Below are 142,953 nucleotides of genomic sequence, written 5' to 3' on the forward strand. Positions count from 1 at the left end.
TATTTCCTATTTCCTCTCATCCAGCAGAAGCCTACATACAGAACACTCTCTTCCCCCCCACTTACCTGCTGGAGGTGAATATGAAGCTGCAACATTGTGTGTGTAGGTGTGGGGTCCAGCTACATTGTTCTATTTCCTTCTGTAGGTTCTGCCCTCTCTGTGTCTAGGGGGCTGGAGGTCGCGACCTCAGGCTGGGTATATTCAGGGATGCTGACACAGAGGTGTGTTTCGGCTCTGTTCACCGCTGTGATTCCTTGATTTTATCAGCACAGCTCTCCTTGGCCATTAGGTGGCCCTGAGGTGGCAGAGCCACGGCTGAGAGGTGATTTTAGGACTGTACAAACAGCCCGGGGTGAAGCCAGAGTTCTGTGGGATCACAGAGGGCTGCTTTTATTACAAAACGGGCATTGAAAAAGATGGGGAATGAGTTGTGGTGCCTCCAAAAATATCACAGGGAAGATGACAGTCCCCTCCTCTCTCTCTCTCTCTCTCTCTCTCTCTCTCTCTCTCTCTCTCTCTCCTCTCGCTCTCTCTCTCTCTCTCTCTCTCTCTCGCTCTCTCTCTATCTCTCCTTCCCCCTCTCTCCTGCTCTCTCTATCTCCCTCCCTCCCTCCCCTTCTCTCCTTCCAACTCTCCCTCCATCAGTCTGTAGACCCAGGCCAGCAGTTCACATGGGAACACTCTAACCTGGAGGTGAACAAGCCAAAGAACCGCTATGCAAACGTCATTGCCTACGACCACTCCAGGGTCATCCTCGCCTCCGTCGACGGTATGTTTGGTTGATTTGTTGTGGTTGTTGTTGTGATGTGTTTTGGAGGTTTGTTTGGCTTTTTAAGGCTGGATGTGGGGAGGTAATGTGTTATTAAGTGAGCATATCTCAATAAAGAGTTTTATTGTAGTGGGGTGTTTAGAGGTTATGTTTTGCTTTTTAAGGAGGGGTGGGGGGAGGTCACAAAGAGGTGGGAGGGATTGTGATGTTATTACTAAGTGAGGCTGTCTTAATAAAGAGAATCCAAAGTCAAGTCTGTAGACAGTAATCTCCCACCCACTGCAAAGTCACAACAACAACAGTACACCCAATCCCCAGGTGTGACAATGCCTCTCCATCACTCACTGTCTGTCTGTCTCTGTTTGGAGTCAGTTAGTGATGTAAATGATAATGCATCCTGATGGTTGTGAATGGCTCTGTCTCTCTTCTCTCTGTGTTGTCCTGTGTGGGCCTGTCTCATGCTGTGAAGGGGGTGTTGATACCCTGCCAGCCTGCTAGGCTGCATCCGAAATGGCAGCGTATCCCCTATATAGTGCATTACCATATGGGCCCTGGTCAAAAGTAATGTACTATATAGGGTATACGGTGCCATATAGGAAGAAGGAATGGAGTGGCAGTGCCCTATGGGCCCTGGTCAAAATAAGTGCACTATACAGTGAATAGGGTGCCATTTGGGATGTTGCCCTAATGTTTCCTAACACTGTGTTCCTTCACCGTGTTACAGGAGTGCCAGGTAGTGACTACATCAACGCTAACTACATAGACAGCTACAGGAAGCAGAACGCCTGCATCGCTACACAGGGCCCGCTTCCTGAAACCCTGAGTGACTTCTGGAGGATGGTGTGGGAGCAGAGGACCAACACTATCGTCATGATGACCAGACTGGAGGAGAAGTCACGGGTGAATATACACACACACTACAATGTCAGCACACTCACAACCATGTGCATGTACACATTCTGGGCTGAACAGACACCATACACACAACACTGTCTCAGGACACACACACACAACACGACCGTTGATTCACCCTGCACTCACAGACTGTAACAGTCCCAGTAGTCTCACCTTGGTCTCTAATGGACAGGAGGTTTGAGGGTCGACTGTAAGGTGTAAAACCCTAAACGAGGAGTTTGAATAGACTCAGAAAATAAATCACATGGTGACTGCATGATGACAGCTTAGAGAGAGGGAAGTGTGTAGGTGTAAAGGGTGACACACGAGCACACACACACACACACCACACACACACACACACACACACACACCACCACACACCTTCTCTAGCCTGATTAATAACAGTGGAACTAAAGGGCATCCCATAGTGGTACACCTTTATAAGCACAGACAAAGTTCATCATGTTCCTGCCAAACTTAATATCACACGTCTCTTTAGACCCATGAGGGGTCAACTCATCATTAAATGACCTTTCACCTTTGAACCTTTGCCCCTGTTATTTATCACCAGCACAGCATGGTGTCACTTCTGGCAACATCCCAGCACCACCTCTTTGTCGTCTAACCTCTATCCACCTCAGCTATCTTTCTGACTAGAGAGGACCTGAAAAATCTACGGACAGTCACAGGAAGTCATGTGACTGTCCGTAGCAGCTGACATGGGGGACGCAGTGACACCCCCGCCTCCCCTCCAGAGTGATCACCTGTCCACTCCGCTCCATTCTGTTCTGTTTCATTAAGCGACCAGAGCACAGGAGCCTGGAGTAATGTCAGGGACAGCAGTCATTTCCAACTGCCTCTTAGCTAGTCTGGGTTAAAGTGGTAGAATGCACCTGTAGGCTAAACAGATAAAACATCACCAAACAGGAATTGTATTATCTGTCTACATGGTCTGTGTTAGTAGGAAATGCACCAGACGCCTACTTTTCACAGCAGATTTTGGTTTGTGGCTGCCATGTGCTCAGTCAGATAGGTCACTTAGCTCTTGGCTCTTGGTTGTGTTTGGGAAGTCCAGTGAAATTATGTGTCCAGGTGGTAATCCTGCTGTCCACCAGAATGTCCAATCACAATGCCCTCTCACAATGCCCCGATCAATGGCCCTGAAGCACCGGGCTGCTGTCCAATCAGAATGCCCTGACTAATGGCCCTGAAGCACCAGCCTGCTGTCCAATCAGAATGCCCTGACTAATGTCCCTGGAGCACCAGCCTGCTGTCCAATCAGAATGTGCTAACTAATGTCCCTTTGGGGTGGAGGTTTGGAGGAGTAAAATAAAGGTTAAATAAAGGTTAAATAAATAAATAAAGGAAGAGAGGCACAAGTCACGCTCTGAGCTCCAGGGTTCTCCAGGGCTTAGGCCAGTTCCAATGTTACCACAGCCCCCCCTGGACAGGACTGTGTAGCGGAAGCCCCCCATCTGCCTGGCCCATGCCAGCTAGGGTCTCTGGGCCTGTAGTCCCATAGAGCTAGGCCCCTAAACTCCAGCTGGCTATCTCTCCTCTCTCCCCCCAGGACATGAAGGATAGCACAGTGGAGCGGAAGCAAGCTGTCACACTTCACTCAGCCTAAGTCCTTGTCCCATGTCTTCTCTCTCACAGCCCTTAGTTCCTGACTGTCCCATTACCCTAACACAAGCCTCTTCAGCCTCAGTCCCTGTCTCATTCTGCTTCCCTCATTCCAGTGCTCCTACACTAAGTCCAATATCTTCATTGTCCTGTGTCTGTGTGTTTGTGTCTGTAACAGGTGAAGTGTGACCAGTACTGGCCCAGTCGGGGTACAGAGACCTATGGAATGATCCAGGTGACCATGTTGGACACTGTGGAGCTGGCTACCTACAGCGTACGCACCTTCGCCCTCTATAAGGTAAGGAATAGCATGTACTGTATCCCAAAAATGACCAGCTCTTGACCAGCTGGAGGGCAATGATTCCGGAATGTGTTCTCGAGCCATTATCAAATCTCATGCTAGCTAACATGTTGTAAATATGAATGTCTGTCAGAGAGACTACCCAGAATGTGGCCACCAGTGTGTGTCTGTGGTGTTCTGATATGTTGCTCTACCAGAATGGCTCCAGCGAGAAGAGAGAGGTTCGTCAGTTCCAGTTCATGGCCTGGCCGGACCATGGAGTGCCTGAGTACCCCACCCCCACCCTGGCCTTCCTCCGCAGGGTCAAGGCCTGCAACCCCACAGATGCAGGACCCATGGTGGTCCACTGCAGGTAAACCCCATCTCAGACCTGCTTCAGAGATATGTTTGACCTGATGATGACCTAAGTATTGTAACAAACCATATGGGAGAATACATTTCAGTGTTTGTGGTGTTTTTGAGTTTATTTTTGCCTAACATATTATTTAATCTCCAGTACCGGCTCAGAAACATAGGTTGACATTTATATTTACCGTTATTTCAACAGGGAAGTCATATTGAGACTAAAGTTTATTTTACAAATGAGCCCTGCACAATAGAAAACAAGCACATACAACAACTGTACATATTTTGATGTACTGGAGGTAGCACTGCTGGGAGCTGGCACAGCCACAAAGTCATCAAATCTGATTTTAAACCTAACCCTAACCTAATTCTTACAATATAGCCACTGGCCCATCTAGTGGAAATCACTCAGCCCTGCCTCCAGGACAAGATTCATCCCAATAAACATCAACCTGCCTCAGAAACATTGAATGTGTGCATGTAATCTCTTCCAATGCCAGATTTGTGAGTTTTTCAGTGTAGTTACAGTCGTTTCTGTCTGTGTCTGTGCAAGGCTCTACAGTTACAGTTACCTGTCTCTCCCCACAGTGCTGGTGTAGGTCGGACCGGTTGCTTCATCGTGATTGAGGCCATGCTGGAGCGTATGAAGCATGAGAAGTCAGTGGATATCTACGGTCATGTGACGTGTATGAGAGCTCAGAGGAACTACATGGTGCAGACGGAGGACCAGTACATCTTCATCCACGAGGCCCTGCTAGAGGCAGCCACCTGCGGTAACACAGAGGTCCCTGCACGCAACCTGTACGCACACATCCAGAAACTCACCCAGGTCACGCCCGGAGACACGGTCACTGCCATGGAGCTAGAGTTTAAGGTAGGTAGTAGCTGTCCTCCTGAACATAACAATACAGTTCAGTTCTATGTTATAAACCTAGCTAGAAAAGTGGTGGACGGTTCGCAACCTTTAGTACTAACAACGGACTTGTGATTCCATTTGGACTTGCTCAGGCTTGGACTTGCTAGGGAGCTGGGATTCAACTTAGACTTGAGGTTAAGTGACTTAACTGGTACAGTTACTAATTGGAGCATTTAGTTAAAAGCAGTAGAACAGTTGTTGTTGTTGTTGGTGGTGTCTCAGTCTGTACGATGCAGTGGGAGCAGGAAGTTAATGTCTCAGTGTGTTTGGGAGCATTTTCATCCTCACACTGTAACTCTGAAATGAATAGAATCTCCTAGGAGGGGCGTTCTGTTTCAGTGTTTCAGAGGCTTATCTTCTGGACTGGGGATGAGAGACTGAACTAGAGGGAGGGGGCTGTGGGAGGGAGAGTGAGACAGAGAGAAAGAGAGTGATCTAGTGAGGGAGGAGTGTGGAGACAGGCTGACTGTCTGACAGCCTGTAGATAAAGGCTCAATGGGTTGGAGAGCTGATGCATCCTGGGATTGGGCCTACACCACTGGGCTCCAACGACTCTATTGGACCCCATCACATACTCACTATCTGCGTCCCAAATGGCAGCATGTTCCCTATATAGACCCATAGTAGTGCACTGTGTAGGGATTACAATGCAATTTGGGACGCCGCCACTCACAGCCTCCCGCCATAGGAAAACAAAACAGCTCTAACCAGCCTCCTCCTCTGAGACACGCCGCCTCAACCCAAATGATGTGGGTCAAACTTGTTCAGCAAGCAGGAGGATTGTAAGTCCTCACTCCACTGGCAGTTCTGAAACGGACACTTTGCTTTCTTGCTACTGACAGAGTATAATATCATCAGAACATCATCAGCAGTGCCAGCAACAAAAAAACTCCCCCTTTCAGTTTTCAATGTCTTGTTTGGTTTAGTTTTATTTCGTCGCAGTGGCATGGATACAGTCAGCTTGTGTATCTATCTTCACAGGCGTCCCGAATGTTGTGTGGGAGTGTTTTTTGACTCTCTGACGTCTCCGTTCGTGGCTGTGGCTGTGCTGTCGACACTAGTTTTTACGGAGAGAGAGAGGTGTTGTCAGCGTCAGCAGGTTGTTATTTGAAGCTGTAGAACAAAGGGGCTCAGCTCAAAGCTCATCATTTTCATGCATCAATAAGAGTGTTAGCCCCCAACCCCGTGCCCTTCGACATTCCTGCTCACACACAGCAATGCTAGGCTGGCTGGGATCCCCAGCTTTAGCACTTTGAAGAGACAGGGGCTAGATAGAAGGGAAGGAAGGTGGGCGTCAGGAAAAGCTGTGGCAACAGTCATCTTCAGGTTAGAGGCATAGAAATATAATTACTAGAATGGGAAAAAGACTCGCACCTTCATGGGTGCAGTCAATTTTAGTATTTATATTTCTATGGTTATGGGTTGGTGTTTCTCTACAATAGCACACAGTTCTTTAATCTGATCCAAAATTGTATCTTTAATCTGTCCATTCCTCTTCCCTTCCTTCTCCAGAAACTGGCCAACTCCAAAGCACATACCTCAAGATTCATCAGTGCCAACCTGCCCTGTAACAAGTTCAAGAACCGGCTGGTGAACATCATGCCTTTTGAGTCCACCCGCGTGAGTCTGCAGCCTATCAGAGGAGTGGAGGGCTCCGACTACATCAATGCCAGCTTCATCGACGGATACAGGTAAGATAGAGGGGGATGAGGAGAGAAGGAGCGATGAGAGGAGAGGGGAGAGGGGAGTGGAGGGGAGAAGAGGATAGGGAGAGGAGAGAGGAGAGGAGAGCAGGGAGGAAAAGAGGAGGGGAGAGCAGAAGAGACGGGGAGGGGGCGAGGTTCAGGGCCAGAGAGGAGATGGGAGGAGGTAGAGGGGAGGAGGTAGGGGAGGAGAGGGGAGGATAGAAGAGGGGATTCAGACTCAGACTGTGAGAAAACAAGACATTACATATTCTGAAGACTAGAATAAGTGAGATGGGGTGATGGTGAGAATGGAGAAGAGGAAATAGAAATAGAGAAGAGAGAATCCATCCTGCACAGCTCCTCAAATGAGTGAGGAGGTGGACCTTTCCTGCAGCGACTGACAGCAGTGAATTATGGTGTGAAATGGAGGCCAGTATTTTCCTGCCTCTCTTGCCTTAGTCTTGTCAGTTGTCAGGACAAATTGGTTGTATTGGCAGTACTGTCCATTCCTTCTCACACTTCTCCTGTGGTAAATAAATAGTCTGATTGTGACAGGTGACAAACCCCTCCTCGGAGAGGAATACAGTGATTACCTATTGTGATAGCTCTGTTTATGTCTGCTGATACCCACAATCCTTTACTCTACAACTGTCCATCTATGGGAATCTGCCCAGCAACACTCAATGGAAGATGTATGGTTCTAAAAAATGACGTTTTCTATGAATTTAAAGACATTTGTTCATATTTGGAGAAAGAATATTGAAAAGGAGCACCTATTGTTTTCAGAGTTACAGTTCATTTGGAAAGTATTCAGACCCCTTGACTTTCTCCACATTTTGTAACCTTACAGCCTTATTCTAAAATTGATTAAATTGTTTTTTTTCCCTCATCAATTTATGTACAATAACCCATAATGACACAGCAAAAACTGAAATATTACATTTACATAAGTATTCAAACCCTTTACTCAGTACTTTGTTGAAGCACCTTTGGCAGCGATTACAGCCTTAAGTCTTCTTGGGTATGACGCTACAAGCTTGGCACACCTGTATTTGGGGAGTTTCTCCCATTCTTCTCTGCAGATGCACAACTATTTTCAGGTTTCTCCAGAGATGTTTGATTGGGTTCAAGTCCGGGCTCTGGCTGGGCCACTCAAGGACATTCAGAGACTTGTTCCGAAGCCACTCCTGTGTTGTCTTGGCTGTGTGCTTAGGGACATTGTCCTGTTGGAAGATGAGCCTTCGCCGCAGTCTGAGGTCCTGAGCACTCTGGAGCAGGTTTTCACCAACGATCTCTCTGTACTTTGCTTCGTTCATCTATCCCTCGATCCTGACTAATCTCCCAGTCCCTGCCGCTGAAAAACATCCCCACAGCATGATGCTGCCACCACCATGCTTCACCGTAGGGATGGTGACAGGTTTCCTCCAGACGTGTTGCTTGGCATTCAGGCCATCAGACCAGAGAATCTTGTTTCTCATGGTCTGAGAGTCCTGTAGGTGCCTTTTGGCAAACTCCAAACAGGCTGTCATATGCCTTTTACTGAGTAGTGGCTTCCGTTTGGCCACTCTACCATAAAGGCCTGATTGGTGGAGTGCTGCAGAGTCCTTCTGGAGGGTTCTCCCTTCTCCACAGAGGAACTCTGGAGCTCTGTCAGAGCGACCATCGGGTTCTTGGCCACCTCCCTGACCAAGGACCTTCTTCCCCAATTGCTCAGTTTGGCCAGGCGGCCAGCACTAGGAAGAGTTTTGTTGGTTCCAAACTTCTTCCATTTAAGAATGATGGAGGCCACTGTGTTCTTGGGGATCTTCAATGCTGCAGACATTTTTTTGGTACCCTTCCCCAGATCTGTGCCTCGACAAAATCCTGTCTCAGAGCTCTATGGACAATTCCTTCAACCTCATGGCTTGTTTTTTGTTCTGAAATGCATTGTCAACTGTGGGACCTTATATAGAGAGGAGTGTGCCTTTTCAAATCATGTCCAATCAATTGAATTTACATTTGAGTCATTTAGCAGACGCTCTTATCCAGAGCGACTTACAGTAGTGAATGCATACATTTCATACATTTTTTCTCCGTACTGGTCTCCCGTGGGAATCGAACCCACAACCCTAGCGTTGCAAACACCATGCTCTACCAACTGAGCCACACGTGGACTCCAATCAAGTTGTAGAAACATCTCAAAGATGATCAATGGAAACAGAATGCACCTGAGGTCACATTTCGAAACTCATAGCAAATACATTTTCATTATGGGGTAACGTTATTGTGTATAGATTGATGAGGATTTTTTCAATTTAATCATTGTAGAATAAGGCTGTAACGTAACAAAATGTGGAAAAGGGGAAGGTGTTTGAATACTTGCCGAATTCACTGTATATAAGACACAACAGCCAGCAGGATGTGTGAGTGTGTGTGTTCTTGCATTCGGGAGGTGCTTGGGAACTCCCGTTCAGTTACTGTCCCATTTCCAATTAGTACCTAATCAGGGAGGTCCCATAGAGCCGTCTCCTTTCTGGAAGTATAAACACTGTAATTGGCTGTAACGCACAATGCTACAACACACTAATGACTGACAGAATGAATAAGAGCTTTTTTAAGTATTTTTGTTGGTGGGGGGGATTCGTTGATGTGGTTTTCTGATCCGATTTCCTCCTCATATTCCCCCCCCCCCCCCCCCCCCCCCCCCCCCCCCCCCCCCCCCCCCCCCCCCCCCCCCCCACACACACACACACACACACACACACACACACACACACACACACACACACACACACACACACACACACACACACACACCCTTCTCCTCCTGTGTGCCTAATGAAGTCCCTGGGGCTGCCCCACCTGAGGGAGGGAAGGAAGGGGGGTGTAATTCCCCTTTAATTCCTGTAGCGGTAATTAAAAGTGAATTAAGACATAGAGAGGTGTTAGTTTGCATCCCAAATGGCACCCTAGGGCATATACAGTGCACTAGTTTTGACCAAGCCCCATAGGGTCCTGGTCAAAAGTAGTGCACTTTATAGGGAATAGGGGGCCATTTGGGGTGCTGACTTTCTCTCTCCTGGCTCGTAGTGAGATGTTAGTGTTCTCTCTCCCGGCAGGCAGGCATCTTTAAAGTGCCAGAGGGGATTAGGATGGTTTAGATGAAGAAGGGGAGGATAATGATGATGATGCAATGATGATGATGTCATACTGGTTAGGTGTTTCCCAGTATTCTGATATCCTGAGGTGGTCATTCCACTGCCATCATGATGCAAGCCTCTTGCTCAACAGCCATTTTACACTAACAATTGTATTTATTTAACTCTAAACATGCATATGTCTGGATAAATGTCTCGGTAGAGCAATGATCTCTATGGCTGACCTTGAGCTTTGCCTGTTCATTTGCAGGCATGCTTATTGCCATTGTCAAAGCAGAACACTCAAACTATAATAATTCAGCTGTAAGAAACTGAATCTTCATGCAGCATGAGTCAAACCCATCAACTGTGAGAGACTCTTTGAACAAGGTGCTAAGGCATGGCTCACTTACTAGTTATCACATAGAAAAGATAGATGGAACTCAGAGTTCCAGCAGCAGCCCCTTCTTACACTGCACGTGTGTGTGTGTGTGTGTGTGTGTGTGTGTGTGTGTGTGTGTGTGTGTGTGTGTGTGTGTGTGTGTGTGTGTGTGTGTGTGTGTGTGTGTGTGTGTGTGTGTGTGTGTGTGTGTGTGTGTGTGTGTGTGTGTGTGTGTGTGTGCCTGCGTGCATCTGGCTGTACTTGGCCGTGCGTGTGCTAGTGCGTCTGGACCTACGAATATGTGTGTCTTGGGCTGGACTGGGCTGGCTCTCACATGTTTGTAGGGATGACAGAAACAGAATCACATTGACACACATCTCTCTCACGGCTTCACACTGCCCTCTAATGTTGATCTAGTAGAAAGGGACCCCAGCCGCAACGCTGCGGTTTTCTCACTGGCTTCAATAGAGTAGACACTTAATCTGTCAGCAGCATAACGTAATGAAAATACACCAAGCCCAGCCTCCATTATCAGCACAAGGGCCTCTCAGATGACAGTAGGACCACTCAGGGCTCAACATGGATACTGTAGGTTAATGGGGATGTATTGAAATGTAACTTATATCCCTTGTTGTTATAACGTTATCCTCACCGTGTCATATACTGTATCCCTGTTACATGACGTTTACTGTGTCGCTATGAACTCTAGTTTATGGGGATGTATTGAAGTGTTATGGTGTTATCCTCACCCTGACATATTCCATGTCCTTGTGTCCCCAGGCAGCAGAAGGCCTACATGGCCACCCAGGGGCCGCTAGCAGAGACCACAGAGGACTTCTGGAGGATGCTGTGGGAACACAACTCTACCATCGTAGTCATGCTTACTAAACTCAGAGAGATGGGAAGAGTGAGTGGCATTGATACAGTATACACATACACACACAAGTACACAAACAAGTACACACACACACGCAAGTACAAACACACGCAAGTACACACATGCAAGTATACACACATGCGGTCACACACACACAGTCACACACACACACCAGTCATGCCATGGATAGTGTTGTGGTGTGATAGATTTTGACTATATCATTGTGTCTGTCTGTCTCTTAGGAAAAGTGTCATCAGTACTGGCCAGCTGAGCGTTCTGCCAGGTACCAGTACTTTGTAGTGGACCCCATGGCTGAGTACAACATGCCCCAGTACATCCTCAGAGAGTTCAAGGTCACAGACGCCAGGGTATGTCCATCTCTCCATCCATCCTCCCTCTTCTCCCTAGTAACTTTTATTTCTCTGCTCTACATAGAGGGTTAACTGGAATGCTAAGTTTATTTTCCTAATGAATTGAATAGTGTTCCTGTGCAAAGGTGAGGAAAATAACAGGGGTGGTGTTTTTCAACCCACACATGGAGCTGTGGCTGTGCTCTGCTGTGTTGCATATAGAAATACAATCTGCTCTTTACAGCACATACATAAATCAAATCAAATGTATTTATAAAGCCCTTCTTACATCAGCTGATGTCACAAAGTGCTGTACAGAAACCCAGCCTAAAACCCCAAATAGCAAGCAATGCAGGTGTAGAAGCACTGTGGCTAGGAAAAACTCCCTAGAAAGGCAGGAACCTAGGAAGAAACCTAGAGAGGAACCAGGCTATGAGGGCTGGCCAGTCCTCTTCTGGCTGTGCTGGGTGGAGATTATAACAGAACATGGCCAAGATGTTCAAATGTTCATAGATGACCAGCAGGGTCAAATAATAATAATCACAGTAATTGTCGAGGGTGCAACAGGTCAGCACCTCAGGAGTAAATGTCAGTTGGCTTTTCATAGCCGATCATTTACAGTATCTCAACCGCTCCTGCTGTCTCTAGAGAGCTGAAAACAGCAGGTCTGGGACAGGTAGCACGTCCAGTGAACAGGTCAGGGTTCCATAGCCGCAGGCAGAACAGATGAAACTGGAGCAGCAGCACGACCAGGTGGACTGGGAACAGCAAGGAGTCGTCAGGCTAGGTAGTCCTGAGGCATGGTCCTTGGGCTCAGGTCCTCTGAGAGAAAGAGAGAGAAAAAGAGAGAGAGAGAATTAGAGCGAGCATACTTAAATTCGCACAGGCCCGCGGATAAGACAGGAGAAATACTCCAGATATAACAGACTGACCCTAGCCCCCCGACACATAAACTATTACAGCATAAATACTGGAGTGTGTAGAACACACTGTAGAAAAAATACTCGTAGCATTACTCCAATTCTGCATGTGTAATGCTTTATAAAGTGTCATAAGCATGTATTAGACTTTATAATGTTTTATAATAAGGCTTAGAGAAATTACTCACTTTATGTCCCTCATCCACTACTCACCACCACTCAGGATGGCCAGTCTAGGACCATTCGGCAGTTCCAGTTCACTGATTGGCCAGAACAAGGGGTGCCAAAAACTGGAGAGGGCTTCATTGACTTCATTGGTCAAGTGCATAAAACCAAGGAGCAGTTTGGCCAGGATGGACCAATCTCTGCGCACTGCAGGTAAGAAATAATGACACATAGTTGATGACAGAGAGTGTGTGTGTCTGTGTCTGTGTGTCTGTGTGTCTGTGTCTGTGTGTGTGTGTCTGTGTGTGTGTCTGTGGGTGTGTGTGTCTGTGTGTCTGTGTCTGTGTGTGTGTGTCTTTGTGTGTCTGTGTCTGTGTGTGTGTGTGTGTGTGTGTGTGTGTGTGTGTGTGTGTGTGTGTGTGTGTGTGTGTGTGTGTGTGTGTGTGTGTGTGTGTGTGTGTGTGTGTGTGTGTGTGTGTGTGTGTGTGTGTGTGTGGTGTGTGTGTGTGCTTGTACTGTGTGTGTGTGCTTGTACTGTGTGTGTGTATAGTACTAACTCTCCCTGCCCTGTTCCCCCACAGTGCTGGTGTTGGGCGGACTGGTGTGTTCATCACCCTGAGTATCGTGCTGGAGAGGATGAGGTACGAGGGGGTGGTGGACCTCTTCCAGACTGTCAAGACACTGAGGACCCAGAGACCTGCCATGGTGCAGACAGAGGTACAGTACAGTCACACAGCTGTGGTGGGAGTCTGGGGGAGACTGGTTAGCAAGGGGGTGAGAGTACAGGTCCTCTCCTAGATAGAGGTATCTAAGCAATGCAGGGATTCAGTTAAAATAGCTGGTTTATCCAATTAAAAGAGTAAGATTTCTAATGTATTCATTACACATAACAAATAAACGTAAAACAATGTATTTGCATTGATACAAACACTCCCAGGAGATTATGGTACCGTTATTATATTCTAGTAGATTTCACCCTGTTGACTGACTCTGATGTTGTTCCCCTCTGTTCCCCTCCCAGGACCAATACCAGTTGTGCTACAGGGCAGCTCTAGAGTACCTTGGAAGCTTTGACCACTATGCAACATAATAACCACTCCCAGAATGCACTGGGACTCCTGGGGTTCAGGAGCGCCAGCCGTGTGTCCCTTCTGAGCTATATCCATACTGTCCAGAAACTGCCGGAGGGGTGAGGGGAGAGGGGGAGGAAGAGAAGAAGAGGAGTGAGGAGGAATGGGAGAGAGCACAAGTCTGATTGGATGACCGTCAATCAGGTGGAGCAGTACTCCTGGACTGACTGCACAATAAACCTGCTTTAAAACCCTTCACTACTAAAAAATAACCTAAAAAGCTTCAGTATGCTTCATTCTGATGTCTCTATAGCTAATGCACATGCCATGAAAACACTATTTCTGCCTCCTCCACCTGCTTATATGGCAAACTTTATTTTTCTGCTTTTATTATGCATTAATATCATTACTATTACCCATTATAAATATGTTATTATTATTGTTATTTAGAATTTGTTTTCTGATCATTTATACACTGGTTATTGTATGTCTTATTGGGTCTTATTTTAAATTCATTATTTGTATCTTTTGATTATTTTTTACACAAGGGACATGTATTTTAAACATGCTCCGAGTTATTAATACTGGAGACGTACGCATACTCAGAGCTGCTAATAATATTTTAATTTTTTACCATAATTATAATATTCTAAAGTTCTCTATTCTCTGGTTGGTCGTATTCAGTGGGATATGGGGGACACAACTTTTATAAGTATTTTCACTTCCTGGTACTTTACAAAAACAATCTCCACAAAAAGAGATCAAACACATGTACACCAGAGTTAGTGAACTACTATAAAATAAACCCATCTATGTTTATAAAAACTGAATAGATTATTCTTGATGATGTTTTATGAATATCTACCATGTACAGATTCTGTTTACTGTGATTTTCTCAATGCCTGTTGCTCAAAGAGCTCCGGTCCAAACTCCAGACGCAATGAAAGAAATAAAGAAAACTACCGGTACATGAAAAGGTGTTTGTCCTGTTACAGTACCCTTAGTTGTCCATGGGACTGAACCAAACCATCACTCCCAAAAGACACAGAGGAACTGGACCCTAGCTCTGTCTGCTCTGATCTGACAAGCTAGACCTGGTTTGCAGCAACAGATATACAGAACTTCACATCAGACTAATGTACAGCGCCCAACAACACCCCTCCTATGAGAAGTGTTCGAGTGACCAGACAGACAGTTATCCATCCCTGTATTTCTGATTACCCTGCTGATTCTGAACTATGATCTATGAATTGGACATGTCCATCTGCATACGACTGACCTAGTTCCCCATGACTGGCCATCCCTGTAGAAACCTGACAACAACCCAGATGAACTTCTCTTCTGACTGTCACTGACTCTACATCCATGGTATAACTGCTGTAATATACTGTATTATCTCCTCACTGTGCTACAGAAGGATATTCTCCTGTAACACAAAGAAGCAGCATCAATGTACGGTGGAGGATCTCTACATTATAGTCAAGCGTTTCTCTCTTAAGTGAGGCTATAGGATTGCAAAGTGAGGTGAATTTGGATTGATTGGGCCCGGATGGACGGACTGCAAAAACAAGGATTTATTTCACTTTGTCTTCAAATAGTGCCGTAGGGGTTCAGTCTGTTGTATACACGATCTGTTTTCTATTTGTTAATAAAAAGGAGAGGGAAAAAATGTCGCAAAAACCTTGATGTTAATAAAGTTGAATAATTGTTTTTTTATATATATCATGTGGTGTTGTGTGTCTTTTTAAAAGTATATTTGCATGTCACACACACACATACACACACATACACAGCCCCCACACATTGTACCCTCTCGTCCCCCCATCCCTCCATGATACTGCCAGTGGAACAGATGATGGAAGATACCCGGCTAGCTAGGACCTCCTGTGTCCTTTGACTGCCTGAACATAGTGCTTCAGCCACCGTCCTGACAGAACCCCTGTCCTGACATAATCCCTGGAATATCAGTCACAGAATGGCATACACTGCATTGTGTTTTATAGTAGGTAATATAATTATGATCAGTAGGATGTTGCACATTGTTCAGACCTAATGGAATAACAGTTTGACAAGTCAAGTGGCCAGAAAATACAATTTACATGTACTGTATAATAAAATAATTGCCCTAAGGGATGAAGCAAAATCATGCTTGCATTCAATACCATTGCTGGCCATTTTAACATCATATTGCAAAAGATGATACACTATGACTCACCGTTTTGAAGTATGACATTTGTGCTGAAGAAAATGTGGTATTTGTAAAGAGAAATGGGATAGTGAGATGGGGAAGGCTAGTGATAATTTTCATAAATTTTTTAATGAGCACTAATGTATTAATAAGGCTACAGTTTGCATATTAGGGCCTGAGTAGTATAACAAGGCGGAGTCATGGCAAAATACTGCATTTTGATTAGTCTCGGTAGCGCGTGGGACACGCCCTCCTTCATCCTTGTAAACAAACACATTGAGCATGCGTACGACACTGGCTTAATATGGAGGTCTATCTTCCCTGACCACGGTGATTTGTTAACAAATCGTCTTCTGCTTTTAAAGATTTGGAGCGAGCATTCAGTCATATCTTGGTCGGCTTTTGTAAGTTAATATTTTAAACATCAAAACTTGTGTGCTTTTAAGTAACTTTCGGTAACTTATGTTGCTGGAATAATTGCGCTTTCAATTAACGTTAGCGAGCTATGCTACACTGACATTAGCAAGCTAGCCTACTTGCTTCTCAAAGTTGTCTCTGTTCCGTTATCTTTAACATATTTGCATAACATGGCAAGATCATACGTTATTACTTTACCATTGCTATACATGAATAACTAAAGTAGATAGAGGTATGATACAGTCAGGTTTGTCAGGCATCTTGCTAGCTAACATGCTAACGCTATACGTTTTCCGGGAGTTAACTGACACTGGGCCCGGTCCTTAAATGACTTGGAATTCAACCAATCACAAATGTAGGAATAACTTTAATGAGAGTGTCGTCCAATCACAATCAGCAGGTGGGCGGGAACATGTCAAAAACCTGGCGCTAGCTCGCTAGAGTAGCATTAGCAAGTTATTAACTTTATGTTGTAATCTATTACGAAAAGTTCGACAACTAAGTTAAATAGCTTCTAGTGGTGCTAGCTAGCTATCTCTCTCACGGAGGATATCGATATTTAGAATTAGATTGGGTTACTGGACATCAATGAGCGAAGCAACGTTGGCTAACTGGCCGATTGAATTTGACTTTTGTTGTTGATATGTTATCCAGCTGCTAGTTAACTGTTGATATTAGCTAGCTATAGTCTGAAGTAATTACGACGACATTCCCTAGCCCCTCAGTCCCACAAAAACATGTATATATTGTGTTCTGTTTTTTTACCGTGTTGTGTTTACAGTAGTAGGTGACCATTGTAGGATGAACTTTGTGCTTTAATAACTATAGGGGGCGACAAGTGTTCGTCTGTACCAAAACAATTTAGGCAAGTTTAGCACCTTTCTACAACATCTGTTTGTGTTAGTTGTCAACTGCACCACACATGGGCCTATTATAAGTAGTTGCAACATGTTCTATGTGATGCAACGTTTTAGAGAAATTATTAAACAGACATTGATCAAAACAAATGTGTTCTCTTGTCCAGTGTTTGCAGATCAGAGCAACTCTTCTTCGAGGATGGCGACAGACACTGCATCCCAGCAGACTCCTGGCTCCAGGATCATGACCTTTCACCCTACCAAGGAAGAGTTTAAGGACTTCAGCCGTTACATCGCCTACATGGAGTCACAGGGAGCACACCGAGCTGGAATGGCTAAGGTGTGTGTGTTTGCATCTACTTTTCTGAAGATCATAAGCATTTATTTCCCTGATCTACATCCTGTTTTGAGAAAAGTAGAAGGTGCCCAACCAACATCAGATGAGGTGTAACCAAAGATCTATAGGCCTGTCTATATCCTGTTCTAAGAAAAATGCACTCTGTATAAAGACTAACTCAATCCTATGTTTGATATGTATTTTCCAGGTTATTCCACCCAAAGACTGGAAGCCTAGACGTACTTATGATGACATAGATGACCTGGTGATCCCTGCTCCTATACAGCAGGTGGTGACTGGCCAGTCAGGTCTCTTCACACAGTACAACATCCAGAAGAAACCCATGACTGTCCGAGAGTTCCGCAAGACTGCCAACACAGACAAGTGAGCCCTTGTACTGTTATGGGCAATACCATGGTAACAGCGTAATGCTGAGACTTAGATTTGTCACTTTACAATGTATGCCAAACCATACAGCTATATGCACAAGGACTACTTTTAACAACTTTCACTGACATTTTTACAAAAACACATTTACTTGAAGAACAGTGCAGATGCAAATTTGGTAACAGAATGACTGTTTGTGCTGTCAACTTTCCATATGCACTGTTCTTCAAATAAATGGAAATGATTGTAACATAGGTATACACAGTTACATGGTTGTAACTGGCTATAGTTCTAAAATCACTGCAAGATGTAATTTGTTTTGATTGTCACATCTAATCATCCGTTGTCATTGTAGGTTCTGTAATCCCCGCTATGTGGATTTTGAGGAGCTGGAGAGAAAGTTCTGGAAGAACCTGACTTTTAACCCGCCTCTTTATGGAGCGGATATCAACGGAACCCTGTACGACCCAGTGAGTTATTCCTATCATCACACACTGTCGGTTCACCTAACAACCTACTGTTGAAATGTCAATGTCTCTGCTTACCCTCACCAACATTTTCTCTGCGCCATCTCTATCTTTCCTAGGATGTGACAGAGTGGAACATTGGTCATCTGAACACTATCCTGGACACTGTGGAGAGGGAGAGTGGGATCAAGATAAAGGGAGTGAACACTCCTTACCTGTATTTTGGCATGTGGAAAAGCACCTTTGCCTGGCACACTGAAGATATGGATCTCTACAGCATCAACTACCTGCACTTTGGAGAGCCCAAGTCCTGGTAAACTGTTGATGTATTTTGTACAGATAAAAAAAAACACACGGTGCAGTGAAGTTATACCAATGGATATTAACGTATGTCTATTTTACAAATTACAAATGGAGTGTGTGTCATTGGGTTGTTATTGTACGTAGTACCCAACACCAGCGTTTTGTCCAGGAGGTGTACTTGTACATCAAGCTACTTCATGCTACAGAAACAGGAGATTGGCTCCTACCCTATGGGCCGCTCTGCCTAGGACAAGCCTTACTTGATTTATTTACTTACCTAACACAGCATCTTGACTACCATTTACATCATTACTCTTGTCTCTCTGCAGGTATGTTGTTCCCCCTGAACATGGGAAGAGATTGGAACGTCTTGCTAAAGGTAAGTGGAGCAGAGGAGGCACGCTGGAATATAATAAATGGAATGGAGTCAAACATGGTTTCCATGTGTTTGATACCATGCCATTAATTCCATTCCAGCCATTACAATGATCCTGTCCTTCATTAGCTCCTCCCACCAGCCTCCTATGGTGGAAAGGAATTTCCTAATTGATCCTCATTCCTCATCAGAGTTTCCTCTACTTGCATTTAGCACCTGCGCATTTAATAAAAAAAAAAATGACATGTAGATTTATGCCCCTGGAAGACCCCACCCCCGCTTACTCTTCCAATGCTGCTGAAAAAAATCCTACGGGAAACTGCTCATTGATTATCAATATTCTTCATGTCAACACATTATCAGACAGTGATCAGCAGAATTCCTAACGTCTTTGATTCCTGTTCATGCAGGGTTCTTTCCTGGGAGTGCTCAGAGCTGTGAAGCTTTCCTGCGGCATAAGATGACTCTTATCTCACCCTCCATCCTGAAGAAATATGGCATACCGTTTGAGAAGGTGACCGCTCTTCAATGGCAACATGTTATCAAATTTCCCAACCTTTGACAAAGTTGGGATACATCAACAAAATACAAACCTGTGGGTCTGACTATGTGTCTGTTGTGTGCTTAGATAACCCAGGAGGCAGGCCAGTTCATAGTGACCTTCCCATTCGGTTACCACGCTGGTTTCAACCACGGCTTCAACTGTGCTGAATCCACTAACTTTGCCACACAGCGATGGATCGATTATGGCAAAATAGCCACACTGGTATGTACAACTAAATGAATTAACACATAGTATGCATGAATCCAAGTCATTTATTTAGTGTGATCTGTGATTGGTCTTGTGTTACTCAGTTTGTATGGTCATGGGTACAATTCCCGCAGGGATCACATACTAAAATGTATGCACTCATACCTTAAGTTGCTTTGGATGAAATTGGTAAGTGGCATTTATTATAAAATATACTCATGACCAATCCCTATCCTCCCTCCCCCAGTGCTCGTGTCGTAAGGACATGGTGAAGATCTCCATGGATGTGTTTGTGAGGAAGTTCCAACCAGACCGCTACAAGGCCTGGAAGGCAGGGAAGGACAACACTCCTATTGACCACTCCAGGCCCACGCCAGAGGCTGCTGACTTCCTGAAGACAGGGGAGCCTGGGAAGGAGGGTCCAAGCCGCAGCGAGGCCCCTGACCAGGAGAATACCCCATGCACCACCACTCAGGAGGAGAAGAGGTCCATGCTTTACTGTAGTGTAGTATTGTCTCTAGCTGGTGTAACTTCATATACACTGAGTGTACAAAACATTAAAAACACCTTCCTATTATTGATTTCCACCCCTTTTTGCCCTCAGAACAGTCTCAATTCGTCAGGGCATGTACTCTACAAGGTGTCAAAAGCGTTCCACAGGGATGCTGGCCCATTTTGACTTCAATGTTTCCCACAGTTGTCAAGTTGGCTGGATGTTCTTTGGGTGTTGGACCATTCTTGATACATACAGGAAACTGTTGAGTGTGGAAAAACCACCAACTTTGCAGTTCTTGACACACTCAAACCGGTGTGCCTGGCACCTACCATACCCTGTTCAAAGGCACCTAAATCACACGTACCCAATCCATGTCTCAAGGCTTATGCATGAAACCAAGTCTCCTCCCCTTCATCTACACAGAAGTGGATTTAACGTAAAATCAATAAGGAATCATAACTTTTACCTGGCCAGTCTGTCATTGAAAGAGCAGGTGTTCCTTATGTTTTGTACTCTCTGTATATTTATATCTATATTAAATTGGTGATTGCAACATACATTTTTTTAAATGAATTATATATACCCGGTAATTCTTGAAGAATATAACTTCTAAACGCCTCAAGCTTAGTTCAGCTGTCGTACCTTACTAATATAGGGTATAGGGTCAACATGGTTTAAGCTATCATTTTCATCTCATGCATGGTCAGTTCTTGCATCCATAGCTCTGTCTGAATTTGAGTGGTTACATTTCTCTAACCCCATCCCTCAGCTGTTTACCAAATCAAGTGGCGGGGTGACCGTTTTGTTTTTCAAATGCACATTTCCCCTTTAATGATCAAAGGAAAGCATTCATTCATACTGGGTTTTGGTCTCCACTTTGAGCAAGTTTCTCAAAAGAGGATTATTGTATTTAAATAATAATAATATTCTCAGTTCCTCTCTCTGTCCTGTGCCAATGCAGCCCGAAGGTTGGGAAAAAGCGCCAGCGAGGAGGAGATGTGGAGGCAGCAGAGGACGGAGACACTGAGCAGGTTGATGAAGAGGAGGAGGAGGAGGAGGGAGAGGTGGACCAGAAGAAAGCCAAGCTGGGCCAGGAGGAGAAGGGACACAGTCTGGCACACAAAGGTACCTCAGTTCATCTTTGACTATAACACCAAAAAATACTGCATATTGATTTGTTAGACTGTAGCTAGGTTTCCATCCAATTGGTGACAGATTTTAAATCAGATATTCAAAATCTGCATAAAGAAAAGATGTGCCCTTTTCCCACCAGTGGTGTTTCCACCAAATGGACTTGTTGCTGATAAATGTCTGTGCATGATGATGTAGTGCACACTAAATTTACTTTTGTATGTACAGGAAAAAAAATCAAAAGTGTGATGTGTTTCCATCCTATTTTCAACTCTACCGATAGTTTTGTCACACAAACTGTTGTCTACTCTGGTCTTGGAACCTGTGCTCTAGCCAACAGCTCACATATATAGTGGGGGTATGCTAGTCTACATGAGGAGATTATTATGGCTATTATTTGTCAAACTGCAGTCATATCAATCGTGTCACCAGAATAAGCACTTTCACCACCCTGTGAAGTTCATCATAACTTATTTCATCTGTAGCCTAATAAACTGCATGCTTTCCTGAGTCGTAGTGGGAGGACCACACACCATATCATCGTGTGACTACAAGTTTACTTCAGTATGATGGTTATTATATCAATATTTGTGCATAAAGGTGTTTCCACCAACATTTCTTACATTTATTTGACTGACACAAAAAGATCCCACCATGTCGAACGAACAAATTATCTTTCGGCAAAATAAAATTGTACTGTCACTTCCTGTTTCCATCACAGCTGGAAACTGTATAAGGTATGACTTTATCCACATGAAAAAACACATTTATGAGGGAGATAATTTAGACCAGTGGTATTCAATTTTTGGGGACCCTATCTTTTCCCCCCAGGAATTTCTTGTGACCACACCCCAAATCTGTAAATGTTTTTTTTCAATTCATCTTTCTCAAAAATGTTTGTATATTGTCCCATACAATAATTTGTACTCTTCCTTTTTGAATTTTTTTTTTATTAGGTACTTTTTGCTAACCCCACTGCTGTTCCTCGGCTTTGAATACCACTGATTTAGACAGTGCCTCCAGTTTTTCACGTTTGTTTATTTCAGAGCTAAAGGCAGAGGATGTTAAAAATGAGCGAACAAAGCCCCCACTCAACACAAAGACCAACCGAAACACAAACGCCAGCCGAAAGCTAGCACTTCAGATGAAAGCCAAAGTCTCTCTAAAATCCACTCAGCCACAGACTACCAGTCAGTCAACCCAACCAGCGGCCCCAGAACCCTCCCCCCAGAGCTCAGAGAAGGCCGGCCCCAGTGAGGATGTGAAGCCTCCAGCCAGCAGCTCCAGCCCTTCCCACCCAGCCAGCAGCTCCAGCCCTTCCCACCCAGCCAGCAGCTCCAGCCCTGTCCACCGGCTCTTTCAGAGGACCCTGAGCCCTGCAGACGTGCTGCACGTCCACAGCTACGCCAAGGGAGACTACAGCGAGGGAGAGACCAGGGAGGGCAAGGAGGAGAGGAGGAATGATAGTAGTGATAGTGAAGGAGAGGAACAGGATGACAGCAAGGTGAGAGGAGTAGAGATGGAGAAGAGGAGTGGAGTCCAAACATCACACACCACTGAACCTCTGTCTGTTGGATTTGCTTTATCATGTTTGTTCTGAGGTCAAATATACTGTACTGTGCATGTTCAATGAATCAGAGCTAATGATTCTGTTCCTAATCTCTTTTATTCCACCAGAGGGCAGAAGAGGGAGAGGATGATGGTGCTGTGCCCAGAAAACTGGGGACGTTGCCTTGTCACCAGCGTCTGATGAAAGACGACATGAGTGACGAGGGTGAGTTAAAATGTCACTTCCTCACTCACATAGTTTAGCCCCAGTTAGGCTTCCTTTTCCTAAGCAATGGATATGGTGACTTGTAGGAAAGCCGTGTCAGGCATGTTCCTCCATGGAGTAGAACGATGATGTTGGCATACTTGATGGCGTGATAGTAGTTTGTCTGTGTGTGTTTTCATAACTGTCTGTTTGGTTCCAATGGCTCAGGGGATTAAAACAAATAGCATGGTGGATTTGATTTCCTTCATGTGCAACAGTCAATATCGACAGCTCTGTAAGTTGTTTGGGATATGGCATGTGCCAATGCTAAAATCTATTTATTTTGCTGTCGTTTTAAGAGTTGCCAGAGCAGCCCCCAGTAGACGAGGATGGGCTAGAGGGAGAGTCGTGGGCCAAGCCCCTGGCCCACCTGTGGCAGAATAGACCCCCCAACCTGAAGAAAGAGAAGGAGTACAACCGTTGCATGGGCCTCCAGGCCCCATACTGCTCTGTGTGCTCACTCTTCCAGGCATTCCAGCAGGTGAGGAAAGAGAGGGAGTAATGGTGTGTGTGTGTGTGTGTGTGTGTGTGTGTGTGTGTGTGTGTGTGTGTGTGTGTGTGTGTGTGTGTGTGTGTGTGTGTGTGTGTGTGTGTGTGTGTGTGTGTGTGTGTGTGTGATCACCAGTGGCTGAGGAGAGGAGGAGACACTCAGCAGGGGATTTGGGAAGTTAGTCTTCTGAAAGTCTGTCAGTCATTAATCTGCAGGGGTTTCTGTGAGAGTGAAGCTCCTGCTATGTGATTCAGTTCCCCCTTTCTTCACTTGTTTCTCAGGGGAGACGTTTTTGCAATTTTAGTACATTCCCCAGTGCTCCTCTTCTCACTTCTGATATACTGTTCAGTGATAGTTATTTCAGGTTTGTCTGCCCAGTCTAAGTAGCTGTATTACTTTGTCCCTCCCTCTATCCATGGCTAGACTGAGTGTGCTGATGAAGGCAAACACAGAAAAGCATTTGTTTGAACAATTTGAATGAGTTATTTTCTGAAGTGTACTTCTATGGTCCTCCCAAGAGTTGCTAAATATGATTGTTTTGTTTCCAGACAGAGTGTGCTGATGACGGTACGGACCCTCCAGTGGTGCTGCCTGGAGGCAGGCTGAGAACCAAGCCTCTGATCCCTGAGATGTGTTTCACCACCACCACGGAGCCAGAGGAGGGCGCTGAGGAGAAGGAACCGGGCCCCCCGGCCCCCACCACCCCTCACCTGGAGCCAGACGGCACCAGCCTGCTCATCAGCTGCTCCCACTGCAGTGTCCGCGTACACACCAGTCAGTACTACTACTTACCCAGCATGCCACCCCTTTTAACACTAGAACAGCTGGGCCTTTCAGCCTATAAGTACCCACTACACAATGTTGCCGGGCATCCTTTTAGCATACACATCAGATACAAATCAACCCGCAAGGTGTGCAAACACTTGATAAATAGTGCATAAACAATTGTAAAATATGAATTGCATGAATAAATATTTGTGGAAATATATCCATGTAAAAATAGTTATTTGTTTAGATAGTCAGGATATGTTTAGTATAATTCTACAAAGCCCTACTTGAAAAGGTATAGCCCATTTTCGTTTCTCTTACAATAAAAACATTACAGTGTAATACATTTGATCAATTGTAGATCTTATTAGTTATACTAAGTAATGCAGTCCAGTTACAGCTTCTTCAAATGAGAAAGTAAAATATGATAATATAACCAGCAAGGCGCCAGGTCACAGTTGTAAATGAGAACTTGTTCTCAACTAGCCTACCAGGTTAAATAAAGGTGAAATAATAAATAAATAAAAGGTCAGATTATTTGCCCTATGCCTAAACAAAACACCAAGACTTTATAATGCTTTATAAATGTGCATGAACTATAATATAGGATTAATAAATATTAGTGGAAATATTTCCATGACAAGATATAACAACAATAGTTATTTGTTTGGATAGAGGATATGTTTAGTATAATTCTATAAAGTCTTATTGAAAATCGGATTTGGATTACAGCTCCACTGGTATGTTGTGTTGTGCAGAGGGCGACAGCTCCCGTCTCTGTTCAATGTTCTGAGCAGGCTAGTCTTCTTCTCTGTTCAATGTTCTGAGCAGGCTAGTCTTCTTCTCTGTTCAATGTTCTGAGCAGGCTAGTCTTCTTCTCTGTTCAATGTTCTGAGCAGGCTAGTCTTCTTCTCTGTTCAATGTTCTGAGCAGGCTAGTCTTCTTCTCTGTTCAATGTTCTGAGCAGGCTAGTCTTCTTCTCTGTTCAATGTTCTGAGCAGGCTAGTCTTATTTGCAATCAACTTGTCTGCCAGGGAAATTGATGTGAAGTTGTCCATGATCACATTTCTGCCTTTAGCCATGTAAGGCTCAACGAGTCTGTCACTCACCCGCTGGCCTGGTTTCATCTTTTCTAGCTGTCTTCAACATCGTCGGCTAACCAAAACCTAATTCCAAATTTGTCTGGTTTGTTGGCAATGTATTGGGTAAAACGGCACCTAGCTTTGGTTGGGAACAGTTGTTCGTCAACAGTTATGTTCTCTCCTGGCTTGTAACTGTTAAATTCATATTTTAGGTATCCCTATACTTCTGTTATTACAGTGCTCTCACTCTGTTATTTGTGCACCTGCGCAGAATTTTCCCTCATTTGACCGGGCCTGAGTGTAATGGCAACTATGTACCGTTCAGATACGGTGATGTAAATGTTGTTAAACTGGAACCGAGTCATTATCATTTTAGAGTTAACAGTAACGAGCAATGCAATTCTTCGTTACACTTTTCCAGGTGTGTGAGACGGTGACGAATCTCTCCATCTGCACCCGTATTGGTCTTATGTCATCAAAAACGCAGGTGTCTCATAATCTCTCTGAAGTGGTTGCGTGGCAAAGTCCACCACATAACTATCGGACCAAAATGACTCCACATCATACTCTTTCCACAGTATTCCCTGCGGACATACAAGAGTGCAATAAATGCTTTGAGATCATCCATAGACATGTCCCACGTACTGTTTCCTTTTCTGGGAGCATGAGCGACAGTACAATCTCTGATTGCTGCAACATCTGCATGTCACATAAACAAAGAAAACTGTAGAGTGCACTGACAATTAGTGTCTTTGTGTGAGGTGTAGGGCCTGCTCTCTCTGTGAGTATGTTCCTGTTGCCCTCTTCTCACTCTTTTCTACCCAAACTCGTGTCTCACGGTCTGTTGGCCCTGTTCTGGTTTTTCTGCGGCGAGGCTCAGGCATCGGAGGCGTAAGCTCGGAAGTCAACATCAGAATCGGATGAAACCTCTTCATCAGCAACGTCGATTTCAAGCTCAATATCCGATCCAACTCCAGCTCAACTAAATTCTGCAGAATTTGCAATGCTGCCAGTGCATCCATTTGTTTGGTTCGGCTAGCCATTGTAAACTACACACAACTACCCACTACACAATGCTTCATTACACTGCTGTTCTAAATGTAATCATCCTCTTTTACCCTCCTCATTCAGTTAATTCAAATTCAATTGGGAATTCACATGCACAGTTACCAGTATCTATCGCCCATTCATCCATTTACCACATTCATTCGGTAAGGAGAGGGATGCATGGGTACCAATGCCCTACAGCACATTTGCCTTGGCCCCTTAAGTTAGTAATAGCTTTTTTTTAAAGATAAATACTTTTTTGTTTGTGATTTAAAAGTTCAGACAACTGGACAATGTAAAACATAAATATTTAGGAAAAGTCTTGGAAAGTAGCAAGACGTTGATATTTGTTTTGCAGATTTATTTTCAAAATCAAACATCATTGGCCTATGGCGGTTCTAGTTAACCCCATCATTCCAGGTAAGAGCAGTACTCTACTTTAGAAAGTTAAGAGGCGTTAAGTGCAGGCTGTTTCAACTCTAGAAGTTATTTAATTATCTCTGTCCACAACAGGGTTGAGATGCACTATCAGTCATGCGGATGTGTGAATGCCTGTCAGTAAAGGAGTATGCACACTGCAACCTATGCTCCCTCCTGGTTCATTGGCGACAACGTTTCAACCACTTAGGTAATGGTGTTTGTTTGGTTGTGTGTTTCCAGGCTGTTATGGCGTGGATCCAGAGAGTGTGACTAAGGACTGGAAGTGTGCTCGCTGTAAGGCCAATTCCATGACTGAGGTCAGTGTCTCCACAACACATCACCTCATCAACACCTCCAAGTGGCTGTTCATTATGTCTGACCTCACCTGACCCAAGTATATGTTGCTGGCACTGACTGGCAGTAGTGTTTGCAAACGTTGCAGTAGTCTAAACGGTCATTAGATCTGGCAGTAGTGTTTGCAAACGTTGCAGTAGTCTAAACGGTCATTAGATCTGGCAGTAGTGTTTGCAGTATTCTAAACTGGCATTAGATCTGGCAGTAGTGTTTGCAGTATTCTAAACTGGCAATAGATCTGGCAGTAGTGGTTGCAGTAGTCTAAACTGGCATTAGATCTGGCAGTAGTGGTTGCAGTATTCTAAACTGGCATTAGATCTGGCAGTAGTATTTGCAGTATTCTAAACTGGCATTAGATCTGGCAGTAGTGGTTGCAGTATTCTAAACTGGCATTAGATCTGGCAGTAGTATTTGCAGTATTCTAAACTGGCATTAGATCTGGCAGTAGTATTTGCAATATTCTAAACTGGCATTAGATCTGGCAGTAGTATTTGCAGTATTCTAAACTGGCATTAGATCTGGCAGTAGTGGTTGCAGTATTCTAAACTGGCATTAGATCTGGCAGTAGTATTTGCAGTATTCTTCTAATGATAAGTGACTGGTCGTCAGGTGACACACCTTGGCATTGGCCGTATGTACAGTACCAGTCAAATGTTTGGACACCTACTCATTCCTGGGTTTTTCTTGATTTTTACTATTTTAAACATTGTAGAATAATAGTGAAGACATCAAAACTATGAAATAACACGTGGAATCATGTAGTAACCAAAAAAGTGTCAAACAAATCAAAATATATTTTAGATTCTTCAAAGTAGCTTTGCACCCTCTTGGCATTCTCTCAACCAACTTCATGAGGAATGTTTTTCCAACAGTCTTGAAGGAGTTTCCACATATGCGGAGCACTTGTTGGCTGCTTTTCCTTCACTCTGCAGTCCAACTCATCCCAAACCATCTCAATTGGGTTAAGGTTGGGTGATTGTGGAGGCCAGGTCATCTGATGTAGCACTCCATCACTCTCCTTTTTGGTCAAATAGCCCTTACACAGCCTGGAGGTGTGTTGGGTCATTGTCCTGTTGAAAAACAAATGATAGTCCCACTAAGCGCAAAACAGATGGGATGGCGTATCGCTGCAGAATGATGTGGTAGCCATGCTGGTTAAGTCTGGTGTGTCAACTTTTGACTGGTACTTTGTTTACTTACCTGAGATTATGGTGGTTGACAGTTTGCTCTCCTTGCAGAGTTGCTGTTTGTGTTTGCTGAGGGGGGGTGCCTTGCAGAAAGCCAACAACAACAAGTAAGTCTTTGTGCCAGACAGATCCCCTTAGAGATCAGGGAGTGGGCTAGTCTAAATCACACACTGAACATTTACTGAGCTCTTCTCTTTATGTACTCTTTTGTTCACATAGTTGGATGTTCTTTTGAAATATATCTACTAGGTTTATAATCCACTCATGGTGTGGTGTCTTTGTATTGACATGTTGTGTTGTAGGTGGGTCCATGTGCTGTGTGCAGTAGCAGTGTTGGAGGCTCGCTTTGTGAACATCACTGAGAGAAGCCCTGTGGACCTGAGTGGGATTCCTCTACAGAGGTTTAAACTGGTGAGTTCAACGCTGTAAATATCAATAGGCTTGAGCAGTATACCGTAAACCAGGGTATTTGGAAATACTTGCCACATCATTATTCATTATGAAGCTTACTGGTAGTCCCCAGTCACGTGGTGTTTGTTTACAAGCACACAACAACGAGAGGCCAGAACCTTGTGAGTCACTAACTGTTGTGCAGTACGCATCCGATGATCTAGTTTCAGTATGGAATTCACAACTAAATGTTTGCCAGCAAGATATTTTATAGCTATTAAGGTAACTGTCTAAAATGTGCTAAATGCTCTGTGGTTGTGCATTTGGTTGGCTAATTTAGTAGCTAGTTGGCTATCTAGCTAAGTTGTTAGCTTCTTCCAAAATCAAGCTTCGCTTTGTATCAGCTGAGAATCCCCTACTGGATCAAGAGCCTTGCTGTCTAATGTGTGTTTTGTGCAGCAAACTGTGAGTAGCATTTTTTAGTTACTTGTATAACTGTATGAGCTGGGATGTCTGTCCTGCAAACAGTTTGTCAGAGACTGTATAAAATGTTCGCAATCCGCTCGTTAGCATTTAGTAAGCATTCTCAATGGGATTTTACATGTACTTTGTAACCTTCGGATTACGAAGGCTGTGGGTAAAAAAAAAAATTGTGCCCCTTGTGTTCAGTGACGGTATTACCGAATATTCCGGGATGGCACAAAGTTGGTATGCAGGTTTGACAATCTGGGTACTGCGCAAGCCTTATGTCAACATTTATTATGTGCTAAGGGATAGGACTCTGTCACTACCTCGCTCTCCAACCAAGGTGCATGAATAGAGGAGAACCTTTTCCAAGAATGTTTGAATAAAGGAGAGTGGCTGAATATCCTCTCTTCAGCATATTATGCCAAAGTAATATATTATTGGTTTTACCTGACATGGTTGGCACATCCACCTGTATGCATGTGACAAGGTTAGACTAGGGAATTTAGAGGATGTCCTGTGAGTTTGTGATTCATCCAGCCTCTACTGTATACAGTTTGACAGGATGTATAGGCCTAGTTTTCCCTGTGGGACTTCCTATTCCTGTCTCTCTGAGCATGGTCTTATTGTTTTCTGTGCTGTGCAGAAATGTTACTACTGTAAGAAGCGGATGAAGAAGACATCCGGGTGCTGTGTGCAGTGCTCCCATGGCCGCTGTCCTACGGCCTACCACCCTACTTGTGCCCAGGCCGCTGGGATCCTCATGCAGCCAGACGAGTGGCCCTTTGTCGTCTACGTCACCTGCTGCCGGCACAAGGGCCCTATTCAGACAGAGGTATACATTGGTTGTGCTTTACTTTATATTTAGGACTGTGTTTCAGAAAGGGGAAGCTATACACCAGACAGTGGGGACTCTAAAGGGCTCAGTGATGGGACTTGGTTACATTATTCTGCTGATACTTTATGTTATAGTTTCTAAGCATTCTACATATTCAGGGCTGTCCTCACCACAGTGTATTATATAAACATGACTATGTTTTAGATTTTAAAGTGAAAAACTCCCACAAGTATGCCCATGTGCTTCCAGTCCAAAGAGGTTACTAGAGTTCTTATTTGATGTTAATCCAGATGAATAACTGATCTCTTCTCTCTCAGCGTAACAAAGCAGCCATGCATGAGCTCACCGTGGGAAGGAGGGTGATCTGTAAGCACAAAAATGGCCGCTACTACCAGTGTGACGTGGTGCAGCTGTCCAAGGAGACATTCTATGAGGTCAACTTTGATGATGGCTCCTTCAGTGATAACCTCTTTCCCGAGGACATTGTGGTAAGAAGACAAACGTCTGTGTGTGTGTGAGAGTGGGTGGGGTGCCAAATTGTGGTCACTAATTCATGACAGGGTTTATAAGTAGGTAATAAGCCGTTTATAGATTGCGTATACAATATGTACCACACATTGGTTAAAATTGTGTGATTGCTTTTTGGTGCTTGCTAAATAGTGAGTTTGTAGGATTGTATCTGATGGTTGTTTTCTGTTGCCAGGGCCGGGACTGTGCCCAGATAGGCCCCCCTCCACAGGGAGAGATGGTGCAGGTCCGCTGGACAGATGGTCTGGTCTACGGGGCCAAGTTTGTGGCTGCTCACATCATCCAAATGTACCAGGTACTGCAACACTATTCACACTCACCCTCAGCAACAATGTACCTTATCCAGATAGAGGTTATACAGTTTTACATCATATAGTGCTTTGCAGTCTAATTGATCTGCTCCATTTGTCCAGATTGTTTAAAACCTAAAAACTCATAGCAATACATTACAAGTCTGTGATGAAACCATTGTTTGGTTTTATGAGCGACATAAAATGTAGTTATTTTGGCATTGATGGTGTTTGATGTAGGTGGAGTTCGAAGACGGGTCACAACTAACAGCCAAGAGAGATGATGTCTATACTCTGGATGAGGAGCTGCCTAAGAAAGTCAAGTCAAGACTGGTGAGTATACTGAGAGCTACCTGTGAGTTATCCAATATACTGACTCCAAAGTTGCTAACCTTAACTGTGTATCATCAACTCCTAACTTTCTCACTCTGATGTTATATTAAGGACTGCTGAGTATACTGAATCATACTGACTGAATCATTTTCTCCAGCATGTTTGTTAATGAGTCTTCTTCCTGTGGCAATGGACCATAAAGTAATCCTCATCTGTGTGTGCCCTGCCCCGGTCTATCTCCAGTCCAAGGCGTCAGACATGCGTTTCGATGGGATCTTTGAGGACAAGGAGGCCATCCAGCAGTCGAAGAGGCAGAGAGTGATCAACTCACGGTACCGAGGAGACTATGTTGAACCTGTGATCTACAGAGCCATCATGGAGTAGCCTGCCAACTGCAGCATGGAGTAGCCTACTCTTCCAACAAACCACCAGCACTGATGTTCCTGATCTGGACTTCTCACTTTACCTTAATTTATCCACTGAGTGAGTGAGTGTAGCTCTGACTAAAGGACTTCCTCTGAAAATAACTTTCCAACCCCTAGTTTGGACTGTTTTCTTTTTTCTTCCGTTCATCCCTTCATAATTTACAGCATTATGCGCCAGTTTCCCGGACACTGATTAAGCCTAGTCTTGGACTGAAAAGCCCTTTCATTGGATATGCGTTTTATGCTACGCTTAACCTGTGTCCAGGAAACTGGACCCAATTGTTATTACTTTTATGTTTTCTTTGACTGTGATCAAGGATTGAAGAACAGGCCAACTTCTCCACTCGGTATAGGTTATAGAAGCCAGGAAGGAACTGCCATCCATGTTACCTTTTATGCCATCCTACTAGTGCTCAGTAGCTGTAACTCGTCTCTTGAATGGAAGCGATATTGGACCATGAATTTTGCTTCCAAACAAGATGTAGCATTCTAATAATAGTAACAATCCACTCAATAGAACTGTGGCAGGAATGACTTCCTAAAGGGAGTGAAGCAGACTGCCACTCATCCTCATAAACACTGATTACAGTGTTTTCTGACTTGCAATTTTACTGAATGTTGCCAGTCGTTCCTTTATGTACATCTATTTATTTTCCTATGTCGTTTTTCAGGGTGCTACTTGCACCTATGTTTGATTTTAAGGAGGTGCAATGCCATTTTAGTAACTAATACCACCTCCTAGCAGAGTCACACTGTTGACTGCATTCCTAAACATTGTATTTTGTAGGAACGCGTTGAATATAGCTTTTTCCATTTTTAGAGTTGTTTTTTACCAGCGTATTTATTATACTGTGCTTGAAGAAAGTAACCTCTGCAATGCAGACAATTTGTCAGTTGCAATGGTGTAGAGGTTCTGGAGTGATTCTGATCTATGTTCTATTTTTGCTATATAGATGAAATGGAAATAACCCATTCAGAATTGCTATGGGCGCTCCCTTTTTATCCAAGTTGGTTCTTTACTCTTTTTAAATGAAAATTGTGCGTTGCACTTTTATTCAAGCCCATTTTGAGAGGACAGTTTAATAGTTGTGTGCTACCATTTGCTATTTTTGTCAAAAAAAAAAAAAAAACATTTTTAAATAATATTGTACATTTTATAAGATCTTATGCATTGTGTCCCACCACACTTCTCCACTCGGCCATGATCATCAACCATAATGCACTTATTAATTAAGGATAAGGTGGCCTTCAGATTGTCTGTTATTTTCCTCTAAACTGCTGTTATCTTGAGTATAGGGATGCCACATTCTGGTAACTTTCCCAGGTTTTCCAGAAATCCTGGTTGAAATTTCCCTGCAATCAGGATGAAATAAGCAGGAAATCCGTAAGTCCTTTTTAAATAGGATTTCTGGGAATTTTGAGAATTTTCTGAATTTTGCCACCCTACTTGAGTGTGAGAGACAACTAATGTATGAATCAGGCAGTTATAGAGGCTCACAGAAGTACCACTAAGCAAGGGGTTTATATCATCAGCATTCAACAGTATGGAAATACTTATGATGACTTATAATACATGGGGGAAAAATACAAGTTTTCTATCAAAAAGCCTATTTTATTGCTTTGTTTTGTAATGATACACGTTACATTCACAGTCAGGAAGACGCTGAGATGTAATTATAATAAGTAGTTTATTTAAAGATATAAGCCGTTGACGCAAGGGATCTTGTTTGTGCCCCAAATGGCAGCATATTCCCAATATTGTGCACTACCGTTGACCAGGGCCCTGGTCAAAAGTAGTGCACTATATAGGGAATGGGGTGCCATTTGGGACTGATCCCTGGCCTGTTCATGTGACCTTTTTTCCTTTCTGTGAAAAATGTACTATCATTCATGCATTTTGTAAAGATAATTTTGTTTCAGTAAAAACATTTTGGCTTGCATATTGTCATTTATTGGTGTCGATCTTTGTTTCATGTTGAAATGTTTTTATGATATTTATGACTGCTAAACAGTATTCATGATCTTATGACTGATTAAACAATGTTTGACATATATTTATGACAATGACTGAAGGTTGTAGTAACAGTGCACTGTAATAACTTTTAGAGTCTTTACAAGACTACTGCATACCTCAATGACAGTAGAAGTATCTAACGCCATAGCAAGTAAATTGTCAGCTAAACGGTGCTGTCCTTGAAGTTCAGTGTTGGGGAGTAGTGAACTACATGTAGTTCAATTAATAATTAAACAACATTTTACAGTAGCTTGGTGGCAGTTCAACTAAATTCAAATCTTGGTGTTTTCAGTAGTTAGCTTTTTTTGCCATGTAGCTGTGTAGCTTACTACTGGAACTGCACAAAACTTTTTTTTGCAAAAGTAAAATATGGGCAAAGTAGGCAATGGTTCTTTGTATCAGACCTGCCTAATTCTAACTTGAAACAGTTTTTGTGTTTTAATATGCTAAATTACACATTCAGTTAACATCTGTCTCCTGAGTGTGTTCTTGCTATTTGTGTTCTTAGACATTTCAGATTTAGATATGGATAATTTTTCACAAAGTAATTAGAAGTAGTAAGCTACTTTTTCAAAGTAACTAAACTATCATTTTAAAGTGTATATTTACTGTAGCTTAACTTCTTCCAGTGTGAAGTAATTGGTAGCTTGGTAAACTATATTTTCAGTAAATCCCATTGTTTGTGTACTAGCAAACCCCACAGCTCAGCCCAAAACAGGATTTACACATACTGTTGGAGAGGACGTTTGGAAGGTCAGTGAGTGCTTAAATTTAACACTGAAGAATATAGCAGTTTGTGTGTTGGCTGATTATATTTGTTTGAAGGTCATTATAGCAGTTGTGCTCCCCTTCCCCAAGTTCCTCTCTTATCACCTTAGCTACACACCATCCATCCTATCAGCCAGTGATCTTTACCAGTACACAGCTTTTATGTCTCATGCTGAGGCTGCATAGTGACATAAGTCCTTGTCCACACCTTACAGCTGCCATCGACAATATATAGGGGTTGTATCTCTGGGGTGCACTAGCTTTCACACATGTTGAATGTCAATTTTATCTTTAGCAAGCATCTGTCACGTTTCAGAATACAAAATCCTTTAATAAACGTATAACAGTTGTGATGTAGCCTACTCTGCTCTCTGATTTGTAATGTTTATCCAATTGTAATTTGTATCAAATGCATTATTAAAGTTGCAACATTGTAGTTACTTTCCGCCCACAACCAGTTACATTGTGACGGAGTGTCACTGACTGGCGTATTACAGATGTTTCCTTCCTATTCTGTCAGTGTTGTGTGTTAATGGTGGTGTTGCTGCTGTACAGTGACAACTATTGCCTTTTCGCGAGCTCTGCATCCACTCGCAGCTGGATAAACATTTTGAATTTACAGGTGGTAGATGGATAATTAGCTTGGAAATAGAAAAATGGAAGATGTATTTTAACTAGCTAGGTGTGCAGGCTCTTAAGTCTTCGGGGACACGAATCATCAAAGTAAACGTTAACGGTAAGGACAGCTAGCCAGCTAGCTAACGTTAGCTATCTTACCTCATGTAACCTGCCATGCTTCATTGCCTAGCAGAATGTGATCAAATGTAAATGACCTATTTGTTAACAGTATCGACAAACCTGTGCATTAAATAGCTGACTTGTGTCGTGATTCGGCGCACCGTAATGCTATCAGCTTGCTAGATAGCAACACTGCTAGCTAGCTACTTGATAGCCATCTAGCTGGCTACCATGGTACACGGCAGGGGGGTCTGGTGGAATTTCTGTGCTAAAGAACTAAACCACCTGCTATTCTATTCTCTTCTATTCTCATATATTATGTTATGTTCTAGTATTTCTACTCTTGTATACAAAGTACATTGAAGTCAATTTTCTTTATTGAAATGGAATTTATCCCATCTCTGATGAACCATCAGTCCCCTTCTTCAACAGTGTGTATGGTACCATGTACAGTAGGAGGTGATGAGAATCATGAAGCCAACCCGGCACCTGCTCCTGGTGCTCTGTCCCATGCTTGTCCTGGGCTTCCTCTACTACTCCTCTGGGAGACTGCACCTGAGGGGCTGGGGACAGAAATCACGTAAGTACTGTAAAGCAACTACGGTATAACAAGTCCTAAGTACAGTAGCAACTTAATACCCATGTCCAATCAGCCTGGTTTAACAGGTGATTGTATTACTCATGCTTAGAATCATCAGTCATGATGATGAAGAATGCATTAATGAGCTAATGACATGACTAAATATGGAGGCTGTGAGCCTGTGAGAGCACAGTCAAAATGAAGGGAACAAATCAAATCAAACTTTATTTGTCACATGCGCCGAATACAACAAGTGTAGACCTTACCATGAAATACTTACTTACAAGCCCTTAACCAACAGTGCAGGTCAAGAAGAGTTAAGAAAATATTTACCAAATAAACTAAAGTAAAAAATTATAAAAAGTAACACAATAAAATAACAATATGGAGGCTATACACAAGGGGTACTGGTACCGAGTCAGTGTGCGGGGGTACAGGTTGAGGTAATTTGTACATGTAGGTAGGGGTGAAGTGACTATGCATAGATAATAAACAGCGAGTAGCAGCAGTGTACAAAACAAATGGGGGGTCAATGTAAATAGTCCAGTGGCCATTAAACAGAGTCCAAAGGGAGATAACTCTTGTTTTTATCCACGTATTTCTAGATTTCCTTTTCTCTTCTAATGTGATAATTGATTATAATTTACCAAACTTTGCCTCTTCACCCATCACCACCATGTTTCATTGGAGCAAATGTATATGCAGGTTGTTGTTAAGCACATTCAGCTTCTTACCAGATGGGGGAGCTAAGAGACAGGCTATGTATTTTGGGACTCTGGAAGATGTATATTAGGCATTTTAATATGTAAATAGGCTGCATCACAGATTTGTGCTGAGTGTGCAGCCAATTTAGATTGCAGTGGTGACAACATCTGGATTGAAACCAGAAACCGGACAAGAGGGCCACGTTGGGTACTTAAAACTTTGGAGTTGCAAAACGGTATTTTTCTGAATGACTTTACATTATGCTAATCAAGAATTGATTTGATGTGACTATACTCTATACACTGTCCTTTTCAGTTGTGTTTGTTGTTCCCAGAATGCTTTGAATCTCCAAAGGCTGTTTGTTTGCAGTCATTAGCAATGAACTGACATGTTTTATCACACCATGTAGTTATGCTAAGTAGACACTAGGCAGGTTACCATTGACCCATGAAACAAATAGGTGGGTAAAGGAATACCTAGTCAGTTGCACAACTGAATTTACCTTTATTTAGCCAGGTAGGCTAGTTGAGAACAAGTTCTCATTTGCAACTGCGACCTGGCCAAGATAAAGCGTAGCAATTCGACACATAAAACAACACGAGAGTTACACATGGAATAAACAAAACATACAGTCAATAATACAGTAGAAGAAAAAAAAAGTCTATATACAGTGAGTGCAAATGAGGTAAGATAAGGGCAATAAAGAGGCCATGGTGGCGAAGTAATTACAATATAGCAATTAAACACGGGAATGGTAGATGTGCAGAAGATGAATGTGCAAGTAGAGATACTGGGGTGCAAAGGAACAAGATAAATAAATAAATACAGTATGGGGATGAGGTAGATAGATGGGCTGTTTACAGATGGGCTATGTAGAGGTGCAGTGATCTGTGAGCTGCTCTGACAGCTGGTGCTTAAAGCTAGTGAGGGAGATATGAGTCTCCAGCTTCAGTGATTTTTGCAGTTTGTTCCAGTCATTGGCAGCAGAGAACTGGAAGGAAAGGCGACCAAAGGAGGAATTGGCTTTGGGGATGACTAGTGAGATATACCTGCTGGAGCGCGTGCTACGAGTGGGTGCTGCTATGGTGACCAGTGAGCTGAGATAAGGCGGGGCTTTACCTAGCAGAGACTTGTAGATAACCTGTAGCCAGTGGGTTTGGCGACGAGTATGAAGCGAGGGCCAACCAACGAGAACGTACAGGTTGCAGTGGTGGGTAGTGTATGGGGCTTTGGTGACAAAACGGATGGCACTGTGATAGACTGCATCCAATTTGTTGAGTAGAGTGTTGGAGGCTATTTTATAGATGATATCGCCAAAGTCGAGGATCGGTAGGATGGTCAGTTTTACGAGGGTATGTTTGGCAACATGAGTGAAGGATGCTTTGTTGCGATATAGGAAGCCAATTCTAGATTTAATTGTGGATTGGAGATGCTTAATGTGAGTCTGGAAGGAGAGTTTACAGTCTACCCAGACACCTAGGTATTTGTAGTTGTCCACGTATTCTAAGTCAGAACCGTCCAGAGTAGTGATGCTGGACGGGCGGACAGGTGTGGGCAGTGATCGATTGAATAGCATGCATTTAGTTTTACTTGCATTTAAGAGCAGTTGGAGGCCACGGAAGGAGAGTTGTATGGCATTGAAGCTCGTCTGTAGGTTAGTTAACACAGTGTCCAAAGAGGGATGTCATCTGCGTAGAGGTGGATCAGAGAATCACCAGCAGCAAGAGCGACATCATTGATGTATACAGAGAAGAGAGTCGGCCCGAGAATTGTACCCTGTGGCACCCCCATAGATACTGCCAGAGGTCCGGACAACAGGCCCTCCGATTTGACACACTGAACTCTATCAGAGCAGTAGTTGGTAAACCAGGCGAGGCAATCATTTGAGAAACCAAGGCTGTCGAGTCTGCCAATAAGAATGTGGTGACAGAGTCGAAAGCCTTGGCCAGGTCGATGAATACGGCTGCACAGTAATGTCTCTTATCGATGGCGGTTATGATGTCGTTTAGGACCTTGAGTGTGGCTGAGGTGCACCCATGACCAGCTCTGAAAGCAGATTGCATAGTGGAGAAGGTACGGTGGGATTCGAGATGGTCGGTAATCTGTTTGTTAACTTGGCTTTCGAAGACCTTAGAAAGACAGGGTAGGATAGATATAGGTCTGTAGCAGTTTGGGTCTAGAGTGTCACCCCCTTTGGAGAGGGGGATGACCGCGGCAGCTTTCCAATCTTTGGGAATCTCATACGATACGAAAGAGAGGTTGAACAGGCTAGTAATAGGAGTTGCAACAATTTCGGCAGATAATGTTAGAAAGAGAGGGTCCAGATTGTCTAGCCCAGCTGATTTGTAGGGGTCCAGATTTTGCAGCTCTTTCAGAACATCAGCTGTCTGGATTTGGGTGAAGGAGAAATGGTGGCGGCTTTGGCGGGTTGCTGTGGAGGGTGCCGGGCAGTTGACCGGGGTAGGGGTAGCCAGGTGGAAAGCATGGCCAGCCGTAGAGAAATGCTTATTGAAATTCTCAATTATAGTGGATTTATCGGTGGTAACAGTGTTTCCTAGCCTCTGAGCAGTGGGCAGCTGGGAGGAGGTGCTCTTATTCTCCATGGACTTTACAGTGTCCCAGAACTTTTTTAAGTTTGTACTACAGGATGGAAATCTCTGTTTGAAAAAGCTAGCCTTAGCTTTCCTAACTGCCTGTGTATATTTGTTCCTAACTTCCCTGAAAAGTTGCATATCACGGGGCTATTCGATGCTAATGCAGAACGCCACAGGATGTTTTTGTGCTGGTCAAGGGCAGACAGGTCTGGAGTGAACCAAGGACTATATACACTGCTCAAAAAAATAAAGGGAACACTTAAACAACACAATGTAACTCCAAGTCAATCACACTTCTGTGAAATCAAACTGTCCACTTAGGAAGCAACACTGATTGACAATAAATTTCACATGCTGTTGTGCAAATGGAATAGACAACCGGTGGAAATTATAGGCAATTAGCAAGACACCCCCAATAAAGGAGTGGTTCGGCAGGTGGTGACCAGAGACCGCTTCTCAGTTCTTATGCTTCCTGGCTGATGTTTTGGTGACTTTTTAATGCTGGCGGTGCTTTCACTCTAGTGGTAGCATGAGACGGAGTCTACAACCCACACAGTGGCTCAGGTAGTGCAGCTCATCCAGGATGGCACATCAATGCGAGCTGTGGCAAGAAGGTTTGCTGTGTCTGTCAGCGTAGTGTCCAGAGCATGGAGGCGCTACCAGGAGACAGGCCAGTACATCAGGAGACGTGGAGGAGGCCGTAGGAGGGCAACAACCCAGCAGCAGGACCGCTACCTCCGCCTTTGTGCAAGGAGGAGCAGGAGGAGCACTGCCAGAGCCCTGCAAAATGACCTCCAGCAGGCCACAAATGTGCATGTGTCTGCTCAAACGGTCAGAAACAGACTCCATGAGGGTGGTATGAGGGCCCGACATCCACAGGTGGGAGTTGTGCTTTCAGCCCAACACCGTGCAGGACGTTTGGCATTTGCCAGAGAACACCAAGATTGGCAAATTTGCCACTGGCGCCCTGTGCTCTTCACAGATGAAAGCAGGTTCACACTGAGCACGTGACAGACGTGACAGAGTCTGGAGACGCCGTGGAGAACGTTCTGCTGCCTGCAACATCCTCCAGCATGACCGGTTTGGCGGTGGGTCAGTCATGGTGTGGGGTGGCATTTCTTTGGGGGGCCGCACAGCCCTCCATGTGCTCGCCAGAGGTAGCCTGACTGCCATTAGTTACCAAGATGAGATCCTCAGACCCCTTGTGAGACCATATGCTGGTGCGGTTGGCCCTGGGTTCCTCCTAATGCAAGACAATGCTAGACCTCATGTGGCTGGAGTGTGTCAGCAGTCCCTGCAAGAGGAAGGCATTGATGCTATGGACTGGCCCGCCCGTTCCCCAGACCTGAATCCAATTGAGCACATCTGGGACATCATGTCTCGCTCCATCCACCAACGCCACGTTGCACCACAGACTGTCCAGGAGTTGGCGGATGCTTTAGTCCAGGTCTGGGAGGAGATCCCTCAGGAGACCATCCACCACCTCATCAGGAGCATGCCCAGGCGTTGTAGGGAGGTCATACAGGCACGTGGAGGCCACACACACTACTGAGCCTCATTTTGACTTGTTTTAAGGACATTACATCAAAGTTGGATCAGCCTGTAGTGTGGTTTTCCACTTTAATTTTGAGTGTGACTCCAAATCCAGACCTTCATGGGTTGATAAATTGGATTTCCATTGATTATTTTTGTGTGATTTTGTTGTCAGTACATTCAACTATGTAAAGAAAAAAGTATTTAATAAGATTATTTCATTCATTCAGATCTAGGATGTGTTATTTTAGTGTTCCCTTTATTTTTTTGAGCAGTATATATTCCTAGTTCTACATTTTTTGAATGGGGCATGCTTATTTAAGATATTGAGGGAGGCACTTTTAAAGAATGACCAGGCATCCTCTACTGACGGGATGAGGTCAATGTCATTCCAGGATACCCTGGTCAGGTCGATTTAGAAAGGCCTGCTCGCAGAAATGTTTTGGGGAGCGTTTGACAGTGATGAGGGGTGGTCGGTTTGGTCGCAGACCCATTACGGATGCAGGCAATGAGGCAGTGATCGCTGAGTTCTTGATTGAAAACAGCAGAGGTGTATTTGTAGGGCGAGTTAGTTAGGATGATATCTATGAGGGTGCCTGTGTTTACAGATTTGGGGTTGTACCTGGTAGGTTCATTGATAATTTGTGTGAGATTGAGTGGCGAGAATCTGTCTCCGCACCATGCGCTCTCACCACTGGTGTCCCCCAGGGCTCTGTTCTAGGCCCTCTCCTATTCTCGCTATACACCAAGTCACTTGGCTCTGTCATATCCTCATATGGTCTCTCCTATCATTGCTATGCAGACGACACACAATTAATCTTCTCCTTTCCCCCTTCTGATAACCAGGCGGCGAATCGCATCTCTGCATGTCTGTCAGACATATCAGTGTGGATGACGGATCACCACCTCAAGCTGAACCTCGGCAAGACGGAGCTGCTCTTCCTCCCGGGGAAGGACTGCCCGTTCCATGATCTCGCCATCACGGTTGACAACTCCCTTGTGTCCTCCTCCCAGAGTGCTAAGAACCTTGGCGTGGTCCTGGACAACACCCTGTCGTTCTCCACTAACATCAAGGCGGTGACCCGATCCTGTAGGTTCATGCTCTACAACATTCGCAGAGTACGACCCTGCCTCACACAGGAAGCGGCGCAGGTCCTAATCCAGGCACTTGTCATCTCCCGTCTAGATTACTGCAACTCGCTGTTGGCTGGGCTCCCTGCCTGTGCCATTAAACCCCTACAACTCATCCAGAACGCCGCGGCCCGTCTGGTATTCAACCTTCCCAAGTTCTCTCACGTCACCCCGCTCCTCTGCTCTCTCCACTGGCTTCCAGTTGAAGCTCGCATCCGCTACAAGACCAAGGTGATTGCCTACGGAGCTGTGAAGGGAACGGCACCTCCATACCTTCAGGCTCTGATCAGGCCCTACACCCAAACAAGGGCACATCCACCTCTGGCCTGCTGGCCCCCCTACCTCTGAGGAAGCACAGTTCCCGCTCAGCCCAGTCAAAACTGTTCGCTGCTCTGGCACCCCAATGGTGGAACAAGCTCCCTCACGACGCCAGGACAGCGGAGTCAATCACCACCTTCCGGAGACACCTGAAACCCCACCTCTTTAAGGAATACCTAGGATAGGATAAAGTAATCCTTCTAACCCCCCCCCCCCCTTAAAAGATTTAGATGCACTATTGTAAAGTGGTTGTTCCACTGGATATCATAAGGTGAATGCACCAATTTGTAAGTCGCTCTGGATAAGAGCGTCTGCTAAATGACTTAAATGTAAATGTAAATGTAATTGAGGGCACCAAGCTTAGATTGTAGGATGGCCGGGGTGTTAAGCATGTCCCAGTTTAGGTCACCTAGTACCACGAGCTCAGAATATAGATGGGGGGCAATCAATTCACATATGGTGTCGAGGTCACAGCTGGGGGCAGAGGGTGGTGTATAGCAAGCGGCAACAGTGAGAGACTTGTTTCTGGAAAGGTGAATTTTTAGAAGTAGAAGCTCAAATTGTTTGGGTACAGACCTGGATAGTAAGACAGAACTCTGCAGGCTATCTCTGCAGTCGATTGCAACACCGCAACCTTTGGCAGTTCTATCTTGTCGGAAAATGTTACAGTTAGGGATGGAGATTTCAGGGTTTTTGGTGGTTTTCCTAAACCAGGATTCAGACACGGCTAAGACATCCGGGTTGGCAGAGTGTGCTAAAGCAGTGAGTAAAACAAACTTAGGGAGTAGGCTTCTAATGTTAAGATGCATGAAACCAAGGCTTTTACTGTTACAGAAGTCAACAAATGAGAGCACCTGGGGAGTGGGAGTGGAGCTAGGCACTGCAGGACCTGGATTAACCTCTACATCACCAGAGGAACAGAGGAGAAGTAGGATAAGGGTACGGCTAAAGGCTACACGAACTGGCCGTCTAGCACGTTCGGAACAGAGAGTAAAAGGAGCAGGTTTCTGGGAACGATAGCATAGATTCAAGGCATAGTGTACAGACAAAGGTAAGGTAGGATGTGAGTACATCGGAGGTAAATCTGGGTATTGAGTAATGATGAGAGAGATATAGTCTCTAGAGACGTTTAAACCAGGTCATGTCATCGCATATGTAGGAGGTGGAACAACATGGTTGGTTAAGACATATTGAGCAGGGCTAGAGGCTCTACAGTGAAATAAGACAGTAATCACTAACCAGGACAGTAATGGACGAGGCATATTGATATTAGAGAGAGGCATGCGTAGCCAAGTGAACATATGGGTCCTGTGAGTGGTTGGGCTGGCTGGGGACACGGCGCCGGGGCTAACAAGCTAGCAGTTTGCAGACCAGGTTAGCAAGCAAGCAGTTAGCAGACCGGGGCAAGCAAGCTAGCAGTTAGCAGACCGGAGCACGCAAGCTAGCAGTTAGCAGACCGGGGCTAGCAAGCTAGCAGTTTTTAGACCGGGGCTAGCAAGTTAGCAGAAGGGCCTTTGGAAGACGTTGCGATGGAGGTAAGTCTGTTTTTGCCTCTTCGTGCGATGACGTCGATAGACCAGTCGTGGATTAGTAGGGTTCCAAGTAGCTCTAGGTAGCTAGCAGACCGCGGTTAGCAGAATGGGCCTTCAGCGGACGTCGCGCCTGAGGGGCCTGTTGGAATCCTCAGGCAGATTATGTCGGTATTCCAGTCGTAGAGGATCGGTGGAGTTCCGTGACCATTACCGGCAGTAGAAGGGGTCCGGATATTGTAGCCCAGGAGTGGGCTTCGGTGGTAGCCCAGGAGCCCTAGCCAGGCTAGCTTCAGGCTAATTGGTGCTTGCTCCGGGATGGAAACGCTAGCCAGGAGTAGTCACCCAGGATTGCGGTTAGCTAGTTGCGAAGATCCAGATGAAAATGTTCAGAGTTTGCGGTAGGAATCCGGGGACATGGAGAGAAAAAAATAGGTCCGTTATGCTCTGGTTTGAGTCACGTTGTACGAACTGGCGAGAGCTTTCCGAGCTAAAGGTTAGCTGATGACCGCTAGCAGTGATTTCCTGACTGATAGCTGGTAGGTAGTTAGCTGGCTAGCTTCAGTTGAGGGATTCCAGATCTGAAGTAAATAGAAATATTTTAGAAAAAAAAACAGATCCACGCCACATTGGGTGAGGCGGGTTGCAGGAGTGTATTTAGAAGTTGAGGTTTAGGAAAATATTTTTAAAAGATATGCGAAGAAAAAGATAGAAAATGATATATACAAGGGACACGACAGGACAAAGACGTCAGACTGCTACGCCATCTGCTAGCTACCTTTTGTGTCCATTATCCTAAGTGGATAATGGAAACACTTCAACCAATTCGTTGCTATTTAGCACTAGTTTTTTTTTAGGTGTGATATCATTACGTCCAGGTGTTTTTATCGACACAAGACAGTTGAATGGAAATGCACCGCAGCAGGCAACTGTCGCATCTATCTTCTATGCGAACTTTCTACATTTCGACCAAAAATCCCTGGACAAGGTAATGGAAACATAGCTAGTGATGAGTAGAACTGGTGCCTCTCCTTCAGTCTATCAAGTGCACACACATCATTTTGTGTATTTTATTTGTGATGGAAAGCTTGAATAACTTAGATTTTTCATGCAATATTGTGTCCGCCGTACTCTTTCAAAGAATAAACACAAGCGGTTTTGGAGTCAAGCATTAGCTACAGTGCTTTCAGAAAGTATTCACACCACTGAGTTTTTTCAAATTTTGTTGTGTTACAAGGTGGGATTAAAATGGATTTATGGATTTCAATTGTAACACTTCTAAGAAATATATGAAAAATAAAACACTAATCAAATCAAATTGTATTGGTAACATACACATATTTAGCAGACGTTATTGCAGGTGTAGCGATATTCTTGTGTTCCTAGCTCCAACAGTGCAGTAATATCTAACAATTCACAACAACACACAAATCTAAAAGTAAAAGAATGGAATTAAGAAATATATAAATATTAGGACCAGCAATATCGGAGTGGCATTGACTAAAATACAGTAGAATAGTATACAGTATGTAAACATTATTAAAGTGACTAGTGTTCCATTTAGAGGTCGACCGATTAATCGGAATGGCCGATTAATTAGGACCGATTTCAAGTTTTCATAACAATCGTAAATCAGTATTTTTGGACGCCGATTTGGCCGAATGTATTAATTTATTATTATTATTATTATTTTGTAACCTTTATTTAACTAGGCAAGTCAGTTAAGAACACATTCTTATTTTCAATGACGGCCTAGGAACGGTGGGTTAACTGCCTTGTTCAGGGGCAGAAAGACAGATTTTTACCTTGTTAGCTCAGGGATTCAATCTTGCAACCTTACGGTTAACTAGTCCAACGCTCTAACCACCTGCTTTACATTGCACTCCACGAGGAGCCTGCCTGTTACGCGAATGCAGTAAGGTAAGTTGCTAGCTAGCATTAAACTTATCTTATAAAAAACAATCAATCAATCATAATCACTAGTTAACTACACATGGTTGATGATATTACTAGTTTATCTAGCCTGTCCTGCCTTGCATATAATCGCTTAGGTACACGTTGCTCCAACCATAAACATCAATGCCTTTCTTAAAATCAATACACAAGTATATATTTTTAAACCTGCATATTTAGTTAATATTGCCTGCTAACATGAATTTCTTTTAACTAGGGAAAATATGTCACTTCTCTTGCAAACAGAGTCAGGGTATATGCAGCAGTTTGGGCCGCCTGGCTCGTTGCGAACTGTGAAGACTATTTCTTCCTAACAAAGACAGCCGACTTCGCCAAACGGGGATGATTTAACAAAAGTTCATTTGCGAAAAAAGCACAATCGTTGCACGACTGTACCTAACCATAAACATCAATGCCTTTCTTAAAATCAATACTCAGAAGTATATATTTTTAAACCTGCATATTTAGCTAAATGAAATCCAGGTTAGCAGGCAATATTAACCAGGTGAAATTGTGTCATTTTGCGTTCATTGCACGCAGTCAGGGTATATGCAACACTTTGGGTAATTTGTCAGAATTTTACGTAATTATGACATAACACTGAAGAATGTTGTGCAATGTAACAGGAATAATGTTTTGTTTTCGAGATGATAGTTTCCGGATTCGACCATATTAATGACCTAAGGCTCGTATTTCTGTGTGTTATTATGTTATAATTAAGTCTATGATTTGATAGAGCAGTCTGACTGAGCGATGGTAGGCAGCAGCAGGCTCGTAAGCATTCATTCAAAATAGCACTTTCGTGCGTTTTGCCAGCAGCCCTTCGCAATGCATTGCGCTGTTTATGACTTCAAGCCTATCAGCTCCCAAGATTAGGCTGGTGTAACCCATGTGAAATGGCTAGCTAGTTAGCCGGTTGCGCGCTAATAACGTTTCAAACGTCACTCGCTCTGAGACTTGGAGTCGTTTTTTCCCTTCCTCTACATGGGTAACGCTGCTTCGAGGGTGGCTGTTGTCGATGTGTTCCTGGTTCGAGCCCAGGTAGAGGCGAGGAGAGGGACGGAAGCTATACTGTTACACTGGCAATACCAAAGTGCCTATAAGAACATCCAATAGTCAAAGGTATATGAAATACAAATCATATAGAGAGAAATAGTCCTATAATTCCTATAATAACTACAACCTAAAACACTTTACCTGGGAATATTGAAGACTCATGTTAAAAGGAACTACCAGCTTTCATATGTTCTCATGTTCTGAGCAAGGAACTTAAACGTTAGCTTTTTTACATGGCACATATTGCACTTTTATGTTTTTGCATTATTTAAATCAAATTGAACATGTTTCATTATTTATTTGAGGCTAAATTGATTTTATTGATGTATTATATTAAGGTAAAATAAGTGTTCATTCAGGATTGTTGTAATTGTCATTATGACAAATAAATAATTTTGGAAAAAATCGTCCGATTAATCGGTAGCGGCTTTTTTGGGTCCTCCAATAATCGGTATCGGTATTGGTGTTGAACAATCATAATCGGTCGACCTCTAGTTCCATTATTAACCTGTTATGGCTAGGGGGCAGTATTTTCACGGCCGGATAAAAAAACGTACCCGATTTAATCTGATTATTACTCCTGCCCAGAAACTAGAATATGCATATAATTATTAGCTTTGGATAGAAAACACTCAAAAGTTTCTAAAACTGTTTGAATGGTGTCTGTGAGTATAACAGAACTCATTTGGCAGGCCAAAACCTGAGAAGATTCCTTACAGGAAGTGCCCTGTCTGACCATTTCTTGCACTTCTTGATTATCTCTATCCAATACAGGGGATCTCTGCTGTTACGTGACACTTCCTACGGCTCCCATGGGCTCTCAGAAGGCGGCAAAAAGCTGAATCGTGGCTTTGCAGGCTCTGGCTGAAAAAAAGTAGCGCGTTTGGATAGTGGCTGGTCACAGTACTGTGAGTCTCAGGCTCGTGCACGAGCCATGCTTTTATTTTCTCTCTCTTTGTACGTATACACGCTTTCCCGGTCGGAATATTATCGCTTTTTTTACGAGAAAAATTGCATAAAAATTGATTTTAAACAGCGGTTGACATGCTTCGAAGTACGGTAATGGAATATTTAGACATTTTTTGTCACGAAATGCGCCGTGCTCGTGACCCTTATTTACACTTCGGATAGTGTCTTGAACGCACGAACAAAACGCCGCTATTTGGATATAACAATGGATTATTTTGAACCAAACCAACATTTGTTATTGAAGTAGCAGTCCTGGGAGTGCATTCTGATGAAGAACACCAAAGGTAATCAAACTTTTCTAATAGTAAATCGGAGTTTGGTCAGGGCTAAACTTGGTGGGTGTCTAAATAGCTAGCCGTGATGGCTGGGCTATCTACTCAGAATATTGCAAAATGTGCTTTCACCGAAAAGCTATTTTAAAATCGGACACCTCGATTGCACAAAGGAGTTCTGTATCTATAATTCTTAAAATAATTGTTATGTTTTTTGTGAACGTTTATCGTGAGTAATTTAGTAAATTCACCGGAGGTTTGCTAGTTCTGAACGTCACATGCTAATGTAAAAAGCTGTTTTTTGATATAAATATGAACTTGATTGAACAAAACATGCATGTATTGTATAACATAATGTCCTAGGTGTGTCATCTGATGAAGATCATCAAAGGTTAGTGCTGCATTTAGCTGTGGTTTTGTTTTTTGTGACATTATATGCTAGCTTGAAAAATGGGTGTCTGATTATTTCTGGCTGGGTACTCTGCTGACATAATCTAATGTTTTGCTTTCGCTGTAAAGCCTTTTTGAAATCGGACAGTGTGGTTAGATAAAGGACAGTCTTGTCTTTAAAATGCTGTAAAATAGTCATATGTTTGAAAAATGGAAGTTTTTGTATTTTTGAGGAATTAGTAATTCGCGCCACGCCTATCATTGGATATTGGAGCAGGTGTTCCGCTAGCGGAACGTCTAGATGTAAGAGGTTAAAGTGGCCAGTGATTCCATGTCTACGTATATAGGGCAGCAGCCTCTAAGGTGCAGGATTGAGTAACTGTGTGGAAGCTGCCTAGTGATGGCTATTTAACAGTCTGATGGCCTTCGTCATCACACTGTCTGTGTGGGTGGACCATTTCAGATTGTCAGTGATATGTACGACGAGGAACTTGAAACTTTCCACCTTCGCCATGCTTCTCTCCACTGTTTCCTGAAGTCCACGATCAGCTCATTTGTTTTGTTGACGTTGAGGGAGAGGTTATTTTTCTGGCACCACTCTGCCAGGGCCCTTACCTCCTCCCTGTAGGCTGTCTCGTCATTGTTGGTAATCAGGCTTACTACTGTTGTGTCATCTGCAAACTTGATGATTGAGTTGTAGGCATGCGTAGCCACCCAGTCATGGGTGAACAGGGAGTACAGGAGGGGGCTGAGCACACACCCTTGAGGGGCCCCTGTGTTGAGATTCATCAAAGCGTAGGTGTTGTTTCCTGCCTTCACCACCTTGGAATGGCCCATCAAGGAAGTCCAGGACCCAGTTGCACAGGGCGGGGTTCAGACCCAGGGCTTCGAGCTTATTGATGAGCTTCGAGGGTACCATGGTGTTGAAAACTGAGCTAGAGTCAATGAACAGCATTCTGACGTAGGTATTCCGCTTGTCCAGATGGGATAGTGCAGTGTACAGTGTGATGGCGATTGCATCGTTTGTGGATCTATTGGGGTGGTAAGCAAATTGAAGTGGGTCTATGGTGTCAGGTAAGGTGGAGGTGACATGATCCTTAACTAGCCTCTCAAAGCACTTCATGATGACATAAGTCAGTGCTACAGGGCGATAGTCATTTAGTTCAGTTACCTTTGCTTTCTTGGGTACAGGAACAATGGCAGACATCTTGAAGCAAGTGGGGACAGCAGACTGGGATAGGGAGGGATTGTCCATAAACACTCCAGCCAGCTGGTCTGCGCATGCTCTGAGGACGCGGCTCGGGATGTCGTCTGGGCCGGCAGCCTTGGGAAGGTTAACGCGCTTAAATGCCTTACTCACGTCGCCATGGAGAACGAGAGCCCACAGACCTTGGGAGCGGGCCGCGTCGGTGGCACTGTATTAACCTCAAAGCGGGCAAAGAAGATATTTAGCTTGTCCGGGAGCAAGACGTCGGTGTCCGTGACGTGGCTGGTTTTCCTTATGTAATCCGTGATTGTCTGTAGACCCTGCCACATATGTCTCGTGTCTGAGCCATTGAATTGCGACTCCACTTTGTCTCTATACTGACACTTTGTCTGTTTGATTGCTTTACTGAGTGAATAACTACACTGTATTCTGCCGTATTCCCAGTCACTTTGCCATGGTTAAATGCCATGGTTAAATGCGGTGGTTCACGCTTTCAGTCTGCGCTTTCAGTAATATACAGTATCTTGATTACAGAAGTATTCACCCCCAGAGTCAATACATGCTTTGCACACCTGGATTGTACAATATTTGCACAATATTCTTTAAAAAAATATTCAAGCTCTGTCATGTTGTTTGTTGATCATTTCTAGACAGTCATTTTCAAGTCTTGCAATTGATTTTCAAGACAATTTAAATCAAAACTGTAACTAAGCCACTCAGGATCATCTTGATAAGTATATATTTGGCCTTGTGTTTTCGGTTATTGTCCTGCTGAAAGGTGAATTTGTCTTCCAGTGTTGGTTGGAAAGCAGACTGAACCAGGTTTTCCTCAAGGATTTTGCCTGTGTTTAGCTCTATTCTGTTTATTTGTATCCTTAAGAAAACTCCTTAGTCCTTGCCTTTGACAAGGATACCCATAACATGATGCAGCCACCACCATGCTTGAAAATATGAAGTGGTTCTCAGTGATGTCTTGTGTTGGATTTTTCCCAAACATAACGCTTTGTATTCAGGACATAAAGTGAATGTATTTGCCACATTTTTGTTTTTGTTTTACTTTAGTGCCTTATTGCAAATAGGGTGCATGTTTTGGAAAAATTTTATTCTGTACAGGCTTCCTTCTTTTCACTCTGTCATTTAGGTTAGTATTGTGGAGTAACTACAATGTTGTTGCTCCATCCTCACTTTTCTCCTATCACAGCCATTGAACTCTGCAACTGTTTTAGATTCCCCATTGGCCTCATGGTGAAATCCCTGAGTGGTTTTCTTCCTGTCCGGCAACTGAATTAAGAAGAATGCCTGTATCTTTGTAGTGACTGGGTGTATTGATACATCAGCCAAAGTGTAATTAATAACTTCACCAAGCTCAAAGGGATATTCAGTCTGTTTTTTTATTTTTACCCCTCTACCAATAGGTGCCCTTCTTTGCAAGGCATTGGTAAGCCTTCCTGGTCTTTGTGGTTGAATCTGTGTTTGAAGTTCACTGCTCGACTAAGGGACCTAACGGATAATTGTATGTGTGGGGTACAGAGATGAGGTAGTCATTCAAAAATCATGTAAAAATACACTATTATTGTACACAGAGTCAATGCAACGTATTATGTGATTTGTTAAGCACATGTTTACTCCTGAACTAATTTAGGCTTGCCATAACAAAGAGGTTGAATACTTATTGACTCAAGACATTTCAGATTTTAATTTTTTATTAATTTGTAAAAATGTCTTAAATCATAATTTCACTTTGACATTAAGAGGTATTATGTATATGCCAGTGACACAAAATATAACATTTGATCAATTTTAAATATAGTCTGTAACACAATAAAATTTGGAAAAAGTCAAGGGGTGTGAATACTTTCTGCAGATACTATATCTAGCTTCAAACAGATTCAACTTGATTCACTGAACCATTCAATGACATTTGTCTCAGGGTTAAAAAGCTGTTGGAAAATATTTTGCTTTGGTGTGCTCCACTGAACATAACCTGGGTGTCTTTATTGTAAAGTTTCTAGTTGGTACTGTTGGTGGTACAGGGCAATGTTTTCTCTTTGCTGTCTTTCACCTGTCGTTCATTTGTACCGTCACATTCTCCAATGAAGACATTCTGGGGGTTACCGTACACAAACCTGTCAATGCTTCACTTGGCTCAGTAAACACAAAATGACTGTGTGTACATCCCAAATGGCACCCTATTCCCTATATATTGCACTACTTTTGACCAGGGCCCTGGTCATGTCTTTACCTCAACCTAAATTTTCTCTTTGGCAAGGCTCATTTTCAAATAATGATTATACCGTTAAATAATATTATTCCAGCCTGAGCTTTTCTGTGTAATAAAACAATGGTTCAACTTTATTCCTATGCAATTACAGGAATAGGCTAACAACATACAGTAAGTAGTACAGCGTTACTACACAGGTATAGAGCATTAAAACATTAACTGTTTTGTTGAGTTTCATTTTTAAGGACACCCTATACCTCCATGGTCGTTTTTAAAGTTACATGTTTAGGCTACATGAGAAACAAGAACAACAATACTCTTCTCTTTCATTCTATTTTCCCCCTCCTCTCAGTCTGTCAACTAGCACTCAAGTTCTGTGAAAATACACATTTCAAAGCAGAAAATTATTCTTGTACCTCAGGCATATCAGCATTTGCTAGCAATTTTGGAGAGATGTTTGTTCACCGATCTTCACAGATGAAGATTGTGTTTCATTAAAGGGATGGCGGAGCCGAGCGTAATTCTGGACAGCTGCCTGTTCTTAGCCAACCTGAGTCCAGGCTTGATTTGAAAATAGACCATTATGTAAAAACGAAGTAAACGTTTAGAGATGAGTGCATTTAACCTTTCTCCGAGTCTTTAAGCTTTTTGGCAGACAAGCCAAAGAAACAAAGTTGAGCAGGCTGACCCAGCTGTAGCCTAACTTCCTCAAACAACAGATCTTGTGAGAGCAACTCGACAACCTCACAATCCCTCTCCTGATTTTATGGTACATGTACGCCAACCCCTATTTTGTTCTAGCAGCTTGTTCTACAACCCACTACTAGGCCACATTCCAAGCCAGGCCACAATCACTGCCAGGTCATCATGTTATGTGAGGTTCTAAATCAACTAAACGTAATTTAGGCTTCTAAGTCTTGAGTGAATTCTTGGCCCCAACGTGTAATGGTTGCGTGTCAGAGATAAACACTAGGCAAGCCCTGGAACTGTTGTCAGAGGACAGACTAGGGTCCCCCAGCAACATCATAATTCACATGGGCACAAATGGCCTGAGGGCCCAGCAGGAAAGGATGGCAACAGCACTCAAGGGAGTGATTGAAAATACTTCTTCTCCACCCTGCTACCACGAACAGACTTTCACTCTGCCACCATACAGCGGGTGAATGCAAGCATTTTGCGAAACTGTGCCTCAAAACCTAATGTCTACCTGGCCCACCACTCCACCCTGAACTTGGAAAAGCCTTGTCGACCAGGTCCACCTCTACAAGGCAGCAATCCCAATTTTTGTCAGAACCCTGAAGGACTTCACCCTCAACCGTAGCCCCAGCACCTCACACAGGAGCAACAGAGCAACGGACACCCCGCCCAGACCACCGAGACCCCCTCTCAGACCAGCAAGACCTCCTCCCGAAGGACCTGCACCGAGAGAACCCACGCCAAGAGGACCTACACCCAGACCACAGCATCACCAGCCACACCCCTACCAGCTAAGACCACCCCAAGCAAACCCTGGCCACACCCTATATAGGCCCCCCCCCCCATATGAGACCCAGACTTCATCAAAGAAATTGGAAATACAGACAGTGTCATCCTACAAGAAACATGGTATAAAGGAGACGGACCTGCTGGTTCCCCTCTAGGTTACAGAGAGCTGGAAGTCCCATACACCAAACTACCAGGTGTGAAACAGAGAAGAGACTCAGGAGGTATGCTAATTTGGTATAGAGTGGGTTAGGTCTGCTCTATTAAAAAAACAGGAACATTTTACGTCTGGCTAGAAATTAGTGAGGACATTATCTCAACAGAGAAAAATGTCCTCATGTAAAATGTCCTTGTGTGTTACCTATATCCCCCCAATAGACTCCCCATACTTTAACGATGACAGCTTCTCCATCCTAGAGGCGGAGATCAACAATTTTCAGGCCCAGGGACATGTACTAGTCTGTGGCTACCTAAATGCCAGAACTGTACAATAACCTGACACCCTCAGCACACCGGGGGACAAAAACCTACCTGGAGGTGACAGCATTCCCTCCCCCATATGCCCCCCTAGACACAACTATGACAACATAACCAACAAAAACGGGTCACAACTCCTGCAGCTCTGTTGGATGCTGGGTATGTACATAGTCAATGGTAGGCTTCGAGGGGACTCCTATGGTAGGTACACCTATAGCTCATCTCTTGGCAGTAGTACTGTAGACTACTTTATCACTGACCTCAACCCAGAGTCTCTTAGAGCATTCACAGTCAGTCCACTGACACCCCTATCAGATCACAGCAAAATCACACTCTACTTGAACAGAGCTATGCTCAATCATGAGGCATCAAAGCTGAAGGAACTGAATAATATTAAGAAATGCTATAAATGGAAGGAAAATGGTGTGGAAACCTACCAAAAAACATTTAGGCAACAACAAATTCAATCCCTTCTAGACAATTTCCTGGATAAAAGGTTTCAATGGAATAATGAAGGTGTAAACTTGGCAGTAGAAAACCTAAACCGTATATTTCACCTCTCAGCTTCTATATCAAATCTAAACATTTCAAGCAGACAACCTAAGAATATGAACAACAATGACAAATGGTTTGATGAAGAATGCAAAAACTGTCACGCCCTGATCTGTTTCACCTGTCCTTGTGCTTGTCTCCACCCCCTTCAGGTGTCGCCCATCTTCCCCACTTATCGTCTGGGTATTTATACCTGTGTTTTCTGTCTGTCTGTGCCAGTTCGTCTTGTTTGTTCAAGCCAATCAGCGTTTTTTGTCTCAGCTCCTGCGGTGTCCTGTTTCTCTTTTCTCACCCTCCTGGTTTTGACCCTTGCCTGTCTTGACTCCGAGCCCGTCTGCCTTACCACTCTGCCTGACCCTGAGCCTGCCTGCTGTCCTGTACTTTGCTCCTACTCTTGATTATCGACCCCTGCCTGCCTTGACCTGTCGTTTGCGTGCCCCTGTTGTTATGTTAAACATTGTTACTTCACACAGGCTGCACTTGGGTCTTACCATGATACCTGATAGTATGAACTAGCCATCACTGACCCAGCAGACTTGGACCAGCTCCGCAACGCCATCTCCTCCCAAGGAGCCACCATTGGTAGGCACGAGGAGTTTCTTCGCGGTCTGATGGAAGGGTTCCAGGCTGTGGCCGAACGTCATGACCTAGCCTTGGACGCATTGCAGGAGCAATTCCGTGGGTTGCCTACCACGACGGTAACCTCCCAGCCCCTCTGTAACCCGGCTGGTAGCAGCGCCGTCACCCCGCTTACCCCTCCCAGAGCGCTACGATGGAGACTCCAGAACCTGCCGGGCCTTTCTCTCCCAGTGCTCCCTCTTTTTTGAGCTACAGCCTTCTTCGTTCCCCTCGGACCACTCGAAGATAGCGTACATTATTACGCTCATGTCCGGGAGGGCACTTGCCTGGCCACGGCGGTGTGGGAGCAAGAATCCGCCGTCTGCCTCAGTCTGGAGGTATTCGTGGCGGAGGTGACAAAAGTTTTCGAGGCTCCGGTGTCCAGGAGAGAGGCTGCCCGGAAGTTACTCCAGCTTCGGAAGGACACCCTCAGTGTGGCAGACTATGCGGTGGAGTTCTACACTCAACCCCTCTCCATTCCCATGGGTGTATGAGCGCTGGATGGGTCAACCACCAGACCACCCCCGTCAACCTATGAGTGTTGGAACCACAGCAAGACGATCCAATTCCTGCTGGTTGAGTCTCCACAGATTTCCGTGGTATTGGGATTTTCTTGGCTCCAACGACACAATCCCTCCATTGACTGGACTATTGGTGCCATCGTGGACTGGAGCCCGTCCTGCCACACTCATTTCCTGAAGTCAGCTCTACCTGCCCCAGGATGTCTTCCTGGGTGCTTGGAAATTGCCCCGGACCTCTCCGCCAGGTCCGCGGAGTACCAGGACCTCCGGGAGGGGTTCAGTAAGACCCGGGCCACTTCATTTCCGCAGCACCGACAGGTATCCAAGAAGGTCAAGCCTGAGGCGCTGGCACGCCACTATAGTGCCGCGGCTACACCCCTGGAAGCCGAGACTTTTCGTCTCTGGTTCCGTGCTCGCGCGTTATGCCTTTGGATAAGTGATCTGTACGCACGAACAAAACGGAGGTATTTGTACATAAATATGGATTATTTCGAACAAAAACAACATTTATTGTGGAAGTAGCAGTCCTGGGAGTGTATTCTGACGAAGATCAGCAAAGGTAAGAGAATATTTCTAATACTAATTCTGAGTTTAGGTTGCCCCGAACTTGGCAGGTGTCTGAATAGCTCACCGTGATGGCTGAGCTATGTACTCAGAATATTGAAAAATGTGCTTTCTCCGTAAAGCTATTTTAAAATCTGACACAGCGGTTGCATCCAGTGGTAGTCTATCTATAATTCTTAAAATAATTGTTATATATTTTGTCAACGTTTATGATGAGTATTTTTGTAAATTGATGTGCACATTCACCAGACGTTTTAGTGGGAATACATTTTCTGAACATCACGTGCCAATGTAAAATGCTGTTTTTGGATATAAATATGAACTTTATCGAACAAAACATACATGTATTGTGTAACATAATGTCCTAGGAGTGTCATCTGATGAAGATTGTCAAAGGTTAGTGCTTCATTTAGCTGTGTTTTGGGTTTTATTGACATGTCTTTGCTTGGAAAATGGCTGGTTCATCTAACCACACTGTCCGATTTCAAAAAGGCTTTACAACGAAAGCAAAACATTAGATTATGTCAGCAGAGTACCCAGCCAGAAATAATCAGACACCCATTTTTCAAGCTAGCATATAATGTCACAAAAACCCAGAAGACAGCTAAATGCAGCACTAACCTTTGATGATCTTCATCAGATGACACACCTAGGACATTATGTTATACAATACATGCATGTTTTGTTCAATCAAGTTCATATTTATATCAAAAACCAGCTTTTTACATTAGCATGTGACGTTCAGAACTAGCATACCCCCCGCAAACTTCCGGGGAATTTACTAACAATGTACTAAATTACTCACGATAAACGTTCACAAAAAACATAACAATTATTTTAAGAATTATAGATACAGAACTCCTTTGTGCAATCGAGGTGTCCGATTTTAAAATAGCTTTTTGGTGAAAGCACATTTTGCAATATTCTCAGTAGATAGCCCTGCCATCACGGCTAGCCATTTAGACACCCACCAAGTTTAGCCCTGACCAAAGTCAGATTTACTATTACAAAAGTTTGATTACCTTCGTTGTCTTTGTCAGAATGCACTCCCAGGACTGCTACTTCAATAACAAATGTTGGTTTGGTCCAAAATAATCCATCGTTATATCCAAATAGCGGCGTTTTGTTCGTGCATTCCAGACACTATCCGAAATGGTAAATCAGGGTCACGAGCATGGCGCAATTTGTGACAAAAAAATTCTAAATATTCCATTACCGTACTTCGAAGCATGTCAACCGCTGTTTAAAATCCATTTTTATGCCATTTTTCTCGTAAAAAAGCGATAATATTCCAACCGGGAATCTCCATTTAGGTAAACAGAGGAAAGAAAACAAAGCATTCGGTCGACGCGGGCACGTGCCTGAGTCTCACAGTACTGTAACCAGCCACTACCCAAACACGCTACTTTTTTTCAGCCAGAGCCTGCAAAGCCACGATTCAGCTTTTTGCCGCCTTCTGAGAGCCCATGTGAGCCGTAGGAAGTGTCACGTAACAGCAGAGATCCTTTGTAATGGATAGAGATGGCAAAGAAGGCCAAGAAATGGTCAGACAGGGTACTTCCTGTACAGAATCTTCTCAGGTTTTGACCTGCCATTTGAGTTCTGTTATACTCACAGACACCATTCAAACAGTTTTAGAAACTTTGGAGTGTTTTCTATCCAAAGCCAATACTTATATGCATATTCTAGTTACTGGGCAGGAGTAGTAACCAGATTAAATCGGGTACGTTTTTTATCCAGCCGTGTCAATACTGCCCCCTAGCCCTAACAGGTTAAATACTTGAAAACACAAAAACAACAAACCGTGACGCAGAGAAGAAAACACACTACTCAAAATATAGTCACCCAGAAAACACAAGTGGGACAAACATCAACTTTAATATGGCCTCCAATTAGAGCCAATGACAACCGGCTGCCTCTAATTGGAGGTAATGCCAAACAAAACCCAACCTAGAAACTAGAAACTAAACATAGAAATACAAAAACGGACAAACACCCCCGTGTCACGCCCTGACCTACTCTACCATAGAAAATAACATCTTACTATGGTCAGGACGTGACAACTTCAAAAAAGCTTTAGACTCAATTTGGCATGAGGGTCTGCTATACAAATTGATGGAGAGTGGTGTTTGGGGAAAACATAGATAATTTAAAATCCATGTACACAAACAAGTGTGAGGTTAAAACTGGCAAAAAACACATTTCTTTCCACAGGGCCAAGGGGTGAGACAGGGATGCAGCTTAAGCCCCACCCTCTTCAACATATATATCAATGAATTGGCAAGGGCACTAGAACAGTCTGCAGCACCCGGCCTCACCCAACTAGAATCTGAAGTCAAATGTCTACTGTTTAGTGATGATATGGTGCTTCTGTCCCCAACCAAGGAGGGCCTACAGCAGCACCTAGATATTCTGCACAGATTGTCAGACCTGGGCCCTGACAGGAAATCGAAGTAAGAAAAAAAATGTTGGTGTTCCAAAAAAGGTCCAGATGCCAGGACCACAAATCCAAATACCATCTAGACATAGTTGCCCTAGAGCACACAAAAAACTAAACATACCTCAGCCTAAACATCAGCGCCACAGGTAACTTCCACAAAGCTGTGAACAATCTGATAGACAAGGCAAGAAGGATCTTCTATGCCATCGAAAGGAACATAAAATTCAACATACCAATTAGAATCTGGCAAAAAATACTTGAATCAGTTATAGAACCCATTGCCCTTTATGGTTGTGAGGTCTGGGGTCCGCTCACCAACCAAGAATTCACAAAATGGGACAAACAAATTGAGACTCAGCATGTGTAATGAACACGAGGGAGACAGAGAGCTGGTTTCAAGCACAGAGCGCAGCAGGTTTTTAATGAAAGGAACCTTAGGAGTAGGCAGGTAGCTGGGTCCAGGGGCAGGCAGAAGGTCATACACGGTAGGTCCACAAATGGCAACAGTACAGGCAGGGAATAGGCAAAAGGCGTTGTGAGTGAGGCAGGCAAAACCTATCATGGACGGGAAAAAACAGCGCTCCGAAAAAGTGTCTCAAAAACAAACAATACCTCACAGTAATGGGGTGCAAGGAACTGAACTAAATAGTGTGGGATGATGATATGCAGGTGTGTGAACAGGTGATTCGAATTCCGGTGATTGGGATCTGGAGAGTGAGCTGGAAAGTGGGCTGTGTTCCAGGGATCTAAGTGTTTGGGAGTGTGAGTTGGACGCAGACATTACAGCATGCAGAATTCTGCAAATTCTGCAAAACACCAAATAATGCATGCATAGCAGAATTAGGCTGATACCCGCTAATTATCAAAATCCATAAAAGAGCGGGAAAATTCTACAACTACCTAAAAGGAAGCGATTCCCAAACCTTCCATAACAAAGCCATCACCTACAGAGAAATGAGCCTGGAGAAGAGTCCCCTAAGCAAGCTGGTCCTGGGGCTCTGTTCACAAACACAAACACACCCCACAGAGCCCCAGGACAGCAACACAATTAGACCCAAACAAATCACGAGAAAACAAAAATATAATAACTTCACACATTGGAAAGAATGTACAAAAAAACTGAGCAAACTGGAATGCTAAACCGAGAGTACACAGTGGCATAATACCTGACCACTGACTGACCCAAAATTAAGGAAATCTTGGAGTATGTACAGACTCAGTGAGCATAGCCTTGCTATTGAGAAAGGCCGCCAAAGGCAGACATGGCTCCCAAGAGAAGACAGGCTATGTGCACACTGCCCACAAAATGACGTGGAAACTGAGCTGCACTTCCTAACCTCCTGCCAAATGTATGACCATATTAGAGACACATATTCCCCTCAGATTACACAGACCCACAAAGAATTTGAAAACAAATCCCATTTTGATAAACTCCCATATTTGTTGGGTGAAATACCACAGTGTGCAATCACAGCAGCAACATTTGTGCCCTGTTGCCACAAGAAAAGGGCAACCAGTGAAGAACAAACACCATTGTAAATACAACCTATATTTATTTTCCTTTTTGTACTATTTGCACATCATTACAGCACTGTATATAGACATAATATGACATTTGAAATGTCTTTATTTTGGAACTTTTGTGAGTATAATGTTTACTGTACATTTTCTATTGTTTATTTCACTTTTGTTTATTATCTATTTCACGCAATGTTAACATGTTTCCCATGCCAATAAAGTCCCTTAAATTGAAATTAAGTTGAATTGATTAGAATGATTTTGATCGTGACTCAGAAAGTTAGACGGCTAGGTCTCTGTTCTAGCCTATCTTGGGAGATGTTTTGTTTACCCGTACATATGGCCATGTAGCCAGAACCAACATCTTTAAAACAAGAAGATTTTACATTTGTTATGAAAACTGTAGTCTAACTATGGTATGGTTCTTTTGTTATGAAAACTATGATCTACTGTGGTATGTTTTCTGTTAACGAGGTGGTGGCATTGCCATAGTAAGAAAAGTTGTTTGGACTAGGCTGAATGTGTATTAATCACTTGTTTGGACTCCTGAATGTCCAATGATGTGCAAACCAAACCCTCAAACCGAGCCTTTCAACTGTGTAAACTTGATAGAATTACTTCTCCATTTAATCATTGTGTCATCTGTTTCTCCTAGTCTGAACAACAAACACTCAGTGTCGTGTTGATCTAAGCCTTTCACAGCTGAAACAAGTTTATTTTTATTCAGGGTTGTTGCTTTATCTCATGATTTGCAATGTGGTCCTACTTACTAGCAACACATTACCCAGTTGGAGTTTTAATCCAGTTAGGCCGGCAGTGAATGATGATGTTGGTGGTGGTAGAGCCTAGCCTAGCTGCCTAGCCTAGCTGCCTAGCCTAGCTGCCTAGCCTAGCTGCCTAGCCTAGCTGCCTAGCCTAGCTGCCTAGCCTAGCTGCCTAGCCTAGCTGCCTAGCCTAGCTGCCTAGCCTAGCTGCCTAGTAGCAACAGAACAGGAGATGGATGTGGTCTTGTGAGAGAGGGTGTTGGTAGTGTAAGTGGAAATGATGAGGGCAGTGGTTAATATGGCTTGTTGTTTATATCAAACCCTATGACTAACACTACTCAATCAACCACCTGTTTTCGCACAGTATTCCCCATAGAATTACTGGAACAGACATTCCCATTCAAGTCAATGTTCTGTGATGGGCGGACCAATTCTATGGTACTGTAATGTTGAGGGAGCACACAAGCTTTTTGCTGCACCTTTTTGGACCTGCTGTAAACTGTGTATGTGACGAATAAAAATGGATTTGATTTGATTTGGTATTCCCTTGGACAGACGCTTGTCCAGCGTGATCTAACTGAATACTTACAACCTTAAGGCGTAACTTAACCCTTGTGTTTCATAGACAGACCTGGATAGTTTTTTCTTCGTGGGACGATTATTTCACTCAGGGAGTATGGATTCAGGTTAATAAAGCAGGAATCCATGTTGGGAGGTTTTGTAGATCTTAGGAACTCATGTGCATTTTAAAACAGCCTGGCTTTTTCATGGTACTCACTTTCAGGTGTTCTTAGACTTCGTGAACAAACACCTTCATCTAGAATTGATGACAACTGCTGTAAATAGTATACCTGTCTTATCAGATGATAATATTGGTCACTGTACTATTCAATCTATACGTTTCATTTATTGAAATACATCACCTCCCAACACTGTGAACTATCATTCAAGCTTCTACAGCATGTCCACCTACTGAAATACAGCATATCTTACAAAGACAATTATCTTATATCTACATGTGTTATTCTTATAGGAAAATAATGGCTGAAAATGTAAAATGTCATTCAGTATGTAAAACTTCACTTTTAATCTGTGAATTATTCACTGTCCTTTGAGAATCAGTCTTCTTTTTAATTTCATAATGTAAAATGACAATGTGGATCATTCAACCTTATAAATGACCTTGCCAGAGGAAATAAAAATGTGACGTACGAAACCCCTATAGTTGACAAAAATCTACCTTGCAGTGAGGAGATATGATGTCTTTGTAAGAGCAGGACCCATGGGCTCTTCTGACTTCCAGAATCTAGAACCCAGAATCTAGAACCCAGAATCTAGAGCTGACTAGATGAGGCTTGCTGCTTTCCTGTCAGTGAACTACTGCTCAAACAAACCTCTCTCAGCCCAGCAATAATATCAAGCACCTCCTCATTTGCTCCCCAACCAACCCACCACACTTCACAGAAACTTCCCAATCCCATCAGCCCTCCATGGACCTCACCAGAGGACACCCCCCTCCCCCGCACACATAAACACACTGTGGTCTAGTCTCCCACAGCCAGATATCAACTTACAGCTTTATCTTCTGTGTTCTTGAAGTCCGTCGACTGGCTGTCTTCTCTTTTTCTTTATGCTTAATTTCCATTTAAGCAGCGGTGCCTACTGAGTTCTCTGCTTCAGCAGGCAGATAGCAGCACCATGAAAGAGCTGGATAGTAACTGGAGTAATAATGAGAGGCCATAGATCTGGTCTCAATTTCATTTAACTCTGCCCGGCAAATGTTAAAGATCTGTCCCCCTTTGTGTTGTTTATTGTTGTGCTCTGCTGTTTTTCAAATACAAGCTTGAACAATCCCTCTGTTTACTTCTGTTTTACAGGAAATGTTGGGTTCAAAACAAGAATTGTTTTAAACCTGGTATTGTGAATGGAGGAAGCTTTGTTTGAGGTTAGGTTATCCTGACATCAGTAAATCAGTTAAACTAAATGACATAAAGTAATTTATCGAGACATATTTTGGCTAGCCCTGCTACTTCTGCCAGCCAGACCATTGAGAAGAGCAAATATGATGCCCTGCATGCTGTCCTGTTTCATCCACCATTGTTTTACTATTCCAATCTCATGAAGTCATGTAGCAGGCCTGTATCTAAAGGGCAAAGAGGAAACAGTCATTGCCAGATTAAAGGACAGCTACTGTGACCTCTGATATGATATAATGATTGCAGACAGACAGACATGTTTTCATGAAGATGACAATGTGTCCACATCGTAAGTAGGAATAACTACTGCCTCATGGTCTATGGCGTGTCCTATGACCCAGGCTGCAACAGAAAGTTCCACAAAATTAAATGTTGTCTTATTGTCTTCCACTTTACAGATTGTAGTTGTTATTTTAAGCTTTATGGTACCTACAGATCTTGGTACTCGTCTATAGATGATCCATAACTGCCGCACAAATGAATATCAGAGTAACCATTGATTACTAAACTAATTTTGTTTTAGTTTGTATTCAATTGTTTTGCAGTGTTTCATTTTGTTCCTTGTTCTCTCATTATCAACGATATACTTAATCTCTCTCTTTCTCTCTACCAATCTAGTGTATGACAAACAGGGATTCTTGCTGAAGCTGGGTGGTAATCTGTAAGTAGTCCCTTAATTCATTATCTTATCCAGTATTGTGCTTTACCCCTTCACATTGCTTTGTGTTTTGGCTACATGACCTTCATGTATGTTTTGGGTAACCTCAACAGTCGTCAAACTCTTAAGACCATCTCACTGGGCAAAACTGATTGGATTTGCAAAAAGTCTTCAATATAAGGATATTTTGTCTATTTTTCACTTAACTACTTGAGTAAAAATCTGAAGGTAACTGGTTTTAAATGTACTTAAGTACAGTGGTGGGAAAAGTACTCAATTGTCATACTTGAATAAAAGTACAAACTAAAAGTAAATGCTATACATAAAATTTCTTATATTAAGCAAATCAAATGGCACAATGTTATTTTTTAGATGTATGTTTACGAACACTCAGACATCATGTACAAATGCAGTATTTGTGTTTAGTGAGTCTGCTAGATCAGAGGCAGTAGGGAGTGTGAGTGTGCAAAGCTGTCATCAAGGCAAATGGTGGCTACTTTGAAGAATCTCAAATATAAAATATATTTTGATTTGTTTAGCACTTTTTTGGTTACTACATGATTCCATATGTTATTTCATAGTTTGGATATCTTCACTATTATTCTGCATTGTAAAAAATAGTAAAAATAAAGAAAAACCCTTGAATACTAAAAGTGTTTGTACTCAAAAGTGTAATATTTTACAGTATTACAATGCTATGGTGCTGGGCCCTACCTTTCCTGATCAAGTTCCTCTGGCTGCTCGTCCAATAGCCTCTCTGTTTATTTGACTAAGCCATAGGCTCATCAGGTTATTAATGAGGAGGTTAAAAGCGGCTGTTCAGAGCAGTAATTAATACCAATGTGTGTGGTACTAAAAATGTGAACCAGGCCTTCTGGCTGCTTCCCAAATGGCACCCTATTCCCTTTATACCACTACTGTTGACTAGGGCTCATACGGCTTCGGTCAGAAGTAGTGCACTATAAAGGGAATAGGCTGCCATTTGGAATGTAACCTTTCCCTGTGAGGTGAACTGTTTTCCGTTTTCTTAACGAACGATCTGTCAACAACTGGTGCCCTCACCAACGACCAGCCCCACCTCGACTAGAAACCATTTTACATCGTCAACCCGAGTCATCTCTAAGTCTGAATCATTTTAGGGGCCTCTTGGGGTTATCTTTAGCTTGCTGGAAACGTAGGGATACTGCAACTCCTGGGACACGTCCCAAATGGCACCGTATGTGGTGCACGACTGTTGACCAGGGCTTGTAGGGCTCTGTTCAAAAGTAGTGCACTATATAGGGAATAGGGTGCCATTTTGGATGCAGATATGGTGATATGTGAGGGATTCTTTCCACCAGTATACATTCCACAATCAACAGGTTGTCTCTCCCCCACACACACTGGCCCGTGGATAGATACGTAGATACGTAGTCTGTTGAAAGGTTTTATTTGTGTTTCACTGACTCAACGGAGAGAGGTGAGAGCCTACGTAAAATAAACAAAGCTTCCCTCCCTTTATGGCGAAAGACTTGTTACTTCTGAGTTTTCACCAATTAGCTCTTTCTATTTTTACATGAATTCACTGCAGCTGTTTCAGTGAAAACGGTTTTAGGGTTTAGATTTTTTCGGGGTTGATTTTATTAGGATCGACACCAATGGCAACAGCTAGTCTTACTGGGGTCCGAAACATAACAGAAAAGACATTACAGACAAAATACTTTCCATTTATAACCTTAACATGTAGTATGTGTTTGTGCATCTATCAGTTCCACATACATGTCAGTACATACACACAACAAGTAGGTCACATGGTGGAGAGGCGTTGGGCCATGAGGTGTTGCTTTATTTGTTTTTTGAAACCAGGTTTGCTGTTTACTTGAGCTATATGAGATGGAACGGAGTTCCATGCAATCATGGCTCTGTATAATACTGTATGTTTCCTTGAATTTGTTATGTACCTGGGGACTGTGAAAAGACCCCTGGTGGCATGTCTGGTGGGGTAAGTGTGTGTGTCAGTGCTGTGTGTAAGTTGACTATACAAACAATTTTATAATTTCCAACACATTAATGTTTCTTATAAAAACAAGAAGTGATGCAGTCAGTCTCTCCTCAACTCTTAGCCAAGAGAGACTGGCATGCATAGTATTTATATTAGCCCTCTGATTACAATGAAGAGCAAGATGTGCCGCTCTGTTCTGGGCCAGCTGAAGCTTAATTAACTAGGTCCTTCTTTGCTGCACTTGACCATATGACTGGACAATAATCAAGATTAAGTTGTATCTGGCTCAACTTTTTTAGGGTGGAGGTATCATGCTTTTATGCTTGAGCCCTAAGCTCAGTAGGGAGGCCATCTCTGCAAGTCCTAATCTTTTATTTGATCCTTTTATTTGTTGGCTTTTATTAAATGAAATTAAACTTATAGGAGTTCTGATCTTGTTAACCCAACCTCCACAGTAGAAATTGTATCTTGTACTGTTTTCTTTCAGAGTATGATATATTATGATAGAGTATGATATATTATGATAGAGTATTGTACATTATGATAGAGTATGATATATTATGATAGAGTATGATATATTATGATAGAGTATGATATATTATGATAGAGTATGATATATTATGATAGAGTATTGTACATTATGGTATAGTATGATATATTATGATAGAGTATGATATATTATGATAGAGTATGTTATATTATGATAGAGTATGTTATATTATGATAGAGTACTGTACATTATGATAGAGTATGATATATTATCATAGAGTATTGTACATTATGATAGAGTATGATATATTATGATAGTATTGTACATTATGATAGAGTATGATATATTATGATAGTATTGTACATTATGATAGAGTATGATATTGTCACGTCCTGACCAATATTTAGGTATTATTTATGTTATATTTTGGTCAGGACGTGGCAGAGGTATATTTGTTTTGTATTTTGGGGTTTTGTGTGTGGTGTAGTGGGGTGTTAGTTGTTGGTATAGGTTCTAGGTTTGTTTTTCTATGTATAGTTAATTGGGGTTGGACTCCCAATTGAAGGCAGGTGTGTTGAGTTGCCTTTGATTGGGAGTCCTATATAATAGGGTGTGTTTGTCTTTGTGTTTTGTGGGTAGTTGTATTTTGCACTGCGTTATTTATGCCTGTAAAACTGTCACTAGTCTTATTTCGTTTTCTTGTTTTTCCTCCGTGTTCACATTCGTTTAATAAATTAAGATGATGAGCACTAACTCCTCTGCGTATTGGTCCACATTCTCCAACGATGATTTCGCTATATCGTCTAGCGATGAAGAAATCTGTGACAGATATATTATCATATAGTATTGTACATTATGATAGAGTATGATATATTATGATAGAGTATTGTACATTATGATAGAGTATGATATATAGTATGATAGAGTATTGTACATTATGATAGAGTATGATATATAGTATGATAGAGTATGATATATTATGATAGAGTATTGTACATTATGATAGAGTATGTTGTATTATGATAGAATATGATATATTATGGTAGAGTATTGTACATTATGATAGAGTATGATATATTATGATAGAGTATGTTATATTATGATATAGTATGACATATTATGATGGAGTATGTTATATTATGATAGAGTATGATATATTATGAAAGAGTATGATATATTAGGATAGAGTATTGTACATTATGATAGAGTATGATATATTTTGATAGAGTATGATATATTATGATGGAGTATTGTACATTATGATAGAGTATGATATATTTTGATAGAGTATGATATATTATGATAGAGTATGATATATTAGGATAGAGTATTGTACATTATGATAGAGTATGATATATTATGATAGAGTATGTTATATTATGATATAGTATGACATATTATGATGGAGTATGTTATATTATGATAGAGTATGATATATTATGATAGAGTATGATATATTAGGATAGAGTATTGTACATTATGATAGAGTATGATATATTTTGATAGAGTATGATATATTATGATGGAGTATTGTACATTATGATAGAGTATGATATATTTTGATAGAGTATGATATATTATGATAGAGTATGATATATTAGGATAGAGTATTGTACATTATGATAGAGTATGATATATTATGATAGAGTATTGTACATTATGATAGAGTATGATATATTTTGATAGAGTATGATATATTATGATGGAGTATTGTACATTATGATACAGTATGATATATTATGATAGAGTATTGTACATTATGATAGAGTATCATATACACTATCACATTAGCACGATGGATGAACTGTTATAATACCTTCGTGACAGGTCAATATGAATGATTTGAAGTGTTTCCACATTGCATACCAAAACTACCCGTTGTGCATTAGACCTACAGTTAGTTGTACACAACAATGACAGATTAAAGACATGTTAAGATATTTGTTTACAGTACAGAGCCATCAAATATCCATTAAAATGAATTTTTTGGATTCAAAGGTTCAATGATCTAGTTGTTTGTTCTTAACAGTTCCAGTTATGCAGAATGTTCCTGATTATTTTCTAAGGCTTGTGCAGCTTTTTAGGCTTTTAGAAAGCTTCTGTTCATGCTCACACACCATCTCTTCTCCTCCTCGCGTGACCTTTTCTCTGTCTCTGACCTCTCCTCTTTGCGCGACCTCTTCTCTGTCTCTGACCTCTCCTCCTTGCGTGACCTGTTCTCTGTCTCTGACCTCTCCTCCTTGCGTGACCTCTTCTCTGTCTCTGACCTCTCCTCTTTGCGTGACCTCTTCTCTGTCTCTGACCTCTTCTCTTTGCGTGACCTCTTCTCTGTCTCTGACCTCTCCTCCTTGGGTGATCTCTTCTCTGTCTCTGACCTCTCCTCTTTGCGTGACCTCTTCTCTGTCTCTGACCTCTCCTCTTTGCGTGACCTCTTCTCTGTCTCTGACCTCTCCTCTTTGCGTGACCTCTTCTCTGTCTCTGACCTCTCCTCTTTGTACCACAGACCTTTGGAGCTGATGTACAAGTATGGTAATCTCAGCGAGGGAGTCTGTAAACCTGGCTACGCAGCTGCCAAGATGACCACCATCTATCCAATGTGAGCCAAAGCTTTTTACATTTCTGATATGATGTAATATAATTAAGCGATAAGACCCGAGGGGGTGTGGTATATGTCCAATATAGCATGGATAAGGGCTGTTCTTATGCACAACGCAACGCCATATACCACAAACCCCAGGGGTTTTATTGCTTAATTATATAATTGGAGCAGTAAAAATATGTTTTGTCATGCACTGATATGCCACAGTTTTCAGCCAATCAGCATTCAGGGCTCGAACCACCCAGTTTATAATTTGTTTTATGATACATTTATGATATTATATAGTGTTATTTAGTTTATGATACATTTATGATATTATATAGTGTAATTTGGTTTATGATACATTTATGATATTATATAATTTGGTTTATGATACATCGTTATGATTCAGCATCCCATGATCATTTTCTCTCCCTGTTTTAGTAGTGTGCTACTTCAAGCTTAGTTGAGATGATGATGGCGCTACTTTGACAACGGCCTCATTCACGGTTTTCTTTCACTCTCTCTGACCACAGCTTTCCCTCTCATGACTCCATTCAGTTGTACTTTCTAATCCTCAGTGCCCTACTGTATTGTATATGCAACTTCATTGAGTCTCGACATCTTCACAATAAACCCACAGATTATCGTCGGCTCCATCTCAGATCCTACAGAAAGCCCCTCTCACATTGTGAGCATGAGTCGCTTCCTCCGTCCAGAAAAAAAACATAGGAAGCATAGAACTGCTGCTTTGTCTGCTGGCAGACCACTGGCCCATTGTCCGGCTGACCCCGGCTAGAGAGAGACAGCCATGGAGAGTCATAGGTGACCTGACCCCAGACGATTGGTTAGAATGACTCAGATGGTCCTCCCATTTGACAGTTTAGGGGTCAAGGGTCAGGGAACCCTCAGTGAAGATGTTGACCTTCCTGTGACTTCTGCCTCTTTGGATCTTTCTCAATCTTTCCTTGATTACTTGTGTCCTCTCTATTTGCAACCTTATCAAAAAATATTGGTGGAGAAGATCTGAAGGGGAGGGGCCTTGGATGTTCTCTTCAAATGTGTTTTGAGGAGGCGAGGAGACAGGGCACGAGGAATTAAGGAAAGACAAATTGAGATATACCCTCTGCCTGGTGAAAGGTCACTGATTTCCTTCCATCCACAGCACTGTGGAAACACATGTTCTTCCTGGTCATCCATTACAAATGTCAGACAGTTCTATTTTACACATTATATATTAAAGATGTCAGATGTTTCATGAAGTTACCACTAATGTGAACTTTATTTGGTAGTTTTAATATTGGTTATTATTAAAAGGATAGTGTAATTCACAATGAACGATACATACACAAATGTCTTGTCGAAGCCTGCAATTAACGATCATGATGTGTAGTGAATGTTGACCCTGACTTTTTAATGACAAGAGAAGACTATGGTCACTGAGCGATCCCGATCCAGTTCCCATTTGTGCTCTTGTCTATCCAGGCATTTCTCCTTCTTACACAATGTACTTTACTTTTGTACTTTACTCATGGACACTAGTCCTGTCATGTGGAAATCTCCCTGAGCTGAGTTCAGAGTGGCGTGAGAGATGGAAGATCCCATTTCCCTTTCTCAATTATTTAGCACTAGATAAGGCTCCACACCATGAAAATACCTTCACCTGTGTATGGTGTTTTCTTAGGGCCTCTCTCTCGCTCTCTCTCTCTCTCTCTAACCACCCCATCTCTCTGTCTTTCTCTCTCTCTCTCTAACCACCCCATCTCTCTGTCTTTCTCTCTCTCTCTCTAACCACCCCCATCTCTCTGTCTTTCTCTCTCTCTCTAACCACCCCATCTCTCTGTCTTTCTCTTTCTCTCTCTCTCTAACCACCCCATCTCTCTGTCGCTCTCTCTCTCTCTCTCTCTAACCACCCCATCTCTCGCTCTCTCTCTCTCTCTCTCTAACCACCCCATCTCTCTGTCTTTCTCTTTCTCGCTCTCTCTCTCTCTCTCTAACCACCCCCCATCTCTCTGTCTTTCTCTTTCTCGCTCTCTCTCTAACCACCCCCATCTCTCTGTCTTTCTCTCTCTCGCTCTCTCTCTAACCACCCCCATCTCTCTGTCTTTCTCTTTCTCGCTCTCTCTCTCTCTCTAACCACCCCCATCTCTCTGTCTTTCTCTTTCTCGCTCTCTCTCTAACCACCCCCATCTCTCTGTCTTTCTCTTTCTCGCTCTCTCTCTCTCTCTAACCACCCCCATCTCTCTGTCTTTCTCTTTCTCGCTCTCTCTCTAACCACCCCCATCTCTCTGTCTTTCTCTTTCTCGCTCTCTCTCTAACCACCCCCATCTCTCTATCTCTCGCTCTCTCTCTCTAACCACCCCATCTCTCTGTCTTTCTCTTTCTCGCTCTCTCTCTAACCACCCCATCTCTCTGTCTTTCTCTTTCTCGCTCTCTCTCTAACCACCCCCCATCTCTCTGTCTTTCTCTTTCTCGCTCTCTCTCTAACCACCCCATCTCTCTGTCTTTCTCTTTCTCGCTCTCTCTCTAACCACCCCCATCTCTCTGTCTTTCTCTTTCTCGCTCTCTCTCTAACCACCCCCATCTCTCTATCTCTCGCTCTCTCTCTCTAACCACCCCCATCTCTCTCGTCTTTCTCTTTCTCGCTCTCTCTCTAACCACCCCCATCTCTCTGTCTTTCTCTTTCTCGCTCTCTCTCTAACCACCCCCATCTCTCTATCTCTCGCTCTCTCTCTCTAACCACCCCCATCTCTCTGTCTTTCTCTTCTCGCTCTCTCTCTAACCACCCCATCTCTCTGTCTTTCTCGCTCTCTCTACCACCCCCACCGCCCGCCCCCCCCCCCATCTCTATGTCTCTCTCTTTCTCTTTCTCGCTCTCTCACTAACCACCCCCACTCTCTACCTCGCCCCCCCCCCCCTCTCGTCTCTCGCTCTCTCTCCCCGCCTCTCTCGCCTGCTCTCTCTAACCACCGCCATCTCTATGTCTCTCTCTTTCTCTTTCTCGCTCTCTCTCTAACCACCCCATCTCTATGTCCTCTCTCTCTCTCGCTCTCTCTCTAACCACCCCCATCTCTCTATCTCTCTCTCTCGCTCTCTCTAACCACCCCCTCAGTCTCTCTCTTTCTCTTTCTCGCTCTCTCTCTAACCACCCCCATCTCTATGTCTCTCTCTTTCTCTTTCTCGCTCTCTCTCTAACCACCCCATCTCTATGTCTCTCTCTTTCTCTTTCTCGCTCTCTCTCTAACCACCCCATCTCTATGTCTCTCTCTTTCTCTTTCTCGCTCTCTCTCTAACCACCCCATCTCTATGTCTCTCTCTTTCTCTTTCTCGCCTCTCTCTAACCACCCCATCTCTATGTCTCTCTCTTTCTCTTTCTCGCTCTCTCTCTAACCACCCCCATCTCTATGTCTCTCTCTTTCTCTTTCTCGCTCTCTCTCTAACCACCCCATCTCTATGTCTCTCTCTTTCTTTCTTTTTCACTATTTTAAGTAAGAGCCCCAGGATGCATCAGGCAGTCCGACGGGAGTTGGTATTTTTTTTTGGTCTGTTGTGCTGTGCGGTCGTCCCAGTGCGTGAGAGTGATGGGCCCCATCCACTTATCTGGTCTCGTTTAGCACCCTTAGACACGCAACTCCCACAATACACAGAGAGAGAGAGAGATTTGAGAGAGAGAAAGACCTTAAACTGACCGATATTCTACGTTGTTTTCTTCTTCTTTTCCTTCTTCTTATTTTTCTCCTTTCTTCTACTTCTTTTTATTCTTTATTCTTTTTCTTCTTGTTCTTCTTTCTCTTTCCTTCTTTTCCTTTCTCCTTCATTCTTCTTGTTATCCTTCTTCTTTCCTCTTTCTTCTTCCTCCTTCTCCTTTCTTCTTCTTCTTCTTCTTCTTCTTCTTCTTCCTCTTTCTTCCTCCTTCTTCTTCTTCAGCGGTATCGCAGCACCAAGTCTTGGACCAAAAGGCTCCTTAACAGCTTCTATCTCCAAGCCATAAGACTGCTGAACAATTAGTAAAATGGCCACCGGAGTATTTACATAGTCACTTCACCCCTAGTTACATGTATAAATTACCTTGACTAACCTGTACCCCCATCAAATATAGCCTAATTATTGATATTTTGTTGTGTTACTTTTTTAAAATAATTTCTTACTTTAGTTTATTTGGTAAATATTTTCTTAACTCTTTCTTGACCTGCACTGTTGGTTAAGGGCTTGTAAGTAAGCATTTCACGGTAAAGTCTACACTTGTTGTATTCGGCGCATGTGACAAATAAAGTTTGATTTGATTCTTCTCCTTTCTTCTTCTTCTTCTTTCTGCTTCTTCTTTCTCCTTTCTTCTTCTCTCTAAGAGACAAATTAGCAGCAGGTGAGAGGAGGATTGTCGGTATGCGACTGAGGGCCCCAAAGGAAATGGGCTCTCATTCATAAGGCCTGCCCTGCACAGCAAAGCATTGCTTAATTGTTAAGCTGCAGACATTCCAGCATTCTCTGATTAGCCATTTGTTATCTCCCGCCAGATCACAGCTAATTTGCTGTTCATTATGTGATATTACACATGAACAAAAAAAACAGCAGCTGCCAAGACTGAAGGGGTTGTCTGGGTTAAAGAAACACTTTCTCTGTTCTGGGTGAGGTTTGAGGTTTCTCCATCATCTCATTTCTGGGTGAGGTTTCTTCCACCATCTACAGGTTTTTTTTGTTTTGTTGAGAGGGAACTTACATTGTGATATTACTGTATTCAGAATATTTACTAGTCTGGTAGACAAGAAACAACATTATCTTCAAGTTGTCTTTGTCAAAACTCAAAAGCTGAATCTATTATATAAATGGAATGAAGTCTAACCTTTGTCAGTGGAGCAAATCATGGCTGCTTGAGTTAACGTTAATTACTCATGATTTGTTTTGGCTAATTCTTCATTCTGCGTTTCTTGATTGATTTGGAGAAAAGGTCCCATGTGACCGCTTTCGTTTTCCTTTAGTGTTCTGAAAGTCTTAGCATGATGCCTCAGAGCAACATGCAAATAGCGATATATTCAAGAATGTTGGCCTTGTCAGAACCTCTGAGCGGGTTCACACACACACACACACACACACACACACACACACACACACACACACACACACACACACACACACACACACACACACACACACACATACACAAGTAGCTCTCTGGCAGGGAGACAGACATGATTTGATCTGAGTACAATGTCTAGAGCCAGAGTTCTGTAGAGCTTGTCCTGGGCTAATTGGTCCCTCTGACCAGCATTCTTTTTTCTTGGTGGGGTCTTTCTCTCCTGCGATAGTGTTATCTCATATATACCTTAAAGTATGTCCTTTTCATTCTAAGGATGTGAGGATGAGGCCTTATGGAAAATGTCAGTCTGAAACTTGTGGTGACACAACAACCAGGGTCATGTTCATTAGGCACCTTACGTAAGAAAACAAGGATGGACTATCTGGACTTAAGGAAGGCTAATTTTGATTATCTGTTGCACAGCGTTGTAAAATGTTTGCCATTGTGTGCCCAAATGAAGAGGACCCAGGTTCCCAGTCAGTCAGAGGCCCAGTCTGAGGCTTGATGTCTCAAAGTGGAGACAGATGTGAGCACTAAATAGACCAGAACATACTAAATGTTTGTTGAAACACTAAACCAACAAAAAATGAGTTAGCCTAACTATGTAATTTTCATTTTACATGCAATGTTGAACATGCCCCCTCAAACTCTATCGGACTTCAGATGTACTGGGTGAAACGGCATGCGGTCAACTACCTGCATCACGTTCAACTACCTGCATTACGGTCAACTACCTGCATTACGGTCAACTACCTGCATTACGGTCAACTACCTGCATCACGGTCAACTACCTGCATTACGGTCAACACAGTACCTGCATTACGGTCAACTACCTGCATTACGGTCAACTACCTGCATCACGGTCAACTACCTGCATCACGGTCAACTACCTGCATCACAGTCAACTACCTGCATTACGGTCAACTACCTGCATCACGGTCAACTACCTGCATCACAGTCAACTACCTGCATCACGGTCAACTACCTGCATCACGGTCAACTACCTGCATCACGGTCAACTACCTGCATCACGGTCAACTACCTGCATCACAGTCAACTACCTGCATCACGGTCAACTACCTGCATCACGGTCAACTACCTGCATCACGGTCAACTACCTGCATCACAGTCAACTACCTGCATCACAGTCAACTACCTGCATCACGGTCAACTACCTGCATCACGGTCACAGTCAACTACCTGCATCACGGTCAACTACCTGCATCACAGTCAACTACCTGCATCACGGTCAACTACCTGCATCACGGTCAACTACCTGCATCACGGTCAACTACCTGCCACACGTTCAACCACCTGCATTACGGTCAACACAGTACCTGCATTACGGTCAACTACCTGCATTACGGTCAACTACCTGCATCACGGTCAACTACCTGCATCACGTTCAACCACCTGCATTACGGTCAACACAGTACCTGCATTACGGTCAACTACCTGCATTACGGTCAACTACCTGCATCACGGTCAACTACCTGCATCACGTTCAACTACCTGCCACACGTTCAACCACCTGCATTATGGTCAACACAGTACCTGCATTACGATCAACTACCTGCATCACAGTCAACTACCTGCATCACGGTCAACTACCTGTCACACGTTCAACCACCTGCATTACGGTCAACACAGTACCTGCATTACGGTCAACTACCTGCATTACGGTCAACTACCTGCATCACGGTCAACTACCTGCATCACGTTCAACTACCTGCATTACGGTCAACTACCTGCATTACGGTCAACTACCTGCATCACGGTCAACTACCTGCATCACGTTCAACTACCTGCATCATGGTCAACTACCTGCATCACGGTCAACTACCTGCCACACGTTCAACCACCTGCATTACGGTCAACACAGTACCTGCATTACGGTCAACTACCTGCATTACGGTCAACTACCTGCATTACGGTCAACTACCTGCATCACGGTCAACTACCTGCATCACGTTCAACTACCTGCATTACGGTCAACTACCTGCATTACGGTCAACTACCTGCATCACGGTCAACTACCTGCATTACGGTCAACTACCTGCAATACGGTCAACTACCTGCATCATGGTCAACTACTTACATCACAGTCAACTCAACTACCTGCATTACGATCAACTACCTGCATCACAGTCAACTACCTGCATCACGGTCAACTACCTGCCACACGTTCAACCACCTGCATTACGGTCAACACAGTACCTGCATTACGGTCAACTACCTGCATTACGGTCAACTACCTGCATTACGGTCAACTACCTGCATCACGTTCAACTACCTGCATCACGGTCAACTACCTGCATCATGGTCAACACAGTACCTGCATCACGGTCAACTACCTGCATCATGGTCAACACAGTACCTGCATCACGGTCAACTACCTGCATCACAATCAACATAGTACCTGCATCACGGTCAACTACCTGCATCACGATCAACATAGTACCTGCATTATGGTCAATTACCTGCAATGAAGGGTCAAACTGCTCAATGTCAAAAGTGTCTGATTTCATTGTAGAATGGAATCACTGTTTGTGTTTACAGTTATAGTATGATTAGACCTTGGAGTGCTCTCTCAAGATGATGTGGCTAGTCATTCACACTGTTAGTTAAACCATGGTAGGGATGATGGGGCGGCACGTAGCCTAGTGGTTAGAGCGTTGGGCCAATAACCGAGAGGTTGCTGGATCAAATCCCCGAGCTGACAGGGTAAAAAAACTGTCGTTCTGCCCCTGAACAAGGGTTCCCAGGTAGGCCGTCATTGTAAATAATAATTTGTTCTTAACTGACTTGCCTAGTTAAATAAATGCAAAAAAAATTTAAACATGATGCTAAAGATGCATGATACTAACTTTTATTTATTTAACTAGGCAAGTCAGTTAAGAACAAATTATTATTTACAATGACGTACAACAGAATATCCCTATTGACCACTATTTAACCCATTGTAGTTATTATAGTGTTCCTGAGTGTTCACTCACCTTAGGTCATGATTCTTTTTTTCCTCTCATGGTTCAACTGTAACAGTACGTCACACATCTCTCCTCTCTGCTCTGGGTGCTGATAAAGAGGGAGACAGCCAGTGGATTACATGAAACTCAACTCCTGTAATCCTGTAAAGCATGCTGCCTCACATTAATCAGAGCATCTCCTGCCTTACCTCCACGTGGGGGGCTGTGTGTCTGTCTGTGTCTGTCTGTCCGTGTCTGTCTGTCTGTCTGTCCGTGTGTGCCTGTCTGTCTGGCTGCTCTTATTTATGGCCTATTAATTCTCACTAGCTGCAGGTAGCCTAGTGGTTAGAGCATTGGGTCAGTAACCAAAAGGTTGCTAGATTGAATCCCTGAGCTGACAAGGTAAAAATCTCTTGTTCTGCCCCTGAACAAGCCAGTTAGATCGTCATTGTAAAGAATATTTTTTTCTTAATAACTCACTTGCCTAGTTAAATCAAGGTTAAAAACTAGTCTCACTCTCACTTTTTATAAATTGTGCTCTCTCCGTTTATCTCCAGGTTCGCTAAACCAGCCCCCATGTTCCTCGATCCAAACTTTAGACGATTCTCCAAGATCAGCAACTTTTCCCCACCTTTTGGAATGAAAACGCAAGGTATGGACCTCAGTTTTTTATCTGTTTATTTCATCCACTGACATCCATGTCTTTGTTCATAGTTGGTCAGATCATAGTTGGATGACCATGAAGAATGGGGAGCTCCTGGTAGAGGACACTGTTGACTCGAGAAAGCCGAGTAGCTCACCTTCAGGGAGGAGGATGTAGCAATGGGCTCTGGGTCAGTGCTAAGACGAGGGAGAGAACAAATAATGGCCTTATCGAGAAGAACATCACTGCTGCTCCAAGTTATGCAGGGATCAGGCCTCTATGCAGGGATCAGGCCTCTATGCAGGGATCAGGCCTCTATGCAGGGATCAGGCCTCTATGCAGGGATCAGGCCTCTATGCAGGGATCAGGCCTCTATGCAGGGATCAGGCCTGCTATGCAGGGATCAGGCTGCTATGCAGGGATCAGGCCTCTATGCAGGGATCAGGCCTCTATGCAGGGATCAGGCCTCTATGCAGGGATCAGGCCTGCTATGCAGGGATCAGGCCTCTATGCAGGGATCAGGCCGCTATGCAGGGATCAGGCTGCTATGCAGGGATCAGGCTGCTATGCAGGGATCAGGCTGCTATGCAGGGATCAGGCTGCTATGCAGGGATCAGGCCTCTATGCAGGGATCAGGCCGCTATGCTGGGATCAGGCCTCTATGCAGGGATCAGGCCGCTATGCAGGGATCAGGCTGCTATGCAGGGATCAGGCCTCTATGCAGGGATCAGGCTGCTATGCAGGGATCAGGCTGCTATGCAGGGATCAGGCCTCTATGCAGGGATCAGGCTGCTATGCAGGGATCAGGCCTCTATGGAGGGATCAGGCTGCTATGCAGGGATCAGGCTGCTATGCAGGGATCAGGCTGCTATGCAGGGATCAGGCTGCTATGCAGGGATCAGGCCTCTATGCAGGGATCAGGCCGCTATGCTGGGATCAGGCCTCTATGCAGGGATCAGGCCGCTATGCAGGGATCAGGCTGCTATGCAGGGATCAGGCCTCTATGCAGGGATCAGGCTGCTATGCAGGGATCAGGCCTCTATGCAGGGATCAGGCTGCTATGCAGGGATCAGGCCTCTGTGCAGGGATCAGGCTGCTATGCAGGGATCAGGCCTCTATGCAGGGATCAGGCTGCTATGCAGGGATCAGGCTGCTATGCAGGGATCAGGCCTCGATGCAGGGATCAGGCTGCTATGCAGGGATCAGGCCTCTATGCAGGGATCAGGCCTCTATGCAGGGATCAGGCTGCTATGCAGGGACCAGGCCTCTATGCAGGGATCAGGCCTCTGTGCAGGGATCAGGCCTCTGTGCAGGGATCAGGCTGCTATGCAGGGACCAGGCCTCTATGCAGGGATCAGGCTGCTATGCAGGGATCTGGCTGCTATGTAGGAATCTGGCTTCTATGCAGGGATCAGGCTGCTATGTAGGAATCTGGCTTCTATGCAGGGATCAGGCTTCTATGCAGGGATCAGGCCGCTATGCTGGGATCAGGCCTCTATGCAGGGATCAGGCCGCTATGCAGGGATCAGGCTGCTATGCAGGGATCAGGCCTCTATGCAGGGATCAGGCTGCTATGCAGGGATCAGGCCTCTGTGCAGGGATCAGGCTGCTATGCAGGGATCAGGCCTCTATGCAGGGATCAGGCTGCTATGCAGGGATCAGGCTGCTATGCAGGGATCAGGCCTCGATGCAGGGATCAGGCTGCTATGCAGGGATCAGGCCTCTATGCAGGGATCAGGCCTCTATGCAGGGATCAGGCTGCTATGCAGGGACCAGGCCTCTATGCAGGGATCAGGCCTCTATGCAGGGATCAGGCCTCTGTGCAGGGATCAGGCTGCTATGCAGGGACCAGGCCTCTATGCAGGGATCAGGCTGCTATGCAGGGATCTGGCTGCTATGTAGGAATCTGGCTTCTATGCAGGGATCAGGCTGCTATGCAGGGATCAGGCTGCTATGCAGGGATCAGGCTGCTATGCAGGGATCAGGCTATCACAGCAAAGCATCAACCTGCCCCATCTTCCTGCCCCTCGCTTATCCGTTCTAAAACAATGAGATCACCCATTTAATTAAAGCGTTTAATCTCATCGAAGTTTTACATAAATATTTTGGGTTCAATATTAATATAATGGAATCTGTTTTAATATAAATCTGGCTAAATGTAGTGATGATAACGAGCGTGTCAGTGCTCTAAATATCTCTGGAAAGGTATCAGGAGATGGCTGTGTAGTCTAGCTCATAATGTTGCGTGTGCAGAACATGTTAAGATCATGTCTTGATGTTCATGGTTCTCGGTATCAGAGGAAGGGTGTTAGCTAGCTAGCATTCTCATAGAAATCTGTGACTCTGAGAACTGTGTCCATCAATGTCCTGCCCTTTGGCAGTAACATTGAGAAGCACCAACACAGCACCACTGTCTGACCGTCACATCCTTCTGCCTACCAGTCACAGGCCCTGATTACCACACCCAGTCCCAGGCTTTTGATCCTCTCACCACAAGTATCCCACCCAAACACATGTTAATGGTGGAATGAGTAGCTACAGTATGTAGCCTTGTCTTCAACACAGCATCAGCTAATCAGTTTTATTTCATTTAACCTTTATTTATACTGGTTATTCTCATTTAAATGTGTTAATCAGCAATAATCAGTGAGGTATTTGTGGCCTGATGTGAACCAGGAAGCCCAACCAACACAGACTCTCTTCTCCCATCCAACTAACACATCCTGGGCGTTTTCTGTTCTGAGGCTCAGTAGTAGGGTTCCCGAGTGGCGCAGCGGTCTAAGGCACTGCATCTCAGTGTGAATGGCGTCACTACAGACCCTAGTTCGATTCCAAGCTGTATCACAACCGGCCATGATTGGGAGTCCCATAGGGCGGCACACAATTGCCCCATCGTCGTCCGGGGTAGGCCGTCATTGTAAATAAGAATTTGTTCTTAACTGACTTACCTAGTTAAATAGGTGGTCTCCATTTTTGCCTGAACATAGTTTATTAAGGTCATACGTAAGCCCTTCTTTTGATGTTGATCGGTTGGTAGATCTGGTTGGAGTCCTTCATTGTCAGAGATTTGTTTTGTTCAGGGATGTGCCTAGCCTAGGTCCCCCTCCCTTCCAGATGGTGCTATGGTAGCTTAGCCCTCTCATCTGATATCAGCTGTGAGGTTTGGCTGGAAGGAGAGACAATCTTTTCAACTGATTCCCATCCAGCCTGATTGATCTAGTCTGTTTGAATCTCGGATATCACCGCAGTAGTCAACATTTCAACTGCTTCCCAAATGGCACCCTATTCCCTATATAGTGCACTACTCAAAAGCAGTGCACTATATAGGGAAAAGGTTGCGATTTGAGACACAGCCCTATCTCTCCAGTGTTAGTCACACTACAGATATCCAATAAATTTTGGACGAAGATGTAACTGTCTTCACATCAATGCTGTTGACTGCTTCTGAGCGACCCTTAATTATTCTATAGTAGATTGTGTCACGGAAATGTGTTATTAGTTTAAATCATGTGTCAAATAGGGACTCCGTTTTTATGGACTGAATCCATAAAAGTTAAAAAATGACTCATGACAAATGAAAAGGTCTGATTCCATAACTCTGTTATTCCATAAATTCCATTATTCCATTATTTCAGACTAAAATGTCATCCTTGGGTCATGTGGGAGTACGATTCCATCTTATGATCTCCATTGTATCTGAGAAACAGTATCTAATGGCAATTTAATGCCCTGGCAATTTAGTTGAATGTCAATAATCATGAATAGCACGCAACTGCTAGGCTATACAGTCAAATCGTGTGGACTTTCGTCTTGTGATAAATGGTCCAGCGTTTCAGAGCTTACATCTGTTTTCCCAATTAGTTTAATCCTGATCCCCTGAATTATAGGGCACGTGTATTTACCCTCATCAATTGCATAGAAAACATCCAGATTGAAGTTATTCTTTACTCTACACTTTTTTTTTCTTCCTAGAATAACAGGCTAGATAAATAGCCAGTTATAGAGTGTTGTGTTGAAAGAATCAGCGCATCTAAGATTCCAGAGGTGTCGTGATGTAACCTCATTCCCTGAGGTCCAAGGATTGTTGCCCGCATCAGCCTGGAGAATGTGCTTGTTTAAAAATGCCGTTCCTCTAACCGGGTATTTCTTCGTGCCCTATCGTTTTTCCTCTCAGTGTCTTAAGCTGTATACAGAATTTTTGTGTCCTAAATTGCACCCTTTTCCCTATATAGTGCATTACTTTTGACCCATAGGGCTCTGGACAAAAGTACTGCGCTGTATAGGGAATAGGGTGCCATTTGGGACTCAGAGCTTCTCTGCTCCGACCCAGGAGGTTGGAGCATGCTCTGTATGAGGCCCTGCTCTTACCTCTCTGTCCTGGACTGCCTGCTTGGCCACCCAGATATCTCTGATGGTTGTATAACATGAAGAAGTGTTCTGTTCTGTTCACCTCTCCTCCCCTCTGTCAGCCCACCCAGCCTCTCCTCTGGCTTCATTCCCTGGTTCATTTATCAAAGTGACAAAGTCCACCAGGTTTACAACACTACCTTGGTCTCTCTGCTGAGGTGATGATGCAGGGTGGAATTTATGTGTTGAGAGCCTCTTTTTTACAGGACTTTCATCTTCTACTCAGATGCTGTGTTTTTCTCCTTTTCTCTCCTCAGAAAAGATCATAGATAATATTCTGACAGCAACAAAGAGCTATGGTCTGGGAGATGAGCTGGACAGGTATGTCACACCTCAAGCACCATAACAGGTCTATTACAACAACAGGGATGACTAGGGGAGTTTAAAAGGGGTTATGCCAGGACATTCAGAAAACTCTGAAGCTGTCTCAGAAAAGCTATTGTCTGGTCCCAGATCTGTTTGTGCTGTCTTGCCAACTCCTATGGTCATTGGCATGCCTTAAAGAACCATTGGATATGAGTTGGCTAGAAAGCACAAACAGATCCGGGACCAGGCTAGAAATATGTTTTTTCAATCCAGGATACTTTGCTGAGTAATTGTACTTCCAACATAAAGATTAATGAGTTATAATCACACAGGCAGCAGGCAGCCGTTTTGGTAGTTTTATAATTTCACTTCTGGCCAGCATTCTGTCTTTTTAGGTCTTGGTTCTTTCCACATCCACTAGAATCTGCAGACCTGATTTCATCAACTAAGGATATTGAGAATGTGTTTATTTTTCCACATGGAATGTAGAACTCAGACTAAACATAGGTCACATTCTCTAAAATGTAAGGCCCAATAGGGATAGCTCAACTACATATCATATCAGAATCAAATGAATCACTATGCAGTACTTGACATGTTCTCACTTCACAAACCTCATAGAACTTGTGTTTCTGCTGTTTTTTTCCTGCTCTTCTAGTCAGAGTTGTAAGAAGTGCATCATCATGGGAAATGGTGGTATTCTGGCCAACAAGTCTATGGGTGTGAAGATTGACGAGTACGATGTGATTGCAAGGTCAGTTAAGGGACATTAACACTAGCATTATTAAATAATCTTTCCTAGATTCCTTCCATCCTCTCTCCTCACCTCCTTCTCAAAAGCTCTAGAAGAGAACATCCAAAGTTCCTTCCCTCCGATATGTTTTGAGAAGGAGGCAAAGAGAGAGGATGCGAGGAATTGAGGAAAGACAAATTGAGAAAGAGCTCAGATTCTGTGATTGTGAGAACCCTGTGTTTATCGATTCCTAATCCCAGTCCACCTGTGTGTGTTGCAGGTTGAACGAGGCTCCAGTGTCTGGCTATGAAAAGGATGTGGGCTCCAAGACCACCATGCGTATCACGTACCCAGAGGGAGCCATCCAGAAGACTGAACGCTACGAACAGGACTCCCTCTTCGTCCTCTCTGCCTTCAAAGCTCTCGACTTCAAATGGCTGCGGTCCATAATCTTTAAGGAGAGACTGGTAAGGAAAATTAACCCTTTTTCACACTACTAAGTTGAGCCGAACCAAGCCAAGCCAGGCTTGTAAGTATTAACCCAGCAAACAGGCAACGTTCATATGATGTTAAATAACGTTCTAATTGAGTTCTAATGTATAGAGAAGACATTACAGCCACCGGATGGGAACATCCCTGGAGAACTCTGTCAATGTTTGGTTAACCAGGCTAACCAGTAGAGGGCAGTGGGAAGTTACTGTAGACTTCAGAGAGAATCCCTGGGCTAACTTTACCAAGCCATATGCACCTGTTTGTCCTGTGTAAACTATGGAGTCGCACTGTGCCCAGGAAATATCAGGGTTAAGAAATGGCAGAGAGAAAAACATGGCATCAGATCAGACCCTGTGTGACGATAAGTGGAAGACATTTACCCATCTTTACCCACACTGTTTAATTCAATTGGATAATACTAGATAATAATAGGCTTATATTCTCACTTTGGAACTCAGAACTTGTTGTGACTGGAGAATGAATGTGTCATTATACCACTTGTATCATTATACCATACTGAATTGTATGAGGAATATGTATGCTCTGTGGAGAAATGGACACTTCTGAGGAAAAGTGCCAGCGTGCTGCGTGTTGTCAGCCTGTGAGACAATCACCAATTGGCCATAGTGTGAGCCAGTACTCTAGACTAACAGAGTGGATGTCTTTTTATTCTGGCTTAGCTTATAACTTAAGACCATTGAGGATTTCCTCCTAAACATGATTCTATGGACCACAGTAAGTACATTACTTTAGTTACACAGTCCTTTCTTTACTATAGTGGCCTCAACAAAAAGACATCTCTGTCTCCTCTTTCTCTATGATAGTGTAATTTGGGGTTAGAAGGGCAGTCCCTTTCTTTTGTGCTACAGGTAGTGTAGAGTTCCTCTCTCAGGTGAGGGACAGACATTTAATGATGTAGTTAATTGGCAAGTCTCTAAGAGTGAATGACTCCTTATCTCTTTAAGGAGAGTCTCTCTCTCTTTCTCTGTCTCTTATCTGACAATAGTAACGAAGGTGCTTTGTTGCGTACATCTGGGCTCCATTTTTACAGCCCAGTATCTTATGGTGAAAAGCAGAGGCTGCTGCCGTTACAGCAGTAAGTTTACTTCAAGGACACTGTTTGCACTGTAACTCTACTCCCCCAGCTCTGCTAAAAGTGTGAAATTAGAAACATTATTATAGTTGTTTTGTTGTTGTATAATTATCTATCCTGATGCCTAGTCACTTTACCCTGCTTTCATGTACATACAGTATCTCCCTCAAATACCTCGTACCTCTGCACATTGATCTAGTACTCCCTATATATAGCACCAATCTTGTGTATTTTATATCATTCCTTGTGTTACTTATTTTATTATTATTTCTAAACTCTGCATCGTTGGAAAGGACTTGTAAGCAAGTATTTCACGGTAAAGTCTACACCAGTTGTATTTGATAAATGACAAATAAAAGTTGATTCGATTTTTGGGATTTTGTTGACATACGTGACCAGTTTAAATTTAGCTCTAGAGAATTGATTTTTGTTTTCACACACAGTAATTTAGTATTGGATAGGGCTGCTCAGTATACTCAGGTTATGACAGCTTTGAGGGGATGTTTATCAGGATTAGGAGAGGCTTTCTTCGGGAACATGGCCACTGAAAGAAGCTTAATCCCCTAGCTAGCTAATATACCTGAATACCCTTGAGCTGTGCTCGCTAAGAAAACAGAGCTTTTACCTCTGGTCTCCTCAAGTCTACATGCATTACGGTTCCCACTTGCTGTTAAGAGAGAGAAAGAGAGGGGGGGTAGAGAGAAGGAGAGAGAGGGGGAGAAAAAGAGAGAGATACTTGTGTGGGAAGTACAGTGCATTTGGGAAGTATTCCGACCCCTTGACTTTATCCACATTTTGTTACATTACAGCCTTATTCTAAAATGTATTAAAAAAAATGTTTTTCCTCATCAATCTACACACAATACCCCATAATGACAAAGTGAAAACAGGTTTTTTGAAATGATTGCAATTTTATTAAAAATAGAAAACAGAAATACCTTATTTATATAAGTATTCAGACCCTTGGCTATGAGACTCGAAATTGAGCTCAGGTGCATCCTGTTTCCATTGAAATGTTTCTACAACTTGATTGGTGCCAACCTGTGGTAAATTAAATTGATTGGACATGATTTGGAAAGGCACACACCAGTGTATATTAGGTCCCACAGTTGACAGTGCATGTCAGAGCAAAAACCAAGCCATGAGGTCGAAAGAATTGTCCATAGAGCTCCGAGACAGGATTATGTCAAGGCACAGATCTGGGGAAAGGTACCAAAACATTTCTGCAGCATTGAATGTCCCCACGAACACAGTGGCCTCCATCATTCTTAAATGGAAGAAGTTTGGAACACCTAAGACTCTTCCTAGAGCTGGCTGCCGGGCCAAACTGAGCTATCGGGGGAGAAGGGCCTTGGTCAGGGAGGTGACCAAGAACCCGATGGTCCCTCTGACTGAACTCCAGAGTTCCTCTGTGGAGATGGGAGAATCTTCCAGAAGGACAACCATCTCTGCAGCACTCTAACAATCAGGCCATTATGGTAGAGTGGCCAGACAAAAGCCACTCCTCACTAAAAGGCACAACAGCCTGCTTGGAGTTTGCCAAAAGGCACCTAAAGGACTCTCAGACCATGAGAAACAAGATTATCTGGTCTAATGAAACCAAGATTGAACTCTTTGGCCAGAATGACAAGCCTCACATCTGGAGGAAACCTGGCACCATCCCTACGGTGAAGCATGGTGGTGGCAATATCATGTTGTGGGGATGTTTTTCAGCGGCAGGGACTGGGAGACTAGTCAGGATCGAGGGAAAGATGAAGGGAGCAAAGTACAGAGAGATCCTTGATGAAAACCTGCTCTAGAGTGCTCAGGACCTCAGACCGGGGTGAAGGTTCACCTTCCAACAAGACAACAACCCTAAGCACACAGCCAAGACAACGCAGGAGTGGCTTCGGGACAAGTCTCAGAATGTCGTTGAGTAGCCCAGCCAGAAACCTCCCCAAATACAAGTGTGCCAGGTTTGTAGCGTCATACCCAAGAAAACTCTAGGCTGTAATCGCTGACAAAGGTGCTTCAACAAAGCACTGAGTAAAGGGTCTGAATAATTATGTAAATGTGCTATTTCCTTTTTTATATATACGTTAGCAAGAATTTCAAATAACCTGTTTTTGCTTTGTCATTATGGGGTGTTGTGAATAGATTGATGAGGGGAAAAAACAGTTTAATCCATTTTAGAATAAGGCTGTAACGTATCAAAATGTGGAAAAAGTCAAGGGGTCTGAATACTTTCAGAAATCTCCACAGGATAGTCTGCCCTACTGTCATTCATTCAAGTTTTTGCAAGCCTACCACACATGAGCAGCTTGCCCCAAGCAAGCTTCATTAGACTGTTGGAGAAAGCTATGCTTTCAGAATGCCTGATGGGAGGACAGACTGATGGAAGAGTACAATGACTAGGAGGACAATGGGAGGACAGATGACCTATGAGTTGATATTGTTATTGTGGAATTTCTCTCTCTCTTTAAACCCTGCTTGTAAATGAATATGAATGTGATAATAACCATACATTTTAATCCATAGGTTCCCTCTAATTTAGATCTTTACTACAGACCAGTGAAGGTCAGAGGAGCATTCTAAGGTTGGGCTCTGACATGGTTTTAAGGTTACTTTGTAGAGGGCTGGGACTGATATGGTTTTGGTCTCTGAGAAGAAAAATGTCTAGCTCTGGTTACAGTCACTGGTCATTCCTTCATGGTTGAATGGGAATAGAGCACATAGAACATGTTGTTAAACTCAGCAAACCTGATTCTCCCTACCTTCCTCTCTTCATTCTCCATTCTTTAGAGAAGGAAGGGTCAGATTCAAATGGTATAGTATTGTATTTGAAAGTAGGCATAAATAAAATAAACATAAAGGGGAATGAAGTACGCTTTTACCCCTTGTGTATAGGGTCTCCATAGACAGACTCCCTCCTGTCCCTGCTTTGATCACTTTGAACAGGAGGGGGCTCCGAGAGTATAGGGTTCAGAGGGCTGTGGGCTGGCAGACTATGGGATTCAGGGGTCTGATGCACATCAGAGAGCAACAGTAGCTCTGTGAGAGGAGACCTGGGCTCACCTGGCCTGCCCAGTACAGACAGACAGACAGACAGACAGACAGACAGACAGCACACAGACAGACAGACAGACAGACAGACAGACAGACAGACAGACAGACAGACAGACAGACAGACAGACAGACAGACAGACAGACAGACAGACAGACAGACAGACAGACAGACAGACAGACAGACAGACGAATAAGACGATCACTGGGGTGGTCCTGTGCTCTGAGTCCATGTCTGGATCACTTTTCAGCAAGTGACAGCCAGGTGGGTGGGTGGGAGGGGGCAGACAGACAGACACTCTGGAGTCAGCTATTCACGACCGTCATACTGCTATTCCTCTACTCTTTCTTTATTGACACTTTAAATGGCCTTCTGTCTCAAGAAAACTTCACTTATGTATGCGCACATAAAGCCTTTCTTTTTTATTAATTTTGATTTCACCTTTATTTAACTAGATAAGTCACTTAAGAACAAATTCTTATTTACAATGACGTCCTTCCAAAAGGCAAAAGGCCTCCTGCTGGGACGGGGGCTGGGATTAAAAATGTAGGACAAAACACACATGACGACAAGAGAGACACCACAACACTTCATAAAGAGAGATCTAGGACAACAACACAGCATTGCAACAAAACATGACCACACAGTATGGTAGAACACAACATAACAACAGCCCAGTAGCAACACAACATGGCAGCAGCACAACATGGTAGTAGCACAAACATGGTACAGACATTGTTAGGCACAGACAAAACAAAGGGCAAAAAGGTAGAGACAACAATACATCACGTGAAGCAGCCACAACTGCCAGTAAGAGTGTCCAAGATTGAGTCTTTGTATGAAGAGATGGAGATAAAACTGTCCAGTTTGAGTGTTTTTTGCAGCTCGTTTCAGCCGCTAGCTGCAGCGAACTGAAAAGAGGAGCGACCCAGGGATGTGTGTGCTTTGGGGACCTTTAACAGAATGTGACTGTCAGAACGAGTGTTGTATGTGGAGGATGAGGGCTGCAGTCGGTATCTCAGATTGGGGAGAGTGAGGCCTAAGAGAGTTTTATAAATAAGCATCAACCAGTCTGTCTTGTGTCAGGTATACAGAGATGACCAGTTACAGAGGAGTATAGAGTGATGTGTCCTATAAGGAGCATTGGTGGCAAATCTGTTGACCGAATGGTAAAGAACATCTAGCCACTCGAGAGCACCCTTGCCTGCCGATCTATAAATTACATCTCCGTAATCTATCATGGGTAGGATGGTCATCTGAATCAGGGTTAGTTTGGCAGCTGGGGTGAAAGAGGAGTGATTATAATAGAGGAAACCAAGTCTAGATTTAACCTTAGGCTGCAGCTTTGATATGTGCTGAGAGAAGGACAGTGTACCGTCTAGCCATACTCCCAAGTACTTGTATGAGGTAACATAATATAATAACAATAGATTTGCTTGTCATGTCTGGAGCTGTAGTAAAGTCTTTCAATTCATCTTATTAGGACAAAGTAACATAGCCCTGGATACTACTGTATACAATAGTTTAACACTGTATATCATGTACACAGTATAATCACAGAGTTTCTAAACCCTGAAGCGCAACATCGTGAGAAGCAAACCAAGCAGACCAGGCCGGGGTTTGGGGTTTGAGAAGTCATTGAGAGAAGTGAAAAATTCTTCTTTAGTTAGTTAATTTTCTCTAAATCTAAGTGCACAAACTAGATTCAAGTCAATGTCTTAAGCAGTTGAACATGTTATTACTCCAACCTTGTGAAAGTGGCAAACTGACACGTTTCATTTTCGTCAAAACAACTTTATATCGCAAGAGTGGCTTTGATTTGACGGCCTGCACATGTGCAGTTTGGCGTGAGACGACCGTTAGACCCGATGATCTGGTTCTGCGCGTGAACTTAGCTAGCCAACGTCACCATGACATCGCCTACAAACATTATTGGGGATTTCTACAGTTTCATCCTATCTTCATGCTGTACTGTCTTTGGTATAATGTGTGATTTAGTAATCTGAGGATATGGAGTAAATGTGTAACGCTTGACGGTAGCGCTTCCACCACTACACAGTCAAAATAGACAAACAATGTTGTATTAAAGATTCAGTGAATCCTTAGAAATCCATTATGAGACCATCCTCATTCATAAGCTTTAAGGAGGGAGCTCAAGTTGCGACTCACACTACTGCTAGGCTGCAATTACCAGACTAGTAGACACACACACACACAATTGTCAGTGGTTCTGAATGAGGGAGAGTGTTGGCTGGCAGTAGCCTGATTGTACATAGATAACAGTAGTGTAGACAGAGGCAGGGACTGAGTGGTTGCATTGTACTATGAAGAGCACCAATTACTCTCATGGCCTACTCATAGAAGGGTACAACTCTAGCCTCAGTGTTCTCCAGGGTCAAAGGGCGCCTCATTTACTACAATGCGCGCATCCCACATGACACCCTATTTCCTTTATTGTGCACTACTTTTGACAAGAGCCCTATATAGGGAATAGGGTGTCATTTGGGACACAACCTGTGCTAATATGCAAAGTATTCTTTTGAACCAAGGGGGAATTTACCACAGCAGTGTGGTTGGTACAGTTTCACTGAATACTGCTGTGACTGTATGCATATGAGGTGTCTAGCTATTTGATCCACCCTCCCCTCCTCTGTACAGATGGGTTACAGACCTGGGTTCAAATAGTACTGGTTTTCTTTTATATACTTTGGAGTGTTTGATTTTGCCTGGCCTGGAGTGCCAGATGGTCAGGGAGTGTTTGCACTTTTGGGAGTATTCCATTGTTTCCATTTCAGCCAGAGCAAGCTCAATCAAGTGCATAGAAAGTATTTCAAAGAAAATGAACCCTGTTTGAACCCAGATAGGTCTGCTGGGTACCCCATCCCACTGGCCGTGTCTCTCTGAGTGAGTACGGGTTGAGAGGAGAGGAGGTGTTGGGTTGCCTTCTCAGTTAGACAACAAAATGGTTCCCGTTACACAGGATTACCAGCTGGCCTTTCAGTTAGAAGCTTAGAGCTAGAGCTGGAGTAAAGTGATGATGCTACGCTAACATCTTACACCAGTGGCAGCTGGTGGAGGGAGGATGGGCTCTTTATAATGGCAGGAATGGAAAGGTACCAAACATGGATGTTGTGATTTAAAGTGACATACCGGCGCTGTGATGTTTTTAACTGCAGCAAGACCAACATACCTGACTACTGTGTTGTGTGGTAGCACATCTCAGTCCCAGGCCAGGTATCCCAGTAACTGGTCCTACACAGCCCATCAGGAATGCCCCTTAAGCCTTAGCTAATTACCCTAATGGACAGAGTTATATTGATACAGCAGGGTCTTTTTAATGCCCCTGACCTATCTCTCTCCTCTCGGTACCTCTCGTCAGGGTAATGCTTTCTTCATTTTATTTTTATGAACAATTTATTAACAACAAAAAGGACATAACATGACAAATACAGAGTATTATAAACATAATATAAAACCAAAAAATGATCAGAACACACCAAAAACAAGATCATTTTTTAAATAAAAATAAATAATAGCACCACTGCTTCACTACATTAACAACTGACTTCAGATACATTTCACTTTTATTTATTTATTTTTTACTTTATTTATAGATTTTCAAATATGATTACAAAAACAGTACAACCTCAACTCCTAAATCTAACATCCATCCATCCCACCTTCCATCCCTCCCTCCCTCCCACCCACCCTTCCCTCCAATCCACCCTCCCTCCCTCCCTCCCTCCAATCCACCCTTCCTCCCTCCAATCCACCCTCCCTCCCTCCAATTCACCCTCCCTCCCTCCAATCCACCCTCCCTCCCTCCAATCCACCCTCCCTCCCTCCAATCCACCCTCCCTCCAATCCACCCTCTAATCCCCCCCCCCCCCCCCCAAATCACCCACCAATCCACCCACCCACCAACCAAGGCATCATACAAAGATATACTATTCAAGTAAATTAAATAGGACAGAAAAAACTGAAAAACAGTCAAATAAACAAAAACAATGGAAAAAGTTAAATAAAAATTATTATCAGCACAAATGGCCACTAAAACAGACATGACTGCTTACCAAAATATGCAAATTACACTAAGTAAAAGACAGGCTCTCCACATATTGTATTAATGGGGACCAGGTTAAGTCTAACTTTTGTCGGGACCCAAGCACAGTGTACCTAACCTTCTCCAGTGGTAGAGATGACATGACCTCCTTAACCCACTGCATAAAGGAAGGCGGCTTTGCAGACTTCCAGTGAAAGAGGACTTAGCGGCGAGCTAGCAGCGAGGCAAATGCGATGCGTGGTAGCATTCTGGTCTAGGAAAAGTACCCCAAAAATGGCATTGAACGGGTTGGGGCTAACAGTTGTATTACACATATGTGAGAATGCATCAAAACTGGGGTCCCAGAAGCCACTCAAAGATTGGCATGATCAAATTTTATTTTATTTCACCTTTATTTAACCAGGTAGGCTAGTTGAGAACAAGTTCTCATTTACAACTGCGACCTGGCCAAGATAAAGCACAGCAGTTCGACACATACAACAACACAGAGTTACACATGGAATAAACAAACATACAGTCAGTAATACAGCAGAAAAAATAAGTCTATATACAGTGAGTGCAAATGAGGTAAGATAAGGGAGGTAAGGCAATAAATAGGCCATGGTGGCGAAGTAATTACAATATAGCAATTAAACACTGGAATGGTAGATGTGCAGAAGATGAATGTGCAAGTAGAGATACTGGAGTGCAAAGGAACAAGATAAAAAAAGAAATACAGTGTGGGGATGAGGTAGTTGGATGGGCTGTTTACAGATGGGCTATGTACAGGTGAAGTGATCTGTGAGCTGCTCTGACAGCTGGTGCTTAAAGCTAGTGAGGGAGGTAAGAGTCTCCAGCTTCAGTGATTTTTGCAGTTCGTTCCAGTCATTGGCAGCAGAGAACTGGAAGGAAAGGCGGCCAAAGGAGAAATTGGCTTTGGGGGTGACCAGTGAGATATACCTGCTGGAGCGTGTGCTACAAGTGGGTGCTGCTATGGTGACCAGTGAGCTGAGATAAGGTGGGGCTTTACCTAGCAGAGACTTGTAGATGACCTGGAGCCAGTGGGTTTGGCGACGAGTATGAAGCGAAGGCCAGCCAACGAGAGCGTACAGGTCGCAGTGGTGGGTAATATATGGGGCTTTGGTGACAAAACTGATGGCACTGTGATAGACTGCATCCAATTTGTTGAGTAGAGTGTTGGAGGCTATTTTATAAATTACATTGCCGAAGTCGAGGATCGGTAGGATGGTCAGTTTTACGAGGGTATGTTAGGCAGCATGAGTGAAGGATGCTTTGTTGCGAAATAGGAAGCCGATTCCAGATTTAATTTTGGATTAGAGATGCTTAATGTGAGTCTGGAAGGAGAGTTTACAGTCTAACCAGAAACCTAGGTATTTGTAGTTGTCCACATATTCTAAGTCAGAACCGTCCAGAGTAGTGATGCTGGATGGGCGGGCAGGTGCGGGCAGTGATCGGTTGAAGAGCATGCATTTAGTTTTACTTGCATTTAAGAGCAGTTGGAGGCCACGGAAGGAGAATTCTTTGGCATTCAAGCTCGTCTGGAGGTTAGTTAACACAGTGTCCAGAGAAGGGCCAGAAGTATACAGAATGGTGTCGTCTGCGTAGACGTGGATCAAAGAATCACCCGCAGCGAGAGCAATATGTAACTGGAAAGAGTTGATATGAGACCATTTGTTTAAACGCAGGCATAAGAAGTGTCATATAAAGTTTTTATCCAATTCACAAAGTTCTCCCCAAAGCCAAATCGTGTAAGAGATTCAAAAAGTTAGCCCCATTCCACACAATCAAAGGCCTTGGCAACGTCTAATGACAAAGCAATTGTGGGAGCGCTTGAGTCCTGGACAGCACACTGTATGTTGATCAGCCTTCTAAGGTTATCTGAGATATAACGGTGGGGGATAAAGCCAGTCTGATCCATGTTGATGATACTACCAATGAGCTTAGACAATCTGTTTGAAAGCACCTTTGCTAATATCTTTTCATCATTATTAATAAGAGAAATAGGCCAATATCCACTCGGATCAAGTGGATATTTCCATTTTTTTGTGGATAAGAGAGATAATTGCTGTATGCATGGAAGAGGGTAAAGATCCAACTTTATATGCATCATTACATAACTCTATCAAAATTGTTGTAATAATTGTCTCAAACGTTTTATAAAAGTCAGAAGGGAGGCCATCTAACCCAGGAGACTTGTTAGAAGGCGTATTATTGATAACATGAGAGATCTCTTCAACCTAAATAATCTCTATCCTTATCTGAGTTGTGGTAAATTCAGGTCTGCAAAAAAGCTATCAAACTTGTGTTTGTCCAGTACGCTCTGTGATGTATAAAGGGTGTTGTAGAAGCCTCTAAACCCCTCATTTATCTGCTCTGAAGAGGTAGAAATTGCACAATTTTGCAACCGTATGCCAGCTACAGTGGGGGAAAAAAGTATTTGATCCCCTGCTGATTTTGTACGTTTGCCCACTTACAAAGAAATGATCAGTCTATCATTTTAATAGTAGGTTTATTTGAACAGTGAGAGACAGAATAACAACAAAAAAATCCAGAAAAACGCATGTCAAAAATGTTATATTCTTGAGCAGGGGGACCTTGCGGGCGCTGCAGGATTTCAGTCCTTCACGGCGTAGTGTGTTACCAATTGTTTTCTTGGTGACTATGGTCCCAGCTGCCTTGAGATCATTGACAAGATCCTCCCGTGTAGTTCTGGGCTGATTCCTCACCGTTCTCATGATCTTTGCAATTTCACGAGGTGATATCTTGCATGGAGCCCCAGGTCGAGGGATATTGACAGTTCTTTTGTGTTTCTTCCATTTGCGAATAATCGCACCAAATGTTGTCACCTTCTCACCAAGCTGCTTGGCGATGGTCTTGTAGCCCATTCCAGCCTTGTCTAGGTCTACAATCTTGTCCCTGACATCCTTGGAGAGCTCTTTGGTCTTGGCCGTGGTGGAGAGTTTGGAATCTGATTGATTGATTGCTTCTGTGGACAGGTGTCTTTTATACAGGTAACAAGCTGCGGTTAGGAGCACTCCCTTTAAGAGTGTGCTCCTAATCTCAGCTCATTACCTGTATAAAAGACACCTGGGAGCCAGAAATCTTTCTGATTGAGAGAGGGTCAAATACTTATTTCCCTCATTAAAATGCAAATCAATTTATAACATTTTTGACAATCGTTTTTCTGGATATTTTTCTGGATATTAAAATGATAGACTGATCCTTTCTTTGTCAGTGGGCAAATGTACAAAATCAGCAGGGGATCAAATACTTATTTCCCCCACTGTATATGGTTCCTAATGTTTTGTTGCTTTAGTCTGTATGTCAGCAAGCGGCCAGGTTTTTCACCCATCTCCCAATAAGATTGATTAATGTGGAACAGTGAATTATCAAGCTTTTTTATGATATAATCTATTAAGCTTATATTTAGTAGCAATTATCTTGTTTAACATAGTTCTGTCTCTGTTTTGGGAGTATGAAGTGTCAAGAGGCTTAAGCTCACATTGTAGTGCGGTGAAGTGTAGATTGGCTGTCCTTTTCTTGAATGAAGCATAAGATATAATCCTCCCCCTCAAACCGAGAGAGTACTTTCCTATCTCTTGTTAGTTTGCTCAAAAAGAGATATCTAATCACTAATCATTTTTATAAATATACTATATTTTAACAGAGACCTGTTCAAGCGCCATATGCAGCTCCTAGGAGTCTGCGAAAACTGGGAAAGGCATATGAACATGATGAAATGACTATATTACCTATAGTAGAACTGAGAGAGATATCCACTAGCAACTGTGAGATTAGGAAGTAATCAATCCTAGTGTAAACATTGTGGGTGGGAGAAAGAAAGAATAGTCCCTCCCATCTGGGTGTATTAATCTCGAAATATCTTTTAAGCCTAAATCCCTAGCTGGTAGTCTTATTGCAGCTGCTGATTTACTCTCCAGACTATTTCTAGGCTGAGACCTGTCAAGATCCTTGTCTAGAATCTGGTTCAAATCACCCACCAATAATATTGGGATGTCACCCAGTTCTAAGAGAGTTTGAGAAGCAAATTGGGCCTGTTTGCATTAAGTGCAAATATATTCCAGAGAACAACTGAACGACCATCTGAATCAGTTAGCAGTTAGTTTCAGTAAAGTTCATGGCCTTATGTATGAGTGTCAGTAGTTGCTAGGAGTGGTGGTAGGAGTCAGGCGCAGAGAGCAGAGGTAAGGAACTTTGTGTTTATTAAATAAAACACAACACGATCGACGCCAACACAACCGGCGTGGAAAAATGCAAAGTGCCCAGAACAGGTGCACAGCATGCATAAAATATAACAGTAGTAGATCGCCAGCACATCCAAATACAAAACACAACCTGACGCTAAATAATCCCGCACAAACCTGGGCGGGCTAACCAGGCTTAAATAACCAAAATCAAAAGACCCAAATGAGGAACAGGTGCAAACAATAAGACATACCAAACGAAAAGGAAAAAGGGATCAGCGGCGGCTAGTAGGCCGGTGACGACGACCGCCGAGCGCCGCCCGAGCAGGCAGGGGAGCCACCTTCGGTGGGATTCGTGACAGTACCCCCCCCTCCTGACGCGCGGCTCCCGCAGCACGCTGCCACCGACCTCGAGGGCGACCCGGAGGACGAGGCGCAGGGCGATCCCCATGAAGGCGGTGGAACTCCCTCAGTAGTGGGGGGGTCCAAAATGTCCTTCCTGGGTACCCAGCACCTCTCCTCCGCGCCGTACCCCTCCCAGTCGACGAGGTACTGTAGGCCCCCCCCCCCCCCCCCCGAAGTCTGGAGTCCAGAATGGCACGTATCTTATACGCCGGGGACCCCCCAATGTCCAGCGGGGGGGGAGGAACCTCCGGCACCTCACCTTCCTGCATGGGACCAGCCACCACCGGCCTGAGGAGAGACACATGAAACGAGGGGTTAATACGGTAGTAAGATGGAAGTTGTAACCGGTAACACACCTCGTTTATCCTCCTCAGGACATTAAACGGCCCTACACACTGCGGGCCCAGCTTCCGGCAGGGCAAGCGGAGGGGCAGGTTTCTAGCCGAGAGCCAGACTCGATCCCCTGGTGCAAACACAGGGGTCTCACTGCGGTGCTGGTCAGCGCTCTTCTTCTGCCGTCCACTCACCTTTGTGAGTGCATCTTGGATGGCTCTCCAAGTGTCCTTCGAGCGCTGCACCCAATCCTCCACCGCAGGAGCCTCGGTCTGGCTCTGGTGCCATGGAGCCAGGACCGGCTGGTAGCCCAACACGCACTGGAACGGTGACATGTTGGTTGATGAGTGACGTAGAGAATTTTGGGATATTTCTGCCCATGGCACGTATCTCGCCCATTCCCTGGGCCGGTCCTGGCAATACGTCCTTAGAAACCTACCCACCTCTTGGTTCACCCTCTCCACCTGCCCATTACTCTCGGGGTGGAAACCCGAGGTCAGGCCGACCGAGACCCCCAAACGTTCCATGAACGCCCTCCAAACTCTGGACGTGAACTGGGGACCCCGATCAGAAACGATGTCCTCGGGCACCCCGTAGTGCCGGAAGACATGGGTAAACAGGGCCTCCGCAGTCTGCAGAGCCGTAGCCCATTCCAACCTTGTGTAGGTCTACAATCTTGTCCCTGACATCCTTGGAGAGCTCTTTGGTCTTGGCCCATTCCATTCCGGGGATTCGGGATGAGACGACAGGACTTCGAGAACCGATCCACAACGACCAGGATAGTGGTGTTCCCCTGAGATACGGGAAGGTCAGTGAGGAAGTCCACTGACAAGTGTGACCACGGCCGCTGTGGAACGGGGAGGGGGTGTAATTTCCCTCTAAGCAGGTGTCGAGGAGCCTTGCTCTGAGCGCACACCGAGCAGGAGGAAACATAAAACCGCACGTCCTTACCCAAGGTGGGCCACCAGTACTTCCTCCTCAGGTTCCGCACTGTCCTCTCGATCCCAGGGTGACCCGAAGAGGGGAGATTATGGGCCCATCGAATCAATCGATCACGGAGACCAAGCGGTACGTACTGAACACCTGCCGGACATTGCGATGGTGCAGGTTCCGACCGTAACGCCCGCTCGATCTCCGCGTCCAACTCCCATACCACCGGAGCTACCAAGCACGACGCTGGAAGAATGGGAGCCGGATCGATGGCCCTCTCCTCGGTGTCATATAGGCGGGACAGTGCGTCGGCCTTCGTGTTCTGTGAACCTGGCCGATAAGAGATCGTGAACCGGAAACGGGTAAAGAACATGGCCCACCTGGCCTGACGCGGATTCAGTCTCCTAGCTGCCCGGATGTACTCGAGATTACGGTGGTCAGTCCAGATGAGGAAAGGGTGCTTAGCCCCCTCAAGCCAATGTCTCCACACCTTCAGAGCCTTGACCACAGCTAACAACTCCCTGTCCACCACGTCATAGTTCTGCTCCGCCGGCCCGAGCTTCCTAGAAAAGAAAGCGCACGGGCGGAGTTTGGGTGGCGTGCCCGAGCACTGTGATAGCACGGCCCCCACCCCAGTCTCGGACGCGTCCACCTCCACTATGAATGCCAAAGAGGGATCCGGATGAGCCAGCACTGGAGCGACGGTAAACAGCTCCTTCAGACGACTGAACGCTCTGTTCGCCTCTGCTGACCAGCGCAAGCGCGTCGTGACCCCCCTACAGCAGTGAGGTAATGGGAGCAGCAACTTGACCAAAGCCCCGGATAAACCTCCGGTAGTAATTGGCAAACCCTAAAAACCGCTGCACCTGCTTTACCGTGGTCGGAGTCGGCCAATTACGCACGGCTTTAACGCGGTCATCCTCCATCACCACCCCCGAGGTGGAAATGCGATACCCCAAGAAGGAAACGGCTCGTTTGAAAAACTCACATTTCTCAGCCTTGACATACAGGTCATTCTCCAGCAGTCGCCCAAGCACCTTGCGCACCAGGGAGACATGCGTGGCGCGGGTGGCTGAATAAATCAGGATGTCGTCAATATACACCACCACCCCCTGCCCGTGCAGGTCCCTGAGAATCTCGTCAACAAAGGATGGAAAGACGGCTGGAGCATTTTTTAACCCATACGGCATGACGAGGTACTCATAGTGGCCCGATGTGGTACTGAATGCGGTTTTCCACTCGTCTCCTCCCCGGATACGCACCAGATTGTCCGTGCTCCTGAGGTCCAGTTTCGTGAAAAAACGCGCGCCGTGAAATGATTCCACCGCCGTAGCGATGAGAGGTAGTGGGTAACTGAACCCTACTGTGATGGAATTTAGACCTCGATAATCAATGCACGGACGCAACCCTCCATCCTTTTTCTTCACGAAAAAGAAACTCGAGGAGACGGGTGACATGGAGGGCCGAATGTACCCCTGTCTCAGAGATTCCGTGACATATGTCTCCATAGCCAACGTTTCCTCCTGTGACAATGGGTACACGTGACTCCTGGGAAGTGCAGCGTTTACCTGGAGATTTATCACGCAATCCCCTCGTCGATGAGGTGGTAATCGGGTCGCCCTCTTTTTACAGAAGTCGATAGCCAAATCGGCATATTCTGAGGGAATGCGCACAGTGGAAACCTGGTCTGGACTCTCCACCGTCGTCGCACCGATGGAAACTCCCTTACACCTGCCTGAGCACTCCTCTGACCACCCTCTGAGAGCCCCCTGTCTCCACGAAATATTGGGATTGTGATTGGCCAGCCAGGGAATCCCCAGCACCACCGGAAACGCAGGAGAATCAATGAGGAAGAGACTAATCCGTTCCCCATGATCTCCCTGCGTTACCATGTCCAGTGGCACCGTGGCCTCCCTGACTAGTCCTGACCCTAATGGTCGGCTATCTAAGGAGTGCACGGGGAAAGGTTGGTCCAACGACACCAGGGGAATCCCTAGCCTTAATGCGAGCCCACGATCCATAAAGTTTCCAGCTGCGCCTGAATCGACTAGCGCCTTATGCTGGAAAGAGGGAGAAAACAAGGGGAAAGTTACTAAAACGAACATATGACCAACAGGGAGCTCTGGGTGAGGTTGGTGCTGGGGATGCGGTAGGGAGGCCACTCCTCTCCCATCGGTCCATCCTCTCCATCATCTGGTCCATCGCTGAGCCGATTCGGTGGAGGATGGTGGTATGGTGGAGGACCCGTTCCTCCATCGATGGGAGAGGAGGGGAGGCTGCTCCTGCTGACTCCATAGCTGGTGCGGGATTCTGTCAGTAGTTGCTAGGAGTGGTGGTAGGAGTCAGGCGCAGAGAGCAGAGGTAAGGAACTTTGTGTTTATTAAATAAAACACAACACGATCGACGCCAACACAACCGGCGTGGAAAAATGCAAAGTGCCCAGAACAGGTGCACAGCATGCATAAAATATAACAGTAGTAGATCGCCAGCACATCCAAATACAAAACACAACCTGACGCTAAATAATCCCGCACAAACCTGGGCGGGCTAACCAGGCTTAAATAACCAAAATCAAAAGACCCAAATGAGGAACAGGTGCAAACAATAAGACATACCAAACGAAAAGGAAAAAGGGATCAGCGGCGGCTAGTAGGCCGGTGACGACGACCGCCGAGCGCCGCCCGAGCAGGCAGGGGAGCCACCTTCGGTGGGATTCGTGACAATGAGAATAGATACTCCCCTGCTTTGGCCTGTACCCGGGCTAGAGAAACCTTTCCCACCGAAGAGCATTTTAGTTTTTCTGATTTATTTTTATTCAGATGTGTCTCCTGGACAAAAGCTATATCCAACTTAGAAGACTTGAGATATGCTAACGTTTTTATTTTTCTTGATTATATGGTTAAGCCTTTAAGGTTCCAGTTAGCTAATTTTAATTCGGCTATGTTGGTCATTGAGTTATAAAGAAGTCATAATAAGCGAATGTATAATAACCTATACAGTATAGAAGTATTACAGTGGTGTAGATCTCCATGGCAATAAAGAAAAACAAACCTAAGAAAAAACATAAAACGTACGTGTGTAGAACTAAGTAGACTCCCAGCCAAACCTAAGAAAAAACATAAAAACGTACGTGTGTAGAACTAAGTAGACTCCCAGCCAAACCTAAGAAAAAACATAAAAACGTGTGTGTGTAGAACTAAGTAGACTCCCAGCCAAACCTAAGAAAAAACATAAAAACGTGCGTGTGTAGAACTAAGTAGACTCCCAGCCAAACCTAAGAAAAACATAAAAACGTGCGTGTGTAGAACTAAGTAGACTCCCAGCCAAACCTAAGAAAAAACATAAAAACGTGTGTGTGTAGAACTAAGTAGACTCCCAGACAAACCTAAGAAAAACATAAAAACGTGTGTGTGTAGAACTAAGTAGATTCCCAGACAAACCTAAGAAAAAACATAAAAACGTGCGTGTGTAGAACTAAGTAGACTCCCAGACAAACCTAAGAAAAAACATTAAAACGTGCGTGTGTAGAACTAAGTAGACTCCCAGCCAAACCTTTGGCGCTGGGGAGAAACAACACAAACCAACACATAGATGGGATTGATGAACTTGACAGTCACCCAAACTGTAATACCCTTTTGGGACATAGTTAGCATTTTATTTACAAAAATTCAAGGCTCTGTCACACACAAGGCTATAGTGCTTTGTTGCCGCTTACTGGCAAACCATAGTGATGTATTGAATAGACACTTCATGTTCAAATAGAGCCAATCAGAGGAAATGTGATTGGAAAAATCATTTTAAATTGAAGGCCCTTAAAAAATTAAAAACAAATTGCCTGCGCAGAATGAACTCGATCCCCCTCGATTTTAGATCAGTTTTTACCTGTTTGAATGCCATCCTCCAGTCGTAAACTCGTGTAGAATAGTCTGGGAAGAACATAATTGTAGATCCCTGTCATGTCACCTGTCTCTTCTCTCTCGCTGCTCTGAGAATTTCATCCTTCAACTGATAACGTAGTAATGATGGGCGTTGAACGGCGTCCCTCTTTCAGCTCTCTTCTGGGCGGGCCTGTGGGGACTCTATGTGCCCTCTGAATCTCAAGTGGCCTCTCAAACTGGCATTCCAGCATATTCAGGATTTCCCTCCGTAGGAACTGTATCATGTCTTTGTTTTCTGCCATCTCTGTTTTCCAAATGATCAACCAGGTCATGTAATTTTTGCAATTTTTGCAATTCCTTCTAGATTCTACCCAACCTTTCATTGTGACGGCGCCAAACTCCAATGTTGTGACACGGTCCTCTGCTTCGCTAACGCGGGTGGTCAGTGTATCGATTTTCCCTTCTATTTCCTTCATCGTGGTCTTGATTTCTGATGTATCTTGTTCAATATTTTGGGTGGACAAACTAATTTCTCTGATTTCGGAGGTAAGAAAGGTCAGGGTGGGCTCGCAAGTTGCAGTGTCTGGCGTAGCTGGCCTACCAAATTTCTATCAGCATGTTAAATGTGCAGCCAGACAAACTCTGGACCACCTTTACTCCACCACCTTTATTCCACACACTGGCCTGTAGGCAGCCTCCATTTTCTTGCATAGCTTGGACAGTTGTGTCTGCAGGGAATCCTTTGCGAGCTGTGATTTGCGGCTATCCCGGTTAGACATTTGTTATTTTTGGTTGTAACAAAATTTGCCTTTGACTTGTATGAGTATAACTATGCCCCAAAATGGGTAAATATCATTGCCAAAACCAATTTACTGTTGTGTTCGATGGAGCTCCTCAACTACACAGCCATCCTCGCCAAGAGCACACGTGACCTCCTCCAGAGTAATACTTTCACTGGGGCTGTTTGAACCTTGTTGGGCGGCAGGTGGCCTAGCGGTTAGAGCGTTGGGCCTGTAGAAAGATTGCCAGTTCAAAACCCTGAGCCGACGAGGTGAAAAATCTGTCGTTCCGGCCTTGAGCAAGGCAGTTGACCGCCAATTACAGCCCCTTGCACCTCTCTTATTCAGAGGGGTTGGGTTAAAAGAGGAAGTCAAGTTTCGGTTGGACTTTGTGTGCAATGATAAAAATACATTTATGTCTTCAGTTTTATCAGTTTAGTCATATTTTCCATTGTCTTATTTTGCATTCAAATCCCCCACTCCTAACTCATGTTTTTTTTAATCTAATTTAAAGTACATGACCAAAAGTATATGGACACCTTCTCGTCAAACATCTCATTACAAAATCATATGGAGTTGGTCCCCCCTTTGCTGCTACAACAGCCTCCACTCTTCTGGGAGGCTTTCCACTAGATGTTGCTTCCATTCAGCCACAAGAGCATTAGTGAGGTCGGGCACTGATGTTGGGTGATTAGGCCTGGCTCACAGTCGGTGTTCCAATTCATCCCAAAGGTGTTTGATGGGGTTGAGGTCAGGGCTCTGTGCAGGCCAGTCAAGTTCTTCAATGCCGATCTTGACAAACCATTTCTGTATGGACCTCGCTTTGTGCACGGGGGCATTGTCATGCTGAAACAGGAAAGTGCCTTCCCCAAACTGTTGCCACAAAGTTGGAAGCACAGAATCGTCTAGAATGTCATTGTAGGCCTAGCCCAAACAATGAAAAACAGCCCCAGACCATTATTCCTCCTCCACCAAACTTTAGACTTGGCACCATGCATTGGGGCAGGTAGTGTTCTCCTGGCATCCGCCAAACCCAGATTGGTCCGTCAGACTGCCAGGTGGTGAAGCGTGATTCATCACTCCAGAGAACACGTTTCCACTGCTCCAGAGTCTAATGGCAGCGAGGTTTACCTCACTCCAGCTGACGCTTGGCATTGCGCATGGTGATCTTAAGTTTGTGTGCTGGTGCTCGGCCATGGAAACCCTTTTCATGAAGCTCCCTACGAACAGTTCTTGTGCTGACGTTGCTTCCAGAGGCAGTTTGGTAGTGAGTGTTGCAACTGTGGACAGACTATTTTTATGCGCATCAGCACTCGGTAGTCCTGTTCTGTGAGCTTGTGTGGCCTACCACTTCACGGCTGAGTCGTTGTTGCTCCTACACGTTTCCACTTCACAATAACAGCACTTACAGTTGACCGGGTCCTATGACGGTGCCATGTTAAAAGTCACTGAGCTCTTGAGTAAGACCATTCTACTGCCAATGTTTGTCTATGGAGATTGTATGGCTTTGGGGCTGATTTTATTTACCTGTCAGCAACGGGTGTGGCTGAAATAACCGAATCCACTAATTTGAAGGGGTGTCCAAATACTTTTGTATATATAGTGTATTTGAAATCTTATCTAAGAGTTGTTTGTGGTCATATCGTGACTCATCTGATCATGCTGTTGTTCTTATGTAGTCTTTTCGCCTAGAGTTGATGTCCATGCCCGTGCAGAAATCTTATTGGCATAATACAAAAATCACCATCAAAATCCATCTGTTTCAGCTAGAGACTTCTGTTGTGCATGGACTGCGTCTCAATCTAACACATCCGCTGATGTCGGCCTTCTGCATCTGCGGTGGAAGGTGGCAGAGCTACAGCTGTGTTTGTCAGACCAGGAGACATCCCAAAAATCGGTCTTCTCATTTTTATTTTTTTATTTATTTCTCCTTTATTTAACCAGGTAGTCTAGTTGAGAACAAGTTCTCATTTGCAACTGCGACCTGGCCAAGATAAAGCGTAGCAATTCGACACATACAACAACACAGAGTTACACATGGAATAAACAAAACATACAGTCAATAATACAGTATAATTTTTTTTTTTTTAAGTCTATATACAGTGAGTGCAAATGAGGTAAGTTAAGGCAATAAATAGGCCATGGTGGCGAAGTAATTACAATATAGCAATTAAACACTGGAATGGTAGATGTGCAGAAGATGAATGTGCAAGTAGAGATACTGGGGTGCAAAGGAGCAAGATAAATAAAGAAATACAGTGTGGGGATGAGGTAGGTAGATAGATGGGCTGTTTACAGATGGGCTATGTACAGGTGCAGTGATCTGTGAGCAGCTCTGACAGCTGGTGCGTAAAGCTAGTGAGTGAGATATGAGTCTCCAGCTTCAGAGATTTTTGCAGTTCGTTCCAGTCATTGGCAGCAGAGAACTGGAAGGAAAGACGGCCAAAGGAGGAATTGGCTTTGGGGGTGACCCGTGAGATATACCTGCTGGAGCGCATGAAAACGTTTGTAGGGTACAAACGATTTGGGCTAGGAACTATGACCCCACCCCGAGACTCTCACAAACACAAACGTGTTCTCCGTTTTGCTCATGAGACTCGTCTGAAGGTAACCCAGTACAGACCGGTAAAAAATGAATGAAAAAATGAATAGGATTTTTTGGACCCCCCCCCAAAGGCTTAGACTCTTAGGGGTAGGGGAATTACTAGCCACATGTCAGAGAGTGAGATGGTCGTTTTGGGCTTCGTTTGGTTTCCATCTGGTTCTGATATCGGTAATTTCCTCACACTTTATCACTTCTTTATTACCAGGGAAACCACAGACGGATGTTGCGTCCCAAATGGCACCGCATTCCCTGTTTAGGGCACTACTTTTGACCAGGGCTCTCGTCAAAAGCATTGGAGTTCTGACACTTCTCTTCTTAATTCTAGAATCTCTACCACGGAAATGGGAAAAATAAAGTAAGGGTTAGGTTCGTGCCAGCGGAGGCCAATTAGCCATGGTATTTATTTGTGGTTGGAGGCTTGACATGACTCATGGAATGGGATGGGTTTTGTCAAAAGTAATCAAAGAAAATATTATTCCTATTGGATAAACAGACGTTCAGCTGGCTTTTATCTACTCCAGAACATTCTCCCTTTGAAGGAAAAACCAAAACAATGCTTCTGTAGCTGTGGCTTCATGGAGATGACGTTACTTCTGTGTTGGGTTAGATTGCCAAGTTAGTTATCTTAGCGTGCGGTACCTAGGCCTACATGGAAGGGCAACAAATCTCTCTTTTGGACAAAATAAAAAACAGATGATAAACGGCCTGTGCTGTGAGGTGTTCTTTACTTGTCTTTTATAAACCCCTAGCCCGTAAAAGGAACCCCACATGGCCCGTAAAAGTCACAGGGCTCCCTGAACTGGTCTGGGGTTCTCTGCAAATCCTCTATGAATTATACAGTATCTGCTTGGTGCAGGAGAGTGACCTCACAGAAAAAAAGCCCTGATTTCCTGTACGTCCTCCCACCCCAGTAGGCTAGGCTAGGAGCTGGAACTAGGTGGCCTCACACAATTCCAACTCCATCATCAAGTTGACGACTCGACAGTAGTAGGCCTGAGTTACAACCATGACGAGACAGTCTACAGGGAGAAGGTAGGCACTCTGATGGTGTGGTGCCAGGTAAACAACCTCTCTCTAAACGTTAGCAAAACAAAGGAGCTGATTGTGAACTTCAGGAGGAACCAGGCTGGACAAGCACCCATCATCATCAACAGGGACGGTCAGTAACTTCAAATTCCTCGGCTTACACATCTCAGAGTAGCTGAAATGGTCTAACCACACAGACACTGTAGTGAAGAAGGCACGACAGCTACTCTTCAATCTCAGGATGCTGAAGAAATGTGTCCTGTCCACGAGGGCCCTCAGTGTTCTACAGGAGCATCATCGAGAGCATACCGTCGGGCTGCCTCACAGCCTGGTACAGCAACTCCACAGCCGCGGACAGCAAGGCTTTTCAGAGGGTGATACGTGCAGCCAAACGCACCATTGGCTGCACACTGTCTGCCCACCAGGATATCTACAACACCAGGTGTCGCAGGAAGGCCAAGAAGATCATCAGGGACCCCAGCCACCCAAGCCATGCCCTGTTCTCCCCGCTTCAATCACACAGATGCGGGCAGTACAGGAGCATCATGGCAAAAACTGAAAGACTGGCCAATAGTTTCTACCCTCAGACCATCAGGCTGCTGAATCGCCACCGCTATGGACATCCCCCCCCCCCAACTAATTTTTATTTTTTATTTCACTTGGTCCCCACACCATCTCAATGGTCATGCAGCTCCCCCTATGGTCACTCCCCCCACCCCCTCAACAGTCTTTACTCTGCCTCCACCCTAATGGAAATGTTATTATTCATCACGGCCACATTTGTTATTATGTATATAGTGCTATTTCTATTGTTGTTTTTTATTACCATTTTCATTATTTTATTTCACTTAGTCCTGCATGTTGAAGCTCAAAGCCCGAAATGTTAAGTGTACTCTGCAATCACACCTGCGACTCTGTACATGTGACTATTAAACACTCTGAATCTGAATCTCCTCCCTGCCCCAGACCCAGCTTGAGATCTTGCTACAGTGGACTAGGACCTGGAACACTGTCTGTGTGACTGACGTGACAGGCTTCACATAACAAAAACATTCGCCGTTTGTACACTGTGTTGATTGCAGCAAGTTGAATATGAATAGGAACCTTTCACAATATACTGTATAATAACTAAAATAAAGCCAATTCCCAATAATTATGTATAGGTGTCATATTCTTTATTTATTACAGCATCTTCCATCACTATTCTCTCTCAGAACGACCAGGTGAAACCTGAGATCACATGTTTTTAGTTTTACTACAGCGGGGACTGTGTCCCTGGGCCTGGCTTTATGTGTCCCTGGGCTTGGCTTTATGTGTCCTTTGCTGTGACGTTGTTGCCCTGTCAGAACCAGAAAGGCCCTTTATTCAGAACCTGTCTGACAGAGAGGTGGGTTGTGTCTGGGCTTGTCCTGGGCACACAGCCAAATCCGCCTCAAAGCCACTTGGCCATATTTTATAGTCACTCTTTATTTGGAAATATCAAAGGCATCGCTCTGGTCTGTTTGTACAGGTGACTTGTGTTAAAATCCACTGACCAACTGCTAAGCGTCAGCTCTCACTTTGTCAGTTTCTCAGCTGAAGAGAGGAATGAACAACTAATCATGAGGCAGCAGTAGTGTAGTGGAGGGTATACGTAGGTATACGCCGTATACCCAATTATTTTTCAGTGGGCATTGTCTATACTCGCTTCTTAATCCCCACTGATACATATCAAAGTAGTGTAGTGGAGGTATACGCTGTATCAATTAATAGGGCTGATGGAACTGATCGGACTGTTTAGCTTAAAATGTTGCTAAACTATTATTTCTTCACTGTTCTAAAATGCGCACCGCACATGCAAACGCTTTCATGGACAGAGATGGAAATACCCGTTAGAAAGAGGGGGATTTAAAGATGCAACAACTATCATGGGTTGCTAATATGATTCGGATAATGTCTTTGGTTGTTAGACAATGAAAGAAAGTTGAAATAAAACCAATAGGGCAGAGTCTTTATACAAAATAATTGCCTCCATGTTTCTATGGTGGGATTTTGACTATAGGCTACTTTGAAGCAAGGTAAGACATGCCTCATAATATGAAGTAACATTTCCAGGTTTCAAACAATTAAGGAATAGGAACAATATAGCGATGCTAATGATAGACCTAGCTGTCTTCTGGCATTCCCAGAAACCTTCTCTTTTCAATGGTAACTAGCTACAAAGTAGCCTATGCCTACGTACCTGTCAGAATGATATCATGAATATTTGCATTAATCCAGTGGCCATTTATTTTGCAAACTCCATCTCATGTGCTACAGAAACATGGCTAATCAAACAATAATGCTAGGTGCCTGCACACTTGTTTTTCTGTTTAAAAAAGTGTGACTTTGAGAACGAAAACCTGAAAGAATTCTTGGAAATCTGATGCTGTGAATTCCTGACTCAGTTGAACTGTTTCAATAGTAGGCCTACTATTAGCCTACTTTCACAGTACAGCTTGGGTTGGCCTGACTGTGAAAGACCAATTTGGGATTTATCATGTTAAAGTCATTCAGAGTGCATGTCACTGTTTGTCATTGAATTTTTCACACAGTGCGCCTTTCCTTTCCACCCCACCCGGGTGTGCCATTTGGATGTTTTTTATGTGAGTATACCCACTTCTCCAGGCAGCACTACACCACTGTGAGGCAGAAGAACAAGAGAAGCAGACCTGGGTTCAAATACTATTATAAATAATTTAAAATACTTTATTTGTGCTTGGTTGAGCTTGCCTGGCTTAATGGACTAATAGAATCGTCCCCAAACTGAAAACCCCACCCATCTGGCACCAGGCAGTCTAGAGCAATTGCTCAAAGTATTTTAAAGGATTTCAAATAGTATTTCAACACAGGTATGATGAGAAGAGATGTTAAGGTGCTCTGAGCTCCCTGGTATTTGATATGCAACAGTTGAGTCTGAGAGCAAGAAGAGTTGTGCTTTAGGAGACCACCAACAGAGAGAGATCACATTGTTATTGAAAGTAGTTGTCACGGGTGTCGTAAGGATTAGACTAAAACGCAGCGGGAATGTGTATACTCATCTTCTTTTTATTAGGCAGAAAGAAGGAAAACCGAAACAAAACACACGTATACAAAAACAACGACGATAACAGTCTTGTCAGGCACACAGCTAAACAAGAAACAACTACCCACAAATCCCATAGAAAACACCCCTCTTAAATAGGACCTTCAATTAGAAGCAACTAGGAGCAGCTGCTTCCAATTGAAGGTCAACCCAACAAGCACCACATAGAAATAGACATACTAGAACATAACCCAACAAACCCCGAAACACTCTAAACAAACACCCCTCTCAAAACAGAACATAGCCCAACAAACCCCGAAACACTCTAAACAAACACACCCCTGCCACGTCCTGACCAAACTACAATAACAAATAACCTCTTATACTGGTCAGGACGTGACAGTAGTAAATGTTTTACTGATTTCTTAATTTATTATTACGGCTAGGGGCCATTTTTTCATGCTACAATTTCTCTAACCTTTATATTTCTCACTCTCGCTCTCTTTCTCGCTCGCTTGCTCTCTTTCTCTCTCTGTCTCTGTCTCTCTCTCTCCCTCCCCCTACCCCCCTCTATTTGTCTCTCTTTCTCTCTGTCTCTCATAGCATAGCACAGAAGGGTTCTGGAAGTCTGTGGCCCGTCATGTCCCCAGGGAGCCCAGTGAGATGAGGATCCTCAACCCTTACTTCATCCAGGAGGCTGCCTTCAGGTTCATCGGCCTGCCTCACAACAATGGACAGATGGGGAGAGGGGTGAGAGAATGGGAAACTCGCTGCTGTTTTCAGTCATAGGAAATTATGGCGGAAATATTATGTTTAAAAAAATTACGATCGGCATAAAAAAACACACAAAACAGGTCAGGAGCCCGTAAAATGGCAGCTATCCATATCTGCATCCTAAAACATGCAATGGTAAAGAAGAAGTACATAATACAAGGAAGTATAAGAACATGAACTTCTTGCTTGAATGATTTCAGTTACATATTTGATATTTCATGATATTAAGAAAATGTATTTCAAAAGAACAGAATAGCATATTTTGAGTTTAATTATGTTACTGTGCTTAGTTTGCTTAGTTTGTCACATGATGTTCAGTCTGCCTTCAAGTCAAAAGGGGCCTATGTTAAACAATAAATATGTTAATATGTTTTCACAGGGCTATGGCTTGAAAACATACCTAAATTCGGGGATGGATGGTGTTGCTGTACTCCTAATTATCACATTATCAAAGCCGCGATAATAGAGAAGATTGAAATACTGCTCGTTTTTAATTTAACTGCCTTTTTTCGTCAGCATGCTAGGCTAGCTAATGCTAAAGCATCCCATTAAATTCTACAACACTTCCGGCAGCAACTTTAGATTAGGGGCTGCAAAACTGTTTATCAATAATTAGTAAATGGTTTATAAGGATCTACATGAATCATCAACTGAGATATTAGTAAGTGCTCATATTTATAAATGCAATCATTAACAATAAACAATTATAAACTGGGTTGTTCAAGCCCTGAATGTTGATTGGCCGAAAGCCGTGCTATCTGAGACCATATAGCACGTGTATGACAAAACATTTATTTTTATTGTTCTAATTATGTTTGTAACCAGTTTATAATAGCAATAAGGCACCTCAGGAGTTTGTGGTATATGGCCAATATACGACCATGGGCTGTATCCAGGCACTCCGCATTGCGTTGTGTCTAAGAACAGCCTTTAGCCGTGGTATATTGGCCATGTACCACATCCCCTCGTGCCTTATTGCTTAAATATACCATTCATGACATACTGTATATAAATACATTTATATGTATATAAATGTTAAGACCAACCATTAATCAACCATTACATTTTTTAAATAAATAATATTATGAGTTTACAATAACTCCTTTACAACAGGTTTATAACTACATTATTAATAATTTACAAATTGTGAACATACTATGATCAAACACCTTATTAATGATCTTATAAATACTTGAAAGTAGTGTTTATAAATGTGTATTTAGAGATTGCTTATTGACATTTACAAATGTAGGAATAATTATTAATAAATGGTAAGTAAACTCTTTACAAACTGTTTAGAAATTGTTTATTTTAAGTGACCTTAATATAAAGTGTTACCAGTCCAAGTAACAGATTGGAATAGTTTCGATGTTATTATGTTATTTATATGTGACCCACCACTTGGATTCGTTTCTATGTAGCAACATTTGAAATTGTGTTTTTTACATTGGATAAAAGTAGAGACTACAGTTGAGGAACAATGGGAAAGTAATTCTGCTTTGAAAGTTGATAAACTTGCAACCCCACTTTTGTGAAAATGGCCGTGAATGTTTTGGTACACCTACTGGAGAGCTCATCTTTGTCAACACCCGTTCAGCATCGTTCACACCCTCTTAAGCCTTAGCCCCACCCATCTCTTTAAGGAATCACAGTGTAGTAAACAACCAAAGATTTCAAGACTAAAAGTGGTGAAAGTTGTAGTAAAAATACACTTTATCTAGACCTTGGTCTATATCCTAATCTGACTTTGGTGCACGTCATGTTGTTCTTCCAATAAAATCATAGTTTATTTGTTACATGCCCAGGAAACAGAATGTGTTAACGGTACAGGGAAATGTTTACTTGCATAGTGGAGTCTTTTGTTTAGACATGTAGCTAGCTAGCTAAACAATTAACCATAATCCCAACTCTAATGCCCCGTTCAATACAACTGGGAACTCTGAAATAAACTAGCTCTGGCTGGGAAAAATTGATTTGAACAGTTATCCAACTCGGGAATTCCACTCGGGCCTCTTTCTAGAACTCCGACTTTCTGACCTGAAGATCACTGATGTCACGATTTGACATCAGTGATTTTTTCAGAGTTCCTAATTGTTTTGAACGCTGCAATAATACCATGCATGAATCTGCAGGTAGCTAAAGATAACCAACTAGGTTCAATGGTACCTAGCTAATAGAAAGCTATAACTAGCAATGCAAATGGATTTCTGAGATACGAATAATATTACTACACAGATCATACATGTAACCTTAGCTAGCGAGCCAGCCAGCTAACGTTAGCTAGCTAGCAAACAGTACGCTTTAACTTGCAATGAAAACGACTTTCTGACCAAATTAGAAAGGTATAATATCTGAAAATGTAGCTAGACTCTTACTCGTATACATGGATGTACGCTTCTCCCTCTTTGTCATGGATACCATGGTTGCCCTTAGTTTGAAGATGTCATCCGGAGACAGGTGTTTTATACAACAGCCTGCTGTGATCTCTTTTGGACTCTCTCCGTATTTGACAATCACCTCTCAGCTTCCACCGGGCATTCCACTGATTTCAAAACTCGGTCAACCTCTTCCATTACAACGACACCGGTTCTTCCCCACCATCATCAGAAGACTACAATTTCTGGTTCAATGAAAATGTTTTTTACCTAAATCAGGGATTTCCTCATTGTCTGATTCATTTTCAGAGTCAGAGTGAGTCAGCATGGCACGATCGTCCTCCAGAAAGTAGTCTATCATAACTTTTTCCCACTGATCTTGGAAGATAGCGCTATTAACTTCAAGGCAGCAATGTTGAGCGCAGTAGCAAAAGTTTTTTTTTTAAACAAAGGTAGAAAGGATTATCCACACATACTGAGCAGAAGCACGCTACATGGCAAACCCAATCCGAAATCATCTCTCGACATGTCCAGCCCGTACATTATCTCAGCCAATCATGACTAGCGGGAAGGTTCCTGTATTTTTCTGTGGCTAAACCAACTAGGCTCGTAATTTAACAATGTTATTCGCATTTACAGTTGGCATACAAGTTTGTTATTAAGACACACATGTTCCAGAAGGATTTCTGCCAAAAAAACACATTTTGATAAAAAAATAAAACATTCAAATGCCTCTCCTGTGAGGTAGTGACATGCGACATACTCCTACCTTCTTGAAACGGGTCACATGTTTGAGTAGCATAAGATTAATTAATTGATCAATGTACCTGCAAAAACATAGATATTGAAACAAACAATTCATAAAATCAACCTGTATTAGAGCATGTTGGAAAATATGATAATGATGGGCGTGGTTTGGGTTCAACTCTGATATCTTAACACCAACATTGGGGTTATTTTACACCACTGAGTGTTAATTTAACTCTTAAATCAACACTAGAAATGTTACACTGAAAAATCAGCACAAGTAACACTGGCCAGTTTTCTGTGTGCTATGAAAGGGACCCATCTGCAGGCTTCCATACATTCAAGAACCTTTTATAATTCTGAAGAACCGTAGATGCCACGTCAAGAACACCACACTGAACTGAAAGGTTCTTTATCAGGAAAGAGTTCTCCAAGAGCTGAGGAAGAACCATTTCAGAACCATTTCAGAACCAGAACCATTCTGTCCTGTTTTCAGTGTACCCTAACACACTACAGACATACAACAGCCCCTCCAGGTGCCTTAGTTGGCTCTGCTCTGGGCTCTCCAGATGTCTCAGCAGCAATGAGTCAGAACACAAACTAACACTGTTTACTGTTAGAGTCCCGTTTGGATGTCAGCACTACTGGAACTAATATGGGCCAATGCCATGCCTCCAATCTCAGGAATTCAAAGATAATGTACACAAATTGTGTTCATTGATGTCCTTGAATCTTTAAGAGCTATGCTGCAAGGGGGCATCAAAATCAAGCTCAGAATTGTGTAGTTTGTGATACCCCTTCCTGACGGAAGGTTGTCATGGAAGTGTGAATTGAGGCATTAATAATCAAGACGCAAATACTAGTGAACAGCAGAACAGTGTGTACACAACACAGTCCTGTTTACCTGCAAAGATGCCCTTCTCTCTTAAGTAACATCCTCGTAACATCCACACCCAGTAGAGAGACGTGGCTGAGAGCCGTGGAGAGAGCAAGGACCTGAGAAGCATCGACCTGAGCTGGAGATGTACTGTAGAGGCTAGAGGTAGTTGGACCTTTTTATCAACCAGTAGCTTTTCAATAGCTGCTAGAGAAGATACCCTTCCTTGTTGTAACATCCACACCTATAGAGAGCCATGGAGGGAGCATGGACCTAGGCTGGAGATGTACTGTAGAAGCTAGAGGTGGTTGGTTTTAATCAGCCACCATGCAGTACGCCCGCTGCTATGCTCGCAGGATTAGCCCTGTCTGTCATTCACAGAGCTACACTGATAAGCCTTTCGGTATTAGCCTGCCTGACCACGGGGCTGTTGACCTGCTGCCTACAGCCTGGCACAGGGTCTGCCACAGTGTGTCTGTCAGAGGGAGAGTGGAAACCTTCAGCACCACAGATACACCTGCAGCAACACCCTCAAACACCCAGACAGCTGATAAGTTCACTTCGTTCCTACCGGGATGTCCAGCTATCTCAAGCAGCAGAAGTTCAAGCAGCACAGAGAGCGGGAGAGAGAGGGAGAGTGAGAGAGAGAGTGACGGGGGAAGAGAGAGAGGACGTTTTCCTTTCTCTCACCAGCTCTGTTAACAAAATAAATTGCCATTGTTTCCTTAATCTAAATGTGCCATGACCAGGTCTTTCAAAGTTCCATTCCATGTGTTCTGTTTTGGTAACCTTTTTACATTTCCCTTTAGTTACCCCATGTTCTATTCCTCCAATAGTTCTACTGCCATTCTGTCCTGTTTCAGGGAACATTTGTCTTCTCTTCTGTGTTTTCCAGAATATTCCGACACTGGGGACGGTTGCCATAACAATGGCCCTCCATAACTGTGATGAGGTAGCCGTGGCTGGATTTGGCTATGACATGAGCACCCCTCACGCCCCCCTACACTACTACGAGAAGATCAGGATGGCGGCCATCAAAGAGGTACCACTGACGTGATGACTGACGCCAGCCATTTACCACTCTTAAGGTTCACGTTGGGGCCTTGACACACACTCACACTCACACACACACTTACACACATCATGGAACAAAAGATTTCATGTAAATTGTAAAACAATGCCTTCATCTGACCTAAAGCAGAAGGTTTGTTTAGGTTTTTAGCAGAGCCCTGTTCAAATAATGGAAGCTGAAAGAGGGGCATGTGTACTGTATGCTGTCAGTCTGATGGGTAACTATGGATGAGGTTTGTGTCATCCTTACCCAGCAACTCACCACTCACCTACATGTTCACACACATGCGCACACACACACACACTCCATACTGCATCAAAGTGAGAAGAACTGATGGCTTAGTTCGGGGCCAATGTCAAAATAACTCCATTAAGAGAAGTGTTTATAAACGTCTTGTAAAACAGGAGGGACATTTAGAGACAAACTGACCTGAATATTTGAACCATGCACAGTAATTCTAAACTATTTTCAATGAAACCTGAGTCATTCTTTCTAGACTTTACTGTGTAGTGAACAGGTGTCGGATGGACGTTTGGCTATATCTAGACAGACTCAGATCTGCTTTAAGTCCACTCACTCAGACTTAGACTTGTGTGAGGTGAGGTGTTAGTCTCTGTGAAAGGGGTAGGTTGACCTGAATGATACAGACAGACAACCTTGTAGGGAATCACAGTTGTTCATGTCATGAAGTGAGTCATTCAATCCCTCATTCCAGAAGGCTATCCTACTAAGTTTGTGAAAGCGTTATGACAAGTTTAGATTTTGAAAGGGTTAAGTTGTGAAAGGGATGGTTTATGAATGAGTTACGTTGATCTGAAAGAGACAAACAGACAACCTTGTATTTCACCTGACTGTGTGTTGCCGTGGTATCGTCTGTTCTCTGAACCCTTAGTTACCGGAACAGAACAGCAACATCCATCCATCCATCCGCCCACTCAAAGTCAACAGCTATGAACCATACAGCCAGGGCTGTGTTGGTATGTTAGCATTCCCTGCTAAGCGTGTGTCTCTGTCTCCCTTTAAATTGTCTACCAACATCCTCTCTGTTTAGCTTGGCTAGTTTACTTCTCTGCAGGGGAAGTTTACACTGACCTTTCTCTCCTTATTTAATACCCTTCTCCTAGAGTCCTGTGGTTTCTCTCTAATGTTCATCGTGTTACTTCCCAGTTCCCACCACCACACGGGAGGCAAGATGTGGAGTAGGGTGTGGAGTAAGATCTGGAGTAAGATGTGGAGTAGGGCGTGGTGTAAGATGTGGAGTAGGGTGTGGAGTAGGGTGTGGAGTAAGACGTGGAGTAGGATGTGGAGTAAGATGTGGAGTAAGATGTGGAGTAGGGTGTGGAAAAAGATGTGGAGTAGGGTGTGGAGTAAGACGTGGAGTAGGGTGTGGAGTAAGACGTGGAGTAGGATGTGGAGTAAGACGTGGAGTAGGATGTGGAGTAAGACGTGGAGTAGGATGTGGAGTAAGGTGTGGAGTAAGATGTGGAGTAGGATGTGGAGTAAGATGTGGAGTAGAATGTGGAGTAAGATGTGGAGTAGGATGTGGAGTAAGATGTGGAGTAAGGTGTGGAGTAGGGTGTGGAGTAGGGTGTGGAGTAGGATGTGGAGTAAGATATGGAGTAGGATGTGGAGTAGGGTGTGGAGTAAGATGTGGAGTAGGGTGTGGAGTAGGGTGTGGAGTAAGATGTGGAGAAGGGTGTGGAGTAAGATGTGGAGTAGGGTGTGGAGTAAGATGTGGAGTAGTATGTGGAGTAAGATGTGGAGTAGGATGTGGAGTAAGATATGGAGTAGGATGTGGAGTAGGATGTGGAGTAGGATGTGGAGTAAGATGTGGAGTAGGGTGTGGAGTAAGATGTGGAGTAAGATGTGGAGTAGGGTGTGGAATAAGATGTGGAGTAGGGTGTGGAGTAAGATGTGGAGTAGGGTGTGGAGTAAGATGTGGAGTAGGGTGTGGAGTAAGATGTGGAGTAGGATGTGGAGTAAGATGTGGAGTAAGATGTGGAGTAAGATGTGGAGTAAGTTGTGGAGTAGAGTGTGGAGTAAGATGTGGAGTCTGCTAAATGACTTAAATGTAAATGAGTAGGGTGTGGAGTAGGTTGTGGATTAAGATGTGGAGTAGGGTGTGGAGTAAGATGTGGAGTAGGGTGTGGAGTAAGTTGTGGAGTAGGGTGTGGAGTAAGATGTGGAGTATGGTTTGGAGTAAGATGTGGAGTAAGTTGTGGAGTAGAGTGTGGAGTAAGATGTGGAGTAAGATGTGGAGTAGGGTGTGGAGTAAGATGTGGAGTAGGATGTGGAGTAAGATGTGGAGTAAGTTGTGGAGTAGAGTGTGGAGTAAGATGTGGAGTAGGATGTGGAGTAAGATGTGGAGTAAGTTGTAGAGTGTGGAGTAAGATGTGGAGTAGGATGTGGAGTAGAGTGTGGAGTAAGTTGTGGAGTAGGATGTGGAGTAAGATGTGGAGTAAGATGTGGAGTAAGTTGTGGAGAAAGATGTGGAGTAAGATGTGGAGTAAGTTGTGGAGTAAGATGTGGAGTAAGATGTGGAGTAGGGTGTGGAGTAAGATGTGGAGTAGGGTGTGGAGTAAGATGTGGAGTAGGGTGTGGAGTAAGATGTGGAGTAGGATGTGGAGTAAGATGTGGAGTAAGATGTGGAGTAAGATGTGGAGTAAGTTGTGGAGTAGAGTGTGGAGTAAGATGTGGAGTAGGGTGTGGAGTAGGTTGTGGATTAAGATGTGGAGTAGGGTGTGGAGTAAGATGTGGAGTAGGGTGTGGAGTAAGTTGTGGAGTAGGGTGTGGAGTAAGATGTGGAGTATGGTGTGGAGTAAGATGTGGAGTAAGTTGTGGAGTAGAGTGTGGAGTAAGATGTGGAGTAAGATGTGGAGTAGGGTGTGGAGTAAGATGTGGAGTAGGATGTGGAGTAAGATGTGGAGTAAGTTGTGGAGTAGAGTGTGGAGTAAGATGTGGAGTAAGTTGTGGAGTAGGATGTGGAGTAAGATGTGGAGTAAGTTGTAGAGTGTGGAGTAAGATGTGGAGTAAGTTGTGGAGTAGGATGTGGAGTAGAGTGTGGAGTAAGTTGTGGAGTAGGATGTGGAGTAAGATGTGGAGTAAGATGTGGAGTAAGTTGTGGAGAAAGATGTGGAGTAAGATGTGGAGTAAGTTGTGGAGTAAGATGTGGAGTAAGTTGTGGAGAAAGATGTGGAGTAGGATGTGGAGTAAGTTGTGGAGTAGGATGTGGAGTAGGATGTGGAGTAAGATGTGGAGTAAGATGTGGAGTAAGATGTGGAGTAAGTTGTGGAGTAGAGTGTGGAGTAAGATGTGGAGTAGGGTGTGGAGTAGGTTGTGGATTAAGATGTGGAGTAGGGTGTGGAGTAAGATGTGGAGTAGGGTGTGGAGTAAGTTGTGGAGTAGGGTGTGGAGTAAGATGTGGAGTATGGTGTGGAGTAAGATGTGGAGTAAGTTGTGGAGTAGAGTGTGGAGTAAGATGTGGAGTAAGATGTGGAGTAGGGTGTGGAGTAAGATGTGGAGTAGGATGTGGAGTAAGATGTGGAGTAAGTTGTGGAGTAGAGTGTGGAGTAAGATGTGGAGTAAGTTGTGGAGTAGGATGTGGAGTAAGATGTGGAGTAAGTTGTAGAGTGTGGAGTAAGATGTGGAGTAAGTTGTGGAGTAGGATGTGGAGTAGAGTGTGGAGTAAGTTGTGGAGTAGGATGTGGAGTAAGATGTGGAGTAAGATGTGGAGTAAGTTGTGGAGAAAGATGTGGAGTAAGATGTGGAGTAAGTTGTGGAGTAAGATGTGGAGTAAGTTGTGGAGAAAGATGTGGAGTAGGATGTGGAGTAAGTTGTGGAGTAGGATGTGGAGTAAGATGTGGAGTAAGTTGTAGAGTGTGGAGTAAGATGTGGAGTAAGTTGTGGAGTAGGATGTGGAGTACAGTGTGGAGTAAGTTGTGGAGTAGAGTGTGGAGTAAGATGGGTAACGGAAGTCAGGTGTAGAGGAGCCTGTGGGTGTTGGTGTTTGAAGAGGGGGCAGGACCACAAGCACAATAGCAAAAGTGTCCCAAGTGACACCCTATTCCCTACAGTACACTACTTTTTTTACCAGACCCCTAAGGGCCCTGGTCAAAAGTAGTGCACTATATAGGGAATAGAGTCCCAGTGTCTGGAAGGTCCATCTGATCCCTTCGTTATGTACACAGAACTCTGCCTGGTCATAAATCACTCTTTACTAAGGGATGTCAGAGCCCAGAGGGGCTGGTCTGGTCCCTCCATGGCTGACATGTCATCACCCCCAGCACACACACACGACTCCCCAACCAGGTGTCAGTGTGCGCTCTCTTCAGACTCGTGTCAATTTGCAGCGACACAAACCTGTCTCAGCCCCTCCTCCAACCCTCTTGCATGTATAATTGAGAGCTGTGGTAGTACAGTATTCTCTCTCTGGGTGACCCAGTCCAGGGCCAGTGTGAAGCTGTCAATCCAAGACGACCGCTGGGCCTCACACTCAAAGACCTTTGGGTCTGTGCCTGTAGAACGGCTCGGTCCAGCTGGCTAAGCTCCCTCTGAATGGATCACACACAGCCATGTCCTGAACAGATACAACTGTTCAATCATCTATCACTGTAGTCTCCTCATAATGACACCAGCATTAGTCACTAAGACCAAATAAAGCAAGACTGAACAAATATCCTATAGATATTATTGAGAAATCAAGTGCCTGGAATCCTGCATTCTTCTAGCATATTATGCTGAGGTGTGTTATGTTCCGTCTGTCTAATCTCTGCCTGAAGGATTTCCTAACTCTGTAGAGGGAAGCCCTGGGTGGGGAGGAGGGAGTGTGAAGCTCTGCTCTCTGAGAGAGAGAGAGAGAGAGAGAGAGAGAGAGAGAGAGAGAGAGAGAGAGAGAGAGAGAGAGAGAGAGAGAGTCTGAGGAGCAGGTGAAAGCATGTGGAGCCCTAGTCAATCCCCTCCTGCTCTTCTGAGCTGTCAGTCACTCAGCTGTCCCTACAGGCTCCAAACATGAACCAACTCTACCTGAGATAGCCAGTCTAGCCTACAGCACTCTCTTTTAAGCATGGTTCTACAGATAACGTGTCCTATAAACAATGGAAGACTTATGGCAGTTATATAGGATAGTGAGGTAAAGGGTGGGGTTTTAGACCAGACACGCTATAGATATTGCCTTTGAACTGCATGACAACAGCTCTCAGGGATGGGTCGCTCCTGTAAAGCAGTGGTCATGGTTGATACTACAGGTGTTTTCAACAAGTCTGTAATGACACTAGTTTCCCCACCATCATTTTCCGTCATATACCGGCATCCCCAACCTCAGATCTTTGACCACAGACGTTGCTATTTTGAGCGGTGAATGGTTTTCACATTTCGCTTGTAAAGCCATGGCAAGAAAGCAGTTATCTCTTTCTGTCTCTTGTCTTTTGTATCCAACAGCCCACAATAAAGTGGTTTAGACCCAACGTTTAGTGTACCACATTGTACAGTGGTCTGGTATTGTCTCTCCCTCTCATCCCCTGTAGTTAAGGGGCAGCTCCATAAGTGAAGAAAGCTCCTTTAAAAAGACAATAGTTTCACTGTCAACCTCAATAGTCTGTTTACTTTAGGTCTTCTTTTATGTTACTATTGTACCTCTGGCATTTACCTCCACTGATCTCTGTGATCAAAAGTCGAAAGTAAAGTAATGGTAAGTGGACGCAACAGCTTTGACATCCTCCCTGCCTCCCTTCCCAAAGAATGTGACTTTTTACCTGCATCTCCTGTAAAGTACCTACCGTTTTCCTCTGTCTCTCCCTGTCCACTCCCTCTCCTGTTATTCTGCATCTCCTCTCCTCTACCACTCTCTCCTTTGTACTCCTCTATCCTCCCTCTATCCCCCTCTCTCCCCACCTCTCCTCCCTGTCTGTCTCCTATTCACAGTCCTGGACTCACAACATTTCTAAGGAGAAGGAGTTCCTGATTAAGCTGGTGAAGGCTGGGGTTATACAGGACTTGACCAATGGGATCTGTGGCTCAGGATGCTGATGACAACATCCAGCCAATCCCAGGTCAGAGAGAGAGATAGAGGAGAAACACGCAAGCAGCATTGTGATGTCCTGCTCTGTTCCCCCCAACCTAACCTGCACCCCTGGCTGAGCCATACTGTATTCAGGAAAGAAGGCTGGTGAAGGGTTCTGAAGGGTTTTTCGGTCTGACAGAGGAGAACTGTGGTAAATGGCATAATCCCTGCACTGCACTGGAGAGATAGAACTACAACATTCTAGAATTCTCTAGAAAACCGAGAGCTAGAACTCTCTAGAACACTGAGAGCTACACACTATTCTGTTTAAGGATTTGCTGCAGTGTGACATTACAGTTTGATGAAAAGATGGACTGACAATCTGGACATAATGGGTTGTGCCAAGAATACCTCTGGAGAAGGATAAAGGACATGCCTCTACTCATACTTCTACAGTATACCTGAATGTATTCTGTCACCACGTACGCATCACTGTTATATATTTATTTTCATCTCTTGTAATGGCAGCATTCCCCTCTATCTGGGCTCAGTCGAATAGGTTTCCAGACAGGTAGCAAATAATGCACATATATATTCTGCTTCTAATGTATCGGGAAGTGGACGGAAGGTCCGGTGCTCATGGTTTAGAAGCCCTCCACACCTTCCTTCCCCCCTTTAAGATATGTTTTTAAATGATTTACCTTGAGAGATTACTTTGTTCTCCTCTGTCTTTTTTTAAATGCAAAGAACAAGAAAAAAAATGGTGGGTGAGGAGTGACCGATAAACATGTTTTATTCTCAGAGAAGCACTGAGCTTTGTGTCGTCTTCAGTTCATCAGTGTGCTTCCCAAACACTCATCTGTCCTGGATCACGTTTCAGACTGTTACCCTGGTCTTAATGCTGTTATATTTGTCTATAGGGCTCTGGTCAAACATTGTGCACTATATAGGGAATAGGGTGCCATTTGGGATGCATACTTTATTTCAAGTCTGCATGGCCTGCAAACATAATCAGTGTTACTACTTACCACTGTCAGTTGTTGTTTAAACAATTGAGGTTTATCTATTTTAAATGTCTTGTTGTATTTCTTTGTTCATCTTTGCCAAAAATGGATTGTATTTTGTTAAGCAATAATATATGGTGTCTTAACCAGCGTTCTCTATTCAGCCATATATTATCTTATTTTCTACTCATATGCACAAGCCAAAGCACTTGATATGTATTTCTCATCGCTCATACACAGCAGTGGAGGCTGCTGAGGGAAACGGCTCATAGTCATTGTTTCAACCACATGGAAACCATATGCTTGATACCATTCAGTCATGATTATGAGCCGTCCTCCCCTCAGCAGCCTCCACTGATACACAGTCACTACACTATGGATCGTCGTGCATCAAGATGGTTTGACAAATGAAATAAAGCAGATTATAACTCTGTCCCTTGTCATTAATGAAATGCATACAACTGGAGAGAGTTAATGAAATGTGTTTTTTATATTCCTATTTTTGATGTTTAATTGAATATTATATCTACTGTTGTCTTCCCTAAACGTTGTTTTTGCATTTATAAAGCATCTATTTGATATTGCAACACAGCAATGTCTAACAGTGTTGTTTTCTAATGCCATGTTGTTTAGATACAGTATATGTTTGTGTTTATAAGTTTTCCCCCCATCCATCCATGTATTCCAGTAGTGGATACACCTTATCAGAAAGATCATCTCAGCTTTTCTTGTCCTACTAAGTGGCATCAACAAACAGTCAGTGTTTATGAGAGAGTGCTGGTAAACATGGTCAATGTAACTGGTGGGGCTGAGTCATCATTGTGTTGTGAGCTGGGTTCAAATACTATTAGAAATCTTTCAGTCGTTCAGCGTTTGCTCTAGCTTCCCTGGAGTGCCAGTTCGGTAGGTTTTGCAGATTTTTTGACTATTCTATTGTTCCATTAAGCCAGGGAAGATCAATCAAGCATGATAAAATAGTTGAGATGGTTTCGAATAGCATCTGAACCCAGGTCTGCTGCTTTCTTGGGTGGGTTCTTGCAGGATATTTGTGGGGAAAAGGTCAAGGACAGGGAATGTTCTATGTTCCACACGTTGGAGACTGCCAACAACAGAACAGTATCCTGGGAACAGATTACTGACCATCTTAACTCTTTGAGACTAACCACTGGTGTGTGTGTGTGTGTGTGTGTGCGTGCGTGCGTGCGTGCGTGCGTGCGCGCAAGCGGAAATTTGTTTTGCCATGGTTACTATTGCATTGTAACTATACCTTTTTTGTAATGAGTCAGAGGTGTTACCAAGCTTGTATTGCCTTCAGCCAGGAGGGAGAGTCCAACCCAACCATTTGGTCTGCAAGTTAGATCAGGTTAGTTAGAGAGAGCTGTGGCTCAGACAGGTTAGACAGCTGTGGCACCATAACACCAGTCCAACAGGGACTCAATTTATCTCACCTCTGTAGAGAGAAACAGGAGAATCCGGGAGAGACTGAAGTCTGCTGAAAGCTGGAAAGCTGGAGTTTGCTAATGTCTGTTCACTTCTGTTGTGCTGCCTTAATGGCTAGAATAGTTATCAAGGGCCACCCTTACACAACACTAGGGTTGCGTCCCAAATGGCACCCTTTTCCTTATATAGTGCACTGCTTTTGACCAGAGCCCTATGGGTGCCATTTGAGACAGAGACAACTTCAGTTTATTAAAGTGATTTCACCTCATATGACATTCTTCTGCTGTGAGTCATGAAAGAAAGACTTCAAAGATTTCACATGGATAGAGAAATCAATGTAGTGTGTGGCTGTTTATCTCATTACAGACTTAGCTTTAAGTCTATGGTTATAGTTTGAGTCCACGCTTAGAAGACTGTCAAAGGTGCAGGGTGACTGGGGTCAATGTCAGGATTATTGTAGCTCTGGTCCAGAGCGTTACATGCGTCTTAAAGAAGGCATGTAACGCCCTGAACCAGAGCTAGGGTTATTGCTGCTAGTTAAAGGTTGGTTTTGAGTCCAAGCCTGAGCTACAGTATATGGATAGGGTCAGGGATAGGTGTTACACATACAGTGCATTCGGAAAGTATTCAGACCCCTTGACTTGTTCTACATTTTGTTACATTACAGTCTTATTCTAAAATTAATTACATTTCCTCATCAATCTACACACAATACCCCATAATGACAAAGTGAAAACAGGTTTTTTGAAATTTGCTAATTTATATATAAAAAACCCGGAAATATCACATTTGCATAAGAATTCAGACCCTTTACTCAGTACTTTGTTGAAGCACCTTTGGCAGCGATTACAGCCTGGAGTCTTCTTGGGTATGACGCTACAAGCTTGACACACCTTTATTTGGGGAGTTTCTCCCAATCTTCTCTGCAGATCCTCTCAAGCTCTGTCAGGTTGGATGGGGAGAGTAGCAGCACATCTATTTTCAGGTCTCTTCAGAGATGTTAGCTGCTTTGGCAGCAGCTAATGGGGATCCATAATAAATGAAAATACAAAGGACATCCAGAGACTTGTCCCAAAGCCACTGCTGCGTTGTCTTGGCTGTGTGCTCTGGGTCATTTTCCTGTTGGAAGGTGAAGCTTCGCCCCAGTCTGAGGTCCTGAGTGCTCTGGAGCAGGTTTTCATCAAGGATCTCTCTGTACTTTGCTCCGTTCCTCTTTCCCTCGATCCTGACTAGTCTACCAGTCCCTGCCACTGAAAAACATCCCCACAGCATGATGCTGCCACCACCATGCTTCACCGTAGGGATGGTGCCAGGTTTTCTCTAGACGTGACGCTTGACATTCAGGCCAAAGAGTTCAACTTGGTATCATTAGACCAGAGAATCTTGTTTCTCATGGTCTGAGAGTCCTTTAGGTGCCTTTTGGCAAACTCCAAGCGAGCTGTCATGTGCCTTTTACTGAGGAGTGGCTTCTGTCTGGCCACTCTACCATAATGGCCTGATTGGTAGAGTGCTGCAGAGATGGTTGTCCTTCTGGAAGATTCTCCCATCTCCACAGAGGAACTCTGGAGTTCAGTCAGAGTGACCATCGGGTTCTTGGTCACCTCCCTGACCAAGGCCCTTCTCCCCCGATAGCTCAGTTTGGCCCGGCAGCCAGCTCTAGGAAGAGTCTTAGGTGTTCCAAACTTCTTCCATTTAAGAATGATGGAGGCCACTGTGTTTGTGGGGACCTTCAATGCTGCAGAAATGTTTTGGTACCTTTCCCCAGATCTGTGCCTTGACATAATCCTGTCTCGGAGCTCTATGGACAATTCCTTCGAAATCATGGCTTGGTTTTTGTTCTGACATGCACTGTCAACTGTGGGAGTTTATATAGACAAGTGTGTGCTTTCCAAATCATTTCCAATCAATTGAATTCACCACACGTGGACTCCAATCAAATTGTAGAAACATCTCAAGGATGATCAAGGGAAACAGGATGCACCTGAGCTCAATTTCGAGTCTCATAGCAAAGGGTCTGAATACTGTAAAAAAAGGTATTTCTGTTTTTTATTTTAATACATTTGCAAACATTTCCAAAAACCTGTTTTCGCTTTGTCATTATTTTAGAATAAGGCTGTAATGTAACAAAATGTGGAAAAAGTCAAGGGCTCTGAATACTTTCCGAATGCATTGTATTCGAATGCATTGTATGCATTGTATGCATTCTAACAAAAATGTAAACGCAACATGCAACAAGTTGAGGATCTGGTCACAGTATTTCTGTGCATTCAAATTGCCATCGATAAAATGCAATTGTGTTCGTTGTCCGTAGCTTATGCTTACCCATACCATAACCCCACCACCACCAACGTTGACATCAGCAAACCACTCGCCCACACAGCACCATAAACGTGGTCTGCGGCTTATGGTATAGAAATTAACATAAAATTATCTGGCAACAGTTCTGGTGGACATTCCTGCAGTCAGCATGCCAATTGCACGCTCCCTCAAAACTTGACATCTGTGGCATTGTGTTATGTGACAAAACTGCACATTTTAGAGTGGCCTTTTATTGTTAACAGCACAAGGTGCACCTGTGGAATGGTCATTCTGTTTAATACGCTTCTTGATATGCCACACCTGTCAGGTGTATGGATTATCTTGGCAATGGAGAAATGCAATCTAACTGGGATGTAAACACATTTGTGCACAACATTTTAGAGAAATAAGCTTTTTGTGCATATGGAACATTTCTGGGATGTTTTATTTCAGCTCATGAAACACTTTACATGTTGTGTTTATATTGTTGTTTAGTATAGTTATGGCTGAGGTTTGTATTCTTGTCTTGTCTTGGATGCAGTCCCTATGCCTGCGTCCCAATATTTCCTATATAGTGTACTATTTTTGACCAATACCCAATAGGCCCTGGTCAACAATAGTGCACTACATACAGTCTATAAGGAATAGGTTGTCATTTGTGATGCAGGCTATGAGTATGCTTTCATGAGATTAGTTGGAGCCTGCTACAGTATAAATTGGCTTGTTAATAGTGTGCACCATGTAATGGACACTGTTTGGCTGAAGGATCCTAGCGCCAACATATCGCAATTATTCTGCTAATAAATGTTATGAGATCTTAAAAACATTGCACTCTACTTCAGAACATGTTATAAGCTGTGTTTAGTGGACCACGTTTGTGTTTTCTTCTCTTTTACTATGAAGTAAAATGGATTTCCTAGATCAGGGCTCAGCAACCCTGTTCCTGGAGAGCCCACCCTCCTGTAGGTTTTTACTCCAGCCCTGTTCCCAGAGAGCCCACCCTCCTGTAGGTTTTTACTCCAACCCTGTTCCTGGAGAGCCCACCCTCCTGTAGGTTTTTACTCCAACCCTGTTCCCAGAGAGCCCACCCTCCTGTAGGTTTTTACTCCAACCCTGTTCCTGGAGAGCCCACCCTCCTGTAGGTTTTTACTCCAGCCCTGTTCCCGGAGAGCCCACCCTCCTGTAGGTTTTTACTCCAGCCCTGTTCCCGGAGAGCCCACCCTCTTGTAGGTTTTCACTCCAACCCTGTTCTTAGAGTGCTACCCTCCTGTAGGTTTTCACTCCCACCCTGTTCCTGGAGAGCTACCCTCGAGTAGATTTTCACTCTAACCCTGTTCCTGGAGAGCGAACCTCCAGAAGGTTTTAACGCCAACCCTGTTCCTGGAGAGCTACAGTCCTGTAGGTTTTCTCTCCAGCCCTGTTCCTGGAGAGCTACCGTCCTGTAGGTTTTCACTCCAACCCTGTTTTTGGAGAGCTACCGTCCTGTAGGTTTTCACTCCAGCCCTGTTCCTGGAGAGCTACTCTGTTCCTGGAGAGCTACCGTCCTGCAGGTTTTCACTCCAACCCTGTTCCTGAAGAGCTACCCTCCTGTAGGTTTTCACTCCAACCCTGTTCCTGGAGAGCTACCCTCCTGTAGGTTTTCACTCCAGCCCTGTTCCCGGAGAGCCCACCCTCCTGTAGGTTTTTACTCCAGCCCTGTTCCCGGAGAGCCCACCCTCCTGTAGGTTTTTACTCCAACCCTGTTCCTGGAGAGCCCACCCTCCTGTAGGTTTTTACTCCAGCCCTGTTCACGGAGAGCCCACCATCTTGTAGGTTTTCACTCCAACCCTGTTCTTAGAGTGCTACCCTCCTGTAGGTTTTCACTCCCACCCTGTTCCTGGAGAGCTACCCTCGAGTAGATTTTCACTCTAACCCTGTTCCTGGAGAGCGAACCTCCAGAAGGTTTTAACGCCAACCCTGTTCCTGGAGAGCTACCGTCCTGTAGGTTTTAACTCCAACCCTGTTCCCGGAGAGCTACCGTCCTGCAGGTTTTCACTCCAACTCTGTTGCTGGAGAGCTACTCTGTTCCTGGAGAGCTACCGTCCTGTAGGTTTTCACTCCAGCCCTGTTCCTGGAGAGCTACTCTGTTCCTGGAGAGCTACCGTCCTGTAGGTTTTCACTCCAACCCTGTTCCTGGAGAGCTACCCTCCTGTAGGTTTTCACTCCAACCCTGTTCCTGGAGAGCTACCCTCCTGTAGGTTTTAACGCCAGTCCTGTTCCTGGAGAGCTACCGTTCTGTAGGTTTTAACGCCAATCCTGTTCCTGGAGAGCTACCCTCCTGTAGGTTTTATCTCCAACCCTGTTCCTGGAGAGCTGCCCTCCTGTAGGTTTTAACTCCAACCCTGTTCCTGGAGAGCCACCCTCCTGTAGGTTTTCACTCCAACCCTGTTCCTGGAGAGCCACCCTCCTGTAGGTTTTATCTCCAACCCTGTTCCTGGAGAGCCACCCTCCTGTAGGTTTTAACGCTAACCCTGTTCCTGGAGAGGCACCCTCCTGCAAAACCTACAGGAGGGTAGCTCTCCAGGACCAGGGTTAGACAGTAGATGATCAGATAAATCACACACAAGGTCTGCTGTGTTGTTTTCTATTCAGAAACGCCATGGTAACTACAGTAATAAAATATACGATTTCTCGTTAGTGGTTTACTGTAATGGTCATAAAAGAAGACTAGTGATATTAGATTAGAATAGATTAGATACATTTAGATTTGATGATCTACACACCAATATACTGTAGATTTATCTTGAAAATATATGGACTCAATATAGACAACCAAAAAACTAAACTAGAATCCAAACCAGCAGCTGCGGTACTAGACAACAACCCAACAACAGTGTGCAACTCTCTTAGAATGCTGGCAGCCAGATCTTCCAATGGTTTTAATATGCTTGTAGCATCTGCTGTAAATAGTACCCAGATTTAGAAAGTGTGTGAGATCACAGACAGCTCTGCTATGGACACAACAGGCAGGTGTACACTATTTAAAGAGCTGGATCCTTGACCTGGACATGGTCTGTCACTGTGTGCGTGCGTGCATGTGTGTGCACATGTGTTCTGGGGTGGGGTGCTGGGGCTTGGTAGAGTGCACACAGACAGGTGGTCTGCTCTTCTCTACTCTATGTAGGTGGCCTCTGGTCTGAGCTGGGGAGGGGACACCGGGGGACAGCTCTCACATACCAGCAGCAGCAGCAGCAGCAGGCCAGACGGGGTTCTGTTGCTGCTCCCAAGTCTTTTGATCTTCTTTTGATTCCTTCTTCTGTCTGACCTGAAATACGAGCCCTGGTTCTTGTCGGTGGTTCCCATCATTTTGTTTTAATTAAACCCTGAGTGAGGCAGGGTTTTGGTCTGCCCCTGCACTGTTCTCCAGTGGAGTGTGTCTGTGCAGTCTCAGGTTCCACACCCTTTTATTTTAACTGACACTGCATCTGCACTGGATATACCCATGGCTGCTACAATGCTGACCAAAAAAAAAGTTTACTCAAAAATGGGAGACGTGGGAACACTTGCAGATGGAAAACATGTTGCTCCTTTTTCCTTTTCTCTGCCTCCCTCTATCTCCTCTCTCTTTCTCTCCATATTGCTCTCTCTCTCTCTCTGTCCCTGATGCATGCATGGGAAATGTCTGGGCCTGAGGCTGAGACGCGGAGAGGTTTATTATCTAGTCCCCTTCTTTATGTCATTTCACAGCTGTGGTTTTTCCGGTCATCTTGGGTCTCCTTGTCCCTTCTACAGCCTAAGAGGAGGCGTGCTCCTTCTCACTCCCCAGGTACAATGTTTATTTAATTAATGTTATTACACATTTTACTCTGTGAAACATCAGCATCCCAAAGCCAGCACTCACTCAGTTGTGTTCCTGAGAAGAGTGTTTACGTTAGCAGACCCAGCAGGCCCACAGCAAACCACAAGGGGATTTTAAGAGACCCATGAGTGTAGACACACACATACCCAGTTCACATCTGCAATAGGGACAGAAGACAGACAGAGAAACAGGTGGTCTGGTCACTACACGTCTGTACTCCCATTGCTGTTATATAGCTGCCATGAGAAATAACATTCTGTTTTCCGATTATAATTTGTATTATACTTCAGGAACTGACAGAATATATTGTAGAACATGATGTGTTTTAGAACAAATGATGCATGTAATCATTGAATGAAGACCTAATAGACACCCATTAGTGGTGTATGTGTAATGTGGACCAGGTTTGTTCAGCGATCCTCTTTTGCCACACTGATCTACTGCTTGTTTTCTCAGGTTGCCAGGTGCTTTAGAGATATCTTCACATTTAGTATGCTCTCCAGAAATAGATGGAGTGGCTCACTGTGTTCCTAGCTCGGTGGAGTGGAATTACTAGGCTACATCTAGGAGAGAGAGAGTTCCTGTCCATCATGCCTATTCACAAAGACTTCTCTCACGCTCCTCTTTCTCTCTCCCTCACTCCAGCAATGTGAGTAATAGGCATACAGTGTGTTTGTTTGTGCTTGCTGGGTTCTGTACTTAACCCACAGTATTTTACAAGGACATGCTGTTATAATACAAGCAATGCGAAACGGTATATATGAATAATGAACAGGCTCTCAACCACCCATGCCTGGGAGAAATCCTCTGATCACCAACTCCTTCACAAGACCAGGATGCTGTGAATCAGCAGGAGATCCAGGGGGGCCATGCCTGGCCACCCAGAGACTCTGACCCCTGACCTCTAACCCCACCTCACCACAGGAACAGGCCAAGAGGCCACATTAGATAAAGCTCTAAATGTAGTCCTCCAGTGCCATTGTGAGCCTTACTCAGATGCCAAGATTACAAGTTTCCTCATAGAGAGAAACCATGCTGGGATATGTGGATGGACACACATGCTTGGCACTGCAGGGGGCTTGACACTAAGGACCTTAGCCACAGGTTAATTCCAGAGTCATGTTGTGTTTTAGATGCTGAGAGTGTGGTCATTTTGGAGTGGAGGGATGATCGGTAAATATCAAACTTTGTTAGATTAGATATGTGTCATCAACCTATTAATACTGCTACTGTGACCTCTCTATCAGGATTCAAAATCGTTCTCTTCTCCTCAGTTTTAAAGCCATGACTAAAGATACATGTGTGGATTGGCAGTGTGGCACTGTGCTCAACATGCTCGAAACAAACAGTCCCTGCTTCGAGATCAATATGTCTCCACTGTTTTGCAATAGTTCCCTTGGTCTTAAAGGGATGAAAAAGCACTCTGGATCAGGATCGGGGAAAGGTCTAAAAACAAACAACAGAAAATGTTAAAAGAAAACTAGCTTTAAAAGAAAACAACATCAAATAACTATCTCCCCATTTAAATACAAACCCAGGTCTCGGTTTGTGCACACACTCCCGGTCGGGATCCTATTCCCCTCCTGCTATCCATCCAGAGTCAATGATTGTGTCCCAAATGGCACCCTATTTCTGGTATAGTGCACTACTTTTGACTAGGGCTTGGTCAAAAATAGTGCACTATGTAGGGAATATGATTCCATTTGGGACAGTCTATGAGCTCTGTGTTGTTCCAGCTGAATTCCATACGCCTGAAAATACATCACTCTGACAGAGGCCAAATTGAGTTTAAATGGCTATTTGGAATAAAATTATTTCGATCATCAATTCCTTTTGAAGGGTTCAGCCATCATTTCTGTAGAGAGGGAGGGAAGGTTAATTGTATCCATAGGGAAGTCCACTTGTGTTTTATGGCCTGGAAAGCACTGAGAACATTAATTAATGGTCATTGGTCCGTGTTAGAACATGTGAATTTAATCAGCCGGTTGCTCTTACAGTAGGAGGCTATAGGAGCAGAGAGAGGCTTGGGAAATGTGGGGAGGGAGATCTGAACTTCTGATGGAGGTGGATGGGAGGTGGGCTAGCTGAATGTCTGAAACTCCAGAGACGGAGCAGGTGGGCCTATGTTTGCTTAGTGCCTGGGCCAGGCCAGAGCAGGGAAGGCCTGTGTGGGCTGGGCAGGACAAGGCTCCCTACTATGGGTCAGTGCGTGGCAGTATGGCCTCCTGGGTGCCTGGCTGGCTTTTAGGACTTTTAGGAGTGTCATCTCTGCTGGAGGCCGTCATTCATTTTCTCCCTATGAGCAGAGGTCAACTAGGTCCTCATACCTCTAAACCACTACACAAGAACCGTCCAGAGGTCAACTAGGACCTCATACCTCTAAACCACTACCCAAGAACAGTCCAGAGATCAACTAGGTCCTCATACCTCTAAACCACTACCCAAGAACAGTCCAGAGGTCAACTAGGTCCTCATACCTCTAAACCACTACCCAAGAACAGTCCAGAGGTCAACTAGGTCCTCATACCTCTAAACCACTACCCAAGAACAGTCCAGAGGTCAACTAGGTCCTCATACCTCTAAACCACTACCCAAGAACAGTCCAGAGGTCAACTAGGTCCTCATACCTCTAAACCACTACCCAAGAACAGTCCAGAGATCAACTAGGTCCTCATACCTCTAAACCACTACCCAAGAACAGTCCAGAGGTCAACTAGGTCCTCATACCTCTAAACCACTACCCAAGAACAGTCCAGAGATCAACTAGGTCCTCATGCCTCTAAACCACTACACAAGAACCGTCCAGAGGTCAACTCCTAACCAACCACACAGTGAGGATACTAAATACAATTCAGGCTTTATACATTTTTGGCTTAAGAGGTTGTTTTGGTCATGCTGATGGTGTTCTCTGAGCAGTCCTGAATAAAGACCTGGCCTCAGAGTCAGCAGCATGGCCTGGAGTCACTCCTCAGTGCCCCTGTGAGCCCTTCTGTCTCCTGCCCCAGTGCCCCAGTCAAGTCCCAGTCAGCCTCCTATCCTGTCTCCATGCCCTAGCTCCAGGCAGGCTGGCACGTTGGCTGGTCTCACCCCGTCAGGCAGCCTCCCAGGCTGGCCAAAGCTCGGCCAGCGGAGTGTGGCTGGGTCAAGCACCAGCAGCACCCAGTGAGCCAGTCAGCATCCATCGCTGCCCAAAGAAGGCAACACTCTGTGGGGCTTTAATCTGCTGTTTGGCACAGGCCTGGACTGAAGATGCTATGGCTTCGTGCTCCTGAGGTGGAGAAAAGATCCACAATCTGGAAAAGAGGTTTAGTTTGTGTTCCAAATGACCCCCTTAGCCTCCTATTCCCTATATAGTGCACTACTTTTGATCAGAGACCTATGGGTTCTGGTTAAAAGTAGTGCAAAACATAGGAAATAGGGTGCCATTTGGGACAGACATGTAGAGTTCAGAGCTGGCTGGCCCTGGCCTTGTAGCCAGTCGGGTGGGTTGGATTCCAGGCCAATCTTGATAACACCTCTAAAGCTTGAGATTCAGATTGTACCCCAGTCGCTTGCGGGAAGTTTGGTCATGAAAGCTTCCATCCCAAATGCCACCCTATTCCCTATTTAGTGCACTATTTTTGGCCAGGACCCATAGTGCACTATATAGGGAATAGGTTGACATTTGGGACGTAACCTGGCTCATTACTGAGGTTTGTTTTATCAATTGTTAAGTGTGTGACTGGTGGTTTGAATGGCCTTATCTCAGAAACAAGCATTGGGCCAATTGTGGTCACATAGAAAAGTGTGGGTATTGATTAGGCATCAAGTAATTGTGCATGGATTGTAAAAAATAAAATAAAAACACTTGAAATTCAACCTATTTTAAAACAAAGTCCCTTTGTTTAAGTTTATTATGTCAAGCAAGTAGGCTACTGATATGATGAACGATCACAAGGGTCATTCAACAGGCAAAACGAGAAGACAATTCTACAATTATACATGTTACTAGATGTCAAATTATGATTGTCATGGGTCATTTGTCGGTTTCGTTGTTTTCATGAGATAACACATTATACAAGTACTGCAGTGCAGTGCAGTGTGTAAAGTTAATACCATCAGTGTGGTTGCATTTGACGCTCATAAAATGGGTGTACAGCTCTCTCCTATAGGTTGCCTTCAAGTGCTCATTTAACATGCGCAGTTAATAGACACCGCCGCTCGCGCGCGATCCTTTGGAATCTAAATGGGACGCGTCAACCATTCTAACTGAACCGGATCAACTTTGGACGTAAAAGAACGAGATACGGAATCAAGTTAATGTAGAGATTAAAATAAGGAACCGAAATAGTAAGTAGGCCTAATCATGAGCGTTTGTAAATTGAGTGTCATTTCACAGAAAGCAACCTGTGTAGGCTATTGTGGGCTGGGATCATGTGATAGACGGTGGAATTTGACACCACCCCAGGCTTTAAAAAACCTGAGCCAACTCACATCTGTATTTGGAGCTACAATTTAACACTAACATCTGCAGTTTTCAGTGAAGAAAGAGGGAGACTATTTCTATTCAATGAGAACGATACCTGTGACGCGGACCATAACGCATCTCGGGCGCATCCATTGTGGAACATACAGAGAATCCCATGATCAAGTGAAGTTCTATATGGAACTCTTATCATAGCCTGTCTATCTGGAAGTTTTTCAGAACTTTGGCTGCATATTTTTAATTAAAATTAAGATTGCGCAAGTATGCCAGTGTATGTAAGAGAGGAATCCAGAAAAATATTTATAAGGAATAAAGTGCCATTGCATTTAGATTTTTTTGGTCTTATAAGGTTGATATTTTTCTGCTCACACACACGTCCATGATTGGGAAGGTTGTCGGAGTCGGTGAAGGTAAGATTAAAGTAAACACTATTGTTTTGTTGGCTAATTGTATAATAATCTATGTTTAATGTTTGTTTTTGCTTACAGCAAAGTTGTAATGTTTTAAATTACCACACACAAGCAAACAATGTCGATGTAGCCTGTATAATATGTCAGTAATTGCACCCTAGTTATTGCAGTCATGTTCAAACTCCTGCGCGGCATGAATTGGACTCCCTTCAGCTGCGCTCTGTAATGGTCATTTGACTTTATGCCAAATGTGCCAAGTCCTTTGACTTGTAATCCAACCTATATTAGTTTATATTTCTTTCTATCTAACTCTGACAGAAATTATAAACCTACTTCTTCTACATAATAACTGTCATTTATTACTACAACGAATGATAATTGTGGTCATAATAATGACAATATTAGTAATATACTAATAATATTAATAGCAATAACAATAATAATAAAGTTATTGATAATAAAAAATCAAACTTTAACTACATTCAATACAAATTGTATAGCTGTGTTATTTTTCTGTATGCATGTTTGTTTCTAAAGCATTTATCCACTTGGGCGCAAAAAACGAATAAAATATATTCCTCTTCTAATTTGAAATGCAGATATTTCAAAGAATGTATACCAAGAAAGCACTTTCAACGAAAAATATGTTAAATACCTACAAAGTCAAATGTTTTATTTTATTAGATAGTTGGATAGTACAATTGACATCTACCACATATGCGTAAATGCATGGGAATCGTGGAAGGATATTCCTTGGAGCGAGTGCGGGACCGACTGGTGCATGGAGAAATTGTATTTTCAAGCTGTTTGTTTTTTCCATCATCAGGTCACTTTATTTTCCTGGTCGCAGATGTCAGTCTGTGTGGTGATATTGAACTCGACACCCTCTTAAGCGTTTTCCAAAGAGGGCGACAAACCACCTGCTACTTGTGTGATTAAATTGTTTAGCTCTGGGTCCGGAGCAGTATTTTAGTTGTAAAGAGACAGTTTCATTGGTATGGATGTTCATTTGTTCACCTTTGCCATTTTCATTTTAATGTTAGCTATTTTTTACTTGACATGTGTATCAAGTTGACAAGCTTGTTTTTACTGATGAATGAAACCAAGCTGAAAATTGCATTAGAAAAATAGGCTATTTTAAAGTTCAAAATGGGTTTACCCAGGTCCTAGGTGCAGAGAGTGATTGTTATCTGCAGTTACTTGAGGCTGGAGCAAATCACCATCAAGCTTACCCCCTCTCTCTCTCTCTCTCTCTCTCTCTCTCCTCTCGGTCTCTCTCTCTCTCTCTCACATTTGCCCACTGACAAAGAAATGATCAGTCTATAATATCAATGGTAGGTTTATTTGAACAGTGAGAGACAGAATAACAACAAAAATCCAGAAAACGCATGTCAAAAATGTTATAAATTGATTTGCATTTTAATGAGGGAAATAAGTATTTGACCCCCTCTCAATCAGAAAGATTTCTGGCTCCCAGGTGTCTTTTATACAGGTAACGAGCTGAGATTAAGAGCACACTCTTAAAGGGAGTGCTCCTAATCTCATTTTGTTACCTGTATAAAAGACACCTGTCCACAGAAGCAATCAATCAATCAGATTCCAAACTCTCCACTATGGCCAATACCAAAGAGCTCTCCAAGGATGTCAGGGACAAGATTGTAGACCTACACAAGGCTGGAATGGGCTACGCCAAGACCATCGCCAAGCAGCTTGGTGAGAAAGTGACAACAGTTGGTGTGATTATTCGCAAATGGAAGAAACACAAAAGAACTGTCAATCTCCCTCGGCCTGGGACTCCATGCAAGATCTCACCTCGTGGAGTTGCAATGATCATGAGAACGGTGAGGAATCAGCCCAGAACTACACGGGAGAATCTTGTCAATGATCTCAAGGCAGCTGGGACCATAGTCACCATGAAAACAATTGGTAACACACTACGCTGTGAAGGACTGAAATCCTGCAGCGCCCCGCAAGGTCCCCCTGCTCAAGAAAGCACATATACATGCCCGTCTGAAGTTTGCCACTGAACATCTGAATGACTCAGAGGACAACTGGGTGAAAGTGTTGTGGTCAGATGAGACCAAAATGGAGCTCTTTGGCATCAACTCAACTCGCCGTGTTTGCAGGAGGAGGAATGCTGCCTATGACCCCAAGAAAACCATCCCCACCGTCAAACATGGAGGTGGAAACATTATGCTTTGGGGGTGTTCACCGCATCAAAGGGACGATGGACGGGGCCATGTACCGTCAAATCTTGGATGAGAACCTCCTTCCCTCAGCCAGGGCATTGAAAATGGGTCGTGGATGGGTATTCCAGCATGACAGACCCAAAACACACGGCCAAGACAACAAAGGAGACCTTAATCCCATAGAAAATCTGTGGAGGGAGCTGAAGGTTCGAGTTGCCAAACGTCAGCCTCGAAACCTTAATGACTTGGAGAATATCTGCAAAGAGGAGTGGGACAAAATCCCTCCTGAGATGTGTGCAAACCTGGTGGCCAACTACAAGAAACGTCTGACCTCTGTGATTGCCAACAAGGGTTTTGCCACCAAGTACTAAGTCATGTTTTGCAGAGGGGTCAAATACTTATTTCCCTCATTAAAATGCAAATCAATTTATAACATTTTTGACATGCGTTTTTCTGGATTTTTTTGTTGTTATTCTGTCTCTCACTGTTCAAATAAACCTACCATTAAAATTATAGACTGATCAATTCTTTGTCAGTGGGCAAACGTACAAAATCAGCAGGGGATCAAATACTTATTTCCCTCACTGTATCTATCATCTCCTTTTAAGGTATTTTTTACAAATGTCTAGAATGTTAAATAGGTCCATTGTCTGCTCTCTCGTGGAACTATGGCCTCTTCATGTAGGCAGTAAATTATATTGCTATCCTCTTACCAGATAAAATGCATTAATAATGGTGGGATTGTTTAATTTGAAATGAAAGGAAGGCAATTAGTTTGTAGTAGTAGTCTTTCCTCTGAGTTTAAAATGCCCTAACAATACACAACAATAACCAGTTACTCTGTTATACTCTTAAGCTGAAATGTGTGTTGTCCTGTGTCAGGACAGGAGTTACATAAAAGGTTAGAAAACAGGACAAGATGTGTTGCAGTACATATCCTCCTTTAAAGGATACACCGAAGCCCAACAGGGTCCATTTAGTAATCCATAAGGAAGGGGAAAGGCAGGGATAGGGTATGGGTGCTCTGCTGGGGGGCTGGGGAGGGGTGCTGGGGAGAGTTATGGGCTGCAGTCAGGTTGTGGCAGAATAACGGCAGTCTGCTTTATAGCAGTGAGGACTAATGAGAGGCCTGGTAGTAATGACAAACACCTTCAGTCCTTCAGTTTTCAGTCCCCTCTCAGGGTCAGATCAGACCTCACCATTAACAACCAGTTAGAGTAGCAGCCCATACTCCAAATGCCATACTTCATACTCCATCCTTAGCTGGTAGCTTGGTCCCATACTGAATGTGCTGTAGGAAACTTTTGGATCATTGGTTGTTGTGCCATACATGACAACAGTAGTGGAATTGTCTACAGTGCATTGAGTATAGGCCCAGGCAATATCTGTGGATCAGTAGAGCTGGGAGATACAGAGGGTGTGACAGGCACCTTTCTCTCAGTCAGAACCCTTTCTCTCAGTCAGAACCCTTGCTCTCAGTCAGAACCCAGAAGGGTAAGGGTTAAGGTTATGGTAAGGGTTAAGGTTAGGTTTATGGCTAGGGTTAGTAGATAGTTTAAATGTGTCTGCCGATTGTGTGTACATTATTAGTTGTCCTCTGATAGGGTCTCTGTTCACATGACCTCATACAGCATGACATGAGGTCATAACAGGCCCTGCTCAGCTGATCACTGTTGCAGATATGGAAACGTGCTTTGACACCAGACCACCCTTGACATTAAATGCCCACACCAGTAGAAATCCACTTTTTTCAGCTGAAAAACGATTGCCAGAGCTTACCCATGATGTTGTATAACGATTTAAGTCCATAAGTCATTGTTTTAGTCAAAGTATGATATATTTCATACAATCCGAACTTCCCATTTCATGTTAATCCATGTGAATGCAGTGTATTTTCCTATGATATGACATACAAATTATTTTCAGCCTGCGTTTCGTTTCAGGGCTGAGTTTTATTTGAATTTTACCATCCACCAGCATGGCATTGTTTATTAATCAGACACAGCTGCAAAGTTAGCCATAAGATGGCGTTGAAGAACATGGCTGATGTTTTACATTCTCCCAACCAATTCTTCTATTCTGTTATTTTTTTTGTGTTTTTGTGTAACTTATTTTTTAACTTATTGTGTACATAATGTTACTGCTACCGTCTCTTATGACCGAAAATAATTTCTGGACATCAGAACAGCGATTATTCACGGCAGACTGGAAGAAACTTTTTCCTTTAACGAGTAGGATATCCTGCTTTCACTGGAACAGGCCCAGACCCCCACCTTTTGCGTGAAGAAAAGACGCCGGGAAAATGGGTCGCAGATCGGGCAGCCTTCTGAGAATCCGTAGGCGAGCGAGTAAACTCCCACTACCATCCGTTCTTCTTGCTAACGTGCAATCATTGGAAAATAAAATTGATGACCTATGATTTAAGATTATCCTACCAACGGGACATCAAAAACAGTAACATTTTATGTTTCACCGAGACGTGGCTGAACGACGATACGGACAATACAGAGCTAGCGGGATTTTCCATGCACCGGCAGAACAGAGACGCTACCTCTGTTAAGAACAGGGGTGGGGGGGTGTGTCTGGTTGTCAATAACAGCTGGTGCGCAATGTCTAATATTAAAGAGGTCGAGGTATTGCTCGCCTGAGGTAGAGTAACTTATGATAAGCTGTAGACCACACTATCTACCAAGAGAGTTCTCATCTATATTATTCGTAGCTGTCTATTCACCACCACAGAACGAAGCTGGCACTAAGACCGGTCTCAACCAACTCTATAAGGCCGTAAGCAAAGAAGAAAATGGTCATCCAGAAGTGGCGCTCCTAGTGGCCGTGGACTTTAATGCAGGCAAACTTAAATCAGTTTTACCAGATTTTTACCAGCATGTCACATATGCAACCAGAGAAAAAAACTCCTAGACCACCTTTACTCCACACACAGAGATGCATACAAAGCTCTCCCCCGTCCTCCATTTGGCAAATCTGACCATAATTCTATCCTCCTAATTCCTGCTTACAAGCAAAAACTAAAGTAGGAAGTACCAGTGACTCGCTCAATACGGAAGTGGTCAGATGACGCGGATGCTACACTACAGGACTGTTTTGCTAGCACAGACTGGAATATGTTCCGGGATTCATCCAATGGCATTGAGGAGAACACCACCTCAGTCATCGGCTTCATCAATAAGTGCATCGACGAAGTCGTCCACACAGTGACTGTACGTATATATCCCAACCAGAAGCCATGGATTACAAGCAACATCCGCATCGAGCTAAAGGCTAGAGCTGCCGCTTTCAAGGAGTGGGAGACTAATCCGGACGCTTATAAGAAATCCCGCTATGCTCTCAGACGAACCATCAACAAAGTGTCAATACAGGATTAAGATTGAATCCTACTACACCAGCTGTGACGCTCGTCGGATCTGGCAGGGCTTGAAAACTATTATGACTACAAAGCGAAGCCCAGATGCGAGCTGCCCAGTGATGCGAGCCAACCAGACGAGCAAAATGCCTTTTTATGCTCGCTTAGAGGCAAGCAACACTGAAGCATGCACGAGAGCACCAGGTGTTCTGGATAACGCTCTCAGAAGCTGATGTAAACAAAACCTTTAAACAGGTCAACATTCACAAAGCCGCTGGGCCAGATGGATTACCAGGACGTGTACTCAAAGCATGCGCGGACCAACTGGCAAGTGTCTTCACTGACATTTTCAGACCACCATAGTCCCTGTGCCCAAGAACACGAAGGTAACCTGCCTAAATGACTACAGACCCGTAGCACTCACGTCTGTAGCCATGAAGTGCCTTGAAAGGCTGGTCATGGCTCAAATCAACACAATCATCCCAGAAACCCTAGACCCACTCCAATTTGCATACCGCCCCTACAGATCCACAGATGATGCAGTCTCTATTGCACTCCACACTGCCCTTTCCCACCTGGAAAAAAGGAACACCTATGTGAGAATGCTATTCATTGACTACAGCTCAGCATTCAACACCATAGTGCCCTCAAAGCTCATCAATAAGCTAAGGACCCTGGAACTGAACACCTCCCTCTGCAACTGGATCCTGGACTTCCTGACGGGCCGCCCCCTGGTGGTAAGGGTAGGTAGCAACACATCCGCCATGCTGATCCGCAACACGGACCCCTCGGGGGTGCGTGCTCAGCCCCTTCCTGTACCCACTGTTCGCTCATGCCTGCACGGCCAGGCACGACTCCAACACCATCATTAAATTTGCTGATGACCAAACAGTGGTAGGCTTGATCACTGACAACAACGAGACAGCCTATAGGGAGGTCAGAGACCTGGCCTTGTGGTGCCAGGACAACAACCTCTCCCTCAACGTGATCAAGACAAAGGAGATGATTGTGGACTACAGGAAAAAGTAGACCGAGCACGCCCCCATTCTCATCGACGGGGCTGCAGTGGAGCAGGTTGAGAGCTTCAAGTTCCTTGGTGTCCACATCACCAACAAACTAACATGGTCCAAGCACACCATGACAGTCGTGAAGCAGGCACGACAAAACCTATTCCCCTCAGGAGACTGAAAAGATTTGGCATGGGTCCTCAGATCCTCAAAAGGTTCTACAGCTGCACCATCGAGAGCATCCTAACTGGTTGCATCACTGCCTGGTATGGCAACTGCTCGGCCTCTGACCACAAGGCACTACAGAGGGTAGTGCGAAGGGCCCAGTACATCACTGGGGCCAAGCTTCCTGCCATCGAGGACCTCTATGCCAGGCACTGTCAGAGGAAGGCCCTAAAAATTGTGAAAGACTCCAGCCACCCTAGTCATACACTGTTCTCTCTGCTACCGCACGGCAAGCGGTACCGGAGCGCCAAGTCTAGGTCAAGAGGCTTCTAAACAGCTTCTACCCCCAAGCCATAAGACTCCTGAACGTCTAGTGAAATGGCTACCCAGACTATTTGCATTGCACCCCCCCCCCCCCACACACACACACCACTGCCACTCTCTGTTGTCATCTATGCATAGTCACATTAATTAACTCTAGCTACATGTACATACTACCTCAACTAGCCGGTTGACTCTGTACCGGCACCCCCCTGTGTGTATTGTTATTTTTTTACTGCTGCTCTTTAATTACTTGTTACTTTTATCTCTTATTCTTATCCATATTTTTTGGAAACTGCACTGTTGGTTTGGGGCTCGTAAGTAAGCATTTCACTGTGGGGTTTACACCTGTTGTATTCAGCGCATGTGACTGATAACATTTGATTTGATTTGTACCACAGCCGAAGTCTGCCAGCTAAGCCTGCCAACCTACCAAAGGTTGCGCCGTGTCCATTACAATGAAAAGATCTTTCAATAGTTGTCCATATTACTGGAGCTTCATCTTATTCTTTCAAACTATTTTTATGCCGGACTCTCTGACGCAATTTATGGAAGATACCAATACTTTTGAGATGACAATAGATGGCGAAGTCAAAGATAGGCCAGTTGTTTCCATCTGTGGCAAACTTTTCCCTAAATCAATGCTTATGATAAATCCATCTCCAGAACCATCCACCTGGCTAATCTTTTGAATACAGTATAGTAAAAAAAACTGCAACAACATAACATTAGCTAGATAGATAAAGTTAACAAGAGGTTAGCAGTGCCCTATTTGTTGATGTTTATTAATCCATGTGGATATTTCCACACCCAATTTGTGAATATGTATAAGTAGCCTTCGTCATTCTTTGGCGCTGGAACCTAAATGTGCATTTCCTCTCTAGAACAGGAAATTACGTTGAAATAGTGGCACAACTTCCTCTGGGAGGTTCTCTAACATAGTGAACAGCTCAACTATAATTTTTCCAATTTCAAATGGCTTGGAGGAAACAAAACATGCAGTAGTATAACACCATGCCACCAAAGAAAGTGGGCAATCATGCTGCAATGCATGGATTTTTATAAGCAGAAATATGTCAAGTGAAAGTGGTCCCCACCCTAGTGAAAGTTCAAAATGCCTCATTAATTTAGTCTTGTTTTAACAGAGAAGTGCATACAAATACTTTGTGTTTCCCAAATGGCACCCTATTCCCCATTTAGTGCACTACTTTTGACCAGGGCCCATAGCACTCTGGTTAAAGGTAGTGCACTATATAGGGAATAGGGTGCCATAGTCAGTGTTTTAGAATAGGAGACCCAGGATCCTGCTGGTTTTCTGCGGAGGGGAAGATAATTACTAGGAAAAGCTTTTGGAATTGAGTTGTCTACTCCAAACAGCTTGCTGTGGCAATGCAGTATATTGGCATGTGTGTAAACAGAGCTAACCTCTCCCAGAAAGCCTGAGTCACAGATGTGGATGTGATGTCCCCAGCAGTGGAGAGAGAACACCATGCCAGCTCCTCTTCTCTCCCCCCACACTTCTCTCTGACCAAGCTACTCTTTTTCTCTACCTAGCTACTCACACCATAGCAAGTACAATTGTGGCGCAAAGCACATTTTCAATTTGAAATCTTCACCCTAATTACTTGAGACAATGTTTAACTTATAAATTATTTGTAAAGCATTTATGAAATGCCAATGATGACTTTGAATGCTCTATAAAGCCTTTTATAAGTCATATTTCATTCAAAGTGAATCTCATGTTTGAATAATGCTTGTATAGTAGCCTACAGACTCAGAGCATCTCCATCCTAGCTGAGAGAGCGAGAGAGCGAGCGAGAGAGAGACACACAGAGAGACACACACACACACAGAGAGAGAGAGAGACACACAGAGAGAGACACACACACAGAGAGAGAGAGAGAGAGACACACACACACACACACACACACACACACACAGAGAGACACAGAGAGAGAGACACACACACACACACAGAGAGAGAGAGACACAGAGAGAGACACACACACAGAGAGAGAGAGACACACACACAGAGAGAGAGACACACAGAGAGAGACACACACACACACACAGAGAGAGAGACACACAGAGAGTGACACACACACAGAGAGAGAGAGAGACACACAGAGAGAGACACACACACACACAGAGAGAGAGAGACACACAGAGAGAGAGACACACACACACAGAGAGAGAGACACAGAGAGACACACACACAGAGAGAGAGAGACACAGAGAGAGACACACACACACAGAGAGAGAGAGACACACACACACAGAGAGAGAGAGACACACAGAGAGAGCCACACACACACACACACAGAGAGAGAGAGAGTGACACACACACAGACAGAGACACACACACAGAGAGAGAGAGAGAGACACACAGAGAGACACACACACACACACACACAGAGAGAGAGAGAGACACACAC

At 43.9% G+C, this 142,953-nt stretch overlaps 3 protein-coding genes across 26 annotated transcripts in view; all 3 read left to right on the plus strand.

Annotated features, from left to right (window-relative positions):
- ptprfa (protein tyrosine phosphatase receptor type Fa) overlaps positions 1–15,136 on the plus strand; it is a 370,905-nt gene extending 355,769 nt beyond the window's left edge. For all 20 annotated transcript variants that reach the window (XM_082956977.1, XM_082956978.1, XM_082956976.1 and 17 more), the window contains 11 exons: positions 646–769; positions 1,494–1,669; positions 3,468–3,587; positions 3,788–3,942; positions 4,524–4,809; positions 6,364–6,542; positions 10,815–10,941; positions 11,154–11,279; positions 12,405–12,559; positions 12,928–13,063; positions 13,368–15,136. In XM_082956977.1, the coding sequence (XP_082813103.1) occupies positions 646–769; positions 1,494–1,669; positions 3,468–3,587; positions 3,788–3,942; positions 4,524–4,809; positions 6,364–6,542; positions 10,815–10,941; positions 11,154–11,279; positions 12,405–12,559; positions 12,928–13,063; positions 13,368–13,436 (1,653 nt within the window). In that variant the 3' untranslated portion in view covers positions 13,437–15,136. The remainder of the gene's footprint in view (positions 1–645; positions 770–1,493; positions 1,670–3,467; positions 3,588–3,787; positions 3,943–4,523; positions 4,810–6,363; positions 6,543–10,814; positions 10,942–11,153; positions 11,280–12,404; positions 12,560–12,927; positions 13,064–13,367) is intronic.
- A 738-nt stretch (positions 15,137–15,874) lies between these two features.
- LOC106560339 (lysine-specific demethylase 4A) lies at positions 15,875–33,496 on the plus strand. 2 transcript variants are annotated; one of them, XM_014123172.3, is made up of 22 exons: positions 15,875–16,008; positions 17,046–17,218; positions 17,424–17,599; positions 17,958–18,072; positions 18,189–18,382; positions 18,702–18,751; positions 19,159–19,262; positions 19,377–19,514; positions 19,747–19,985; positions 20,957–21,120; positions 22,173–22,630; positions 22,804–22,900; positions 23,239–23,420; positions 23,978–24,203; positions 26,987–27,063; positions 28,339–28,394; positions 28,590–28,698; positions 29,789–29,977; positions 30,298–30,468; positions 30,684–30,803; positions 31,039–31,131; positions 31,375–33,496. In XM_014123172.3, the coding sequence occupies exons 2-22, from the start codon at positions 17,078–17,080 to the stop codon at positions 31,513–31,515; spliced, it is 3,240 nt and encodes a 1,079-aa protein (XP_013978647.1). In that variant the 5' UTR covers positions 15,875–16,008; positions 17,046–17,077; the 3' UTR covers positions 31,516–33,496. The 2 variants fall into 2 exon arrangements, with proteins under 2 accessions (XP_013978647.1, XP_082813123.1); XM_082956997.1 differs by having other exon boundaries at positions 31,289–31,427.
- Positions 33,497–34,839: 1,343 nt separating this feature from the next.
- On the plus strand, positions 34,840–121,457 carry LOC106560340 (CMP-N-acetylneuraminate-beta-1,4-galactoside alpha-2,3-sialyltransferase). 4 transcript variants are annotated; one of them, XM_014123174.3, is made up of 11 exons: positions 34,840–35,074; positions 35,493–35,656; positions 63,065–63,107; positions 68,079–68,171; positions 76,751–76,845; positions 81,501–81,564; positions 82,208–82,303; positions 82,563–82,749; positions 108,781–108,927; positions 113,846–113,992; positions 119,942–121,457. In XM_014123174.3, the coding sequence occupies exons 2-11, from the start codon at positions 35,539–35,541 to the stop codon at positions 120,044–120,046; spliced, it is 1,095 nt and encodes a 364-aa protein (XP_013978649.3). In that variant the 5' UTR covers positions 34,840–35,074; positions 35,493–35,538; the 3' UTR covers positions 120,047–121,457. The 4 variants fall into 4 exon arrangements, with proteins under 4 accessions (XP_013978649.3, XP_013978648.3, XP_013978650.3 ...); XM_014123173.3 differs by having other exon boundaries at positions 35,509–35,656; XM_014123175.3 differs by lacking the exon at positions 68,079–68,171 and having other exon boundaries at positions 35,509–35,656.
- The last annotated feature ends 21,496 nt before the right edge of the window (positions 121,458–142,953 follow it).

The sequence above is a fragment of the Salmo salar genome, chromosome 10 (assembly GCF_965601325.2).
Source record: "Salmo salar chromosome 10, fSalSal1, whole genome shotgun sequence".
Classification (NCBI taxonomy): domain Eukaryota; kingdom Metazoa; phylum Chordata; class Actinopteri; order Salmoniformes; family Salmonidae; genus Salmo; species Salmo salar.

Excerpts from the sequence above, each read along its gene's own strand:
- LOC106560339 (XM_014123172.3), top strand. The coding sequence starts at position 17,078 with ATGGCGACAGACACTGCATCCCAGCAGACTCCTGGCTCCAGGATCATG. Across the intron at positions 19,986-20,956 it reads ACCACTCAGGAGGAGAAGAG|CCCGAAGGTTGGGAAAAAGC; the intron begins GTCCATGCTTTA and ends GTGCCAATGCAG. Across the intron at positions 21,121-22,172 it reads ACACAGTCTGGCACACAAAG|AGCTAAAGGCAGAGGATGTT; the intron begins GTACCTCAGTTC and ends TGTTTATTTCAG.
- LOC106560340 (XM_014123174.3), top strand. The coding sequence starts at position 35,539 with ATGAGAATCATGAAGCCAACCCGGCACCTGCTCCTGGTGCTCTGTCCC. Across the intron at positions 35,657-63,064 it reads GGGCTGGGGACAGAAATCAC|TGTATGACAAACAGGGATTC; the intron begins GTAAGTACTGTA and ends CTACCAATCTAG. Across the intron at positions 82,304-82,562 it reads GAGTACGATGTGATTGCAAG|GTTGAACGAGGCTCCAGTGT; the intron begins GTCAGTTAAGGG and ends TGTGTGTTGCAG.